Below are 144179 nucleotides of genomic sequence, written 5' to 3'. Positions count from 1 at the left end.
GGTGGAGGAAGAAGTACAGAAGAAATGGAGTAAAACAGTAAAAAAAAAAAAAAAAAAAAAAAGAGTTAGATCCACCCGAGAGGAAAGTGATCAGCACACAAGCCTGCAGACTTGAGCCGGGATCTCTAGCACCCATGTAAAAGCCAGGACGGCATGTGTACATGCCATTCAGCACTGGCAAAATAGGCAGGGGAGAGGCAGAGACAGGGGATCTTTGGGACTTGCTGCCAGCCTGTCTCTTGCTGACTTGGTGAGATCCAGGTTCAGCGTGAGACGTTCTCAAAACATAATGTGAAAAGCAATTGAGGGAGACACACAACACCAAACACCAGCCATCTCTTACAAGCATGCACACACAGTGAAAACGATATCAATGATTACTGCAACAAACTGATAGGGACAAGAGGCCGCCACTAGTCTATTTTCACATATACTTTAATAGTCCCACAATTAAAGGTTAATGATCAAAAAACCTGTTTCGTAGTGCACTGACAGGTAACTTGGCTTGGCTCCTGGGTGACAGTACCTACACATCACATCCTCCAACTTTGAGTGACATAATGGAACAATTAGCAATAGTGAGGGTGGACAACAGATGAACTACTACTGCCTGAGTGCACGAAAGTCCAGTGCTTTCCATGGCCTGAGTTCCCATAACACCCTAGGACTCAATCTATGACTCTAAACTAGATAAGCAGTGAAGACTCAGAACTGAGGGGCTTTGGCTATGGTATGTAACTCCCACTGGAAGCCTCCACGCACTCCTGAGTACCACCCCTCCACACACACACACCCCGCCACACATACCCCTTTCCCATGAACAGGGCTCAGACTGCAACCTGGTTGAGGTTTGGCATCTTAGTCTGCTTTGGGCTCTGAGGACCAAGCATGTTCTATTCACTGGTGCCATACACTCAAAGGGAGCAACCCGCTAGCCGCTTTGCCTACAAGCCTGTCATCCCTAGTGAGACACAAGGTCTTTCACATTGCCTTCTCCACCTACAACCAGGAGAGAAGGACCTCCATCCTAGAGCTGGGCTTTTATAAGTACAAGCCTCCTAGTCCCCTGAGCTCCACGCCAAGGTCCTACTGCAGTCACCACCAGGAATGGCAGCGTTCCCTACCCACACTCCGACATATCACCTCTGCACAACCCTCTCCAGGCCTGTAAACACTGAAGCCACACATGCAACAGAGCCCTAGAAGCCAATAAATGTTGGTCTCTGATTTCTCTTAAAGAAACAGAACAGCGGTGGGCACGATGCTAGACCCTGCTGAGTGCCATTGGGGCTTTCTAGCCAGCCCTCCACAGCTGCCTCGCATCCCAGCTCCAACCAGAAGAAAGAGAAGGGCAGCTGCATTAAGCACGCCCCCTAAGGCTTGTTTTTCTCACTTTATCAGAGCTAACATTCTCCACTCCACGACTCACCCCAAGCCTGGGAGAATAGAAGATCTGATGAAGAGAATCGAAGTGATTTTCTCCAGTTGGTTCCCAGGTTCTTGAGGGGCTGCTAGGAAAGCAGGTATATAATGGCCCTCTGTGCCCCAGGCCTCAGGGAAGCCTAGGCAGACAATCAGGTCAGAAGAAAAAAATAAACTGAGCACAGATGCACATCGAAGCTGCTAGGAAAGGCATGGTGCTAGGTGTGGTCTCCACCTGGGCTTAATGACTGGGCACTCCCCCTGGGAGGAACAGGCCAGAGCCAGGCTTAGACCATTGCTCTCCACAGAGGTACGTTTGTGTATTCATGCACCTGAATGGAGCATAGCGTGAGGAGGCCAGCATGGAGCCCACCTTCCTTGCTGTGGTGGATTCAGCCTTTTTGGAATCAGGTTACCACAGGACCACAAACTAGCCACACAAACAAGCATCTTTTGGGGTTGATGGGTCTTTCTAAGACACCCCATTCTGTCCGTGTCCCCTGAAGCCTACCTCTACATACAACTACGTGGAATGGAGGAACTTCAAACCTGTATGATTCTGTGCCCTGTAGCTGCTCAGGGCACTATGAAAGTCATCTGCGGTTAGCTCTGGTCAGAGACCAGGACCAGACAACCAGAGAGAGGAACAAAGGCTCCCTGCCCGAGGAGGCATCTAAGTTCCAGGAGGTTTCCAGGATCAGAGTTGTAATGCTGTGTCAATGCCGGGCAGGGAAAGCAGAGCACATTCCAGGACAAGTAGGCTCAGATAGGACAGGTGGGGAGGTCACAGGCCACGAGGAAGCCAGGACCTGGACCAGCCATGCAGATTTCAAGTCCACTCAGGAACAGAGCTCTGTGACACCTTTTTCCTCCTGATACTGTCCCTTTGAATACCAGACTCAAGCTAAGGAGGAGCCAACTAAGTCACGGGGACAGGAAAGTGCTCAAGGTCACTCCGCTAATTGGGGTCAGTCCAGTTCAAAAAAGGCACCCCTTGAGCCTTGCTTTGGTTGTGTGATTTTTATTATTCCTGCTAGGGCAACCAGTGGGCATGAAAACCAGGGCATTAGATGGAGTTCTGAGTCATTGATTAACTTGTGACCTTCTAACCTTGGTTACCTGGCTGCTGGAGTGTTAGACACCTGGCTGGCACCTGGGCCAGGGGTGACTTGAGAAACAACCAGCTCCTTCTGCCTTCTGTGACCTTTGTGACCTTGAGCCATGGAGTGTCCAGGCTATGAAGCCTGAGCGGCAATTCTGCTTAAAAAGACCATGGACCCCAAAACAGGAAGTGAAGTAATCTAACTAAGGTCACAGAGCAGTCAGACTGTACGCACAGTCACCCCCACACACACACACCCAGACAACTGAGCATATAACACATTCTTTAGGGGAAATTGATATCCAGCTGTCAAGTGGCAGCTCTGGCTTGGGTTGGCACTGTCCAGCCTGGGAGGCAGGGCGATGCGGGGAGGGCAGAAACTGAAGCTAAGATATATGCCGGCAAAATCCACCCCTGCCCTTGATACACAGACACCCAGGGGTTCCAGGGTCCTTCTTCCTGCAAGAAGCACCCACCCTTGCTTCATGTGACCAAAGAAAAGGAATTGTCTTACCCTCTGCTCTGCACACAGGAAATCTAAGAGCTTGTTTTGTGTTATCCATCCCTTTTTGTCTTCCTTACTCAATTGTCCCTAGGTCCAAATCTGTGGGCACAATGCATATACTCTGTCTAAGAACCCAGCAACCAGTATTGAGCACCCAGAACCCAGTACTCAGCACTCAGCACCCAGCACTAGTGCATAGCTTTTGGCACCAGTCTGGCACCTGCAGGAGCACAGGCAGAGTCTGAGGAAAGTAACAGATAACTGCACCCTAACCTTGGCAAGTGCCAGCATAGTACTGCAGAGGGATGACTACCCAAACTATGTCCTCCAAGGATTGTCCTGAAGTAACCCTGGTGCTCCCCAGCACCACTGTACTGGCCAGCTATTCCCAATGGTACTGAGAGACTTGCACCTCAGGAGGTGCTCTCTCAGGTTCTGGGAAGTCTTGAGACCTGTTGACAGAGCCCAGGCTCTGGAAATGTGAGCATGGGCTCCAAAGCTGACCCTGAAGCCGAGCACCACAGTGGAATGCTGTATGTCCCATTATACAGGCATAGCCACCACCTTCAGAGCCACTATAGGAATTGTGAAAAACAGCCATGACACCTGCTGCCAATGAGCCAGGGTGAATGGCAGGCAGTGTCAGCCTCTGTGCATGCAGATGTCTTGTCTTCCCAGCATTCTGTCAGTGGGTGTCGGCATAGCCTCCTCATGCATGAAGAAAGCAAGCCATGTTAACAGTTAGTGCCTCCTTCATGCCCACATAGCTGGGTGGGTTTCTCCAGCCTCAACTTCTGAGCTACAGCCTGCAAGGAGGTTGGTGAGCCAAAGGGCATGAATACCTCATCACCACTGCCCTCCAAGGCACAAAGCAGCAGCCTCAGGAGGGCCAGGAAGCCAGGTAGACCCAAGCTGGGAAGTGTACAGATGGCTGGAACACAGAGAAAGAAGGCAGGGACTGTGTACGCTCATTCTCCTAGGTGATGAATTATCTGCGGACTTATCACTCACCAACCAGGCAGCAGGCTATAACTCAGAAGTTGAGACTGGAGAACCGACCCAGCTATGCGGATGTGAGGCAGTACTATTAATGCCTAGCTTCCGACTTGACCCTCAACAGACCCACCCAGAATGCCAAGGCACAAAGGTACAGGCAGCACAGGGTGGGAACACTTGAGGGAAAGTATGCACCTGAAGCTCCCACATGCCTACATAGAAGGATGGCAAAGGATCCTGGCTGCCTAAAGGCCTGTGGCTCATGTCACCAGGACAGGAAGACACTGGTGTGTTGTGAGTGACCAGGTATGGGGGTAAGCAAAATACCTCTTATGAAGTCACCTCACCCCAAGCCTAAACAGGCATCTTTCAGCTGTACTTGGATAGCTAAGGGGATGATCTTGAGGATAAGTGGGTATCTTGGATTCTCTCTCGCTCCTCCATTTGCTGCTGCTTCTAATGAAGAGATGGGGGCATCTGAAATGGGCAGGAAGTGTCCTTTGAGCCATGGGGTTCCCTGTGCCTAAAGGGTTTCAGCTATGACAACAGACTCCTGACGGCCTATGGCCCTGACATTTTTTCTGAATCCAGTGGCAAATCCTCTTCCGCGATTGGCACCCCAGAACAGAAGGAAGGGAGGACCCTGGTCTATACAGTCCTCTACTACTTTCCTTTCTTTCTTTCTTTCTTTCTTTCTTTCTTTCTTTCTTTCTTTCTTTTTATTAATTTATTCTTGTTACATCTCAATGGTTATCCCATCCCTTGTATCCTCCCATTCTTCCCTCCCTCCCATTTTCCCCTTATTCCCCTCCCCTATGACTGTTCCTGAGGGGGATTACCTCCCCCTGTATATGCTCATAGGGTATCAAGTCTCTTCTTGGTAACCTGCTGTCCTTCCTCTGAGTGCCACCAGGTCTCCCCCTCCAGGGGACATGGTCAAATGTGAGGCACCAAAGTACGTGAGAAAGTCATATCCCTCTCTCCACTCAACTGTGGAGAATGTTCTGACCATTGGCTAGATCTGGGTAGGGGTTTAAAGTTTACCACCTGTATTGTCCTTGGCTGGTGCCTTAGTTTGAGGGGAACCCCTGTGCCCAAATCTGCCTATCGTAATGTTCTACTTGTAGGTTTCTAGGACCCTCTGGATCCTTCTGCTTTGCTATTCTCCCATGCTTCTCTCATCTAGAGTCCCAATAGGATGTCCTCCCCTCTGCCCCAGTTTTCTGGTAAGTGAAGGCTTTCGTGGGACATGCCCCTTGGGCTAGTATGCAGATATAAGTGAGTATATTCCATTTGAGTCTTTCTGCTTCTGGGTTAACTCACTCATTATGATAATTTCTAGCTCAATCCATTTATCCACAAATTTTGGGAATTCCTTGTTTTTAATAGCTGAGTAGTATTCCATAGTGTATATGTACCACAGTTTCTTTATCCATTCTTCTACTGGTGGAGGCTGAGAAGCTTCTGTAAGGCAGGAGACACTGCCAAGAGAACAAAGCGACAGCCTACAGACTGGGAAAAGATCTTCACCAACCCTACATCTGACAAAGGTCTAATATCCAAAATATATAAAGAACTCAAGAAATTAAACACCACCAAACCGAATAACCCAATTGAGAAATGGGGCTTGGTACTAAACAGAGAATTCTCAACAGAGGAATATCAAATGGCTGAGAAACACCTAAAGAAATGCTCAACCTCCTTAGTCATCAGGGAAATGCAAATCAAAACAACTCTGAGATTCCATCTTACACCCATCAGAATGGCTAAGGTCAAAAATTCAAGTGACACCACATGCTGGCGAGAATGTGAGGAGAGAGGAACACTCTTTCATTGCTGGTGGGAATGCAAACTAGTACAGCCACTTTGGAAATCTATCTGGTGCTATCTCAGAAAAGTGGGAATAGGGCTTCCTCAAGACCCAGCTATTCCACTCCTTGGAATATACCCAGAAGATGCTCCAGCACACAACAAGAAAATTTGCTCAACCATGTTCATAGCAGCCTTATTCATAATAGCCAGAACATGGAAACAGTCCTCTATTACTTTTCCCAGTCCAGCCAGCACTGGCATTTTCCTGCCCTTGTAGCAGAAGCTATGCTCATTAAGCTGGTTGGTTTCTGAGATCACACTGTTGGAGGTTGGTCTGGTGTATTTTGATGCTAATTACTGCTTGCTGTCTCTGTGCCCCACCTGTACCTTGCCTAAGAGCCTAACTTGTTTGACCAATCACATCTGGGCAGGGCAAATGAGATAGGCGTGGCTAAGGTTCCAGGGCTTGGGGAGACCGAGAGAATCTTGGGAGGAGGAGAGACTGGAGAAAAGTAAAGGAGAGAAGGCTACACCATGGCTTAGGTGGAGGAGAAGCACATGGCCAGCGTGGATGGAGATTTGGCCCAGATGATGATAATTAGCAAGTATTTGGGATTATGGATGGGTGGTAGCTTGATAGAAATTATTAAAACCAGATGGCATGGGATTGGGGCAAGGATCCCATACCTGCCCTAATATGGGAAGTAGTTTAGAGGATTAATGTCTGCCCTGCCCCAGGTTAACTAAGGCCATTTTAAAATATAACAGGTTTCCGTGTCTTGATTGATTGCTAAGGGGTTAGGAAATACTGTCGTAATAATAATTTAGGCCTAATAATAAACAGTATTAGGCCATACTGGTAAATTAACCACAGCATTACACAAATGCATTTGAAGAGAACCTGCTCTCTTTATCATTAAAAAAAGAAAACAACATCTTTCTAAAATGGCTATGAAATGGCTTCCTGTGGAGCCCCAAACCCCTCAATCATCTTGGGGTAACTCAGGGCAAGCTCCCCCAACTGCCTTTCCCCACCACCTGCTCTGCATCTCTGTCCTCATCATGGTGAGAGACTGTCATGTCCTATCAGGACCTCCGTGTCTTTGAAGATCCTGCTTATCCTGCAATATGGCTTCCCAGAGTCCTCTGCCATTCACTCAGGAATGCCTCCAGCAACACCCAAGTCCAACCATCAAGCAGTGAACACTGCCACAGTGTTCATGATGGGCTCAAGGACACGAGAAGGAGGAAGCTCCGGGTCACTTGTCACCAAGGCCCAGACACAGCTGACTGCTAGGACTTTTTTTTTTTTTTTTTTTTTTTTTTTGCCACCTCAGATGCCTTCTCCCTAAAACAACCAAATGCTGCCTCCAGAAGTCTCTCTACCAACTCCATTTTTGCCACAGTGATCTTGCTAAGCTTTCTTACTGAACTTTGGGGTACCAGTTTCCCTAAATGGCAACTGTCCTCTTTGCCTCTCTAAGGACTCTGCGGTTGGAAGGAGTCTATGCCTTGCTGTGTCATACTCCGTCACACGTGGCTCTTCAATGGTCTGAATCTGACCCCCTAAATCCATGTATTGAGACTTTACCACCAACATGCTTATCATTTGTAAATCATCTGGAAGCAAGCATTCTGTTACGGCACCACAGGTGTTCGGAACCCAGGAGTGAATAGGGGGATTCCATCTTCCCAAATGTCTATCTGTATTAAAGTCACAGCTTCCTGTTCTAGTCTCCAAAAAGCCTTGCCTGTGGCAACTGGCTGAATCCCAGGATGCAAGGACTGCTTGCTGTATGTTTCATTATGATGATCTAACTAAGGTTCAGAGATGGTGAGGGCTCTGCCTGAGGTCACACAGTGAGTGCCTAGTGGAGCTGTCACAAATATCCAGTCTAGCTGTCCTTTACACACAGCTCCCTCCAGCACTCACGGTGGTGGGTCTGCCGACTGCTGCGCTGTGAGCTGCAGTCTTCACCCAGTGGAGAGGAGCAGCTGACGTCAGAATCCCCAGGACTCTCATTCCTTTAGCATGGCAAGTTTTCATGACCAGAGGCCCTTAGTGACAGCCACTGACAAGAGCCAATAATTCAATACCAGCTTTGGGGGAAAGTCTGAGGTTCTTTTTCTACTTATTTTGCAAAAGAAGAAAAAAATCCATTTGGCCTGAGAAAAAAATATTCTCCGTGCCAAACACGATTTTTGCACATGGTGAGGATGTGTGATTTTTTTCATATGTATTTTTTCCCTTTTTTCCTCTTTTAGTAAAAACAGTTTCATCCCTGGCAAGAGGCTGAAAGAAAGGGAGTAAAAAAAAAAAAAAAAAAAAAAAAAAAAAAAAAAAAAATGCTATAGAAAACCATTGCTTGGCTATTACAGGGACCAACGCCAAGAGTTTAGAAGCTCAGTGTAGTTGAAAGAAAGATCTAAATAAAGATTATCAGAGCATGGAACCAACGTTGGATTTGGGTGCTGACTTTCGCGTGTCCTTGCCCAAGCCGTTCAGTCTTTATACTAGTTAAATGTCCCTCAACTCTGAGGGAAAAAAGGGCAGCAATATTGCCATGGGCTCTACCTTCGCCCAAGGCAGACATTAGTAAGCAATTACAGCACGGATGCAGCCTGAAGGCTCCAAGTAGCTCTTACCCATTGATTAGAACTGGCAAAGAAGATGCAACAAAATGGCTCCCCTACACCCATCAACCCATTCATTTATGAAGTTACTGAGACACAGAGAGAAGAGGAGTTGGCTGGCAAAGGTTACCCAAGAAACCCATGCCAGAAAGCCACCTCCCAGCTTTGCTGCAGGCCCTCAGCCTGGTTTTCCACCGCCTCCCTATTTTCTGAGTGTCATGGAAGGGGAAAGTTCCAGGGTTCCGAGAATGACATCTGCAGGCTTAAGTCTTCTGCCTCCAGGGACTTTCCACCAGGATCTGTCATGTGTGTTCTGCTGACTACCTTGGGTCACAGTGGCATCCTTGAGGGGCACAAGTGTACCCTGCCAGCAAAGTACCCTTCCACAAGTTTGTAGGGAGCATTGAGACCTGTGAAGGTCAATGTTCGTACCACCCTAGAGTTCTTGTGCATGGCGCTTGCTTCGATTTTAAGATTGAAATTTTCTACATACGCAGCTAGCATTTCTAAATTATTTTATGTAAAATACATCCCAAGATGTCCTTGAAGATTTTCCAGGAGAGAACGTGAACCAAAATGCAAATAAATCAAACAGGAGAGATGTGCAACCAAACGCACCGGAGGAGCTCAGAATGTTATCTCTCTCCCTCAGAATTGTCCTGTGTCAGTGACTACAGGGGCCCCAAGAAGTCCTGCTAAAAGCCCTGTATGCCCTCCTTTCCATATACACCTGTTTGCAAGAAGCTGCAACTCAGCCTTTGTGTTCATCAGCCTTCTGTTACTGTAACAAATACTTCATATAGTCGAGTTAGGGACAAGAAAAGGTTATTTTATCTCACAGTTTGGAAGGCTCAGCCAGGTGATGGCTCTATGGCTGTGAGCCTGCAGCAAGGCTGCATGTCAGGTCGGATGCTTGTGATGAAGCAACGCTGGTCCCCTTGTGGCCAGCAGGAAGCAATAGACAAAGGAAGAGAGAGGGCATTCAGGGGTCCCACTCTCCCCTTCAGGGACACTCCTGCAGTGATAGGAAAACCTTTCACTCTAGTCCTCATCTCTTAAAGGGGCTACCGCTTCCAGATAGCAAGACTGTGGAGACCAACACTGGCCCCACTCTGGCCTTTAGGAGAGAGTTACAATCCAAAGTACAGCAACGCTTATTAAAACTCCAGTAGCCTCTTAAAAAAAAAAAAACAGCCCAAAAGGTAGCTTAACTACACACATTTAAGGAGAAAGAACCTGCAATCAGGTACAGAAAAATAAAGTTTGTGTCTTTGCTATGGAGTGTGTGTGTGTGTGTGTGTGTGTGTGTGTGTGTGTGTGTGTCTGTGTGTGTGTGTTTGACTAAGAAAATTCTGTTTGGTTGTTTTGACTGTTGCTGTGTGTTTGTGTTATTGTTATTGTCTTGTTTTGTTACTATGGGGACTTCCTATGTAGCCCAAGCTGCGTTAATCCTCCTGCCTCATTCTCCTGAGAGCTAGCAACAGCCCTGTGCTACTGCCTCTGCCAATTTGTGCTTTACCTTTCTATGAGATGAAAAAACACCAGAATTAACTTTCAGCATTTAAAATAAAAGCTCACTGAGCAAGGTGGCACATTTCTTTAATCCCAGCACCCAGGATGCAGACTTGGGTGGATCTCTGTGAGTTCAAAACCACCCTAGTCTACATAGTGAGTTCTGGGAAAGCCAAGACTACATAAAAGTTATCATATAAAATTTAGCAAATGAGCCAGGCATCGGTGGTGTACACCTTTAATCCCAGCACTGTGCAGGCAGAGGCAGGCACGTATCCATGTTCCGGGCCAGCCTGATCTACAGAGCAAAGTCCAGGTCAGCCAGGGCTACACAGAGAAACCATGTCTTTAAAAAACCAAAATATAAAATAGAATCTGGCAAATTAAAAAAAAACTTATATGGGAGAAATTTGAAATTTCTCATAATTTCATATTTATAAATTTTGTTAAATCTTAAGAGATTCCCCTTAAGTCTTTTCAGTGTTTCAAATAATTTGAAGACACATGCTTCTGATTTTTAAAAAATTGTAATGCCCAGTTTGATATTCTATTGGTTTTTGTTTTTAAGCTCTTTGATTTTTTTATTTAATTAATTTATTCAGATTACATCTCAATTGTTATCCCATCCCTTGTATCCACTTGTTCCTCCCTCCCTCCCGCTTTCACTCTTTTCCCCTTCCCTATGTCAGTGACTGAGGGGGCCCTCCTCCCCCACTATGTGGTCATAGGCTATCAAGTCTCATCTTGGTAGCCTGTTTATCCTTTCTCTGAGTGCCACCAGACCTCCCCACCAAAGGGAAGTGGTCAAATATGGGGCACCAGAGTTTGTGTCAGAGTCAGTTCCCACTCTCCACTCAAGTGTGGAGAATGTCCTGTCCATAGGCTAGATCTGAGTAGGGGTTCACTGTTTACTGCATGTATTGTCCATGGTTGGTGCAGTAGTTTGAGCAGATCCCCTGGGCCCAGTTCTACCCATCCTGATGTTCTTCCTGTAGGTTTCTAGGACCCACTGGATCCTTCTATTTCTCCATTCTCCCATACGTCTCTCATCTAGACTTTCAATAGGATGTACTCACATCTATCCCAATCTCCTGGTAAGTGAAGACTTTCATGGGACATGCCTCTTGGGCTGTTGTCCAATTATAAGCAAGTATATACCCTGTGTATCTTTCTGCTTCTGGGTTAACTCACTCAGTATAATAGTTTCTAGCTCTATCCTTTTGTCCACAAATTTTGGGATTTCTTTGTTTTTAATGACTGAGTAGTATTCCATAGTGTAAATGTACCACAATTTCTTTAGCCATTCTTCAACTGAGGGTTTTTTGTTTTTTAACAACTAAAATAATGTGTGATTAACAAAAACATATGACAATATTCTGGAAAAGGTGTGTTTAATTGATACAATAATACTCTACTATTTGAATATTTCTGAAAATGTTGGGCCAGCTATTTGAGAATTCATAATTATTTGGAATTTTGGTAAGGTAAGATTAGGTAAAAGTGGCCTGAACTCAAAGGCAATATCAGGAGAAAAAAAAAGCACCAAATGTCCACATGGATATGAAGGATGGCTACTTAAAAAGTCTCTCTTTAGTTAAAGGTCAGGCTTTGGCCAATCTGCCTACTTTAAGGTCCTGTGGATCTGAGGAATGCAGGTGTTACATTCTGGGCTGGGCTGTGATTCCAAGGCTCTTGTCATCAGTAAATGGGGCTGCAATGAGCATGCTTGCCACACAGTAATCTGCTCATCTGTAGTTACTTCCTCAGAGGCTACTTCTAGACATTGGACCACTCGGCCATCTCAAGCAAGATTTTGGGTTCTCTGACAAGGCACCCCCAGGATAGTTGAACGTCTTATATTCCAAGTACCTGCCTCCTCTCCAAGCACTCACCTCCTTGAAACAGCTTCCAATCTAATACTAACTGGAAGACCTTGTTAATATCCTTAGTGGCTTTTATATCTCTCGTGCCAACCTCTTTGTTGAGATGTTTGTGTTTTTCTCCATGGCCCTTTCTAGGTTAACACCACTTTGAACATGTATAATATTTTCCTAGTTTTTACATTTATCTTCTCAACTTATTTAAGATGTTTTCATATTTTTGTGGAGGAGGAAGAGGAGAAAGAGGAGAAAGAGGAGGAGGAGGAGAAAGCCAAGTGTTGGATACATATGCATAACAGAACATTTAAAACCATGTAAGAATGTGGAAAAGTAGCCCTTGCCTTCAATTAAGCCACCTGAAAATGAGTGTACTAATATCACCTGTCTTTTTCAAGCAAAGGCCATCTTACGCCTGTGGCTTTAGAGCCTGCCCACCCGCTTTATCATAAGATGGTGTTATTGTCCTGATTTGTAATTAACTTAACTGGTCTCTAGTTTGGGACTCTCAAGTCCGAAGTGCTGAAATGAATGTCTTCAGGTCCTCATCTATCCCCAGGTCTCTGGTCGCCTGTCTGTCATAAACACCTATGATTTTTGGAGGGTAAGTTGCAGGTATGTGTTTTCATTGTTTTTTTAGTAGCTGCTACCCATTGAGCAGTTTTTATGACATAGAATGATTTTACAACACAGTGTAGAAATACAAATCACCCAGAGGCAACTACTGTTAGAATATTGGAGATTTGGTAAGCCCTGACCTCTCAGTGGGGGTGCTTATGTGAGTAACCCAGAGGTTATTGTCTGCACATACAGTAAGCAAATGCATTATAAACCAATGTACTTCCTCTGGCCTGGTAAGATGGGCCCACCAGTAAAAGTGCTTGCTATCAAACTGGGGATCTGAGTTTGATCTCCAGAATCCATGGAGAAGAAGGGTATTAGCTCTACAATGTTTTGCTCTGACCATGCATGCACTATACACCAAACACACACACACACACACACCACACACAATACTCACAACACATACATACACAGTGCACACATCCACACATATACACACACATCCCCACACGTCATAACACAGCACACACATACACACATGTACATACATACGCACACAAACACATACACACACTGTACACACACCACACACACACAAACACATGTACATACTACACACAATTTACACATGCGTACACTACACACTAATGATAATAATAAATGAAAGAATTTTAAAAGATAGTTTTACTATACACATACTATCTATCACACTAATATTGAGGAGAATTTGAAAGTATAGGCATATGTTTATAGGTCCTTATACTTTTTTTTAGTTTTTTAGTTAAGTAATTTCTAATACTATTTCATGAAGATCTGGGTAGTTTCCTTAGTTACTTGCTCAAGACAAATTCATAGAAGTATTATCAACAAGTTGATAGGAATATTTTAGAATTGTGATATACATTGGTAAATTAAATATTCTATCGAGTTGAGCCTAATGCAAACACCTTCCTAGGGTAAATGAGCTTGCTTGTCAGAGTTCTAGGCGAGCTTACCAGTTTAGTGTTCTCTCTCTCTCTCTCTCTCTCTTGCTCTCTCTCTCTCTCTCCCTCTCAATCCCTCCTTTCTTCCCTCCCTCTCAACAAACTCCCTTTGTAGCTCAGGCTGGCCTTACAGTTGCCATCCTCCTGCCTCTGCCACCCCAATGATAGGATTACATACGTACACCACTACACCTGGCTCTTAGAGAATTTTCTCTAATTAAAAATATGTGATGTTGGACCAGTGAGATGGCTCAGTGGGTCAGTGGGCAAGGTGCTTATCATAACAGCCTGGTGGCAACTGGGTTCAATTTCTGGGTCCATGGAAATGTAGAAGGAGAAAACTGATTCCACAGAACTGTCCTTTGACTATCACACATGCACTGTGACAATGAAAGCACACACACACACACACACACACACACACACACACACTCACACAGTGACAACTTGAAATCTTGTCTTAAGAAACAAGACATTTTTAAAAAAGAAAAAAGAGACATAATTTTTTCATTTAAAATGTCAAAAGAGTAGGAAAATGAGATCCTATGGATCTTTTAATGAGCTCTGAGTTTTAAAAATAGTAACATTGAAACGTTTTCACCTTTATTGACCATTTATTTATTTTTGTCTCTCCATCACTTTTCCTCACTTGCTCACTGGCATAGTTATCTTTCTCTCATTGGTATGAGCTTTCTGTATACATCAAGTGTATTAACACACTACATTTCATAAGTGTTTTCTCCTTTCCTGTTACCTTTAGGTATTTTTATGATACCTGGGACACATTGTAGTAATAACCGTGTAGTGTCTCACCTGTCAGATTGGCCTTTCCTCCACAGCTGCCTTCAAATGGTCCTTCACACTGAGTCTGACCTGCATTTTCTTCATATCTTTGTCAATCAATTTCTATATACAAACTTTTCATTCACCAGGATTTTTTTTCAGTTCATGACTAAGCTAAGAGTTTTAAGAGTTCATCACTTGTTGAATAACCAATCCTTTCCACCATTATCACACACTAGATATTTATGCATGTTCCTGTCCATCCCTAGCTGCCAGGTCTCCCCCATCAATCTCTATTGTGCTGAGCTGAGAGAAGAGGGCTGTCTGGTGAGAGCCGATGGCCCACTAGCCATGATGGCACTGGAGTACTCTCAACTCCAAGACTGCAGCTGTTTTGGACGGCGACTCTATTCACCGTGAGAATGGAGGTGAGGAAGAGCTCTGCCATCTGCTCTTCAGGCAGAACACACGTTGAATCCATTGGGACATCAAGAATCCACTTAAAAGTTCAGCTAGTGCAAATGTGTACAGAAACTCGGTATCACTCTGTTCTGGTTAGTATTAAATGTCAACCTGCCACATGCTAGAATCATCCTGGAAGAGACTCTTAATGAAGAACTGTCTAGACCAGTTTGGCCTGTGGGCATGTCTGCAGGGGACTGTCTTGATTGCTACTACGGGTGAAATGTAAAGATAAAGGAAGCCAGCGAGCATAGCAGCAAGCAGGCAGCATGGCTGTGTTCTTCCTCTCTGTCTGTGATTGTAGAGGTGATCTGACCAGCTGTCTCTAGCTCCTGCCTCTGTGACTTTCCTGCGACCATGGAACATGGAACTAAGGTGAACAGACCCTTGCCTCCCTTGTGTTGCTTTTAGACACCGTATTTTATCACAGCAACAGAATGAAACTAGAACAAGCGCACTCTCGGTTCTCCTCCATGGAAGCAGATGCTCATGGCTTTTATGAACTTGCTTAAGACACATGTGAGGATGCAGGGATGGATGATAGATGGACGGATCTTTTCTGTGCCCATTTGAGCACACTTTTCAAACAAACAAAACAGTTCTGCAAGCACTGCACATCACCTTGGCCACTTTAACTTCAGTGATTCGTCTTTAAAATGAGCCCATATATGTGTGTGAAGGCCACCATATTGTTTTTGATGCCTGAGGTTCTTCTGAGTGATGTACCTTCATCTCAGCCTCTATAAAGGGACACTGTGGGGTTTGTGACAGTTGATTTCTTTCCTCAATAAGCATAGACCTGCCCATGGTTCTCTTCTATTTAGAATTCTCCCTGGTCACTTCCACCAACAGAACATAATTCAAAGCCCCAGGTCTGGTGACCACAGCCTTCATAGTGGATTCCTACTTTGCTGGTGAGTCCCATCTCAAGCCATTTCTCATGACTCTGATTTGTCACCCGTGGCCTTGGTCCTCTGAGAAACAAAAAAAGGTGAAGTCTCAGGTAAGATTTTTTCAGGGTGCAGATCAGGGACATTTAGCCCTAAGTCTTTGGCTCTTGAAGAGGGCTCTTAGACTGTGTCTTCAAGAAAGGAGATAAGACAATGGTCAGGTGTTTGGAGGGATCTTTAGCAACATTACAAATCAATGACAGTGGGGCGCTGGTCCAAAGAGAGGGTACCAATGCTAGAATGCAGAGATCCCAGCTCTCAAAGGCTTGACGCAGAAGAGGGGTGGCATCTGCCCTTGTCACACTATGATGCATTTCTACTTCTGTCATACAAGGTCCTTCTACATGTGGTGTGGTGAGTCCAAGGTCCAAGCTGCTTGTGCCTTGCAACTCCCCATGTAACAGGTCCCCCTTTCTCCTTGTCTCAGAAGTCCTGGCCTCCATCTGCACAAACAGGAAGAAGCATGCTCAAAGTCTGCCTGCCCCTGCCTGCCTCACATCAGGAAGAACACCTCACCCCACCTCACTTTGACAATTCCACAAATGTATATAATGTATTTGGGTCGTCACTGTCCGTCATCCCTTCCACTCCCACTGAATCATTTCTTTTGTCCAACAAGCCTCCCACACCATGTTTTCATGTCTTTTCAGTGGTTTTGGTGTTCTTATTTGTTTGTTTGTTTGTAATATTTTATGTCATCTGAATTTAACTAGGGTTGATTGCATGAGCATGGTTTGGGGTGGACGTTGTTTCCTGGAACATGGACGACTTCACAGTGGTCGACGACTTCCCCCTTCCACTAAGCATTAGCTACCATTAGCTACTCAGATAGGGCCAGAGCATCACGAACCTCTCTCTCATCTATGGTGGGATGTGGGTGGCTTGATCTTGTGCAGATCTCATGCAGATAACCACCACAGCTGTGAGCGTGTCGCAGCCATACTATAGCCAGATAACGGGTTTTCACATCCTTCACCTCTACTCTTTCTTCCCCTTCCCCCCTTCCACGATGTTCTGGAGGTGTGGAGGAAACATGCATGTGTCAGGTACTTGGGCCAAAGTGGTCCCATGAACACAAAGCCTTGTCTCTGATATACAAAGCTGCTGAGAATTTGGCTCATTTTCAGGCTGAAGCAAAGACCTCGCAGAGAAGCGAAGGGAAAAGTAAGGCCTGGTCAAGGAGTCTGCCTAGGAGGCAGAGGCAGGCAGATTGCTATGAGTTCGAGGTCAGCATGGTCTACAAAGTGAGTCCAGGACTATCAAGGCTATCTTGAAAAGCTAGAAGAAAACAAGCAAACAAACAAACAAAAAGAAATGGGGTTGGTCCTTCTATGATGGGAGGGCAAGAAGGGGGACTAGCACATCACAACAACCCGCCTTCTTTCTTCTTTCCAATAGCATGAGATGAAAGGCTTTGGCCCTAAAGTCCAAACACACAGCAGGAAAGCCACCATAGACAATGACCCAGCCAAGTGCCTGCCCAGGCCTCAGTTTTCCCATGTGTGAAATATGAACAGCACGAAAACATGTACCACAGTCATGTGGGTCAACTAAGCTAGTTGACAGAGTGTTGGAAATAGTAGCAGCACATGTAACACATGTGTGTAAAAACATTCAAACCAGGACTACAGAAAGACAGGGAAGTATAAAAAACAAAACAAACAAAAAACCTGTGTTCCCACTAGCAGCACTCATCACCAACAGCTTCTAACACGTTCTTCTACACCCACACAATTATAATTTACAATGTCCATGTATGCATGCTTTTGCACACCTAGGCAAGCATACCACAAATTACTCCCCAGCTAGTGTCCCACACTCAGAGGCAATGTATGATGCCTCATTGCAATGCTTTGTGGAGTTTCATTGCATGCACACACTATCACATATTATTTATTTGTGTGTGTGTGTGTGTGTGTGTGCGCGCGCGCACGCGCGCACAGGTGTGCAGAAGCAGGAAGTCAATGTTGAATGTCTTCTTCAACCACTCTTTCCTTTGAGACAGGGTCTCTCAATGACCTGGAGCTCATGGATCTGACTATACTATCTGGCCAACAGTCCAAGGAATCCTGTTTCTGCCTCCCTGTCGCTGGGAGCTTAAAGGATAGCCTTGCTTTCTTATGTACGTGATGGGGCTCCAAGCTCAAGTACTTATCTCTTTAATAAAGGTAGAAGCCTGTCTCTTCTTGACTTGGAATCCCTGAACTTCAAAGCCCAATTTCCCCCAAGTCATTCCCTTGGAGTTATTACCACGTTATTTCTGCCCCACCCCACCAAGTGCTGATGAAGGCTTCCAGCTTCCTGTATGATCGATACCTGTGTAGTCAGCAACGAAGATGTTCTCCATGTCAGCACCAGAGAGTCTATGAGCTCCTTGACACATGAAAAGGAATACTGCAAAGTCAAAAGATGAATAAATATTTAACTCAGTAGTTCCCAAAACATGTAGACAGCTCTGTGGTGAGATGGACAGCAGAGGCTGTGACGACAGTCAGTCTGTCCTTGTTCCCCTTCTGCTTTGACACTGTGTCCTGAGAAGCACTTAGTCTGTACAAAGTAAACCATCCTTTGGGAAATGGAAATACGGCCAAGGCTCACTTCTGATCTGTCCTGAGGATTAAAGGACATCAAGGGCCATACTGAATATGTCGACATAAGGTCATCTGTCATGAGTACGTTTCAAAGGTCATCTGCTGTTATTTTTTAGTTATATACTTACCAAGGAATGTACATGTGATTTATTGTCTTGACACAATGAAGCTAAGCTTTTCTACAGTGAGACCCCTGGGCTAGGTGAACTACGGAGGGAAGAAGCAATGCAATGCGATGATGATGGGGGGACAGAGATGAGTTTGGGGTGAGGCTCTTTCCAACAATACAGAAATTGCCCCCACCCTCACCCCCACAGTGCTCTGAATGAGCAGGTAGATGCAGAAGTTCTGCCTGCAGCAGCCATGCTCACGGTGAGCCTTAGTGATGTGGCTGGAGCATCCACGACACCGCGTCCACGACACCGCGTCCACGACACTGCGCCCACGACACCGCGTCCACGACACTGCGCCCACGACACCGCATCCACGACACTGCGCCCACGGGCGACGTTGGGAATTTTCAATTCTCTGTCCATTCTTCTCTATATTCGTATCCCCACATGGGCTTTCCTGACTTCTAAAGCCGATCATTCAAGAGCTGGTCCCCACTTAAAATAGCAGCTCTGTGAGGATGGGGATCTTTGTCTAGTCTGATTCTTGGCGTGTCTTATGTGTTTGGGCCAGAACAGACTCTCAATAAATGTTGGCTGGATACTATGAAGCAAATAGAAAATTCCACCTGGCAGTCTCTCCCCCCCCCTCTCCCCCTCTTCCTCACCCCCCCCCCCGTGTATGTGTGTGTGTGCACATGAAGACTGAGTCTAGATCTTCACCCAAGTTAGGCAAACACTTTCCCCTGCCATGTTTTGTTTTGTTCAATTTTTTAGTTTAAAGACAAAGACTTGCTAAGTTATTTAGGCTGGCCTTGAACTTGTGATTCTCCTGAATACATCTCCCAAGAAGCCAAGATTCCAGGCAGTTCCCACAAGTCCAGCTGATTAGAGAGCTTTAAGATGCTTCTAAAACTTGCCAAAGCCCCTTGTGAGCAAGGGCAGTGCTCAGAATTCACTGACCTTGCTTTGGTTTACTCATTAGTTCTTGTCACGCCTGCCATGATCAGTTTAAGAGGTGAGGCTCTTAGTTGGGCTCACTGTTTCATTTGGTTCTAGCCCATTGTCACTTGGTTCCAGCACTTCTGGGTCCATATGTGGTGAGACAAAACATTATGGTTGGGGGCATGTGGTCACACAGAGTGGTGTCCTTCATGAAGGACGAGAGCAGGTCAAGTTTGAGGGACAAAGCAGGCAGGGACTGGATCTGCCTATCAAAGACATGACCCTCTTGACCCATTTTCCCAGTCAAGGCTCCTCTTCCTGATTTCACCCCTTAAAGATTGACCATTCAGTTGTGAACCAGTCAACAGATCTATCCCCTGACGAGGCCGCAGCCCTTATGATCCCATCCTTTCCTCTCTCTCTCAACATTGCTTCAGGGGCCACTTAAGCTTTGGAGAAAAGGTTTTTCTGGGTTTTGTTTTTTGCTTTGTTTTGTTGTTGTTGATGTTTGTTTTGATTTTTCATTTGTTTGTTTTTTGCTGTTGCTTTTGCAGTCAAGTATCCTGGTGATTAATACATAGTCCAGTTCTCTTCTTCTTCTTTGAAGCTTGTAGGGCATGAGCATCTCAACCCACCTTGAGTTTAGTCATGTCAAAAGTGGCTTGCTTTGGTCAATGGGACATGATGAGAGGTAAAGTATGAAGTTTGGCAGTCAATTGTCACTGCTCTGTCTAGTCTATTTTTTGATTCGGTTCTATGGAAGGACAAGAGATGCCAGTGGAGGTGACAGAAAGAGCAGGGAGCAAATGGAAGAACTCCTGAGGGCTGAGGTAAACAGGAGTCCTGACTACGCTCCCTCTCAGTGGAAATGTCCCCTCCCCCAATCCTGCCTCTTTAAAAGCTGGATCCAAATGAATTCAGAGGAAAGACCCAAAGTGAACGCAGCCAAGGAGTCCCTTGATAGGTGGAAGGTGGGAAGAGGTCTCTGGGGGCAGGGACCATGATACCGCCACCTCTGTAACCCCAAGTGCCTAACCGAAAGCCTTTTCTGTAGTAACTGCTGGGAAAGGGTTTGGTGATGGACGAATGATTGAGTCTGATCCTGATGAATGATCCGCAGTAGGGACTCTGAAGAGGAATAAACCTGGCCTCAAACGCCACATCACGTGACATCCTACGTGTGACTTTGAACCAGTCCCTTAAGCAAGCTGATGTCAGTTTCCTTGATCATGAACATAATGAAATATTGATTAGTAAGATTGGTACCAGGTGGGGGTTGGGTGAAGAGATGGCTACGGTGGGCTTTGCTCAGCCCCTCCATGTGGACAATTCCAGACAGAGGTTACACATCCTCTGGGGCCACATTCAAGTTTCAGCCCTGATCTCACAGTTTCTGACGATGTGACCCCAGGCCAGGTCTTTCCTTTTCTTTGTCACTCCTTTGTGGCTGGATGGAAATAAGACTTTTAAATTCCCAGGCAGTTGTAGCATTCAAAGAGATGATATAGGGCCTCCAATATGGATCCAGGAACAATCCGTAGGCAACTTGGGCTTTTTTTTTTTTTTCTTCACACTTCAGGGAGACAGTGCAGATCTGGGCTTAGGCACGGCACCACGGATGTGTGCTGGGGCCCTTCAACCAGCCTCTCCACACAGCAGTGTGGTTTGACAAATGAAGCTGTACAAGACTGATAATAGGAGATAATGGGTGAGTTCGTTATGTCTCCCGGGTCAGGTTTGGAGCTGAGCCTGCTGTTGGATCTCTGATGACTATGCTCCAGAGGCCTCAGTGGTGATCCATCTCCCAGAGCAGCTGAGACCAGGTTGCCCACACTCTTTGATTCTCTGTGTCGATTGTCTGTAAAGCTATTCTAGGTATGGTAATTACACCCAGCCATAGTTTCAGTCCTGAAGATCCAGAATGGCCAGAGATGACGCCTGGATTCACAAACTCACTCACCTGCTGCTCCTCAGGAAAACCCAACCCTCATCTTCAGATCCCAGCCCCCAAGCTTTCTTTAATTAATCAATGGATTATTTACAATGGAGGTATCAAGACACCTTGTCTTCTCCACATCAGGAAGTTTTTATCTCATCCATTAATACTTACTAAGTACCCTCCATATCCCAGCGCTGGCATTTTGCCAATGGCATTTCATTTGGTCTTTCCAGACACTCTGTGAGTCATGAGTTATTGACCTTATTTCCCAAGCAAAGGATTGAGATTGGGAGATGGTAATTAAATTGCCCCAAATCACAGGGAAGATGATGTAAATCCTAATTCGGGCCCCAAAGCCAGTTCACTTTCTACCTCACCCCACTGCCCTTCCTTAGTACGCAGAGATCAGAAAAAACCTACAGAGATGACAAATGACCATTAGGGGCTTGGGATGTTTTTATATGTGGGATTTCAGATGTCCCACTAAAACAGTGTCACTGGAGGGTTGCTCCTGTGACTCCCTCTCAGCTGGCCATTTTGAAAGTGGTGTAAGTGAACAAGGCTGGAACATTATATATGGCACGAGGGCTCTCTTCAAACAGAAGTGTCTCCCTCAACAAGTGCAGATGACACCTTAGAAATTGATATGACCCATCTCTAGGGCTCAACCCTACACTTTAGGGGACATCAGTAATTTCCTTCATAGCACAGGGAAATATTGTACTCAGAGTGAGGGCCACCCTTCATCGACTCTGCCATGCTGGGTTCTCTGTGAGGGGATGGGAAGGGGTTCTGAACAGGAGGAAGGGAGATTGAGAGAGGATTGCCATCTCCCTGGTCATTCCTTCCTCCCCTCCTGCAGTCAGGTACTATGCCTTTGAGTTTGCCTCAGTAACATCCCTGAAGGTGTGTGGCATCACCTCCTTACCTCCCAGTCTCCATTTCCCACTCCTCTGGAAAGTACCGGCTGCAGAGGCATGCTCCAACAGAAGTTTTGAAGGGAGGGGCTGGAGCCACTTGACCTGCAGAAAGGAACACTAGGCAAAAAACACTACTCTGAAATCTCTGACAAAGAGGCAGGTGTGACCCCAGATGGTGACGGTGGAGCCAAGGAGTCATGCTTCTGGGGTATCAAGAGGATCCACCAGGAATCGAGTGGAGATTCTAGCGTCCCTCAAAGTCAGAGATTGCAAATAGCATCTTCAAGGAAAACCCTCCCGACAAATGGGATAGCAGTCCATTTCCTAGCAACTGCAACAGGTCAGAGGGCTACAGGGCACAGGGTTCTAGAGTACAGAATACCATGCTTTGTTTTTTAAGGCTGAGACTATAAGGAACCTGGGACCATGACCTTGTAACTGATGCTACACTCTGCGGATGGCTACTCAAAAGTTAGAGTGTGAAATAAAACAGATGGTCTTTATTATTCTCTGTTCCATCTCTTTGTACCATTACATCCTCCACCAGAGACCTCAAGGAACTGAGAGAGTACCATGTGCCTTTTAGACTATGTCACTACAGCTGGAGGACCGAGGCAGGAGCTGGGACTTCAGCCCACTGACCTGGCTTCAAGCCCCAGGTGCCCACTTACATGAGGCATTCTCTGTTACTCATGCAGAAATAGGTCCCATGAGAAATGCTACCTTTGAGGTGCGTGTAGGGCTGATGTGAGGTGACACTGGTCAATCACTCTGCTCTGGCCTTGACCCATGGGGCATGTTTCACAAGTGGTAGCTATGGTAATTAGCATAGGTATTATAAAGTACAAGGCCCTGGTGGATTACGTGAAGGGAAAGATGATAATGACTGATGGCCAGTCAGACTGCCAGCTGTGACTGTCAAGTGCCTAGCTTAACAGGAGTTCAAAGTTGCCTGACATATCAGGTCACGGAAGTTTCCTTTCGAGGAACGTGTCCCCACCACATGGCAACAAGAGAAGACAGAGCAGTGTCTTACGGTGGGCCAGGTACCCACACCTCCTGTTCAGGGACATTGCTGGGAGGTGAGCATGACCTGGAACTTTCCTGAGGATCCAGACCTGGCCAGGGAGCAGTTCAGGGATACAGGTCTGGCTCCTCAAAAATATAAGCCCAGTTCCTCTGCATCTAAATTTTAAATCCTTTTCCATGACCCACAGATGCTTCTAGAAAAAAACTAACACGCTCCTTCCTGACTTCCCACTTATGCACAGATCACCCGAGATTCTACATCCAGGACTTAAAGTATGATGGTTTTCCCACAGGTCTGCATCCCAAAAATGCTGCCTGTAAAGGATGCTTGCAACCTTCCTCTTGACAGTTTCGCTGGCGGAATCCCAGAGCTCCGGAGCAGAGGGATTGCGGAAGAAGGCTTTGAAGTCTCCCTCATACAGAGCTGCTGCAGAAAATGCCTTGTTGTCTTATGCAGAGAGCAGTTGAAGATATCAAAGGGAAGATGGGATGTTAAATTTGAGTGATCAATGTTTAATAGTTGGGGTTGTAAGCTGTCACGGGGGATGCGCTGGGTGGGAAGCCTCACAAATTGCAGGATTTGAGGTGGCACTACTGTAGGCTGTGGAGGAGCCCTCTGCTATCCCTGTGAACAGAGAGGACAGATGAAGAGGTGCAGGGTGAGATTGTGCCCCTCTCCCTGGATGTTTATGTGAGTTGGAGGTGGGGGGTGTCACATAGAATAGGGGTGTGGTTGGAGGGAAATTGAAGGCAGAGACTCTGCCTGAGGAGCAATCAATCACATGGATGTTGGTCTCTCCTCACAAAATGGTCAAGGGCAGCTGTGTTCCAGCACCCAGCAGGATAGAATGGGCTCCACCCTGAGTTAAAGAGACCCGAGGATCTAGCCTCTGCCAGGGAAAGCTCTGGCATTCCACTAAAAGTTCTCTGGGTGGTTCCAGATTATGGGCAGAAGTAGGAGTCTGTGTAGACCCCAAGAGACAATGATACTAGAGGCAATGGGACCTTCCTCTGTAGGGCTGTCTGGGGGGATGAGGAAGCAGAGCATCTCCTTCTGAGTATCCTAGCATCCATAATGTCTGCTGCCATTCACAGAAGGAGCTTGGAGGAATGTCAGCTCCCTTGCTTTGTGATACTCAGACCCTAGCAGATGGGGTGAGCTCCCCCAACCCAGGCCCTCTGTCACCCTCACAGGTTGTTCGGTGACAGGGAACTCAACTCTGGTTCCTTCCCCTCTGGAGCACATGTGCATGGCTGTGGAGCTGAGGACCCGGAGGAGCACATCCTAAAAGCTTTCTTGGCTGAAGAGCAAGAGACAGGCTGGGCTGTCCCCACAGGCAGCCCTCGTCTGTTCCCAAATTCGGGCATCCCAAGAGAGCATCAGGAAAGGCTTCGAGGAGTGGGGACGCAGTCTGATTGACAGGAGAACAAATGGTGAAACCCCAGTCCCCGTGCCTGGCTAGGCAGGGGCCGCCAGACCTCACATGGCTGCCTGCCACCTCCCGAGCAAAACACAATTTCACGACTCTTTGGGGGATAAAGGATTTTATTTACCTCTTTTCAAAAGCTTCAGAATTCTTCCTGAACATCAAATAACTCCTGGCAAACACATCCTGATGAGTAACATGAAGTGAAATAGAACCAGATGGGCTGCCTCGCTCTGGGCGCTGGGCTTGCAAGGGAGGAGGAAGAGCAGCTCTCACTGCAGTGAGGCTGGGCTGCAGGCCACAGGAAGTGCATCAGGAGGGGGGCACAGCCTTCCAGGCAGGGAGGGGACAAAGTCCCTTGGACCTTGCCAGAGATGGAGTCACACTGCCTGCCATCTGGCTTTGTTGGGAAGAGAATAGAAATGGGGCTTCCGGCATCCTGTTGGTGTTACCCCAGCAGCATGGATCATGCCAAGCCTTGCATCTATAGCACTGGGGACCCAGGGGACCCTGAGGCATAAGTCAACAGTCCTGCGATAGGGAGATGGGATGGCCAGTGTATTTAGAATCCTCTAAGACCCTCCTGGGGACTCTGCTAACTGTCCAAACAAGAGCCGCTCGTGTTTTCTTTCCCAGTTTGCTTCCAATCAAGCGGAAACACGATTTCCCAGCCTCTCTTCAAGAGGAGACATGATGGCAGGCAGGTCTGACCAGTGGGTCTGTAAGAATGGCCGTATGCTTTGCCTTCCTCCTCCAGACACTGCTCTTTCTTTGTCACATCCTTGACCTCCAGGAAGGAGGCTACAGCTGGAGCTGGAATTGCACGATAAGATGGCCAAGGCTGGTGGGACAAGATGAAGAAGCCTGGACCCCCACAAGCCCTGTGGAGCCACTGTCTTATCTTCGAACATCTCTGGCCTTGTGCCTGTCAGTAAGTATGAGTTGCTGTGGGGTTAAGCAGACAGCCTTATGGTTCTCTGTGGAATATATTCCAGAGTGATCCTGACACCGGACCAGTGGTCCCAGTCCCACCCAGGTAGGCAGTCCCAGCAATTCAGACTCACATGTTTGCTGGCCTTGCACTAATCTCTTACTCTTGAGACTCCCATGCCTCTTGTAGCTTTCTCAATTGCCTTAGTGGGTCACTGGGCCATCGTCTTCTGGAGGATCATGCCGCTTCCACGTCAGCAGAGGCCAGCAGTCCTGATGGTCAGTCCACCCCCGTGGCCTCTCCAGACTCTAGCCTGTCTTTTAAGAGTAGACTGTTGAAATAAAGGGTGCCAACTTTCTAGTTTATCTGGGGTGTGAGAGTCTCAACACGGGGCTTACCTAGGTAAAATGGAATTTGTGTGTGGCAAATCAGGCCCTGGTAGTTACCCAGGGTGGTAAGCGCCACATTGGAAATCAGAAAGCGCATCCATTCATTTTTTTTTTTCTCATGTAGACTTTAATGGCAGGATCTCTTCTATGACAAACCTCTGAAGTGGACTTTTTTACATGTAAGGAAGCCTCTGAGGGGTCTCTTCTGGGCCTGGAGGTGTTGGAAGTCACCATGTCTGGAAAGAAAAGGACAAAACAGTAGTTACCTAGCAAGTTGGGCAGAGCTGGGAAGGGCAACTGGGTATGACTGCTGGGGGTTCCCACATCTTCCAAACCAGAGATGCCAATACTGGACACAAAGCTACCCTTGGTGCTTCCTCTAGCAGACCCTTAATTGGGGTTCCGCCAGCTCCAACCCAGGCTGCAGACCCAGCGTTAGTCTTCCCTCCTGCGTTGTATCTTCCCCTCTAGTCCCTGCTAATGCCCCTCGCCGTTCACACAACCCTCTGAGACTGACTTAATGACAACACTCCCCCAAAGGAATATTTCCACTGAGCCATATTTATATGACATTCAAGCGCTTTCCTCCAAACCCCAGCCTGACCTTTGGCCTCTCCCTCCTAACTGTCATCTCTCCATGGACACCACCACTCTACTCTGTCCCCACCTCTCTTCTGAGACCATGCGTGTGGCCCTGCATGCTGCTGAGACCATTCCAAGCTGTTGCAGTTCCGGTCCTGCTTTTCTCTTTACTCCACCCACCTTCTCCAAGGCCTAGTCCATCTCACCTTCTCTCTGGAGCCTTCCTCTGTAGTCCCTTTACCTACCTGGGCTTCTGGAGGACAGTCAATGTTGTACCTCCCCAGGGCTTCACAATGTCTGCGTGCATTCGGCTTGTCATATGTGTGCATATGAAGGACGTGAGAGACCTGTTTCCTCCGCGGAGGGTGCACACTTGGATGTTTACTTGGCTGAGGAGAGGTTGGTTAGCGCACAGTGCACGTGTCCTGGTTTGCTAAGTGTGCTCCCACCCTCCTGCTTTAGCAGTAGCCTGTGTTCCTTCTGGAATTTGCCTCTTCCCCCACTGTGTGTGGTCTTGGTGGAGGGGAATTCTAGGCTTCTGCCTCCCATTATGAAAGCCAAAGGGCCAAATCCAGCCTCCTCACCCCCCCCCATGTCTCCTGGGTCCCACTGAGGAACGGGAACGTGGCTCGACCTCTCTTCTGGGAGCACACATCTGCTGAGAGTCATTCAGAATGTCAGCCAAGCTTCTGGGTTGCCAGCAGCCAGATCCAGCTTGGTCAGTTTGAAGCAGGCAGGGGTGGGGGTGGGGGGTTGGGATTTATTCCATAGAAGGTGAGAGAGATCACAGGCCTGGTGAGAAGACTGGCAGATGGGCAGCAGCAAGGCAGCCAGGCCACAGCTGGGATCTTAGCCCAATAGCCCTCAGGACGCTAATCCATGTGACCACTGCATACTGGGCACAGCATGGCTATTCTTCCAACTGGTCACCACTGCTGCTGCAGTTGCTCTGGCCTCCTGCCACCTACACAGAAGTACCTTGACAGTGTCCTATGAAACAGTCTGCTACTCGTGTTCCCAGGTGACATGTAACTGACCTACCTACGCACATGTGTCTGTGCTCTACCTCAAAGAATACGCGTGCCTTGCACTACAGAATCCTACACAGAACTCCCGGATCTGCAGTTCAGTCCACACTCAGAGCATGACTCAGCCACCTGTCTGCAAGACTTTAAGGCAGGAAGTTCATTACCCCTGGAAAGGAGGGATCTTCAGGTGACAGACTAGCAAGAACAAGGACAAAAGCCACTGAATCCAGAGACAGAGAACAAAGCTGGAGGTCAGCACCTCAATCTCAGCAGCATGCAGCCCAGATGGTCTCTGCTGTATGTGGTGGTCACAGCTCCTGAACTAGGTCTTTGAAAGGCCCAGGCTCCCACCCTCCCAGAGCTTGCTTCTCTAGGTTTCTGTCACTTCTCCAAGCTGCTGACGTCCTGCCAATAAATTCCTTTTTGCTGAAGTTAACCAGTGTTAGTGTCTGCCGTCTGCAACCCAGCAACGCTAAGCAAAACCATGAGTAAACATGAGTACTCGCTGCTTATAAAACACCAAGCCTCCTGATAAGGCTGCAGGTCCCTTGACCCCTCCCCAACATCCTCTCCCTTCAAATCCAAGAGGTCCAGTTGGCTGTGGGGATCCTATATCTGCCTGTCAGACTTCAATCCAGAGCAGGAAACCCCAGGAAGTACCACCATAGATAACAATCCAGGTGATTGGGCCTCAGTGTCTTTCCTTTTAAGCCAGGTCATTAGGATGTATGCTACCAGAACAGAAAAAATATTTCTAATTAAACCATTGTACCCCAACACAAAGGGCTGAACAGAACATGACACCTCCCTCACTGGTTTGAAATGTGAAAATGTGTGGACCAGAAGAGATGCACCACAGTAAAATAAAATAAAATAAATAAAAAAAATAATGGCTCACTTATTCTGCCCCAGGCAGGGGACAATCAACTGTCCAGGAGCCTTGCTCATAAGACATAACTCACTGGTGGCTTCCTCCCATAATTTCCAGAGATTAAAATATAATTACCATATTTTCTGGATAAGCAGACTAAAGAATACATGGGTCACATTGTTTCCTCTGAGTTGCAAGTCAGTGAGGGACAGACATGGAATTGTGGATTCTTTATATAACAGCGTGTTCTCTACCTGCTCACTCTGTGATGTTCCATACATGTATGACCAGGTACAGATATGTGCATACTTGCACATGAATATAAATGCCCAAATAGGCTTCTTCCCTTCCCCCTTCATTTAACTGTTACATTGACTCTGGTTGTGCATGTCCATAATCCCTAAAGAGGCTAAGACAGAAATATCACAAGTTCAAGGCCTGTATGGGCAACAGAGTGAGTTCAAGCCCAACCTGGGCTACTTGGTAGGACTCTGTCTCAAAACAATACGTTTTAAAAAAGGGCTGGGGTATAGCTCAGAGGTAGGGCTCTAGCCTAACGTATGCCAGGCCCTGGGCCTCATGCTCTGTACCTGCTTTGCTGGCCCAGCACGTGCTTGGGGAGCCCTCTCTTATCAGTGCACACTCATCTTTCCCATTCCCCATTCTTTCCAGCTGCTGAGGTCTAGAAGCACCACAGGCCCTTTACTGTCTTACTCCTCATTGTCATCACTGTTGTGTCTATTTCCATTGGCTTATTTGGTTGGTGGGTTGGCTTTGAGACAGAGGTTCTAAGTAGCACAGGCCTGTGCCACCATGCCCGGTTTGTGTGGAGCCTCGTTCTGGCTAGCCAAGCACTCTAACAAATGGGCTACATCGCCAGCTCTGCTTCCATTTCTGAGTCTCACTGACAAGGCTCCGATAAGCAGCATTGCCCAGCTCTACCTGATCCTCTGTGCAAGCTGTACACAGGGGAAGGAGGCAGAGGCAGGTCCCCATCAAAGCTAACATCCTGAGGTGCATGCTCAGCAGCAGGCAGGGACGTGGGTCTCAGGGTTTTCCTCCCCAGGTTTCACCTGTTCCAACACTCTGAAGCTGGGAACACCTCTGTCCATCTGGCCACATTGCTCCCAAGTAATTATGACTATAAATGGCATAGGATGTCAACAAGAGCTATGAGAGGACAAGAAAGGGTACCCACTGTCCAGTATGCCTGGCACATTGGAGAAGTAAAAGTCGCTGTGGGACTTCTTAGAGCCTCACCTGAACCCAAGACCAGACAATAGTTAGTTTAACCAGCTTCCATTGATGGTGACACAAAGCAGGAGATGACTAAAGTTACAAACAAGACCAGAGATACGGAGACATGGAAATAAGAGACATTTCTTTGGGCTTACATTTCTTGTCCAAGGTCAAGAGCCACACATGATGTTGGCCTTCTCTCTGGCAAAGTCCCAAGGAAGTAGTGTAGGGTTTCATATGGTCAGATTCACAGGGAGAAGGGGACAGAAAAAAACACACCTTCTTTGTTCTTCTTTGTTGTTTTGTTGTTGTTGTTTTGTTTTGTTTTGTTTTTAATGTTGCATCCCAGTTGTTACCCCCTTGCTCGTATCCTCCCATTCCCACCCCCTCCCTCTTCTGCCCCATTCCCCTCCCCCAGTTCTCTCATGAGGGTGCCCTCCTCCCTTGCCTTCTGACCATAGCCTATCAGGTCTCATCAGGATAGCTTGCATTCCTTTCCTCTGTGTGCCTGCAAGACTGCCCAGCAAAGGGGAAGCGATCAATTCTTGGGCACCAGAGTTCAGGTCGGAGGCAGTCCCCACTCTGCCCCACCAACACCACAGGGAAAAAAAAAGCTGTCCATCTGCTGTATCTGAACAGGGGGTCTAGGTTCTCTGTGTGCACTGTCCTTGGTTGGTGTATCAACTTGTTCAGGCTCACCTGGGTCCAGATCCTCCGGGCTTGATGGTCTCCTTGTGCAGATTCTGAACCTTCCAGGTCCTTCCATCCCTCCACTCTTCCATACCACTCTCAGCACCCCAACCAGAGTCCAGCTTTGAGTCCCAGCATCTATGTCCTGATCCTCCACTGGGTGGAGTCTCTCAGAGGACATCTATTTGGGCTAATATCCACTTATAAGTGAGTATATACCATGAGTGTCTTTCTAGGTCGGGGTTACCTCACACAGGATGATCTTTTCTAGTTCCATTTGTCTTAAAATTTCAAGATTTCCTTGTTTTTGATAGCTGAGTAGTATTCCATTGAGTAAATGTACCACCATTTCTTTATCCACTCTTTAGTTGAGGGACATCTAGGTTGTTTCCAGATTCTGGCTATTAAGATAAAGCTGCTATGAACATAGTTGAGCAAATTTCCTTATGATATGGTGGAGCATCTTTTGGGTGTATGCCCAGGAGTGGTATAGCTGGGTCTTGAGGCAATGCTATTCCCAGTTTTCTGAGAAAGCGCCAGATTGATTTCCAAAGTGGTTGTACAAGTTTGCACTCCCACCAGCAATGGAGGAGTGTTCCCCTTTCTCCACATCCTCGCCAGCATGTGCTGTCGCTTGAGTTTTTTATCTTAGCCATTCTTATGACTGTAAGAAGAAATCTTAGAGTCATTTTGATTTGCATTTCCCTGAGGACTACGTATGTTAAAGTTTGTTCCTATGAGACCACAACATTCTGTTGCAGGGCTCCGCCCCTCTGCTCTCCTCTGACCCTCACCATTCCCCAGAGCTTCACTCTACCTACTACAGGAAGCTTGTTTCCACCCTCTTCATACTCCACAGTGGGGGTTAAACTCCACTGTGAGGTTTTAGAAGAGGTAAAGTGTTTCAAGCCATTGCAGTAGTGTGTGTCTCAGGCCAAGCCAGGCTGTGAGCAGCTTGTAGGGACTTTGCTCCTTCCAGCTTCCTACATGGCCAGGCCTAGATCCTTCATGAAAACTCAGGTCAGCCTTACCATGACCCACCCTGTACCTCTCCCAGCAAAGCAGAGGAGACCTGTCTGGTAGGTGCAAGTCATACGTCCCCCTGACATCCAGGCACCCCCAGCCTAGTCACGTGTGTCATCTGGGAAGTGGGAAGGTGCGGCACCTGCTGGGTGCTACGGCTCAGTCTAAAGGTACACAGGCCTCTAGCGCATGTAGCATGAACTCTGCATGAAGGGAAACCTCAGACACACCACCCATATGCAATAGTACAGCAGGTTGCAATCAGGGACCATGGCCAGTGGGTACCAGCATCAACTCCCTCTCTTACCCTGTTTTCTAGTCTCCTGCTGAGGCCTGAGGCCTGTCCATCCTAGTTACCCAGAGCCCTAATGGAAATGACTTGCTCAGTGGGGTATGGCTCCGGTGGTAGGAGCTGAGATGAGTCAAGAGGTCCCAGGCAGGAGAGGGAAGCCCTGATTCAGTGACTCAACAGGACAGCCAAAATCACTGGGACATCCACTCAGGGGAGCAGGAAAGGGTGTGTTCTATCTGAGAACCTTGCCTGACTCTCTGGGGATAGGCAAAGGTGATTTTCAGGTCATTAAGAGTCAGGAAGAGGAAAAAAAAGAAGATTCAGCAGAGGTTTCTGGAAGAAAGACACCCTCTAGACCAGCATGGAGCTCTGGTAAGAATGTTACTGGCTCATGAGAACACACTGGGAGTTGCAGGCATGACAGTCCCAAAGAGAGTGGCAAGTGGGGACAGCCGTAGATAATGAGGGATCTCAGCAGATGGCTAGGGAATCTTCTGCACTTGGGGATAAGTTACAGACAGCATTCTGTGGGGCTGTGTGCAGATCTCTCCTCTTTCAGCACTGCCCTGGCTGCTTTTGCTCCTCCAGAGTTGGCCCAACCTCAGCAAGCTCAGCGGCACGCGACAGGCTAACAGTTCCACAACGAGGGAAGCCTCGACACAGACAAATGAGACTCAGTGTCAGCCACACTATGCCACCTGGGAGTCTCTGCACCTCTGCCGCCCAGGACCAGCCCCACCCATGCACCTTCATTATATAAGCTGGCATGTCCTCAGGCCAAAATACTGAGTACAACCCCTGCCCGAACCTGAGTGTCATTATGACAACTCTCACTTGAAATTATTTGTTTTTCTCTATTGATCTTGATTTGACACTGGAAAAACGTATTCTTTGTACAGCATTCCCAAGGGCTTAATTTGCCCATGTTGGAAGCCTTTTTTAATAGGATTCTGGCCTGCATTGTTTATTCTGAACATTGAGTTCTGAGAGTCGAGATCCAGCTCCATTAATAGAACCTCATTACCAGGGTCCCCCACTTCAGAGAGCTGATAGTGGCACAGTAAGCAAGAGGCTGCTGAGAGAGCTCCAGGAGCTGTCAGATCAAAGGCTCATGGGAAACCACACTGTCACTGCCTCCTGCCACCCTCCTATTTGTACCCCTAGAGCAGTGACAGCCGCTGAGCCGGATAGCCCCATACAAATCCCATCTCAGTAAGCTCTTCCCACCTGGAGTGACCAAAGGAGCAATGTTTCTCAAAGAATGACCCATGGAGCCCCTGCATGAGAGCTCCCTGTGGTGCCAATGCAGAGGCAGGCTGTCACTAAGAGACTGCCTTCTCTCCAGGGCTGGCCGACTTATTGGTCCACAACTAATGTCATGCCTGAACCTCTCTGTGTGGGCCCCTGTTCTCATTTGTTCCCTTGTTCAGAGACTAGGGTTCCACCCTAACCCTACCCTGATGACTCCAAGGGTGGACCAGTGCTACAGCGAGCCGCAATCATTCTTCCATCTTGCATCACCTGGCATCTCAGAGTGGGATATACAGTGTTAGCCAGGCAGCCTGGTGGGAGCATCTCCTCCCCTCCACTGCCACCTCCCAGCTAGAGAAGTGTTCCTGTCACAGGACCGCAGGGCACTGAGCCAGTGAGGTGATGCTCACATGATTCTGAGTGGCTCAAATGGTTTACACAGACAGTCTCCTCTCTGTAAAAATAAAATAAATAAAACGTGCTGACCCTGAGGTTTTATACAGCCTAGGGCAGCTCTGCCAAGACTCCCCACCCAAGACAAAAGCCATGAGAATAGAGCCCAGAATAGCTGGAGTCTACTGGAAATGTGGGGAGGAACGGGCAAAGCAGTTGATGTTTCATCAAAGCCAAGCTGAGGCCAGGCTTTGCTGCCGAGTGACTATGAGGGAGTTACTAACCTTGGCTGCATTTTACTTTGCACTCAGAAATGGTTTTGCTGCTAGAATTTACCATCTCCTTTCTACAATGAGACAGCCTGGGAATCCTGCTCAGGGAAGTCCAGGACCATGTTTAAGGCTTTCTCAGAACCACAGATAACTTAGCAGGGAAAAAAATGCAAAACATGACATTGTTTAGTCATTCAAATATGATTTACTGAGATTTGTGCTAGTCACTATGCTCAGCACTGGTGAGACAACGAAACACTTTGGTTCTTTGACCTTCTGGGGAGAGATAGACATCTGGCAGACAGAAGGCGGTTCACAGCCATCCATTTCCTTGAAGTAATAGCTGGTCCTATTTGGGGATCTGGGGACACTCTTGTGTATTACCTGAAGAGTCGAGGTGGGCTTCCAGGTGGAGGTGCCCATTCCTTTGTGCCACAGAGACCCAGTTGGCCTTGTAATGCAGAGAGAAGCAGGGAGTTGTGTCATCTACTGTGAAGGTGCTTTCTCTCTCTCTTCATGTGTCAGCCTTTCCCAGTAGTCAATAAAGAGGATTTAATGTGGCAGCTGCTCACAGAGCATACATGTGAGATTGTCACTTTGTAGAGGGTAGAAAAGTGAACAGTGGTATCATAGGTCTCAGCTGAGAGCCACAGAGCACTGAGCATCCTCTGGAGTCATCATACCAAGCCCCCCAGGAGGCCACATGGGGGTTCATTCTTCATCCCATCACGGATGAGTAAGGCTAAGAGAGATTAAAGAACTGGTCACCTATGAGGGCCACAGAGCTGAGAAAAGGTAGACCAGAGATTCAAGCTTAGGTAGTATGGCAACGCTGCTGCCAAAGACTGAGGCCTACGCCCTCTGCCTGTGCCACCAAGCCCCTAACTCAACTCCACAGTCTCCTCCACATAGAGGACAAAAACACACTGAGACATTACCTAGGAGAGTTAACTGAAGTACCCATCACACGGACTCAAGTGCAAACAAAAGCCAGCAGGCAGTGGCCTTGTCTTTACAACTCGGGGGAGATTTCAGCCTATTGCTGTTCTTAATAAGAGCCTGGGCTAGGGCAGTAACCCTCTAGAGCCGTCCCCCAGAGCCCTGGCGTCTTTGGGCTTCCCTGAGTTGCACGTGGACCGCTGCCTCCAGCAATCAGTCCTAGGCAAGTTCGGGTTTCCATAGCAGGCACGTGTTGGGAATATCACATAGCCTGGTAGTCACAATGTGCAAGAACAGCCATGGCTTTCTTCAGCTTCATTTCCTCTTGCCTATTAATGTTGAGAGGGCATAGGCCACACTGTGAGCCAACCATGGAGGCTTCCTACAGGGCTGGGCCACAGAAGCTCCAGGCCAGGGAAGATGTCTTGAACCCCCTCATAGTGACTTTAGCCGTGGGTTCTAAACAGACTAAATGGGAATGCTAAGTTAAGCACGATCCTTGACACATGGGGCCATCTCCCTGTCCTACCTGAATCACATACTTAACTTACACACTGAGAAAGCAATTGTTTTATGGAGTTAAAGGCTACCTAAAGGCTCAGTGTGGTGGTGTACACTTGTTACTACAATGCTGAGGGAGACAGAGACAAGTGGATCTAGCCTAGCCACCTATTCTAGCCCAGTGAGAGATCCTGTCTCAAAAACAAACAAACAAAACACAGGGGGGAATGGCACTTTACTGACTCCACAAATATGTACACACACACACACACCTGAGGGAGTCCCTAGGGAAGAAGGTTGAAGTCATATCATCAGTGAAGGCAGGACAGGATAGAATCCATAGTCAAATTCAGTTGGAGCTGCAGGATAGAAGCCATGTTCAAGTTTGGTTAGAGTTGAGCTTGTGACGGCCAGCGCCACAGCCAAGGAGCTTCCCTGAAGGGGCTGGAATCACCAGGGCTTTCTGCTTGTGTGCGGCAGCAACTACAAACAGCCACTGCTAATGTTTATTGAGCATCGCATTAGTGAGGAGAGCCCGAGCTAGGCTGCAGTAATCACAGTTTGCAACCCTTAGTAACTTGACACAGATTCGTTTCCTGCTCACACAGCGTCCACAGCTGACCCTGCCCCTCTGCAGGGTAAGGAGACTCTGTGCAGTGACCCAGCCAGTCCACCACCATTCAGACCGCACCGTCAGCAACACGTTACCTTCCCAGTGGCTGAGGCACAAAAGGAAAAAGAGGACGGATGGCGCAAGGGCTTTGCACCCTCTGCGTTAGTCAGAGCTCTCCAGAGCAACAGCCTCTGGGACAGATGCAAACATACAACAGCAGGGTTATTATGGGAATTGACTCATACAGTTACGAAGGCTGAGAATATTCTATCTGATACCTACTGTCAGGGAGCTGCAGGCGCATGGGAGCTGGGGGTGGGAAGTGAACCACCTCAAGATTGAATGTCTAGAAAGCAGGACCCCACAATATCCAAAGGCAATAGGGGGTCCAGCTCAAAAAGAGAGGGACCTGCTTTCTCTGTCTTGGTGTCCTGGCTGAGTGTCAGATGGACATGATGATGCCTGTCGCCAGTGACAAAAGAGAGCTGCTTCGCTCATTATCCTGATTCAGCTGGGGACCACTTTCGGAAACTTCCAGACACCACAGTGATACTGGCTGAGCATAAACTATGCTTACCCGAGGCACTGCCCCAGTGCCTGGTGTTGATCGCGTGAATTATTTTATAACTGCTGCTAGAACAACCTATGGAACAAATAAGAAAACTGAAGCACAAAGGGACTGTACCGGAAGTCAGCCATTCACACTGAGATAGGCTGGGCTCCTCCCAGAAGCTGAGGTCAGTGGTCATTCAGTGATGGACAGCCTTCCCTCAGTCCATTCTCCTCCTGGCCCAGTGAGATGGCAGTCCTGATGGACCATCAAGTTCAATGGACTGAGAAGCATGGAGATTAGTGGCATCCACCTCTGGGGGTGTCTAGAGATGATGGTAGTAAGCTAACAGCAGAGCGTTTAGTTGAAAGAAGTAGCTCATTAGTGTTTAGGGTGTTGACCTTGGACATAAGGTTTCGACTTGTCCTCTGTGAGCCCTCTGCTGTGTGGCTCCTCTGATGAGATCTGCTCTGGGACACTACCCCCACCGTGATGCCCTGATGTCTCTGAAGTTACTTGTCCTTTCTTAAGTTATCTTGTCAGATGTTTAGGCCCATGAACAGACTACGCTGAGGCTGATAAGAAGTATGCCATGCTTCTCTGTGTCCAGCCCTCTGCCAATAGATATCCACGGCCTGAAATGTTTCTCCATGGAGAAAAGGTATGGGTGCCATTGGAGGGCAGACCTTCTCCATATGACTTCTGAAGCCACAGAGGAAAGCTAGCCCCTGAAAGCCACTCAGGCTATCAGAACACTCCAACCACAACTGCCAAATGCAGAGGTGATACACGCAGCATCTCTGTGGTCCAGCCTGTGACCTGAGTTGGAGACGTCCAATTCAGGGCAGGGGAAATAATAAGTAAGCATTGACTAGCAAATCCAGCTCCATCGACTTGAAAGGTCGCATATTGATGGACAAAAAGCCACGGTCAATATTTGATTTTGAGGAACAATAAATCTTGATACCGGTGGAAAGGAGGCATTGACGCAGGTGCTGTTAGCTGGGACTGGAAATGCTGTCACCACCAGTGACCACATTTCCTTCCATGAAAATAGGAATGGGGCTGTGAATATGCCTAGAAGTTTCTAGGAGCTTCTAGGTGGGTACATGGTTTGTTTGGTTTTTTCAAGTCCACGAAAGAGTAAAAAACTGTCCCCAGAGGACTGACAGAGTACACATTCCAGTCCCTACTTGCAGAAATGTCAGGGGACAGGTACCCTGCACCCCTCCCTTGACTGCTCCTCAGCCTGCTGTGATTTGAAGGTTCTCTTATTTCTCCTGGACTGAGGTGTGGGCGGGGATATGCCCTTCTCTGCCCTCTGACTCCTTCTTCACTCATTCTTCGTTATCTGTTCCTTTTATCGCCTAAGGAAGGCATGCGGTGAACTTAGAGAGGCACAGAGCAGGCACAACTGCACCACAGAGGGGTGGCCTCTTTCATTATCCCATCTTCCCAGGCTTTTCTCCAAGCCCTGCCCACCTCTGTACACAACCACTAAGGTCAGACCTATTGCTATCCCCCAAGTGGTGCACCTCTCTGGCCCCCACATCTATGGCCACTGCTGGACACCTGAACTCTACCCTCATCCTGTTGGTGCATGTACCCTGGGGAACTCTCTTGACCCTGCAGTGGTGTTTGATATTGCCTTTTCCTGGGGCCCTCTTATCTTCCAAGCAGTGTGGGGGTACCCCTCCATCATTCCTGTGCCACCTGCACTTGGTTACCTCCTCCTTTAGGCAGTGGCTTGCATAACTATCAAGTTTCATTTTGCTGTGATTGGCCTCTTCCATGGTGCGGGAGGGTTTTTGTTTGTCTGTTTGTTTTGTTTTGTTTTGTTTTCCACTCCAGCCCTGAACCCAGGCAATGGTACACAATACATGCAGAATGCGTGACTGGACCGTGAGCAAAACACATATGCCAGGTAAGGGATTTAGAGCAGTCTAGGCCAGAGCTGAAAAAAATTTGGGCAGAACCTGCAAAAAATGGGAAGGCAGTGCCCCTGGCAAGCCCTGGAGGGAAAAAACATGGAGGGAACAGACCTGCTGCCTCCTCATCCTCACTGGCTACTGCCCTGACCATATTAATCAAGGGCTGAGCTGTGGAAATATCAGTCTACTACATTCTATTCAAGTTCCCTGGAACTAAATTATGTTGTCAAGATTGGACAGAGCAGGAATGGAAAAGACCAGGCCAGATGACATGCGGCTGTTAAAAGGAGATGAATGAGCCTAAGGTTTCCATTCAATTTTTCAAGGTTTCCCAAGGCAAGGCTGACAACGCCACCTTATAATTCCCCGGCACCCTGCACATTCCCTCCACAATCTCATTTTTTTTTCTCCCCATCAGATTAGAAGGACAAAGATTCTTCTTTCAGCATCACAGATGAGGAACTAGAAAAGCTGGAGTTAGGGGTGAGGCACACACGGACTAAGGTAAAGGTTGAGGCAAGGTCAAGCTGTAAATCCATGATGTGATCAACAGGACAGACTCTGGGCTCGTGGAACAATGTTTCCGTTCCCTACCTACTCAGCTTCTTCTACAAAATGGAGCTGAGCAGCGCCATCCCCTGGGCTGCTACAGGGCATCAAGGAAGTGACTGACAGCTCACTCCTTCCTTCATGTATCCATTCATTCATTTGTGGTTAAACAAGACGTCTCATGAGCCAAAGCTTGTTAACTCTTCTTATGTCAGAATCTTAATTTAAGAGAATTTCTACTTGATAGCTGCCTGGTCAATGACAAGCTAGCCCTTAGCACAATGCGTTTGTGTGGTGTGTGTGCACCTGGGAACACAGATGTGCATGCACCTGTGCGTATTAGGTGTGAGCAGGCCAGAGGTCTCCAGTTCTTCTTCAGTTGATGCTCATCTTGATGCTCATCTTGCCTTTAGAGACAGTCTCCCACTGAGTGCAAAGCTAGATGATGGTACTCAGGTCCTCACGCTTGTATGTCAAGTGCGTTACTAGCTAAGCCATTCTCCAGGCCTTACCACCATCTCAAGAAGGGAAAAACTTCTAAGAAAAGACTTCATGCATTGAATAGTTCTTCTCACAAGGGAAGGAGGCCTCCTCCCTGTCAGCAGGAGGAGCATCTCTACACCAGTGTACATGGAGTAACCAGCTCCCGGCTCCACAGTGTGCCACAGCTAAGCGCATCTCACAACTCAGTGGTGAGTGAGCCTCAGTTGTCAACAAAGGTCTAATTAAATTAACATAAATGATTTTATGTAAATTCAAGATCCACATGATGGCTGTTTATTGGTCGCAGCATCATATCTTGCCACCGCACATGCTTGTTTAAAATTAATGTACATAAATGCTCCAAACACCATATTATTAATGATAATAATGTTGATGAGGATGATAATAATAAACATATTCTCATAACAATGGCTCCCAGCTGACTCTAAAGTCCCAGCAGGGAGTGTGTTGAGTGTCACAGCTCCTCTCGGAAAGAGCGAAATTACACAGGCTTCCTAGTCTCCCCAGCCTTTGCGCATGGGTCCATGGTGATGTCTTCACTGGGTCCAGCTAAGTAATGGCCTCTTAAACTCCTTCTATCTTTTGTGGCCTTACTCCAGGCCACCTCTGCTATAAATCAGCATGAACTGCACGAACTCCAAGGAGCTCCCCCTCCTCCCCACCTCAGAAACCACTCTCCCCATTACTCTTCCCCATCTCTTGTCTTCTCGGACTCCCCTTAGATGGATGAGGCCGGTGGCAGGTATATTTATGAGTCTTCCTTCATAGGTGGGTTAATGGAGGTCAGAGAGGTGAAGCAACCCAAGGCCTACAGCGAGGAGATCACAGAGCTAAAGTCTTCTGACTCGGGGACTGCTGGGGTGCACGAACTAAAGGTATTAGCTTCCAGTGTGTAATGATTCAGTTCGGCATATCTGCTAGGGAGAATGGGGGGAGGGGTGTAAGTAGAGGGCAGGTGGTAAGTTGGCAGAATGAGATCGTGGAACGTCTTCCCTCTCCACTGCTCTCGATCTTGGCCTCAGTCAGCCAATGACCCTGTAAGGAATTTTTTTTTTCCCAGAAGAATTGACCACATATTGAGGGCCGTCTACTGAATGCGAGCCCAAACACAGGCCCGGTCACATGCCTCGAGGGTAGATGCTCCAGGCAGCCTCCAGACCAGAGGGCAACTTTGTGTTAACTCCAGGAAGGAACCAACTCTCTGCCATAAGCAGGCATAGTGAGTGACTGGAAAGCATATGTGGTAGTCCTAAGCTTATCAGAGTGAATGAGCACCATCGCCTCTCCCAGAGTTCCAGGTCACTCTTTCTCTTTGTGATAGCAACAGGCAATGGCTGTCAGCCTCTCAGAATATGTGTGCACATGTGTGTATGTGTGAGTGTGGATATTTGTGTGACTATATAAGTGCGTGAGTATATATATGTGTGTGTGAAGATATATTTTGTGCACATGTATGAGTGTGTACAAGTAAGTGTGTGTGCATGCATGTGTATATACATATGAGTGTGCACATGTGTATATATGTGCATGTGTGTACACATGAGTTTGTGTACATGTGTGAGTGTATATATGTGAGCATGTATAAGTCTGAGTGGGTACTGTATGTCTGTGTACATGAGAGTGTGACCATTGTGAGGGTGACTGTGTGTGTGAATGTTTTCATGTGTACTCCACCACGTTTTGAGGATCTTAGAACTAGAGACGAAGTGGTCGCAGAACAAATGCTGGCTCTCAAAGCCCTTGGCTTCATAGCCACCAGCACCATGGGTAGAATTCTAAAGGGTTCATGACCTTGAATGATGACACCATTTTTCCATCACAGTAGTAGAGGCAGCAAACCACAGTTATACTGACAGTACTTAAGAGTAACACCACCTGTAAGAGACCACAGTAGGTTTTCTATTTCATTTACGTTGCTACAGATAACTCAAATATTCAGTTCAACAGAGGCCAGGAACATCTATCTGTCTTGCAAAGACCAAGAGAGCATTATAGGCACTGAGCCTCTGTGGTAAATGCTGTCCTACCTCAAAAGCAGCCTTGGACAATATGTAAATTAATGTTCTCAAGACCTTGTTCCAGTAAAACTTTATTTACAAAACTGGGAAATAGTCAAGGTCATAGATTGCTGGCCCTTTGTATGGTGAGTCATCACTTTCAAATTACCATAGTTATTGGAATCTTGTTACTTAATGCTTAGCAAAGAAGCATACATGTTACGTCTGGCTTCTTTTCAGACTTTGAAGTTTGAGACTGAGCGTCCTTTGTGGCCTCTGTGTCCCTGTGTATCTTGTTTCATGCACTCAAAACCCTTCCTTTGGGAGACAGTCCCTGACCTACCTGAGAAATCCTTGACCCTTTCACTGAAAGTGAAGTGCAGTCAGGATTGAACCTGTCTCAACTTCCATCCTGTGCCATAGAAGAGCCCAGCTAACAGGACTAGGCTCATATCAGAAGCTTCCTGTGTAAATTCAGTGACGTTAGGAATGCAGAGTGCTCTGTTAGGAAAGCTTTTGTTTCCCCTATGGCACCTATTACAGTCCTCTGTACCTGGTAGGCAGTGGATAAATTGTTACACTCATGTGAGTTGAGTCAAGAGCCTGGCAGCCTTCCAGGAAGAAGGGATGGTGGGGAGGAGTGAGAGAGGGGAGGGGGCCTAGAGGGAAGAAGTAAGAGGGGGAGACAGAAAGGAGGAGGGCAGAGGACCCTGGCAGCTCTGCGTGTCATTCTACTGTCGTCCATGCAGCCCGTAAGCATCTCATCTGTTTAGAAATTGCACAGGGGGCTGCACAGAGGAAGCAGGGTGGGGGAAGAGGGCTGTGCGCAGAGCAGAGACTTCCTGCTGATGCGGCAGGTTTTAAGAGCACAACTTGCAGTTTGCCAAAGCCCATGAACCTTGAAATAGAAATATGGACCTCTTAATTCATCTCGCTGTTATTTGATAAAGTATAAGGTAAATGAATGCAGAACCTTTTCCCTTTAATTACACAAGGAGAGGGAGGAGCAGAGGCCTGGGGGAGAGAGGCCACAGCGAAGCCAATGACATAGAACGGAATGAAGGGGCTCAGAGCGCGACTCTGATAGCCTTACCCTGGGGACAGAGGCTGAAACCATGAGTACAAAGATAGCAGACGTCCCACGGGAGCACACTCTGAGAGAGAGAATGGGACCAGTGGCACCTTCAAGTACCAGCAGCCCACTTGGGTGGGGAAACGACCCTGATTCACCTACCCTGGGCATCAGAACCACCCTCTAGGGAAAGCCTGTAATATTGGTAGTGGTCGCATAGGTAAAAGCAGGCATCCAGCCCCTGCGCCCTTGCTCGAACAGGGCCCAAGCCTCACTTTGTGGTCCCTACTGTTACTCACATGGTACATACAGGCCTGCCCTTTGAGTCAACGCCCTAGCATGGACAGGGACAATGCTAGTAGCACCTGCACTCTTAAACATGCCAGTATGAGGCCCTGAACCTAAAACCTTGCTCCTCTTTCTCTTCACATCGTTCTGCTTTCCACCCCAGTCCAGCCATCAGTGACCATTGGTCCCTCAAACCAGCAAGAGGGGTTTGAGGCACAGCCAGCTACGTGGAGATGGCTCAGAGTGCTGGTGCTCCGTTATTCAATTTACCTAAAGCCCTAATAATTCCTTCTAACCCTCCAAGGAACCCATATTGTACCCACAGGATTCTGACTTGTTATGTTGTCCTATATAACAAGAAGACAGAAGACTGGGGCTGTGTCAGGCTAAATTGCATCCCCCTTGATGTCAGATGCCCAAGTTCTTACTCTGTCTCCCGAGAAGGTGACTTTGTTTGTAATAGGGACATTACAGTGTATTAACTGGTCACAATGGGACCTTGCTGGAATAGGATAGTCTCTACCCCAGTGTTGCTACTGTTCTCATTAAAAGGAGAGATTTGGACATAGCCATGGCTACGATGAGCACACATGAGGAGATAAAGTCAGAGATTAGAGCCATATGTCTGCCAGCCAAAGACTGGATACTTGCCAGCACATTGGTGGAAGCTGTCAGAAAAACAAGGGACAGACTCCTCCTGGAAGCCATAGGTGGTGACACCCAGTATGCCAACATCTTTTCCAACCTCTGGCCTCCAGAGCACTGAGGCAATGCATATCCATGACTTAAGGCACCCACTGTGGGTTTTTTTTGGGATGTCCACCCCAGTGAAGTCATGCAGAATTCTACTTTAATTTCTGCTGGACAGACCAGGAGCCTCTCAGGAGAGAGATTGTGTATCCCAGCGGGGACATGCAAGAATGGATGCTGTTGAGCACTCCTCAGCTCACCTACTATGAGGTCATGAGCAAGGATAGAGCTCTCTATGCCTCGGTTTCCTCCTCTCTGGAGAATTAGCAATTGCTAAGTGCTCTCTAGCTCTGGCACTCCACAGACAAATGCAGTCTCCTTTAGAATGACATTATGTGTTTAGAAGGGGCATACTTTGTGAGATAGTGTGCCAGCTAACGGGATATGGAGAATGTAAAATGCAGGGGTGTGACAGGCTGAGCCCAGCTCTGGGCTGCTGTGGCCAGTTTTCGTTCCGTAAGGGCATCTGGGATGCTCTGGGACCCCTGAGCCTTGATGAAGCTAGGAGGCCTCAGTTGGTAAATACAGCCCCAGCATGGGCTACCACATGCGACAGCATGGTCCTACTCTGCCCCTGTGCCAGGAAGCCTATGCCAGTCTCCACTGGACATGTAATGATGAGCAAGGCCACCATCTCTGCCATGGAAACAGTAAAGGACGCTACAAGACCATCAAATCATCTTCTTAGCTAGATCCCAGACACAATCAAGGCTGAGGTAAGGGGCTCTGTGCTGAATAGCTCAAGGCCTGCTTTGTCGGCAGGATGAGTTCGAGACCAGCCTAGACGACTAAGCCAGACTCCGCCAAATGAAAGAAAAGAAAAGAAACAAAAAACTTTCTCACTTGCTCAGCTAATTTCTGTTATGAAGCAATAACTCAAAAAGAAGTATTTTTGTTATTCTAAGCACCCTGTGTCTGTTCCAAATCAATAAGTGGCCGAGACTCCAGGCCCTTGAGAAGCCTGCAGACAGGAGTCCTGTCTAGCACCTGTACCTGTCCCTCTCTGTGGACTGCATGGCCATGTATATAAAATCAGAGCAGGGTTCATGCAGGATTTGTGTTGGCAATGGAGGGACTTCCTGGGGCAGGGCCCTGGTGTCCTTTGGAACATGGAGGATCTCCGGTTCCCTGAGACAGATGAGGAGAAGCAAAACAAATATCAATAATAACATGGCCTATACAGCAAGGTCACAGGCCAGACAGGAAGGAGTCTCTGATGAGGACCTTCAAGACAACTGTCCAGGGCAGACAGCCACATGTGAGTGGGAAAACTCTTGGTACCCAAATCAAGAGCTGCTGGAGAATAAGGTGGGTCTCCTGGCGCATGCCCACCTGAGCTGCTCCACACGGCTCAGCTGTGACTGGACTCTACACAGGTGGAAGTATCAAGTCCCACAAGGCCATGGCTGCCAGGTACTCAGCTCATACAAACCTTATCATCCCCCTTGCCTCTGTTAATCAAGCAGGATTTCACGTAGCCCAGGCTAGCATCGAACTCACTACGTAGGGAGCAGCAGTAAAAGATGAACTTTTGATCCTCTTGTCAATTCCTACTTGCTAGGATTATGGATGTGCACCAAAGCTCCCATTTTATGGATACTGGGGATGAAGCTCAGGATGAGTGCTAACCAAGTGCTCCACCAACTGAGCTACATTCCAGTCCCAGAGCTCATTGCAGGCTTTTTTTTTTTCAATTTTTAAAAATTAAATATATTTTTAGTAATTCTTTGAGAACTTTACATAGTCATATTCATAACCTACTCCTCCTAAATCCTCCCAGATAACCCCTACCTCTCTAACACCTCCTTAATTCCTCTCTCTCTCTCTCTCTCTCTCTCTCTCTCTCTCTCTCTCTCTCTCACTCCCCACCTGCTGAGTCCACTGGGTTGGGAGGCATACTCTGGAGCATGGTCAACCAACCAAGACTCCACCCTTAAAAAAAAAAAAAAAAGACTCTACCTCCCCTAAAAGTTATCAGCTGCCTACAGTTCCTGAGAGAAGGGTGGGGACTGCTCAGCCCCTTCCTCCAATCATGATAGAATATCGCCCCTCATGCTGATCTTGAGCAGGTCTCATGCAGGCAACTTTAGGTACTATGACTCTGGGTACCCTTGCCCCTGCAGGCACCGTTGCCAGAGCTGGAAACAAAGCCTTGCTCAGTACATGAGGCAGCTAGCAGCTCTGCCCTTCAGAGCTCACATGGAGACACCAGCTGCAGCCACATCCAAAGAAGTGACAACGTTGTTGCTAGGACTCTGCCACCTGCTTACAAAGCAACAATACTGTTCCTATCCCTGTTCTGTAGGCTCATGAACAGTCAGGCGAAGACGCTGGCAGGCGTCAAGGAGCTTTGTGATGTAGGCCCCATTACCTAGTTTCTCGGTACTACAGGTACTTGGTAGGCATGGCCAGGGAGCTCCAGGGACCTGTCTGCATCCTGCCCCCAGCACTGAGTTTAGAGACCAGCATCCTCATGCCCAGCTTTTATGTGGAGCGTGGGGATCTGAACCCAAGTCCCCATGCTTGCACAGCAAGCACTTTACTGACTGGATGTCTCCCCATCCCCTAGACATGACACTTTTAATCGTGAAATTATCTTAGTGTCCTAATCTGTCAGTAAACAAAACAAACAAACAAACAAACAAAAAGAGTGAGTTTTAAAAAGCCAACTGAATGACTTGGCATCCTAAAAAAAATATATTGTTAACTTAGACCACATTAATCAATGTATAGGGTCTACAGTAAAGGTGAAAAAATAAAATGTTTACTCCATTTGTCAAAAAGAATATAGTTAACATGATCTAGAGACAGATGCTAGAGAAAGTGAAGGAGTCCAAGGTGGCCAAGTAGACTTGTTCAGCTTTCATCTCCTTCTCTACAAAGAAGAATCAAAGCTGTGAGTGAACACGTGCATTTTGAGGAGAGTGGCCCGGAAATGATGGCGAAAAGAGGCCCTGCCCAGTTGAGGGAAGACTGTGAGGCTCTGGCTGCTCAAGGATGACTTAGTGCTGTTCTCATGGGGTGAAATACAGAAGGACAAACTCCACCCCCTCCTCCTCTCCCAGCTCCACACTCCCCTACCTCCTTCCTCTCTTCCCCTCCCCCTCACCACACTGCAAGGCCGACCCCACCCCCAGTCTTGGTCTTCCCTGCCTCCAGAAATTGAGGGGTGAATTCTTAGCCATCTCCAGCTACCTCACAGTACCCCATTTTTAGTGCAGGGCACAGCAGAGCCACTGGAGGCTTTCCTGTGTTTTCCACCTGTGGTGCTGGGAAGTGACAACACACATGTGTTGACCGAACATAGCCCATACAGTTGTGAACATGGTGGCCTTACCAGATCCTCAGAGTTCTGTGCCCTGGAACATAGGAGTCTCTGCCATTTCTTGCTCATCTGATTATTTTTAGTGACAGTGACATTCTTAAGTACACGAACCAATGCACTGGCCTACCAATTATTTAGATGGTTGAGCTCTTGGGATAGTTGGTGGAGAACCCAAGAGCTAAGATCTCACTCCTGAGTAGGGGGTCTCCTGGGGAACCCTTGCTTGACAGAGAACAGCCATTGTATACCACAAATTCAAGGCTGTGACTCTTTTTGATGGCCCAACCACAAAGCTACAGCAGGACCTTCCGCTCAGCTCCAACAGGGCACTGACGCTCATCTTCCAAGGCCTATACACTTCAGGTAGGCTCTGGCTAGTGAATTAAATGTGTATCTCTCTAACTGTGGCTGGGATGACCCTGGTGCCAACTTGGAGTGTCTGTAGTCTTCATTACACAGGCCCTAAAGGCCTGGAAAGTCACCACCATACATAGTTGCCATGGTAATATGGGATCCTTCCCCATGAAGGTCAGGGCTCTATCCTTCAGTAAATGGGCTGGCTCTGATCCATAGTGAGACTCATGTTTCTCTTCTTCTCCTCCTCTTCTTCTTTTCCCCTCATGCCAGCCTCTGGCCTCTGCTTTATTTTTAACTTCCCTTTGGCTAAAATAATAATTATCTTCATACTTCTGTTTCTGATATATTCTCTCTCTCTCTCTCTCTCTCTCTCTCTCTCTCTCTCTCTCTCTCTCTCTCTGTGTGTGTGTGTGTGTGTGTGTGTGTGTGTGTGTCACTCTACTCTCTGTTAATTTCCTCAAAGACAAAATGAACCATTCACCTCAGCAGGCTCAGAACTTCCTTAATTTTAGTGCCAAGAGTTCTACATCCTGAAAAGGGAGATGTGGTTAGTACCCCTGCCCTAAAAACATCCTCTACAAGCCAGGAGCATAAATCTGCAGGCCAGGTCCCCTAGCCAGCACTCAGCTTGTACTGCTCATGACAGTCACCATGGCTACCTGCCTCTGAGATGGTAATCTCGCACCTGTCCCCATTGTTATCTCCCATGTCACCTACTGCCAAACCTGGTCTACCAGCACAGGCCACCACCAAGAGCTTGGCTCCTCTCTCACTGTAAGGCAGTGGCAGACAGCCAGGGCCCTGCTGTGGGATCAGTAGGGGCGGGTTCCAGCCTGCCATCTTGAGCTCTTCTCTGAATCTCTGGCTCCCCCTGATACCTGCCACAGTAATGCTGGAATTTCTGCTTCCCCTGGTGCAGGCCTTATTTTCCCAGGTACCGTGGGCCTCAGGATCAGCATGGTAACCTCCTTTCCCAAAGGCCACCCCGCAAAGGAGAAGGTACCATGTCAGTAATCTCTGCCTTGTGTGGGCCCTGTCTCTTTCCCCTTCTCCCACCTGGCCAGCCAGGCACACATTCTTAGCCCTCACCCATTGTCATGGGACATCCTTGTCCTACCCTCTCAACTTCTTCCCTCCCCTTAGAAGACCCAGTACATACCTACTGTGGCTGTTCACAGTAAGTATGATCCTAGATTCTAGCTGTGTCCAGGAAGGGAAGCTGTGTCCATGAGCTGTAAGGTAGAACCTAGCACATTCTTAAAGCAAGCGCAGAACACACACACACACACCATACCACACACACATACTTATATCCACACATGCACACACACATACATACACACACCATACCCTCACACATACATGCACACACATACCATACTACACACATACATGCATACATGCACACACACATACACACAGACACATGCACCATACCACACACACACATGCATACATGCACACACACACATACATACACACACATACCATACTACACACATACATGCATACATGCACACACACACACACACACACACACACACACACACACACACACATACTTATATGCACACACACACACCACATCATAGGCAACTCAGTAGACCCAGAGGCTAAGTAATCTGATTTCCAAATGTCCAAGGCCTCTGGCCCAGACACCTACATCATGGGTTCCATCGTCCTGCTCCTTCTCAACCAGGTTAGCACCTTGGCCTAGCCATCTCACCTGGGGTTGAGACTGCAAAAGCCTGAATGTGGAACTCTGCTCTGTAACCAAGCCTGGATCCTTAACCTCGGTGTCTTGTCCCCACTCCTTACCGCAGAACCAAAACTCCCAGTGGAGATGAAAAAGCCTGCGGCTTTCACACCTAGCCTTAAACTGCTAATTACTCATGTAGGACTTTTTATTGTTTGTTTCCAATCCATGGGTTGCATTCAGCAGGGGCCATACAATCTCACTGTCCTTATAATTATGAGTTTGCTGTCACTTCCTGCCCTACTTCCTTCCAGCCCAGTTCCTCCACAGAGAAAGATTTTCCCAGTGGCCCCAAGGGCTGTCACCTCCAACCTGCTCTCAGGACCCCCACACCACCATTGAGCCCATCTACAGTGCTTCTGGCCAGCAGATGAGCTGCCCGTCATCCCTCCTGGGTCCTCCCTCGGAGTACTCCAGTCTCTGAGCCAGGCTGCAGAGATTCTCTGGGTAGAGGGGCACCCCCTCCCCTTAGGATAATGGTAATGAGTTTGGGGATGAGAGGAGCTATCTTGGAAACAAGACAAGAAGCAGTTATGCGGTGGCCACATGGACACAGAATCCAGTTCTGGCCTTGACTCCTTCTGTGACCTGGGTGCTCACTACCCATGTGAAGTCCAGAGCCCTGATCTCAGCACACAGCCCACTCATCTGGCCCTCAGCTCTGGCCTGCTGAACTCCTTGTGTGTTTTCCTACCCTGAGACTCTCCCCAGGCTTTCAGACATGCATCTCTTGATGCCTGACACCCCTACCTCTCTGTTCTTCAGACCCCTCTCTTCCTACTCCTTTTCCTTTACAATGCACCCCAACCGCCCCCCTAGCAGTGTCTCTGTCTGTTCCAACCCCTAACCGAACCCTCCTGCAACCCTGGTCCATCCCTCTTGACTCTTTCTTGGTACTCATCTGAGAATGTGGGAACTTTGAGCCGTTAGCCCCATGGCTTTTATCTTCCTGCCCTAGTTCCCAGCATGGCACCGGTACAGAGGGGTGGTAGGCAGGAATCTGCAGGGCACACTGATGGGCGAGCCTCAGGGGTCTACGCTGTCCTCACTGCTCTGAACCAACCCAGAGGAACTGGGGTTGGGGCTACAGTTCTCTATAAGCTCTGGAAGGCAACGGAAGAGTAAGCATCCAGCCCTGGCCCTGGGAGCTGTGGTGCTCCTGTGCCTGAACAGCCAAGGTCAGAGGCTGTGTCCCCTGATCCAGCTCCAGTCTGGGCCTCTCTATAACACCCCCTTGAAAGGACTGAAGCTCAACATCCTAACTGGGGCCCCCAGGGACCTCTACCTTTCCCAGTTGTCATGAAATCCAACACAGAATTCGAAAACACCTGTTTTTTTTTTTTTTTTACAAGTTTCTATTTTAAAATTTTAAATTGTGTTATAGCATGTTTCAGAAGGCCATGCTCACATAAGCACATGATAAATTTGAGGGCACTCCCCCAAGCCCCTTTCTGTTTCCTCCCCACTTCCACTACTCCCTGCCTTGCAGCAGCTTTGCTTTTACAGTGGCAACTTTGCCATTGATGTTTCTGTATCTATAGAGAACCTACAAAATATAGAATTTAAAGGTGAGAGAAAACATGTACTATTTGTCTCTCTGAGATTGGCTTAATTCATGTAATATGATTGGTCCCAGAGGCATCCATTGTTTCACAAATGACACAGTTTCACTATTTACAGATGAAAAGTTGTCCATTGTACATATAAGCCACATTTGCTTTCTCCACTTCTCTGCTGTCGATATCCGTGTTGGATCTATAACTTAGCTATTGCTCAGAAGGCTTTAGCACACATTGACAGGAAAGGATCTCTGTGGTAAGTTGACCAAGGAGTGGCATAGTAATATCATATCATTGGGTCTGTTGTTTCTAGTGTTTTGAAAAACTTCTCTGCTGGCTTTCATAGTGGTTGGACTAGATTACATTAGTATTAGTATTAGTGTTAGTATTAGTATTAGTATTAGTATTAGTGTTAGTGTTAGTGTTAGTAATCATATTATATGTGGAATTACCTTTTATTCACATCTTCACCAGCATTTGTTGTTACTTGTTTTCTCCATGATTTGCTGTTCTGCCTGAGGTCCCTGAGCTAAAGGTAAAATGAAGGTCAAAGAACTCCATATGGAAAAACGTTCACACGCACCATCTATCAGAAAAGGGCAACTCAAAGGCATATTGAGAATCCACCTCACCCCACTCAGAAAACACCTGCTTTGGGCCCAGCTCTCTGCTGATAAGCTGTGGAGAAACCATTCCCAGCTGACCCCCATGCCTGAGGATAGAGAGCAGGTTCTAGTGTTGGACAAGGCTGCAGTTGTAGGAGCCCACCACTGGCCTGGGTCTCCTGCTCCTGTTGAGCTATGTATATGGCCAGGGTCCCATTTGACCTTGTCTGTATCTCCTCAACTTCTCTCCCAGGATCCCAACAGCCCAGGCCTCTGAGCACAGCCACAGAGGGCTCTGGTTCTGCGCATGACCCGGTGATACAGCAAAGGGTTCTCTGCATGGGCTAGATGAGCTGAGCGGGTTTGAAAAGGTCAGTCTGGCTGTCCTTGGAAACTGAGTTGGTGAAGGTAGGACAAAAGGAGACTTCAAGAGACTTTCATTCCCCCTGATGACAGATGATGACAGTGTAGGGTGCTGGGGCTGCTAGCATAAGGATGGGTGGAAGGACATCATGGATAAAGGTGGGGACTTCCCTGGAACAGCCTCTGAGAGGTGACAGTGGAAGAGGATAAGGAAGGGGGCAGGACAGTGCTGAAGAGAACAGGGCTCCACATTGCTGCTGGCCCATAGAGAGGAAAGAAATATGGTAGAGGAGACCATGGGGTTGGCTGGACCTTTGCTCTCTTTACTTCCTCCTAAATGTGTAGCAAGTGAGTGCACGGTGACAGTCCCTAGTGTGACACAGTCCTCTAGAGTCTCCTCAGGCCAGTGGCATCTGTGAGTACAGCTTCTAGGCTCTTTGTGCTAGGTCCCAGCATGCACACACAGGACATCTATGTCCTTGGTAGGCAGTGCCATTTGTTTAGAACTCCAGAAGAAGATTCCAGGTAGATGGAAAAGGAGATGGAAACATGAGGCTGGGCCCAGAGGAGCCAGGGAGTCTGGGACAGCTGGGAATGAAACTAGAAGACACTGTGATTGGACTCAGTCAGGACAAAGGGAGGTCACTCCCTGGAGATGGAGCTCCATCGTGAACTTCACAGAGTCTGTAAGCTCCAAGTCATCTTTGTTTTGGTGACAGTGGTTACCCAGACCATATATGTGTTCAGGAAGAGTCTGAGGAATGGCCCTATCCATGGGTAATGTCTGTTGTGGCTGCAGCAGAACTTGCAGGGCTGTGTAACTCCTGCCCTCTCATCTATAAGAAAGATCCATTAAGTGTGTGTGTGGGGGGGGTGAGGGCCTCAAGATGCCTGTCATAGGAGTCTAGTTAGAAGTGGCAATGCTAGGGCCATGGTGCCAGTGAGTCAAAGATGAGTTGAAAAGTACCCAAGGAGTTATTGAATTTTGGACAGCTGGAACAGATGAGCAAATACCTCACTGTAGCTCCTCCTTTAATGAAGGCATGAAGGAGGAAGAAGAAATGACAGACAAAACGGGGCCGGCCCCTTTCACCTCTAGCAAAAAAATGCCCTCAGTGAGAGAGCACATGCCTAGCAGCAACCCCACACAGGACACTGCCTGTGTCCCCTTTCCCCTCCTCCTTGTAAAGTCAGTGCATAATTACCGGAAAGCATTTTTAACTGAATTTTAGATGAGCATTTTGACAAAATATAATATTGGCAGCAATCGTTATCAAACATTCATGTGTAGTAGGAGAGATAAAGCCCGGAATCCATTATTCATACGGCGTGTGTATTACCAAGCCTGCACCAGGGGCTGAATCTCAATGAAGCTGCCTGAGCGCTATTTTCTGCCAGACGCAGGCTTTCAGCATTTACATTATTCACTAGGTTTTCCAGAACAGTAAATCTTAAATATATATTTGTGTTGGGAAGAGCGTGTGTGCATGTCTGTATACACACAGAGGGATGAGCACCCATTTGGGCATAGAGTCAGTGGGTGTGTGCACAGCAGGCGCACGTCACCGTGGACTCCCCTGCTTCATGCACAGGCAGTAAAGCCACCCACGCCAGGGTTTCTATCTTCAGACCCACTAGCATTGCTCTTTGAACCTTGACATGCAATGGACCACAGCATGTATGGCTGTGGCAGCTTGGGAGCCATGTTTCTTCAAGTCTCTGCCATGTGTGGTAGGGCCTGTCCCCTGAGACTTCAAGGTTCATCTTGGAAGGGAACATGGAACATTCTGAAGGGTGGCTGGATTCATGTGCTGGTGTTTGCTTGTCACCAGCACCAGAAGGCATTTGATTCTTCTTTGGCACCCTTCCCGCCTCATCCCAAGATCCATTTGGTTAAAAGTGATGCTTGTTTTCTTGTAGCCACCTTCATGAAGTCACGCGAGAAGCCTTCTGGAGCATCAGGCCAACATTCAGTGCTTCCAGCACAGCAGAAAGTCTTAGAGGTCCTTAGAGGTCTCCATCTCTCTGATCTTCCTCCCATGGCCTGTGTGGTGCTTGCTAGAAGCCTCCCACACCCACTTCAGGACCAAGAGAGCAGAACATGGTACACTGCCTATAGCTAAATTCATCTCAGGAAGTCCTTCAAGCCGAGTTCTGCCTCTTCCCCACTCTATAGCCGCTAGATTAGCCTGTGTCTGTATTGTAGCCACATGGTTATGACTTGCATGTCTGCATCAACCCCACTGACATCCACCTCTCCCTCCGACAGCCCCACAATTGACCCTCCATGGGTACCCATCTCGGGACACTCTCCAGTGAACTTCTTGCAGGCTAGACCCCGCATGGCCATCTTAGAGAACCTGGCTCCTCTGATCAACAAGGAGAAGTGAAAGTGAAACTGGCAGATGGAGGCTGAAGCTTTGCCCACCTTCAAGGTATGCCAGCTCCCCAGAGAGTTAACCACTGTGGTGATAGCTACACCTCCCCACCACCTGAGGACTATGTTGAGCAGAAACTCAAGCCTTTACAATGAGCCTTCATAGAAGCCAAGGAATGACAGGCCATCCGGCCCAAGCAATAATCCTTGCGCATGAAAAGCCATCTTGGACAGTCCAGCCCAGCAGACCTCACATGGCCTCTACAAGCTGATTTGCTACTGCTGCCTCAAACAAGACCCAGATAGCATAAGGCGAAGGATGAGGCACCCCCTCTGCACCCTAACAGGATCACTGATCCAAGGGTCATGAGCTTTTAAAAAAAAAAACAGCTGAGGGTTTTTTGTTTGTTTGTTTGTTTGTTTGTTTGTTTTTGCTCCACATTTTACTGTAATTTGTTATGCAGCAGTAGGTAGCTATACCATGGGAATAGATTCAGCTGTCGCAGAAAGCTCACCCACAGTCATTTGAACAAATGGCAGCCATTTTCCTGCACAGCAAAGAAGGATGGCTGCTCATGGAATCAAGGCCATTGTGTTTACCATTTTCTTCAAGTTGACAAGAAGGCTGCTGCTGCTCCATATACCTTGTTCCTACCATAAAGTAGAAGGAAAATAAAAGGCTTTCACAGCCATACTAAGCCTCTTTTACATAAGGGAGCCTCAATTTCCCAAGAGCCACCAGCAGCAGATGATGGCTGCTTAATTCTTTATGACTTGGGTCATATGGCCACTCCCAGATGACAATGGGGCACAGAGGATATCATGAGTGTCTTATACTATAATCTACCTGTGTTAGCCAGAGTTCCATCACAGTGACAAAATACCTAAGAAAAACAACTTTAAAAGAAGATAAGTTTGTTTTGGCTCATGGTCTCAGAGGTGTCAGTACACAGGCACTTGGCCCAGTTGCCTTGAGGGTAACATGAAGGATGATTCAAGATGACAGAAGTGGAAGGATTGAAGGCGGAGGCTGGCTTAGCTGTAGCAGGGATAAGGGTGTTCGGGGTGATGTGAATGCGGGTGTCACGGCAGGTACCATTGGTGGGTTTGGATGAGTGACATCTTTCTAGGGTGGAGCCACACATTCAAGGATTGAGATACATGAACCCTGGTTAAGCTAATCGTGAAAGAAAGGGGACTCAGATAGACATAATTAGGAGATACAATGGGAAAATCACCACATATGGGCAAAAGAGAAAGAATTATAATAGAAAACTCTGCTCAGATCTTGAAAATAAATGAAAACAAATGGGCAAAATGGGTGGTTTTCAAAGAAAGCATCAATAATGTAAATGAACCCCATTTCTTAGGGCCAAAAAGGAGAGTGCTATCAAAAAGCCACTATGCACTCCAGAACTAACCTCGCTCTCCATCAAAGGACTCCATCACACTCTCAAGGAGAAGGGAGCTCCGTCCTCCCAAATGCTGTGCAAGAGAACCAGAGCCTAAAAATCCAGCAAAAACAGTAAAGATAAAATCCCCAAATTATAAGATAGACAGTTGATATCATAGGTGCCCCCGACTTGCAATGAGGTTATATGCCAAATGTGATCATTTATAAGCACCTAGGGAGAAAGTCTCTTGGAGACAGATTCTCTAGATTTCCTTGGCCTGTGGGCATGTCTGGTGGGGTTGTCTTGAGTGCCGTAATTGATGTAGGAAGATCCAGTGAGAATGAGTGGCACCATTACCTGGCTTTGGGCTCTGAGCTGTGCCAAGTGAGCTCAACACTGGGCATGCATGCTTCCATTTCTCTGCACTCCTGACCTGGATCGGGTAAGCTCGGCTGTTTTAAGTTCCTGCTGCCTTGGCGTCCAGGCTATGATAGACTGTACCCTGGCATATGAGGCAAACCAAACCCTTCCTCCCTGCTTGTAGTCAGGGATTTTTATTATGGCAACAGAAATGAAACTAGAACAGATACCATAAGGGAAAAATATCCTGGTAGGAAGCTGATTTTTGAGATATTGGTCCATTGTGTATCTCAGCTCAACACAGGAACACACTGTAAGCTGTCAGCTGGTTCCCTGATGACTCTGCTGCTGGCTGGGGCATAGGCTCAGCTCTGGAATGGCAGGAAATATGAGAGGGAACATATGTACTGTGTATCTATCCACCAGGTAGAGAAAAGACACATGTTCAAACTTCAAGTTCAATTTCTACTGCGTACAGACCACCTTCACAGCCTTGTAGCATCTGAAGTCCAGCCATGGATAGCTGTAGACTGTATGCTGTCGTTAAGTCAATGACATGCAAAAGTCCTAAGGAAAACATGAGGAAGTCGAACACACACATATGCATTTGAAAGAGGTAACATGCCACCGCCTTGGGGCTCATTCTAATAATTCAAGATGCTTCTTCATGAATCAATTTATACAATTCATCATACTAAAGAAACCATACCATTTTCCACAAATGCCAACAGACCAGTTGGTTAAAAATCTTGATTTAAACACCTAATAAAATAGACCACTCCGGTAAAGATATAGAGAATTAAAAACAAACAACACTAAAAGAATTGTGGTAGGGGTTTGTTTGTTTTTGTTTTGTTTTGTTTTGGTGAGAAAGGGTCTCTTAACATATCTCTGACTGTCATGGAATTCACTTTGTAGACCAGGCTGGCTCCTAACTCACAGAGATCCACTGCCTCTGCCTCCTGAATGCTGAGATTAAAGGTGTGTGTCACCACTCCTACTCAACTAAAAGAGTTTTAGAATGAATTAATTTGTATAAAAACCCAGTGGCTTTCTCACATACAACAATAGCCAATTGAAAACTTAAAACAAAAAGAGAATATGAAATAGGCAGAAATCTAATCTACACTAGATATAACTGGTATGTGGAAGGAAATACTTCTAACTCTTCTAGAGAACATAAATCAAGACTAAGATAACCGGGCTGGAGAGATGGCTCAGAGGTTAAGAGCACTGACTGCTCTTCTAGAGGTCCTGAGTTCAATTCCCAGCACCAACATGGTGGCTCACAGCCGTCTATAATGAGATCTGGTGCCCTCTTCTGGCATGCAGGCAGAGCACTGTGTACATAATAAATAAATAAATCTTTTAAAAAAGACTAAGATAACCAAAAGGGTACTTGCCATTCTTGGGTGGGAGGAGCCATGTTTGGCAGACTCTACTTCCCTCTACATTAATCTATATTAGTACTATCCAAAAATACAAACAGAAGTTTTTCTTTTTCTTTTTTCTTTCTTTCTTTCTTGTTGTTGTTGTTGTTGTTTGAGACAGGGTTTCTCTGTGTAGCCTTAGCTGTCCTGGAGTCACTTTGTAGACCAGGCTGGCCTTGAACTCACAGAGATCTGCCTGCCTCTCCCTCCCAAGTGCTGGGATTAAAGGCGTGTGCCACTACTGCCCAGCTTCAAACAGAAGTTTTTAACCCAGCCAGCTAAGCTTGTATCTAAGAAAAGCTGAGAAATCTCTGAAAAGAAGAAGCCATTTGTAATTAGATATTAAAGGCGTCATCTCACCAACTTGAAAGTCATTCCTCTGAATAGACAGAACTTATGAGAAGCATTTACCATGTTTTGCATAACCTAGTGTTCCTTGGATACTTGGAGCATTTTGGTCACCATGAACCTGCCTCCCCAGGGCCAAATAGTCAATCTTGTAGCTAGCGTAGCCTTGAGACAGCAGCTCTACAAACCAGGTGCCTCACATAACACTCAAGAGAGAACAATTGGGAGGACAGATGCTGCATGAAATCTGACTCCATGGAGCTCCTGGGAATGGTGGTCCTGATGACTGATGCCCAGGCCCAAATCCCTTGAGGACAGAGGAGCCTCCGTGAGAAGGCTGGGTTGTTATGCAACATTTTCCTCACAATAACGCCCTTTGAGATAAATACTACTAAACACTGTGTTTGCCTTACTATCCAATGCAACCAAATAAGGAAAAAATAGGATGTAACATTAAAGCAACAACAGGGAATTCTAACAGAGTGGATACAATGTCCAATAGGTTACCTCTCTTCTCCAGTCTGCAGAGTAGGCTCTCTTGTTTGTAACTTCAAATCCAGACTGACACGTCTACTAAAGCTTACAATGTGATGTCCATAAGTAAGTCAAACAGGGCAAATGTATCTGGAAGAATTAGGAATGATGGCTGCCATTTATTGAGCACCCAACACGTGTCATACACAGTCCTGTAGGCTTGCGATTATCTCATGAGCCTTTAGGACAATCCCAACTCTTCATTCTCACTTTGCAAACCTGGAAACCAAAGGCAAAGAGGCTTCTGAAAATTCATATATAATTAAGATGATATTTGAATTATGAGGAGAAAGAAACATTACTCAGTGATGCGGCACAAGATAGCCACCTGGAAAGATAAGGAGGGTCCCTTGTCTTTCTGCAGTTAATTCCACACAGATCTGATGGAAAAGAAGGGACTTAAATCACACCCATCAGAAAATGCAAAGGGATGCTTAAGATTTTGGCATAGAGCAGGCTCTTTTGAGTAAGATACAGCATTCAGAAGCCATCCAAATGAGCAGCACGTTGATTACATTAATATGGAGCATCTCATCCTGCGAAGAAAGAGAGTAGAGATAAACCAAGAAAGAATAATCGCAGCCCAAATGCCAGTGGGCCAATGCAAGTAAAGATCTCATAAGTCGCTAAGAAGAAAAACAAACCCAACACCTGATACCATGTTTTGGTGCTTTCCCTGGGGGTTTTGGTCTTGCTTTGGTCCATCCTGTCCCTGTCTTCTTCCCATTCTTCCCTTCTAGAGTGGGAATGTCTCCGTGCCGTTGGGTATTAGTATGTAAGTTGGGGCTTCTGTTTGTTCCCTTTAGTTAATTTTACAGGGACTCAGAGCTAGGAGATTGCCTTGAGTCTTAGCAGACACTTTGGACTTTTGGAGAGTGTCGGGACATTAAAGATGGTGGGGACTTTGGATTGAATGCATTTTGCATAATGAGATGATGATAAGCCTGTAGATGCCAGGTTCAGACTGCTACAGTTATGATGTGAAACACACAGAGAGAGAGACACACACACACACAGACAATGACACACATGCACACCCACACAGCTGGAGCGGAGAGGCAGGGGGCTCCTGTTTTGAGCACTTGACCCCCAGCTGTTTGGGAAAGGTATAAAATCTTTGGGACACGAGTGTGTCTCAGGCATAGTTGTGTGGGATAGTCCACCTCTGACTAAGAAGCTTGGCTTCTTGCTCCATCAAGATATAAGGGGCCAGAACAGTATTCCCCTGCCACTGTGGACTAATTGACCCTACACCCATGGCCACAGCTCCCTTGCCACGCTGAACTGATACTTCTGAAATCATGATGGAAAAGAAAAAAATCGCTTCATTATTAAAGTAATTTCTGTCAGCTATTTTGTCACAGCAAAGAGGAAGCAAATAATATATATGATAAGTGGGTGGTTTCATTAGAATTAGCCATTTTAGTATGGTAAGATTAAGAACAGAGAGAATTTCTGTCTCCAGGTGGTATGTCTAGAAAGTTACCAGAGCATGGCTCAGTGAAAGCCATTTTTCTTTGTTGCTAAGATAACATCCTGTGTTTCGTTTTCTTTTATTTATTTAAGACTGATGATACTTGCTTTCTCCCCTTGTCTTATAACTAGCAGTGACCACATGATCTGTTCTGGCCAGTGAGATACTCAGAACGTCAGCTCTGGGCTTCTGAGAAACTCACTTTTCTGATCAGGGATACATCCAGGAGCCGAGTCTCTCCTTCATGCTTTGAACCCAGAAGTGATGGCTTCTTTGGGGCTGCAGCAGCTATCTTGAGATCATGAAGCAATCATTTTGAAGATCTGCGTGACAGACATTTGAAAATGTTAGAGCAGAAAGCCGTGTGCCTTGATACTGTCAATGAAAGCTTGCTCACCTCTAGAGTTCTTGTGTGAGGTAAGGAAATGAGTTTACAGATAAAAACCACTTTTTTAAAATTCAAACTTTTTGGGTTTTTTTTTTTTTTTTTTTTTTTTTTTGAGACATGGTTTCACATAGTCCAAAATGGCCTTAAACTTGTTATGTAGCCCAGGATAGCCTTGAAATTCAGATCTTCCTGTCCCAACCTACCAAAAGCTGGAGTCACAGGAGACGTTGCATGCCCAGCTCAAGATGCACTTTGTATTAAGAGAGAAAAGAAAACACCAGGCAGCTGTTGGAAACCAAGAGATTATGGCAAGCCAAGGAAGCAGTGGGAACAGGGAGCAGAAGATTACATGAGGGCAGACAGTGGTGACGAGATGCGCGGGTGACACATAAAGAGGCTTGAGCACTGCTTTGGGGCTTTGAGGTTTCCTGCAAGCAATGGAAAGGGGTCACCACAGTTTCTTATAGGTCTGTAATCATAAGCAATATGATCTACTGAGCTTTGTGTTTCTCTTACATGCTTTTGGGAGCATTTATTCTTCTGCACTTTCTTTAAAAGAAAAAGATATCAATAAACTTGTATGGTTGTTTTCTTTTTATTTTTCTAACATACAATGTTTAATATAAGATTTTATCAACTTCTGAGTAGTCCTACATTGTATTTTGATCATGTTCACACACACACACACACACACACTATGACACTATTTTGCTCCTCTCCAACCTTTTAGAGTCTTCCCACCGCCTCCTCTGAGATGGTCCCTGAGCCTTGGGAAAGGAGTAATACAAATGTCCCATTTGTAGCTGAGCGCTCCACAGCCACTTATTCTTTGCACTTTAACCAGTTGTTGAGATTTTGTTCTAACCATCATTTACTATACGAAGGAACGTCTCTGATGTAGGGCTGAGTGCTGGCCTAATCTATGGGCATAGAGACAGAAATTTTTAGGAGGCAATTTGTTACCATGTTGTTCATTTAGCAAAATAATACTAGTAGGTTAACCCATAGAACAGCATGTGATGCATTTCTTCCTGCAGAGTGGGCCTTAAATCCCATCAGAAAATGATTGCTTATCCCCCATAACATTTGTGCCACCATTGCCCCTATCGGCACATCTTGCAATACCAATGCGTGGGGGGTATTGAGAATGCAGACAAACAATGGGGAGGCAACACGCTGGGCATTTTCTCTGTGTGGGAAGGAAGCTGGTGAGGGAGCGGGGTGAGGAAGACTGGACAGAGAGTGAGAACGTCTATTCTTAGTGCACACAGTATATCTAGGAAGTGCTTGTCCACCCTGTCCACCCATTCTCAGGCCAATTCCTGAGCTGCTAACGTGCAGTCCTCCCCATGGTTGCTCTGGGTTAAAGTCATCAGATTCCCACAGGGTACCGTTGCTCCCTAACTTCATAGATGTGATTCTTGGGTTCAGAGAGCTTAAGGAATGATCCCACTAGGGAGCTGCATATGTCAGAACCACAGTCTCTGTGTGGTGCTCACTTCTGCTCTTCCACTCGGGTCCCCTTCCTAGCCTCCATCTCATCTCACTCACTTACCTATAGGAAACAGAGGGCCCTGGTGCTGGTGGGGAGACACACAGTAGCCAATCAGAGAATGGAAATTTCCTCTACGGCGCAGACTATGTGCTGGCCTTGTAAAGGTGAGTTTATTACTGTCTAGTCTGTGAATGACTGGAATGGCTGTCTTTCCTCGCTGTGCCACAGCCGGGACCAAAGAGCACTGTGAATAGCTTAGAGTTTATGTGTCGACTTTTAAAAATCAATAATATCCCCCTTTGGGAGAAACTCTCAGTGGGAAACAGAAGAAATTGCTCATTGGCTTCGGTGTGCACTTGGCACATGATGAAGCAGCTGAGCAACTAGTTGGACATTGTAAGAAGGTGCCTTTCATCTGCCAGCAAGTGGTCCAGCAAGTGACACCCACCCCCACAATGGCCCAGCACCATCAGTCACACAGGGATGGCAGTCCACATCCAGTCAGCACCCACCGGTTCATCTACTCCAGGTCACTTTCTATCTCCTGCTGTTACTACCCAAAAGCCCAAAGCTCAACGTCACTACTCGAGTCTTGATTTACACTACAGCTACAGAGAAGAGCAACCTTCTGTATGCGTGCGTGTTCATCTCTCTGAACGTCAACTTCTCCGTTCATAAAGGAAAGATGAGAGACAGCCTCTCAAATGGTCACCCTGCTGAAATGACACAGTCATCTCCCCTGCAAGGCACATGCATGGCACAAGCCATTTCCACATGTTGGGGCATCGTCGGAGTCTTAACTAGTTCCGACAAGTCTGCAGACTTTATGTGGGAGGATCCCAAAGTCATAGAGTACAGGTATGCAGCTCTGCTCTTGTCCCAAGGAGGGTACATTTTTTTCCTGGTTTTCAGGTATAAGTATGGGATTGGTCAATGGGAGCTGCCAAGGACTGAAGAGAAAGAAGGGTAGGCATAGCCAAGTACTAAAGATTGCACAGGGGTTATAAATAGAGCTGTCCAGTATCTAAAGACAGTAGTGTCAAAAAGCAGGAACAGGTGGGTAGGACAGTCACACAAGCTTGCTTTCCCTGGATTAAGGTATCTCCACTTTGGGACACCAGCTCTCACCCATCCTCTCCCATCAGAACTGGGGACAGAGTGGCTACAGCGGTGGAGGGAGCTGAGGTGAGATTGACCTCTGCCCATGAGGCTGAACGACAGAGACTGTGGCAAGGGTGTGTCCCTCCACGCTCCAGTGTTCCCTCCTTCAAGATCTCAGCTGTGCCTGGTCAAGGCAGATGTTGGTCTCTCAAAATCTGTTTGGGGACCTCAGAGACCCACAAATGGAGGCAAGATTGAGGATGAAGAGAGGGATAGTTGATTTCAGGGCAGTAGGCAGCATGGCTCAAAGAGCCAGCGCAGCCTCCCCGATGCCCACAGGCCTTTCTGATGGGAGTCCACACTGGGGCTACCCTGTTAACGACAGCCTCAACTTTCTGTCAGGTATCACTTAAGCAGGAGCCATCCTGTGCTTGATGTTATAAGTAGTTTAGAAGTGAAAGAGACTGCTATTATCACCACAGCAGAGGCCAAAGGAGCTAGGCCTGACCTGTAGCCCTCAGTGACATAAAGACAGAGCAGGCAAGGAATCACCCCAACTGACGTGTACCCCCAGATGGAGTTTGAGGCAGGCTGCTGGTCCAGGATGTGCCATGCAGGGCAAATAGCCAAAGAGCCTGTTCCTTCAGGAGCATGCCAGTACCCTGCCAGATGCATGGGCCAAACCCTCTTCCACCCACAGTGCTTTCTGCAAGCCTCCCAGCTGCCACTCAGGAGAGGCTCTTCCTCCAGCAGAGGACCTTCTTCCTGCCCTGCCCACTCTGGATTTCCTTGAGGTCACAGGTTATCACCTTCTTTGGGTCCTCCTTGGCCTCTGGCTACAGTGTCCACTTTCTGACAGTCACTGGGTCTGACTGTGATTTAATTGGGAGCATGCAAAACCCTGATTGTCCCATAATTATAAGGCAGAGAAATTACTGGAGCATCAAAGGTTGCTCCCAATTGCTAGATTAATTGTCCTTCCTTATCTCTTCATAGAAAAGGCCACTCGGCAGAGACAAAAGCCAGCTAGTTTCTATTCTGGAGCAGCCTGACAGGAGGATGAGGGGCTGCTGTTGGCTCCCAGCCACTTCTTCAGACAGAAACCTCTGCTGCGCCCAGCCAGCCCCAGCAGGCCACACACTTAACCCTGTCACTAAAACACTAAGGCACAACACAATCTCTCTCCAACTCCTTTCACACCAGCCTGATGGTGACCCTACCTGTCCCTTGGCTTGCCAGTTCTCAGTGCTACGGCCTATTATCTTGCTTTGCATGGTGGTGTATGAGTGCACATGTGGAAAGAGTGTGCAAAGGCCTTCCCTGTGCCAGGTGCCAGGTCATGCTTATACCCTTCCCTTTTGCAACTGTAATTATACCTGTTATTTTTATATCCTGTTTGCAAATGGCACTCAGGACAGTTAAGCAAGCTTCCTGAGATCATAGCCTAGGATGGTAGAGACGGGATCTGCGACCAGGCACCTTCTTTGGTTTTCTTTATATCTGTTTCACTGTTCTCTGGGCCTGTATAAAAGGCATATGGACAGGTGGTTGTCTCAGGACACTGAAAGTTCACGCATGAGCAATGGGTGCACACTGAACAACTGTCTCCACACACATGTGCATTTGACTGACTCACTTTTTAAAGTCCTAGCCAGACTTTGGGAGTGTGAAAGCTCTGGCCCAAGTTGTGGGTGAGGGCTAGAATCCAAGAGCAACTTAGAGCATTGCTCTTAGGCTTGCCCAACTCTAAAGAGGCTAGACTTAGAGAGCAGGACTGCAGTGGCCCAGGACAATGGACCCCAGTATCAGCAGGGACCCCAGTGGTGAACTGATTCTTAGCCCTGCTGAATAAAAGGCAGATGTATGACAAATGCACACGCATTTAGCAGCCAGCGCCAGGCAGCCTCCAAGGCTTTGAAACCATGGCTGCAGCAGAGTGGCCAGCTGCAGGCGCTCTGGCTAGCAAAAGAGATGGCACCTTAAGAGATGTCCATGTAGGCCGAGATGTGATCAGAGGACCACAGAGGCCCTTGGGAATACTCCCTGGATATATATGAAAAAGGGCTACCCACATGCTATCAAGGCTGAGCTGGGTTCTCTGAAGCCCTCAGTGGGCTGGTCAATCTCTGCCACAAGGCCATGGAAGTTGAGAGAGAGCTATGGATATGCCAGAGTGCAATGCCAGTAACAGCAGGTCAAAGTGAGAGATAGCTCAGGGGTAGGGAAGGAGGCCAAGGGACAGAGGAAGGCAGGGAATGGGGTGTGTCGTTCGATGGAGGAGATCAGGGCTTCTGTGCAAAGGCCAGCTCCAAGGCCAGCAGCCAGACCAGCAGGCCTCTGAGGTGGCCTCTTGTAGGCCATTTGGGACATCTTGCGGGTGTAGGCAGGAGCTCGTTTGAACCTTCTCGGCCCTGAATTGGAAGCAGGAATTAAACCATTCTGTTCCACTAAGGCGTTTCATTGACTTCTGGCAAAACACAATGTCCTGCTTCAAAGGGACTGCAGCAGCAGGCTTAGGAGGCTCATTGACATCAAAGAAATATTAGCAAACAACATAAGCACGAGCTGCCTGCACGTGCAACCCACTCCGGCTAGCCCAGGAACATGTGGGCCCCCACATGCAGGGAAATGGTGCTGGGGACAAGATGTGTACCCGGTGTGGGTGGACCCCACATGTTTGCAAAGTACTTCAACATGTTGCCTCGGCAGAGGTTGCACTGGACTCCTTTGCCACTCCCCTCCCCTCCCGCATTCCTGTCAGGCTTCAGGTGGGGGTGACAGAGCTTGATGCCTCTAATAGCAAGCCTCCCCCACTCTCTCAAGACCATGGAAAAGGACTGAGCCCACACAGACCAGAACATTCCTCAGAGTCACAGGGACATGGGGGCGGAGAGGGATTTCCTTGATTCCCAGAAGCCCCTGAAGACTGTGTTCTCGGTGGAGAGTGGGAGAGGCAGCTGTAACGGGGACCAGAGCAAGCCAGTGCCACCCAGGGCTTCCAAGGCTTCTCCGTCCAGTCGGGCTTTATTGGTTACTTTCCTCATCTCTGTGACAGATCGTCTCTGGATTAATATCTCTGTCAATCTGGGGTGTAAGTCCATTACAGCAGGGAAGGCACGGGGGAACTGGTCACTGCTCACAGTCAGGGAGCAGAAAAGGGTAAGTGCTTATTTTCGAGCTCCTTCTCTTCTTGCTATGGAGTGTGAGAGCCTAGCCCGTGTCCTATTGTCACCCACATCAAGGGCAGGTCTTCCCACCTCTGTTAGCCTGATCTAAATATTCCTTCATGTAAAGGTCCAGAGCTCTGTTCCCGGGATGATTCCAGATGCTGCCCAATCTCTGTATACCTCTCCTCCAAACATACCTGCTGGGTACGGGCCATGGTCTCTGTCCCATAGCCACATGTACTGACCTGCACAGCTCTGTGACATACCCCAGGAGAGCCCCCAGACAAGGACATGCAAGCAGTTCAAGACAAAAAAAGAAAAATCCACAAGTTTCAAAGATTTCTTGACATGCTCCCCTGACACCTTTTCCCGGAAGTAGCTGTTTGTCATGACCTCTGAAGCCACATATTTCCCTGCAATTTATCATCCAATAACCTGTGAAGTGCCTGAAATTTGCTGAATACGGGCTTGTGGTGCCCTAAAAGAAGGCATCTGGAAGAGTATCATGGGGCTCTGTTCCCTGCCCGTGGCTTCCTCCATCTTGGATTAGGGTCCCAGGAGGGCACCTAGGTTTGTGCTGTGTAGGAAAACAAGCATGGGGAAAAGAAGGTTTGAGGTTCCAAACAAGGTTTCAGAGGCATTCCTTAGGTGCCCACTGTGGACAGTCTTCTTCTGCCCATGGGGATCCTGGAGAGTGCCCCGGGAGCACTGTGAGTGACATGCCTTAGAGCCACAGAGCTAAGGCCAACCCTGGTAGGATGCTGCAGCTAGACTTCAGAGCTCCAAGAGGCAGGAAGGCCTGAGAGGACCCCAGGACCCCTTACAGCCATGCCACCAGTAACGGTGGAAGCACATGGAACAGATTGGTGTGTGGGCACTCTGCCATGCAATGTGGCAGTGTCACAGCTCCCAGTGCTAATTGACACCAGCCTAGGAGCAAGATGTGGATGGCCGTCACCTTCTACAGCTGTCCATCACAGTACAGATGACTCCTGAGGCCCTTATAGGCAAAGAACACTCAAATGAGGTCCCCAGGATGGTGGACTTGGGTGCAGCGAGGGTCGTGTAGCTACAGCATTCTAAAACTCCTCTGCAACCTGTGGATGCCAAGACTGCAGCACCGCCTTGCAGAGCAGGCCCAGGAATCACTCCTACCAAAACCTTAGCTCAGCTGCCCCTCCTCACATGGACCCATGTACACCCCTGGACCCTCTATCCTGGGCTCAAGTAGCCATGACTCACTTGGCACGGTCCTTCTTATTCCCCGGGGTCCATGCTAAGGACTGTCACTCAGATGGCCTTGGCCCCACACCTATCTTTCAGCCTTTGCCTCAGGCCTTCCTCTTCACCGTACAGTGTGAGGCCATGTGAGTTCTCTGCCCATCCCATAGCCTGGGTTGTGGTTATTCCATCATGATCTGTATGCCAGACCCTGCCCCCCAGGCCTTGCTCACAGCGGGGCATCTGAGAGGCTTCCTAAGGGAAGTTGTGAGCATACTAAAAAACTTCAGGACTAACAGGAGCTGTTGGCTTCATACGATGTCCATGTTTTCAATGTCTGCTTTGTACCCACCACAGGGGTCAGCAGTGGAGAAGATACAGTCTTCACCTCTATGCATCTTAAAGCATTGCCCAGGGGTTGATGGGACATGGGTAACTATGGCAACACTGAATTATAGGACATGAAGAACAATGCGTTGGGCTCTGACTAGACACACAAGTCCCAGGGTGCTGAATGTAGGCTATTTGAGGAAAGAGACAAAGAAGGAAGCAGAAAGATGGAAAAGGATTTCAGATACAACCTGTGCAAACACCATAGGGCAGTGAGAAAGCTGGTACTTGGAAAAATCGGGAAATGATAATAGGACATTCTCCCCATTTTATGGAGGGGGAGACTGAAGCTCAGAGAGATGGAGCTGAGTACTCAAGGTCACACAGCCAAGAATCAGGTATAAGGCTTAAAATTCAGACCTATGGTGTCCTAAGGAAATCACACCTTCCTTACAGGATGGAAGTGTGGGGTCCTACCACTCAGACTTCAAGCCTAGCCTTTGGCTTCCGGTCACCTGTCCAACGTAAGAAGATATCTTCCCCCCTTCTCCATCCCTCCACTCCCCTCCCCCACCCCACCCCACCCCCACCCCACCCCCACCCCCGGCAGCTGCTCCACGTGTATCCTGAGCATGCTCACTACACTGCCCAAGATTTCAATGCTAAGTACCTAAAAGTTCTTTATCTCAACAGCTCCCAGCTGTGACCCAGGGGGGACTGGGAGCAGGGAGCGTGGAGGCTGCTAGAATGTGGAATTGGGAAGTGGCCATCTCCTTCAAAAAACAAAAGTGTGTTTTCGCTCCAGGCATCTCAAGGGCCTCTCGTCTTCTCAGTCACACGCCAGAGTGCTTTGCCGCTTGTTAAGTGACTCGTTTCATCGACAATTCAATTGGCCCAAATTACATTATGTATGTAAATTTCCATCTGACAGTCAGTGTAGTTTGGACAGCACTGTCTGTGCTGATTGGGGTCTCCAGAGCTCCTGGCCACATTCTGCCTGCTGAGGGTGGGTCCCTCTGTGGACCAGGAGGTAAGACCAAGACCTGGGTGTTACATACAGGAGTTCTAATGTCGCTAGGCAGAAGAAGGTACTAAACCTAGGTCAACTGGAGTTGGACCCATGAGCATGCTGGCAGAGCACCTGCTGTGGGGCTGCCAACACAGACCTCCTAATACGAACAGAACCTGCAAAGTTTTGTAAGGAGACTGTCCCCTAGGGAGGTAAGAGAGCCATGCAGAAAAGAAAGCATATGGATTTGGGAGCTACGCTGCTCAGGTTTGCAGCCCAGCTCTGACACTTGGCTACTGTGTGACCTTGGACAGGTTGCCTGGCTTCTCCCAACTCTGCTTGTCTTTCCTGTAAAATTTGACCCTCCACATAAGAAACTCCCAAGATCTTTTTATTTAGAACAAGGGCCCAGGATCCCAAGGGCACTCTCCATCATCGATAGCATCATATCTACCCCTGTGTCTTTCCTGGTCTTCAAATCCTCGTACTTGGTCCTGTGATCACTCGTCCCCCTGATCCCTACCCTGGCAGGTGATATAACAGGAGGGCAAGGAGACAAGCCACCTGAGGTACAGAGTCGGAGACACTTGTTCATACTCACATAAACTGGTGGCAGAGCTAAGAAACCCAAGGCAGTACTTTGTCCCTATAAGCACATGAAGCTCTGCATAGGACTCAGTAGGCAACCAAACAACAGTAACCCTGTGACCTGCGGACCTAAGCAGTTTCTTTGCCTGGAAGCATGCTGTTAGCATTGCCTCCTCAAGCCTTGCTGGTCTCTCTATTCCCGTAGCCGCATTCCTGCTTCTTGTCCTGAGTTCTATTGTCTTCTGGCTCCTGGAAGTAGCAGAGCTGTGACCTCTTCTGTGACCCCAGGGAACTGCTTTTTGTCCCTTTCTCCCACAGGTGCCTTGAACTCTGGATACCTCCTGCTACCATCTCTAACACTCCAGACCTCAGAAACGCTGTGAGTCCCACAGTCCTCCACCCGTGCACATTGCACACACGTGCGCGCGCACACACACACACACACACACACATTCTGGAACCTCCCTTGCCTGGAAAATAAGTGGCTATCAAAATGCAGAATCCCTCATCTAAAGTACAGTTCAATGCGATGACCTTTCAGTGAGAGCGAGGACTTGCTCCTTCTTTCCCTATGGGGGAAGGGGGTTTGAACCACCTGAGAGCTGGGGATCAGAGCAGAGCCCTCAAGCCACCCCTCCCATACTCCTGTTGCCCCCATGACACCCTAAGCACCTCTGGGCCCTCTCTTATAACGCTGTGGGGTAGATTCTTCCCAAGACAAAGCTATGCTCACTTCACTGTCTTTATTGTGATGTTGTGTTTTATTATCTTTGATCTCTTACATGCTAGACAGACACTCTGAACTACATCCGCAGTCTAGATATAGTCATTTTAATGCCTCCAATATCAGAACAGGCTCTGATCCCAGGAGGAAGGAAGGAAGGAAGGAAGGAAGGAAGGAAGGGAAGCAGAAGGCAGGAAGGCGGGGAGGCCATCATTAACTTCTTCCTCATAAGTATCTACACATGGTCAGAATGTTTTTATAAAGTTAGTCTCACACACACACACACACACACACACACACTCATTCTACTAGGACACGTCGCCCACTCTGTTTAGGATCTGGCTCTGAGGCCAGTGGATAAATAGGATATGGCTTTAGACTGGGCAGCAGGGCAGCCTGGCCCATAAGCCCTGGGAAGTACAGCTGGTCCCTGCCACATGTATGCTGGCCCTGGCTGTGTCGGCGTGGTAGGAATTCTTCTGGTAAGGCATGGGGGCCCGTCCTTTCGTGGTCTTTTTGATGTGAGGACAATTTGACCTTGAGCAAGGAGAAAATAATAGATCAACGGGAAGTTCTGGGGAACTGGAAGCCCGAGGGTGGCCTGAAATGCTAGGACAGGAACAGGAACAGGCGTAGGGCAGAGGACCCAAAGTGACCTTCACATCTGCCTTGGAACCACACACTACAGTGCTGCAAGGAAGAAGGGACCAGAAGGGGTCTGCCAGCCTGGACTGGACAGGATGGCAAAAGACACTATGGGCCTGGCACTTACACCCAGTCTCCTGTACCTAATACACCCTGACACCACCCCCTCCCTCCAGACTTGTAGCAACTAAAGGTCTTGATCTTCTAGCAGGAGGCACAGGGACAGGAAGTGGCATTTCGTGACACTCTGATCAGGGGCATGAAAACCACCGCTTCCCCAAATTGGTTTTCCGACAGTAAATTATAATTGCTCTCCATGTTCTAGAATGGAGGGACTGAGATTAATTACGGCTCTGTATCCTATGGCGCTCTGAACTTTAAGCACAGCGTGGTGTGTAGCTTGTTAATAAGCAGGAGGATCTGGGGGACTTTTCACATGAGCAAATAGGAAAGGGGAAACTATTTGAATTGGAGGACACACCTGCCAAGGTTGGGAAGGATTCATCCCACCTCTGCATTCATTCTCGGGACCTAAACACACACCATGGCTCCCTAGTGTGGAGACTATGACAGATCTCCTCTGCTAGCCAAGAGTGGAACCTCTAGACCTGCTAGTGACCCCCTATTGCTACAGCCGAACAGCAGCCGGATCCAGTGACTCTCAGGTAGAGGCCACAATCAGGATGTCAGAGTGCACCACTGCCACGCAATCAATCAGCCCTTGTAGTAAAATGTGATCCTCCTAGCTACAGGATCGGAATCCCAGGTGTTTGAGGAAAGTATCTCATTTTTGTTATTGGAACTGAAAACATTTTACATACCCTATAAATAAAATATATCCAACATAGGACATTTTTGAAACCTCTATGTCAGAAATAGAGCTGTTTCCTCCCTTTGGTGAAAGATATGCTTGAGCCTCTGAGGGGACCTTCTTGAGAAGACTTCTCTGAGGAGAGTTTTGCCGCCCCTCTGCCTCACAGCCTCTTTACTCCCATGATGCTTCTCTACATTCCTCTCATCGTTTCATCTGTCCCCTTCATAAATTTTGAGTCCCTTGATGGGCACAGATTATATGCCCTATACACAAAGTGACTAAGAAAAAAACCCACAACAAGGTGGGAGTTTTTCAATAGTGCTTGTTGAAGAAATATTATACACATTTCACACACACACACACACACACCCCAACTTTTGCTCCTCCTCTTCCTTCTACACCAATTATCTCAGTCAAAATGTTGGTTTGGGTTGAGAGGGCAAGATGTTTGGGTTGGATGTTGGCCTTGTGCGCCGGAGCATACCTGTATTCCTGGCTGAGGAGACTGAGGTAGGAGCATGGCAGTTCAAGGCTGATCTGGGCTACGTAATGAGTCCGAGACCAACCCGAAATAAAGAAACCCTATCTCAAACAACAACAAAGGGATAAAAGCAGAAGAGACCTAGAATTCAAGGCAGACTGGAATAGAGGAAAACAGAGCCCAAAAGGAGAATCAGAAGGCTAAATCCTGAGGCATCACTGAACTGAGCACAGCTTTCTACCTCACTATCCTACCAGGATCCACCCTTACTTGTCTCCCCATCCCTCCCTCGGTCTCAGAGCTTACTCACATTCTGAGACTCTAGCCCTCAGCGTCCTCCGTCCTGGGAAACGACTGTGGCAATCTCATTTCCCCAAGAGTCCTGGGAGCCCCACAACCTGCTATGTACTTTCCCAAGATGCTCTGAGGCTATTCATTTAATAGGAAACAGAAAACACTATTCCAAGTGGGAAATTAATTTACTGTACGGAAACATATTCTAGCCACAGGCCATGCGATGGTTGTTTCTGCTCCTTAGCCGTAGCAGCAGAGCACACTGACCCTCATGCCAGAACCTGACCCAGGTTATGCTCATAGCATCCCCTCCAAGAACAGAGACTATCCGGGCAGTGAGGTTTGGGCTACTGTGTAGATACAAAGGCCAACACATTCGGGTTGAGTGCTGGCTGGCCTCCGTTCCTCCTTCCTTCTCACAGCTAGAAGCAGAGAAGGAAGTAAGAGGAAACTGAGGCAGAAGAGAGCAGAAGTTGCCAACAGGCTTTGGGGGATGGCAGGTGTGGGCTTCAGTTCAAGTTCCAACCCATAATCTAGAAAGAACACAAACCACATATTTCTGGATGCAGAGCGGGGGGTGGGGGGGTGGTGGGGGGGGGAGAAAGGAAGGAAGGAAGGAAGGAAAGACTATATACATTGTTCATCTTTTAAAAACCAATTTTAGGCCAAGAACTTAGACAAATGTACAGAGAATTCTCATATATATACAGGGAATCCACTGTGGTATCTTTAAAATAGCACAACAATATGACCAAGTCAGGAAACTGACAATGGGAGGATACAATACAATGGATCTCACTCAGCTTTTACCAGAGTTTATTTGCATGCATTTGGGGGTCAGTTAGAAACTAGCTCTATTAAGATTTGTTCCTTGTATAGACTGGTGTAGCCACCACCTGAATCAGGATTCAGAAATGTCCCCTGACCAGGCCACCCCTCCGTAGCTATACCTTCCTTTCAACCCTAAGCCCTGGCCACATCTAGTATGTTCTCTAATGCCACAACCTTTAAAGGCTGTTATATGTGCCAGCAGTCCTAGCACTCTACCTACAGGAGGATAGCAAGGTCTAGGTCAGCCTGGCCTACGTACCCAGACCTTGTCTCAAACAAAAAGAGAAAGGAGGAAGAAGGAAGAAGTGAGGCATAGAACAAGGGAGGAATGAATAAAGAGGGAAAGAAGACAGGAAGGAAGGAAGGAAGGAAGGAAGGAAGGAAGGAAGGAAGGAAATTCAATGGACAGAACCATGAAGTGTGCAGTATTTGAGACTGCCTTTTCCTTCTCCAGCATGGTTCTCTGCTCAACCTGTTGCTTGTATCAGTCGTTCATTCTTTTTTTTTTTTTTTTTTTAATTGACTGTCCCAATTCATCTGCAGGCGTCTCATCTGAGCTATTAAAAATAAAAGTGCGAGGTTGGTGATAGTGATGCGCACGCCTTTAATCACAGAACTTAAGAGGCAGAGGGAGGCAGATCTCTGTGTTCAAGGCTAGCTTGGTCTACAGAGCGAGTTGCAGGACAGAAAGGACTATACACAGAAACCCTGTCTCAGAAAATATGTGTGTGTGTGTGTGTGTGTGTATTGAAATTAAAAATTTTTTAAAGTGCGGTGAGAGTTTTATATAAGGAATTTTTAGAGTCGGCTAACTGAAATGGAAAGACTCGCTTTAAATGTGGATGTCACCGTTCCAGGGCCTGGGGGCTTCACCTGAATAAAAGGAAGCCCCAGGATTCTTCTTGGTTGGCCTGACTGAATGCACCTAGAACAGAACCGGATGTCTCATGCTCCTGCCAGTGTCCTGGCCATGATAAACTGTACTCAAGCTATGAAACGAAACAACCTCTTCTGTCCTTCCACTGCCTTTGTTGGTGTCTCATTCCAACAATGGGAAAAGTAGCTAATATACACCACCTCACATTCTGTTCACCCCAGAGTAGCCTGGCTGGTCCTGATGTTGACCAGGAGCAAAAGCATCTCATGGACAACTCAGAAAACCCAGAGCCAGACATCTTCTTCCTGGGGTTGCATCATATATTCTTGGACGGATTCCTGTTACAAGTTCCTTTACTGCCACTTCATCTATAACACTACTATGTAACAGAAACAACTTAATGGAGGAAAGATTTCTTTTGGTTTGTTCCACCGTTTGGGGCACTTCACTTCAGCCCATTGTGATGGGGAAGACGTGTGGATGGGACCATGATGCAGTGGCGTCTGCCCACACCCTGCTTGGCCAGCAAGTAGGGAAAAAAAAACACCAAAATAAAATAAAATAAAATAAAAACAGTAAGAAGCTGGGGAAGGCATAATCTGAAAGACCCACTCACCTAATTCTCGCATGCAGACCCCGTCTCCCAAAGGTTCCCCACCTCCCAGAATAGCGCCAACAGGTGGGAATCCCAGAGTCAAAGCATGAGCCTGGGTAGGATGTTTCAGAGTCACACCACAGCCGATGCATCCCAGTATTGATTTAACTGATCTCCCTTGGGTCAGCATTTGTGTATTTCCAATTGTGGCTGTTTCCTGTGTTTGCAGTCCAGCTCTAAGCACACGTATTGAACCGCCTTTGCAAATGCTTGTGCATCTTTCTTCCCTTCAGTCCACCAGCAATGTTTTGGTCTGCAGGTGAAGAAAATGCAAGTTGAAGCAGCTTCCGGATCATTGCACAATCAGACAGCACGCCCATAGGCAGAGTGGAACCAGGAGGTCCAGGAATGGGGCCCTAGGAGGTACCAGAACACTCCCTCCCTGGTCTATACTCTCTCCCTCCTCTTCTCTCCCCTTTCCTTCTCCCTCTCCCTCTGCCTCCCCATCTCTCTCTCTCTCTCTCTCTCTCTCTCTCTCTCTCTCTCTCTCCTTTCCTCCCTCCCTCCCTCCCTCCCTCCCTCCCTCTCTCTCTCTCTCTCTCTCTCTCTCTCTCTCTGTGAGTGTGTCCATCCTTCTCCCACAGAAAAGGCAGCTTTCTCCAGAGAGCAAGCATGGCCACGGGCTATGATTGAGTACTAAACCCTGCAGCTGTAAGATCAGTAAAAGCAAAACAAAAGAAAAACAAAAACATCCTCTTTCTGCCAGTTCTACAGCGAAGGTGTCAGAGGAGGGCACCATCTTAGCATGAGTGGTGAGTGGTGTTCTCATTCAGTACTGATCATCTCAGGCCTATGCGGCCATTTCTTGTTTGTTTGTATGTATTTGTGCATGTATTCCCTATGCACAGGCGTGCATGTAAGTGTGTATATACAAGTGCAGAGCAGAGATCATTCACCTCCCGGCGTGGCAGTCATTCCTCCAGACCTTGTGCAGCTTGTTTTTTGAGACACAGTCTCTCATTGACCAGGAAGTGGCTAACTCTGCTAGGCTGGCTAGCAAACCTTAGAGATCCTTGTGTCTCCAGCTCCCCAGAACCAGGATTTATAAGCATTTACCTGCCGCCGCCACCAGTCTTTTAAATGGGTTCTGGAGCAAGCACTTTGCTGAGTGATGTCCTCAGCCCCTGTAAGGCAGTTTCTGACAACTATGTGCCCAACAAAAAGATCAGAAAATGAACACACACAAAATTCTCTCTCCAACTGTGTTGGCCTCATCGCCCACATCTCCCAACACAAATAACCACAAGCAGCACCCAAGAGATGCTGCAGGCGTGCAGCTGGTCCTAACCAAGATATGTGTCAATCAATCAAGCAGTCTAGTAAATTGCCTCTTATTGCTTTGCATGCTGGGGGAACGGGCCATTCCAAATAGCCCCGTTAAATTCCTCTGTGGGGCAGGCTTTCTTTACCTAAATGATCCCAGCAGGTTTTGCTTAAAGTGGGGCATGCCTGTAGTCTCATTTCCTGGGGGAAACCTTTGATTTTCCTGACAACCCACTGAGATGGGCGAGGATGCTCCGAGGGCAAGCGGTTAATGGCTGTGAAAGCGTCTCCTGACCTCTAAGTGGTACAGAAGCCCGGGGCCTCCCTGCGACTATTATGATTATCTTTATTTCATCTCCTCTCTGACGAGCTTTACACTGCAATTTTGGAAGTGGAATTGGAGGCATGTCCCCAACAGTTCGACCTCCTGGAACTCCTCGAAGGCTCTCAGAGCCTCGTTTTTTCCCAGGGGCACATTGCCTCTATTAAATGCAACATAAAGCGGGTTCTGCAGCCAGAGGCTTTGGCGATGGGGATAAAGGCAGGTGCTAAGGCAGTGGTTTCCGAAAGAACATTTAAGCATCTCTAAATGATCCTATGCCGGAGCAGTCTTCTTCAGCCTGTCCCAGGCATATAAAGTAGCAGTCTTTCTGGTATACCCAACTCTATGCAGAGTGTGCGCTGTTCAGGGGAGTGGACTGAATTACCTGCTCATTCTACCGTGGTCCAAGCAGTGGAGGAAAAGACCACCTGTGCTATTGTACGTGTTATTCTCCAGTATGCACTATCGAGAAAATACTATGGCAGAGTCCCCCAGGTCTGACCTTATGGACGTATGACACTGAGGGACACAGCAAGCCTGCCCTTGGGGCATTTATTTTCCACTGCCCTTGGAAGCTCACAAGACTCCAATAAATTTCCCCCTACCCGCAACACACCTCTGCCTTCTACCTCTTTTTTTTTTTTTTTTTTTTTCCACAGCCCCCAGTTCCTTTCATGCCTTGCAGAATTCATCTCTCTCAGACTACTCTCCCTATTGGTTCCTCTCCAGAACATCTGGCCCTCCCCTTCTCTGGCTCACTGTGAGGTGTGTGTGTCGGCAGGGGGCGGGGTGTGCACAGTTCTTCAGGCCTTGGTCATATATGAGTCTCCTGGAGACACAATCATTTCTCTTGCTCGCCAGACAGCTCACCTTTCTTCCCAAGGTCTTGGGTATTGGCACGCCTGAAATGCACAGCACCTTTTTCTGTGGTCTGTCTCATTAGACAGCCACCCAGTTGCTTTCTGCCTTCACACTCAGGCTTGCTCAGCCAATTAATTTGACCTCATTGTGACTTTTGGCAGACACCCCAAGAAAGCAGCTAGGGTCAAAGCCATATTATTAAGTAGGAGTCTCCTAGGAGCTTGCCACTCCACTCTTCCTCTCTTCCACTGCCAGCCAGGCTCCAGGAGCCAAAGGAAGATGGCTGGAACCTGGCACCAGTGGCTCCTCCAGCCCATCAGCTGAGAAGGAGCCGGAGAGATGCTAGTACATCAAAGCAGACATTAAATGGGGTCAACGTGTGCTAAAATGTTAGAGGCTGGGCAATAGCCATCCAAATGAAGCTACTGGGGAAAGGATGTCCACGTGTGAGTAGTTAACACGGCCTCTCTGAAGCCATAGGCTCTGTTAAAAACCAGCAGGCCACTGGAGCCCTGAGGAAGTACAAACAAGCCAGAGGTGTTGGCGCCTGCCCTCCTGATCATCTTCACGCTGACATGAGCTGAGAACCTTAGGCCTTGCTGTTCTTTCCTGTCACTACACCACCATAACTAGACAAAAACAAGTTCAGGGAGGCCAGGTTTACTTTAACTCCCAGTTCAAGACACAGTCCCTTGTGGTGGGGAAATCAAGGCAGGAGGAGCCTGAGGAAGCTACTCACGTCTTACCCATTATCGCAATGCCTGCACCCTGCTGCTCAGTTGGCCTTCTTCATGTATACAGTCCGGGATCCCAGCCCGGGAATGGTGCCAATCACAGTGGGACACCCCTCCCACCTCAATTAAGGTAATTAAGATAATGCCTCACAGGCTGCCCAGAGTCCTTTCTCCCAGGTAATTCCAGATTCTGTCAAACTGACAAATAATGCTAACCATCACACTTGGGGAGCAGGGGGTGCCAATAGAGGCATGGACCTCTCCCATTTCCTCCATGCAGTAGCCTATCAGATAAGCATTACTGTTCACCAACACAGCTAGTAGCTCTTGGCTGAGGTGGGGCACATGATCTCATTAATTTTACCTTAGACAAGATTCCAGGAAAGAATTGGAGAAAGGATATAGAGAGGATAAAGAACTCCAGTAGGACGCAGTTGCTAGCCATGCTAAGCCCAAACAGAACCTTCCCCTGTACGAGGCCATGGTTTCTCCCATTGTCTGGTGTGATCTCACCTAGATCCTAAGTTGCGTGGCCACACACTCACAGCATCCAGCTGCTCTGTGACACTATTCTTAGGGAGATGCGAACAAGCATCTACTCAGCCCTGACAGGACAGACAACAGACCAAAGCAAGGATAACCACCAAAGTCCAATGTGATGAACTAATGAGTTAATTTGCAGAAGGATGAGGGTTCACTCACAGCAGAACCAAGTTCAAAGACCAAAAGCCCGTGCTGGCACGGGTGCTGGCTCTTGAGCACTAGAGCCCTGAGTCCACTGCACAGTTACAGGCAACTGGACAGGTTGCAGAGTGTCTCTTCTGGGCAGCTTAGCTGGTCTCGGTCTCCTCAGCAGTCCTTGTTGCTTATATGACCTTGAAAAGGGAGGAGCCTAGTGGCACCTGATCTGTTCCAGGAACTTCCTGAAGCTTTTAAGTTATTTCCTGAACCTTAAATCTCGAGAACTTGAGTCTTAACCAACTGCCTCAGAGGGAATCACTCCCATAACACCTGGCAGAAACATCCTGCTGAAGAATTTGGCCCAAGAAAAGCCAGCCTTGGCCAGCCCCACCATACACAGCTCTTTACAGGACTGACGCTTAAAAGTTTCACTCACCCATTCCTAAAACTAAGTGTGTGAATGTCACTTATCCTCCAATCCAATCTTGCGGAGGGATGGACATGTGCCATGCAAAACTGACCCCAAAGCTCCCTGCCTTCCTGGTGTTAATGTTCTAGCTCCAAGAATCCTTCTTTGAAAAAAAAATCAAACGGCCCCAAAGGAAGGATTTTTTGCCCTTAAAGCTGCTCACCGCTGCCTGCATTCCTAACTGCAGAACTGACACCATGAAACACCTGACCCTTACAAAGTAGTTCAGAGAGAAAGATAAACAGATTTTGGATCAAGTGAGAACATCATTAGGGCAAATTGCTATTTCACAGGCAAGCACTCTCAGCTGCCTCTGTGTTAGATAGAAAAGAGGGGAAAGAAACTATGCAAATATCACCCAGGGAAAGTGAGGCGCAAAGCGGATAAAGAACTCGGCATGCGGGGCTGGAGAGATGGCTCAACCAGTTAAGAGGACAGGTGGCTCGCTCTTCCAGAGAAGCCAGGTTCAGCTCCCAGCACCCCCATGGCAGCTCGCAACTCTCTGTGACTCCCAGTCCGTGGAATCTGCCACTCTCACACCAATGCACATAGAATAAAATTAAATAAATTATAAGAACTCAGCACGCAAGAACAGGACCCATAGAGGAGCATTTCCTCCACTACAGTGAAAAAAAATCATTAAAAAAAAAAAGAGAGAGAGAGAGATCCTGAAGAACAGATGAGAAAGCAGTAAATACAAGTCTAATGGTTAGCCAAAATGAACCAAGAAGGATCAGATGTGTCTTCCCAAGAGCCTCCAAAACTCCTGAAGCAATAGTTTGTAAGCCATAGAACAGGTGGCTGGGGCAGTGATTCCCTAAGGAAGAAAAGGTTTTGGTGGCCTCTGCCTTGCGGGGGAGCTTGCAGGCTACAACACAGGCCACACAAGGGCTCAGGGGGCTGGGAATGGGTCTTGTCCTGCCAGGAAAAAAAGAGTGGAGTTAAATAGGGCACAGCTCCTCCTCACAGTGCAGGTCACCTCCCATGTGGCACCGGGTAACTGAATTTGGAGTGGGGGAAGGTTGTGAAAAAATGAGCAACAGTAAAAGCTTTCCGAAGACACAACAAGCAGGAATGAATTGCGAACCTAATGTTTGTGTCTGACGTGTTTCTGGGAGGATGTGCCCGTGTTGCACCGTGACCTGGCTTCCGCCCTGCTTCTGAGAACACGCGTGAGCGCGCACTTTGCACTGTCTGTATTGCTATACAAGGCCAAGAAATGCTCCCTACAACAATCCCTCTAATCAGATTCCAGATGAGCCTGTGCTATTAGCTGCAGAGTTTTTGCTATACAAGGTTCTCTGCTTTTATAGAAGCATCCTGGCTTAATTACGGAAAACAAAGGCTTTTCTTATTTTCCAGCCACCACTCCTCAGCAAGTATCAAACGAGCCCATCTTTGAATTGCATTGTCTTAGGCTGTTTGATTTTTAAAATTGCTATTTGAGTGGCTGCCTTAGTTTTCACTAAAAAAAATCAATACATGAATTTTGTCTAGGGGTTAGGAGAGAATTTCCAACAATTTCTGGAATGGCCTGAAATATAAATTCAGCCATTGTGTAGTATGTACTTATGTGCAGCGGCATTCTCAGTTCCAACAACTGCTTCTTGTTTTAGTTTTCTTTTGATATTATTTTGGAGACAGGGTCCCATGTTCCTAAGCTAATCTACAACTTGCAATATAGCTGTGGCTGGCCTTAAATTCTTGGTCCTCTGGCCTCAGGTAGTAGGGTTATGGATATGTGTCAAAACAGCTGGCAGCATTGGCAACTTTTGGTAAAATCAAATTATCAGTTGCCCCGGAAAGTGATTGACGGTACTCCACATAGTGCGGTATCAAATACTCAGCCATGATTTAGTTCTTTATGTAAAAACAAGAAAGCACACTATCCCATCGGGATGCCAGTTTGCTTTCATTTTTAATGGGTGGCACAAAAAAATTATGTGCATCTAAAAGAATTGTTTTACAATAAGTTGTTTTAAACCTATTGATTCAATATCATTAAGTGTTGCACTTATTTGTCTATTTTAGATACCTGCATACCCAGGATGTGTAAAAATCTCTGACAAAAAGGCATTGTGAGTGTAAAGAAACCTAAAATTAGGGTATCCTTATCCATAAGACTACTCTCCAAGACTCCGATGAGACACCTAGCCCTACAGACACTACCAAGCCCTAAAACTGCTATCTTCCTTCTGCTATATACACACCTGTGATTATGGCTAGTTTATCGATCAGGTACAACAAGACCTTAAAAACAGCAGCTAATGTCAGGCGTGGTGGCTCACGCCTTTGATCCCAGCACTCGGGAGGCAGAGGCAAGCAGATTGTTGTGAGTTCGAGGCCAGCCTGGTCTACAAAGGGAGTCTAGGACAGCCAAGGCTACACAGAGAAACCCTGTCTCAAAAACAAAAAACAGCAGCTAATGAAAGCAACTACAATGACATACATGCTCTTACAATAAAAGTTGCCTGAATGAGGTCTTCCTCAAATTATCTTCCTGCACTGGGCATACATATTCTTTCTATTGTAATGATGTGAGATACACAGTCTACGGAATAAGATGGACAAGATGAAGGATGTAAGCTTGTGATACAATGTTAAGTTGATACACTAGGCTACCGGTACAGCAAAACTTCAACCATCTATCAACTACTACGACAGTTCCTGCAGGAAGCAGGCAGGTGACACATGCAGAGATGCAGTGGTATACTGGACAGAAAGGGGAGTCAAGTGCCAGCACAGAGCAGGATCTGCACAAGGCTTCTTCACACTACTCACAGCAAGGTAACTGGAAATCAGAAGACTTCTGGAATTTTCCATTTCATATTTTTTCTGCCACAGTTAGCCATGATAAACTGAAACTGCGAAGGACACCCATGTCTTAGAAGGTCTGGTGTGTGCTAAAGGGATTTGCTTACATGGTGGGGAAATTTTTACTTCAAAGCCAGATGTAGCTGTGTTTGTGCCTAATAGATCTTTAAAGCAAGACATGATTTGTATTTTAAGAATTTAACTTCACCTCAAATAAGGCCCAAAAAATATATAAGTCTAAATACAAAACTAGTAACCAGTAAAGTAAAAGTCAAAGTATCTAACAAACCAATTTTAAAACTATTAAAAGAGCAGCAAAGATAATTTTAAATAAGAAGTTGTTATCAATCAAAATTGACTTAGAGATGATACAGATAGAATCAACAAGAATGTGATAACACATTTTAGTGTCGTGCTAATAACTGCTTTTCCGTGTGTTCAAGAAAATAAAGAGATATGAAGATTGTTGATCTAAAAGCAATAAAAATCAAAATTTTAGAGATTAAAAACTATCATGTCCAGGATAGAAAGCATATTAGATGCCTTTTCAAACTTAACTTCAAGAAGTAAAACTCTGGGGCTAGAGAAATAGCTCAGCAGTGGACCATAGTTTGGTTCTTAGCACCAATCACTGGCTCATGACCACCTGTAACTCCATCTCCGGGTGATATCACATCTTCCACTAACTTCCACAGGCATCTTCACTTGTTTACAAAGAAAAAATTATGACTGGGTTGAAAGTAAACTCTAACAACAGATGTGAAACCAAGTCTGATAATGAAACGGGGCAGGGGGAAGAAATAGCTGAATACCGAATTAATTACTGAAACATTTACAAATTTGGTAAAACTATTAATATGAAGATACAAGAAGCTCAATTAATCTCAAGCACAGGAAACACAACACCAATTCCCCAAGTCACATGATGGTAAAGTAATGGAAAATCAAAGAAAAGCAAAGGCATTCCAAAGGCAAACAGCCAAAAGAGAAGAACATATTTGTAAATATAATAAAAGCAACAGATTTCTTATTAAAAATGATATAACCAAAAGAGATACAGAAACTTTTTAGCAGTGAAGGAAAAGAGCTGTAAACCTATTATTTTATACCCAGCAATAATATCCTACAAAAGTGAAGGCGAAATAAAAATGTTTTCAGAAAACACTGAAGAAATTTATTACAGTTGAGTTACACTGTTGGAAACAAAAACAAAAAGAAAAAAAGATAACCATCCAAGAAAAGAGAAAGCGCTACCATGGAGAAATTGAGATTTATACAAATAAGTAAAGAGACCTATGTACTACAACCTCTGTATACATCAAAGTTAATTTTCATATTTAAATCTAGTTTAGCCAGAGAGAGATGGCTTAGTAGGTAAATGCATTTGCTGACAAGCCTGATAACCTGACCACAATTTGCTGTTGTGCTTACAACATAAATAGAAGTAAAACAATAACAGCTTCAAGACCCAGAGAGGAGAAAGGAAGTGTTTTATTGTGGGCCCCACACCACTCATGAAGTGACAGCAGGCAGAGTGAAAATATGCAGTGACAAATTGCAGGTGACATCACAAACTTTAAAAGCACAAATACAGGTAGGCTAAAATGACATAACAAAAACTAGTCAAGAATGAGATAAAACAGAATTCCAAAAATACTAGATACAAAAGAGAGCAGATGAAAAAAATTTTAAGAAAGAGAAACAAGGCAAGCAGCAATGGCTTATCAGCTCTGATGGCTCATTCTATAATTACATTAAGACAGTGTGGTGCAGGCAGATATATGGACACACAGACAAGAGAGTTGATTAGACAACCCAGAAGCTGATCCACACAAACATCCAATTAGATTCTGACAAAGTTGCAAAGTTAATTCAAAGGATAATGATAAAAACCTTGTCAACAAATGATGCAAAGACCAAGTGTGAAGTGCCTGTACTTCCATCACATGGGAAATAGAAGAAGATGAAAAAGAGTACAGGGTCATCCTCAGCTTATATAGTAAATTCAAGGGCACCTTGAGTTATGTGAGACTCTGTCTTTGCAAAAGAAAAATAGTAGTAATCGTTGTTGCTAGTGTTATTTTTAGATTTTTATTACTGCATGTGTACACACACATACGTACATGTGCCAGTGCACACCTATAGAAGGACAACATTGTGGAACAAGTTCTTGTGTTAGGGTAACTACTGCTATGATGAAACACCATGATGAAAGCAACTTGGGGAGAGAAAGGTTTACTCAGCTCACACTTTCACATCACTGTTCATCATCCAAGGAAGTCAGGACAGGAACTCAAATGGCAGGAATGTTGGTTTTTTAATCTAGTGCTGCTATGTACCCAAATGTTAAATACTGGCCCCAAGATCTGAATGCTATCCAGAGGAGCGCATTCTCACATATGCCATGTGATGTTGTGTAAACTTTGCTCACCAACATTATCTGACTGGTTAAATAAAGTTGCTGACAGACTATAGCTGGGCAGAAGAGAGGTAGGCGGACCTTCGGTTCCCTGGCTAGGGGTTAGATGGGGACCATGAGGCAGGAGAGAAAAAAAAGGAAAGGAAGTCCAAGAGAATGAAGTCAATGGGACAGTATGGACCATGAGCACATGGCCATGAGGCTCGCCTGATGGAACAGAAGCAGCCCAGGCAGGAACGTTTATAGCAAGTAAGTTGGGGTGTGTAGCTGCGAAATGGCAAAATAGCTTAGAGGGTTGTTACCTGCCCAGTAATGGTGCTTTAAAGCTTTTATAATCTTAAAGGTCTTTGTCTCAATTATTTGGGAACTAGCTGGGGTAGAGAAGCCCTCTAGAGTCTAATATAGATTTCACAGCATGGGAACCTGGAGGCAGGAGCTGATGCAGAAGCATGTGCTGCTTACTGGCTTGCTTTCTTATAGAACCCAAGACCACTAGCCCAGGATGACACCACCCACAATGGTCTAGACCCTCTCCATCAATCACTAATAAAGAAAGTACCCGACAGGCTTGCCTGCAGCCCAATCTTGTGAAGGTATCTTCTTAATTGAGGATTCCTACTCTGTGATGACTTGTGTCAAGTTGACATAAAACTAGCCAGCACAGTTCTCTTCTTTCCACCTTTATGTGAGCTCTGGGGATCGAACATCAGGGTGACAGATTTGTGTGGCAAGCCCTCTCATCCACTGAGCCATTTCACCCATCCATTATTTCATTTTTTTTAAATGCAAATAGATGCTGCAAGAATAATAGGACATTGCAAGGCAAATGAAGAAACACAGCTAATTGGCACTGAATCTAACATTACACAAAAATTAGCACAACGTGGATGATGGACTTAAAGGTAAAATATAAAACCATAAAGCACCATGCTGAGGAAAGTTTTCAGACTGTAGAATTAAGCAGTGATGCACACAATGCAAAGAGTAGTAAACCAGACTTCACCAAAATTTTCACATATTTTGTTTGAAACAAACAAACAAAGTACCCAAAAATGTTGTAAAGAAGATAAAACACAGATTGAGGACTGGAGGTAAATATGTACAAATAATTAATCATACAACAAAGGATTTGTGCCTATCGTATGTAAAGAACTCTCAAAATCTAGTATTTTTTTAAAAAGCAAAGCAGAAAAGAGCAAAGCCACTAATGGTACATTTCATTGAAAGATATACACAGAAGGTTATTGGGCAATGGAAAAACAAGCCATTAGCTCTCACAGAAAGGCCTGGATCCACAAAATGTTACTCATTTGAGGCTAAAATAAAACAGGAGGAATAACACCAAATACTGATGACAGTGTGGGGGAGCCCAGACACTCACAAGTGGATGATAGGGTTATTCCATGAGACAGCAATTCTGGAAAATAGTTTCGTAATTGATTTGAAAACTAACTAGACACTTGCTACACAATCTAGCAATTACATTGTTGGACAATTTCATCTCAGAGAAATGAAAACTTATTACCAGCTATTAGTAGCAGCTTTCACCATAACATCCAAAAAGGAAAACATCAAATGTCCATCAATAGACGAATTGTTAACAGATCATCATATGTCCATATTGGAATATAATTCAGTTTTTTTAAAGTCATTCAGATAATAAAGTATTAGTAGCAAGGCCTGGTGCACATGCCTTTAATCCCAGAACTCTGGAGGCAGAGGCAGATGAATCTTTGAGTTCGAGGCCAGCCTAGCCTACAGAGCTACTTCCAGGATGCTAGATTTCAAATACAGAACAAGTGGCTGAGCTCCCTATTTAACATATTAAATTGGATCTGGCCTCTAGGGTCTCCCAAAGTTCCTCAGTCACTACCTGTTACTGGGGTATGGCTAACATTCCTCACCCCTTACTTTGAACTTTTCATCCCTGAGGGCTGGACTGCTCTTCCCTATATGTTATCCAACCATTTGGCTTCCTGCTCTCCTTGTACCTTTGGGCCTTCTGGCTGCTGCACCCAGTTCCCCACTCTCTCTCTCTCCTTCCCTTCCCCCTGCATGGCCCAGCTAACTCTGGTGATGTCTACTCTGGACTCTCCCAGATGTGTCTGCCTCTGACTATGCCCTCATATCTACAAAAAACTTTCTCCTCCACCATAACTAGGAGTAGCCATGTCCTTTCCTTTCCTTTCTATTTCTTTTTTTCATTCACAGGACAGCCAGGCTACACAGAAAAAACTCTGAGTCAAAACCAAACAAAAACAAAACAAAAAAACTCAAACAGTGCATACTGCTTGCATAAACAGAATGAAAATCATGTTAGTAAAAACCTGTCTCACGGTGTATGTGGCATAACTCCTTGTTTATAACATTTGTAAAAGAACATTTAGCATTCATAAAGAATGGTTCTGGAAACGGGAGGCAGACTAGTAGTTGTAAGAGGGTGACATGATGGAAAGGGGGCAGGGATAACAGGAGGAGTGGACAGGAGCTCCATGGCTCACAGTGCAGTGATGAACCTTGAATGTCAATTGTAGCTACTGCAAGTGCCACGCGTGTGAGAAAGCTACCCCCAGCTCTCTACACTGCAAGTGTGTGCACATACAAACAACGAGGTTGAAATCAAGCCTGGAGGGAAAGATGCCAGCTTCCTGGGTTTTCTTCCATGACTTGATGACTCAAGGTACTACTGTTGAGAAGACTGAGGTGCAGGGTGCAAGAAACCTTGTATTTTTCTTTGCAACTTCCTGTAGTCTTATAATTACTTAAATTGTTTTAATTAAGGAAAGTGAAAATAAGAACGCTGAGACCAAGAACAGATGGAATGGTTAAAGTACAAATTGTAAGATGGTGTAAATCTGTGTGTATGTATATCCATAATCATGCCACATACGGATGGCCCAGCATTTGTGTCTGCCCTGCAGCCCACAGGTCTCACACACTCTCGGATAGCTGTGAATGTAGCTCAACAAAAAGAACATAAACATGAGACTTGTTTTATGTTCTTCTTATAACTCAGTTGTACAAAACGTGATCGTGTAATGTTACAAACTCAAAAGGTTGAACATTCTGATGCCAACCGGCCAGTCCTAAGGTATGTATGTGAATACACACAGAAAGCATTCTCCTGACTGAGCAGATTGTGTTTGCGTGTTTAATAATATATATATGCATACGTATATATGTAAGAACAATGAAAGGAAAAGCCAGGAATTTGAGAAAGAGCAAAGAGGTATGTGGAAAAGGTTGGAGAGAAGAAAAAAGAAGACAAATTATATGATTATATTATAATTTCAAAAAAACTAAACTATTATTTTTTTTTTTAGTCTTTAGGCATGCCTCCGGACTCTAAAAGAAAGAGATGATTAAGCTGGAATAGTAGAAAAGTGCATCTGCTGACCATGTGCTACTTACAAAAAAGCTAAAAGCTAAAGACATAGCTATGTTGAGAGCAGAAGGTTAAAAAAATAACAAGGCATATGAACACTAATTTCAAAGAAGAAAAAAGAAAAGTCATTCGTTTAGTGGCAAACATGACAGATTTTAGAGAGGGGAAAAGGCTACCACAGGAAAAGAGGGTCGTATAATGAAGATGATGGTGCCGCTCCCTCAGAAGGACATGAGAGTCCACCAGGTTGCTATGTGTGATGCCAGACTCCGGGATACTGAAAGAGCAGACTGACTTACAGACTGCCAAGAAAATAATGCAATCTACAGCAACAGTTAGAAACTTCAGACACAGGTGGGAACAAACACCTTCTGGACCAACACAAGATAGCTGAAACTTGTATTTTAATAGAGCTAAAGTATGTTTGTAGTAGCAATGCAACCAAGGAAGAAATAGTAAGAAAAATCTTGGGGGCTGGGGCAATGGTTCAGTGGTCAAGAGCACTAGCTGCTTTTGCAGAGGACCAGGGTTCAATTCCTACTGACTTGGTGGCTCACAACCATCAGTAGTTCTAATTCCAGGAGATGCAATGTCCTCCTCTGCTTTCCACATGCACCGAGAATGTACACGGTACACAGACATCCATGCAGACCATGCTCATACAATAAATATAAATAAATAAAATAACCATTTTAAAGAAAAATCTTAAAATTCCTCAGCATGTGAAAATTAAATAAGACACTACCAAATGAGCAATTGCTTGGGAAAAAAAAAACAAAGAAAAAGGAAAATATGAAAATATTCTGAGTGGAAAAAATAAAAGCACAGCATATCAAAATGTGTAGGAGTCTCCTAACAGTGTGCTTAGGGGACCAGGAATAGCTCCAAGAGCTTATGCTCAGTGATGGCAGCTTTCAAATCAGATATCAGAAAAACAAGAACAAGTAAAAGACAAAGTGTAAGAAATAAATAATTAAAACAGAATAACAAAAAAAAAAAAACAGAATAACAAAAACAGGGGGTAAAATAAAATCAACAAATTCAAAAGCCAGATCCTAAAGAAGATTAAGACAGTAAACTTTTTTAAAAATGTATTTATTATGTATACAGTACACAGGCATGTGTGCCTGCACATCAGAAGAGGGCACCGGGGATAGCATTACAGATGGTTGTGAGCCACCATGTAGTTGCTGGGAATTGAACTCAGGACCTCCAGAAGAACAGACAGTAGTGCTCTTAACCTCTGAGCCATCTCTCCAGCCCCCAAGACAGTAAACTTTTATCCAGACTGATGAGGAAGGAAGATAGAGCAGGTTGCCGATAATGGACTGAAGAATATGATGTCACCACCCATTCACAGATGTAGAAAGGGTCATGGAACCCATTTATGATGATAATTTCAAGCTCCTTAGGTGATGTGGGCAAAGTCATTGACAAACAAGTACCTGCAAACCTACTCAAGAGGAAATCAATATCTTGAATAGCCCTTTATTGATTTCCAAAGTTATGTCTGTGGTTCAAAACTTTCCCACAAGAAAAACTGCAAATCCAGATAGCTTCACTGATGAGCTTAGTCAAATATTTAAGGAAAAGAAAATAGTAATTATCCATGAGTTTCTCCAGCAAGTGAACAAGACAGCCCCTCTTAGTTCATTCAATGGATCCCGCATTCCTCTGACACAAAAAAGAATACATACAACTAAAAAGAAAGCCAGATCTCCTCACCATTGACACATAAAAGTGCCACAGAATTATCTAATTGTCAATATATGTACATAAACACAAAAACGTATAATAAAAAAATTAATAAGTTGAATCCTATAATATGCAGAAGAGCTACGGTCTCTGGAGGAATGGGGTTAATCCCAGGAATGCAAAGTCAGGTAACTTCTCAAATACTGAGGACAAGAAAGCAAATGGCACATATGCTCTGAAAAGGAGTCTAGTCATTTCTTAAGAAAATTAAATCCAACTGTGATGGTGGCAGAATCCAGAAGTAGAGACTACATCCTTCCAAGATCCATGTCCTCCTCTCTGGTTAAAACTATTTTTCTAGTTGGCTTTCTATTGCTGTAATAAACATCATGACCAAAAGCAACTTCTGGAGGAAAAGGTTTATTTCAGCTCAGTTTACAGTCAGTCCACCAAGAAGGGAAGGCAGGGACCATGGAGCAGAGACGATGGAGGAGTACTGCTTACTGGCTTGCTCCCCATGGCTTCCTCAGCCTGTACATATGTTTGTGCACCACACGTGTGTGTGGTGTCCACAGAGGCCAGAAGAAGGTGTTGGATCCCCTGGAAACTGAAGTTAAAGCTGGTTGTGAGCTGCCCTGTAGGTGCTGAGATTTGAACCTGAGTCCTCTGGAAGAGCAGCTAGTGCTCTTAACCACCAGCCATCTCTCCATCCATTAAAGGGCATGCTTTAAATTCATCCAGTATTGACTAAGCTCCTGTTCTCAGAAACAAGGACACCAGCACTTACAGTGTCCATCCCCACTGGCCCCTTTCACTGCCTGATGTTAGTTGTATATTATTTTTGTAGTTTTAAATTGTATGACATATATCCTGAAGGCAGGATGTCAATCTTAAGTGTCAGGGAGAAATTTAGTGGGCCCCACATAAAACTAGCACTTTCACCCATAGCTTTGCCAGACCCAAGTCCTCTATTATTTATTTATTTGGGGCAAAGATGTGAGCCCCAGGTCTTGTATATGTTTTATTTAAATCTGTCTTTTAAAACTGGCCCCCATGTCCTAGCATATAATTCATAGAAGGACTCTCTTGTGCTGAAGGACTTTCTAGACCTCGAAAGCTCTCTCTTTTGCTTTTGTTTCTTTTTCTCGCTCAAACTTAACTGCATTTTAGGCTAATGCTTTTTTTATTGCCAGGAGGCTTTTGTCACATGGCTCTGTATGTTTATGTCAGCTTCTTCCGAAATACCTGTGTATGCTGAATTCTTGGAATTATATTTTTGTGAAGATTATCTTTTTGTCCCTTCTTAGTTTCTTGAATTCTTAGTGGGGAGCGGGGCTTACTGTTTGGTTTTGTTTGCTTCCTTGCTTCTATTTTTGGAAGACGAGGTCTCATACATGCCGGGCTGGTCTCAGGCTCACTCTGCAGCTGAAGGAAACCTTGAGACTCCTGATCCTCTCACTCTCTGGTGCTGGGATTACACACAAGCATCTCTGTGCACTGCCAACCTCACTAGTTCTATACAATGAGCATATAACTCCCTGTTGAGGGTTTTTTCCTTATCTTATGTGTGAGGACATCCAAACTTGGAGTCATAGACGGTTGTGAGCCGCCATATGGGTGCTGGGAATTGAACCCAAGACCTTTGGAAGAGCAGTCAGTTCTCTTAACAGCTGCGCCATCTTTCTCGACCGTTGTTGTTGTTGTTGTTTTAACAACAAAAAGCTTATGGAATATATTTTACTGTAGTTGTACCCCAGGGCACCCCTCTAGGTCACTGGATGGTATATGAAAGCAGGAGAACATTTTAATCTAAGTGTTTCCTTGCATATGAACACAGCCGAATAGAAAATGTCTAGCCTCGCCTTCCTGCATCACAACTGTTTGGTGGGAAGCCTTGGTCTTCCGAATAAGGTTGAAACCACATGCATACATTAACCCTTGGTGATTAAAAGATCGTACCCTAAATACACTTTGGTATTAGATGGCTACTCTTCCCACTCCAGTAACGAAGGCTGCCTGCATTTTCAGATTTGGCCCAATTTGGTTTAAAATCTTGTCATTTTAATTTATCTTTCCTTGCTTCTTTCTTGGGACCAGCTTCTCCCCTTAACTTGCTGCCCAGTGAGGTTTCCTGTCCATTTATCTCTTCTAGTGTTTGTCATTTTCTTATCAATTTGTTAAAAGCTTTATTTAGATAAGAGCTATCAATTTTTCTAAATGTTTTCTTTTGCTGTCTATCATGTGTCTTTGGGCCTTATTTACGGTATCTATCTCCACACACAAATGCTTAATTCTTATCTGGCACATATCATTTTGACCCTAACACTGAGGTAATTCAAAAAGAAGAAAGGAACAGGGGAAGGGTCAGAGGAATGAGTAAAACAATTGGTTTCCTTGCTTGCTTCCACTTTTGTGAGACAAGGTCTCATATAAGTAACCAACAGCATGAAGTACCTGTTCTACTGCCTCAGCTCAAGCCAAGCCCAAGTTCTTCAGTGAAGCTATGGCCGCCCTCCATAACGGCGGGCACACTGGTTTGGGAGGCTGGCCCCTCCTCCTCAGGGTACCACATCCTTTCCAGTGGAAACTTCTCCATTTCCACACCCTCACCACTACAATTTACCTGTGATCCCTGAGCTTTGCCACAACTGCACTGAGCTCCAACTCTTTCTCTCACTGAGTTAAAGGACTCTTTTGTGGATCCCATGACTCTCCGAGCTGGGCTGATGCCCTCCCGCCATGCTGTCTGCTCAGGGTCTGTCCTTTACATGCTTGATTTACGTATTTTTTGGGACATGGCTTCATACAGCCTAAGCTATTCTCAAACCCACCATATAGCTGAGGATGACCTTGAACATTAATCCTCCTGCTTCCACTTCCAGAGTGCAGGGATTACAGGTGTGCACCACCATGCCTGCGTAATGTGGTACCACAGACCAAACACTGGGTTTTGTACACACTAGATTAGCACTCTTCCAACTAAGCCATATTCCCAGCCCTGCTTTACCTAAGTTTAATATTGCCCTTTGCTGTGTGTGTTATGTTAATGCTACTCTTAACTATTTATTTCCATCTCCTCCTGGATCACCAGCATCCTGAAGGCAGCGGTATATCTTCTTGTGTTCTGACTTCTCCTTGAAGAAATGAATATATGGATGACCAGAGTTTTGTCAACATAAGTATTGACACACACTACAAAGAGCAGAGGCAGGAGCAAGTTGACATCTGAAAATTAGTGACATATACTCTTGATATGTAAAAATCCCCTTCCTCAGCTTTCTTTTGTTATCGATGTTTTTTGTTTGTTTGTTTGTATTTGTTTTTCAAGACAGGGTTTCTCTGTGTAACCTTGACTGTCCTAGACTCACTTTGTAGACCAGGCTGGTCTCAAACTCACTAGGATCCACCTGCCTCTGCCTCCTGAGTGCTGGGATTACAGGGGTGCACCACCACACCCAGCAACTTTCTAAAACCTCTACTTTCAAACATTTTATCACAGAGCTCAGCAAGACAAAAACAAAATAAGACTCAGATTGGGGGGGGGGGGCTGCTCCTTTTTATCAAGTACTGTGATTGTGTACGTTAACAGTACTCCCTACTTTCCATGGTTTTTAAAAAATATATTTTAGTTTATTCTTTGACAGTTTCATACACGTATATAATGCATTTTGATTATATTCATCTCATTACCCTCCCTCACCCACCTCCTGCTCCTAAGAAAGTTGCCCTTCTTCTTCTTTTGTGTGTGTGTGTGTGTGTGTGTGTGTGTGTGTGTGTGTGTGTGTTGGCATGTGTTTTAATAATTATGGCCACCTGCATGAACACAGGTGTGGGAGCTATTAATTGAAACACAGGCAACTCACCTGTGGCGACACCACTGACGTGAAGTGACTGCCTCTCCACCTGCAGCTATAGATGAAGCCTCACAAGCTCTTCCCCTGACCAGGCTGAGATGTTGATGGGCTCCATCTTGCAAAGGTTGTGCGTATTCTCCCGGAGCTCCCCATGGCAGGCAGAGGCTGTAGCACCACTTTACAGAAGAGAAGACTGACCCTGGGGGGAAGCAGATGATGAGCTCGTACAACCCGAGTTCAGTCAGAAGCGAGAACTCGGGAGGCAGGTTCCATGTAGGTGTCTGTCCAGGCTTGGGAGGTTGCTATGGCGCTGTCTCCCTGAGGACCACCAGAATAGCCTCCTCATTTTCTGCTTTGATATTTCAAGTGCCTTTGGGATACTGGATGACAGCAGTCAGAAGGAGTCATCAACAACAAACGACTCTGCCAGTGAACTCTCAGCAGCTTACCAAATGCCTCCTAATCTGGCCACCTTACTATAAATTGCTCTAAAATGTTATTTTATGAATATACAGTATCCAATAACAAATAGTGTCTTTTTTGTGAAATTAATTTCAATTTAGCTTTAACTAATACTCAATTGCGATGGAATTACATATTACATACACATTACCACAGAAAGAAGTTCATCGTGATTAATGTTATTACAGCGAACACCAAAGGAATTAATAATGATCTGCAGTTATTATAAAGCGGTGCTGGTGTAGGGAAAAAGGTTAAGTCTAATTAAATTCTGGCAACCACTTTAGGGCTCTGCAGAAACCAGGATGCTGGGTTTCATGTTAATTAATTCTATATGGAGGGTTGCTGAAGTGTTTTACTATTGTTCAAAGAGCCACATTTTTACTACCACTATATGTTTTGATTTCCTTTTCACAGTGACCTACCAACATGTGTGAGGTGTTAAATTCATGGGGACCATCAAATGTTTAAAGACTGAGGGTTTTCTTTTTCTTTTATCAGAGCCTTTACTCGTGATGAGGATGGGGGTTTCCCTATTCTTTCCACTTGAGGGACTTGCTAACTTCCCTTTGGACATGGGTCTTGGGTTTCTAGAATTGTTTTCTGCATTGGGCATGGCCCCACACTTATCCTTTAGCATGGATGGTGTATGTGGCCTGGACATCCCAGCATGACCTCATCTTGCCTAAAACAGAACCCAGGTAATAATGTGCCCAATGTTGCAAATAGAAGTCACACGGATGAGCACAGGTCTCTCTGCAGCTTATTTCTTTTGTACCTTGGAACAAGTCATTTACATTCTGGGTTTGAATTTCCCCAGACTTCACAATATTATTCTCAAAATTAAATAAGAAGGTTGGTAATAAAGAGAGGTGAGGACACTGTAAGAGCTAAACAAAGGAGTACAGCTAACTGGGGGCGTCCTGCCTGCCTGAAGTTACACTCTGAACACATCAAACTCACACCTTCTCAGAGACAAAATCAGAACTTGAAGTTACATATTGGTCCTATCCCATGACACCTACAAATATTTGGTGTAAGATTTTACACAGTGACGGGAAAACATTTGGTAGAAAACTCTATGTAGCTTTTTCAGTGACTCAAGTGTCTGAGCTTGCAAAGTTGGTACCTCTTGCGGCCCATCTCTGCAAAGGACGAGCCTAGCTGAATGAAGCCTAATGACGAGGAAGGCTTATTTTGATTAAAAGAAAAAATAAGCCAGGGCAGTGGCTTACACTTGTAATTCTGGTGTCTGGGGTGGAGAAGCAGGAGTCTCAGGAGTCCAAAGTCAGTCTCAGCCATGCCAGGCTCTGTCTCAGAAAAAGAAAATGGAGGAATGTATAGGATCCATGCATGCATGGATGGTTGGATAGATTAATAATTAGGTGGGTGGGTGAGGAGACAGGCAGGTGGATGGACGGGCAAATGGACAGGGGATTGATGAGTTACATATGGGTGAACGGATGGATGGGCATCTGACCCAAATTAGACCTCCATAATTTAATACATGTGTAACATCCTTATGCCATAATAACTCAATCAGGGTCGATTCTGAATTCTAACCCTGACCTTGGTGCTCATTCTCGGTTGACAGGACAGGAAAAAATGTGAAAGCCCTGCCCTCCACACTGCCCCTCCTGCGCACGGCTTCTCACACCCACACCCAGCCTGTCACCCTTACCTGTCCTCCAGAAGTCCATTTCTGATACAACCAACTTGGGAAAGCCTTCTCCAGCCAGATAGCTCAGTCCACAGTGGTCTCCCCTAACTCTGGGTCCGTGAAAAGAAGATCTAATCCAGACTATACGAAAGGTAGGTGGCATGAGGGACGCCTGGAGAGCTTGTTAAAAACACAGATTGCTGTTTCAAGAGTATTGAGAGGGATTTAAGGATTTAAATATTAATAACTTCCTAGATCAGTGCTTCTTAACTTTCCTAAAGCTTCGACCCTTTAATACAGTTCTTCATGTTGTGGCGACCCCCTAGCCATAATATTATTTTCATTGATACTTCATAACTGTAATTTTGCTACTGTTATGAGTCATAATGTAAATATATGATACACAGGATATCAGATATATGACTCTTAAAAGTGTGGTTTGATCCCCTCAAGGGGTCCCAACCCACAGGTTGAGAGCCATGTTCCTAGACACTGCTGGTGGTCTGAGGATCATAGATTAGGTCTGGGGCTGGAGAAATAGTTCTGCAGTTAAAAGCACTTGCTGCTCTCGCAGGGGATCAGGGTTTGATTGCCAGCACCTACACAGTAGCTCACAATCATCTGTAACTCCAGTTCCATGAGAGTTGATGCCCTCCTCTGTGGGTACCAGACACATGTATGGTGCACATATACACGTGCAGGCAAATGTCCACACACATACAAAATAAAAACAAGGGTTTAAAAAAAGGACTGGTGTGTATTCACTTATAAGCTGGTATTAGCTATATGGTACGGGATAACCATACTACAGTTCACTGACCCAAAGAAGGTAAGTAACAAGGAGGACCCAAGGGAGGATGCTTAAGTCTCACTCAGTAGGGGAAATAGAATAGACAGCAAAAGAGGTTGAAGAGACAGAACAGGGTAGGAGAGCAAGTATGGAGAGAAATGAGAAATGAGGGTGGAGATCAGAAGTGGGGAGAGGGGGTAGGTGACAGAGGGCTTAAGGAGAGAAGAGAAGCCATGGGTGGCAGCATCTCTGAGACAAGCTGGAGACTCCTGAGAGGATATGGGGGTGACTCTAGCTGAGACTCCTATTAGCACGGGTCATGGAGACTGTCTCTAACTAGACATGACTCCTAGTAGAAGGAGGGGAATACCAACCCACCCACAAAACCCTTAACTAAGCCAAAATGTACCCTGCCTACCAGATGTGCAGGGATAAAAATAAAGCAGAGATTGAAGGAATGTCCAACCAATGCCTGGCCCGACCTAAGACCCACCCCATGGGAGAGAGCCAACCCTGACACCACTAACAACACTCTGCTATGTTTGCAGACTGGAGCCTATCAGAGCTGTCCTCTGAGAGGCTCCAACAGCTGATCAAAGCAGATGCTGAGACTCACAGGCTGGGTGGCGCTCAGGGAGTCTTGTGGAAGAGTAGGGGCAGGAATAGAAGGACCTGAAGGGGACAGGAGCGCCACAAGAAGACCAACAGAGCCAAGTAACCTGGCCCAGGGGGGCTTACGGAGACTGATGCACCAACTGAGGACCATGCATGGACTGACCTAGGCACCTTACACATACATAGTCGATGGATAGCTTGGCCAACATGTGGGTCCCTCAGAAAGAGGAGAGGGGCCTGTCTTTGACATGGACTCTGTTGCCTTCTTTTTGATCACTTCCTCATGGCATAGATACCTCACCAGGCCCAGGGCATGAAGGTGTGTTCAGTCCTGATGTGACTTGAAGTGCTGCCATGGATTGTTGGGGGGGGGGGCGGGAATACCTTTATCTGAGGAGTAAGAATAGAGGGAACGGGGGAAGAGAGAAGGTGGGACCATTTTACCACCAGAGGTTTTCAGAAGAAATATGCTGTAAGAAGTGTGCAGCTCAGTGAAGGCCACAGAAGTTCAGATCTCCCTCAGCCGAACCTTTACCCTTTCATCCCAGATAGCCTGTGTTTGCAGACTGGGTGACAGACAACTGTCACATGGGGCTGGCCAACTGGGAACAGTAGCTAGGACAATGAAATCCAACATTTGTGAGTGAGTGAGTGTCATAGGGTCTCAGAGGTGGTTAGCCTGGGACACAGAAGATCAAGTGTGGCAAGGACTCAGAAAAGGTCGCCACCAGCCTTGTGACCTCTAACAGGTTATTTAACCCCTCTGGGATGCTGAGGTCATGCGGCCCAAGCTCTTACCCTCACTGAGCAGGTGCATCTGGAATCCTGAAGGGTCCCATAGGCAGAGCATTTGAAATCCCAAGAAAGCTGGCTTTACTGTCCTCTGCACTATCCAATACAGCAGGGAGGAGGCACAGAGCCACCTCTGGCCCTTTTCCATATCTCAGCACCAGGGACATCTAATTGATCCTCTTGTGGCCTTTATAGGGCCAGAGAGGAAGTCACCAGAAGCCAGAAAGGCAGACAACCAGTTCCTGATTAAAAGGAAACCCTATTGTGTGGAAGCCATAAAAAAAAAAAAAAAAAAAAAAAAAAGACCCACTGTAGCTTTTCCAGTGAACTCCACAGTGCAGGGCCCAAATCCATTCTGAGGCCATTAGCAGCCTGAGTGCTGGTGCGGAGACACCCAGACTCATTGGAACCTCAAGAGTGAATCCCCAGAGAGCTGACTCAGCCCTTTGTCCTCACTGAGGAAGAGAAATTGGACTCCAAGGCTCAGGGGATAGTGGGGGAGTATTCAAGGCCTGAGACACAAAGGGCTACAGCAGAGGGACAGGCTGACCAGAGCAGCCCATCAGAAGGGAGCAAGGGAGAGAAGGTGGTGGGGGGAGGGAAGGAGGGAAGGAGGGAGGGAGGGAGGGAGGGAGGCTGAGTGTGTTGCCCACGACTCTAAGGCAGGCACTGTGCAACTATCATTAATCCCAGCAACAAGCTCATTAATAGTTCCCCACTGGACAGTTGCCATAGCCGTGGCTTCGATGGTAGAGTGGCTTACTACACAGCTAAGACTTGCATCTAAGCTGATTCGGATGCAGCTCACCTACCCTGCTCTCCACTGTTACATGCCATGCCTCAGTCACTGCCTAAAAGGATCTGTAAGGACACAAAGCAGGGTGGTAAGTGCCATGAACTATTATGACTTGGGCTTCCCTGTGGCCAGGGATGGATCCTACATACCCAGATAAAACTCATCAGACCTGGAACCCAGGAGCACCTGGCTCCTGCAGAGAAATAATAGCAAGAGACTGGTGTGGCCTGTGCCTGTATACAAATTGCATAGTCTTATAGTTGCCATAGCCCTGCCAAATAGAGGTCTGAGTGACACAAGTCATACATGACCTGTTTGCCCGCCTCCGAGATTGCTCAGCCTCACCCCATCTCCACCCCGACCCCACACCCAGTTCCCCAGTAACTGACCGGCAGCCCGAGAAACTCTCCTTGGTCTTGGTGTCACTCCTCCTCCCTTTGCACAGAAGGTCCTGATGATGGAAGCAACAATCCCAGAAACCATTTCTCCTCTGCAAGCCCTCCGCAGGCAGAGCTCGCCATGGCCGTGCTGTGGCTCCACTTGGCCAGGTTTGCCAGGCCTCTGCCTCTGCCGTGCACTTTACATACCTGCACAACGTTGTAAATAAGCCTAATGCATACAAACCCGAGCTGGTGCAAGTTCATGGGGCTAGCAAGTGGAACAGATGAGCTTCCAACTCTTTCCTCTGGGTCCAAGTTTACATCCTTGTCCTCTGCAGCAGTCTTGGGTCTCCTTTGAGCCATCACTATCTGCCTTTCTACTGTCCCTATGGAGCAAATGTTGAGCCCATGCTCCAGGCTGTTCAATCTCTTTGTGCTCTGCCCACCTACCCTGGGGGTCCAACCCAGGGCAGGTTCTAGGCCTGCCTGTTTCTCTGTGGACCCCTCTCCCCTACGGAGTTAACCTGTTGGTCCAGAGCATAGCCCCTACATCCTTCCTCATACACTGTGCCCAGAGCTCTGGAGCCAGTCCCACTGACATCCATGTGTGGATGCTGACGGAATAGATCATTGCAAGCTGCTGCTTATGCTTGGGACCAGCTGGGATGGGAGGCCTGGTCTGACCCTGGAGGCCAAGGCGGTTAAAGACTTCCCTAGTGGGAGGGTACATGGTGGGGAAAGAGTGTCCCAGGCAGAGACGCAACATATGCAGAGGCCAGATACAGAAGACAGCACAGATCTCAGAAGCTAGGCAGTCAAAATAACTGGGCATAGTGGCTCCTGACTATTCTCACAATACCCTGAAGCTGAGGCAGGAGGATTGTCTTGACTTTGAAGCCAGCTTGGGCTACAGAGTGAGACTTTTTCTTAAAATGTAGAAAAAAATAATAGTAATAAATTAAAGGCATCCAAGGTGCATAGAGCTGTTTGGGGTGAGAGCCTAAGACCAGCAGCACACTGAAGCCTTCTAGCAGGGTGCCGTGGCCAGGGGTGTGCCTCTGCAGGGTCTTTCTGGCTTTAAGAATAGCAAGGCCCCCAAGATGGCCTCTTTCTTTGAAGCTTGTGAGTGGGGTTTATGCACTGGGGACCACTCTTATCCTCAGACAAGCACAGGTATAGACCAACCTCACGCTGTGGAGCCCCTGCTCACCACGATGATGCGCTGGCTCTCTCTAGCCTCTAGGCTGGCCCAGAAGCTCACTTGCCTGCTAGCTGCAGGCGTACCTGTCATCTCGCTCTTGACTCCAGCTACATCCAACTACAGTGACTTTGTAGTCTCCCTCTCAGATGAGTGTGAGCACCGCGAAGTGAGGCTCCTAGCTCTGATACTTCCTCACACGTGTACGGATCAGCAACCCAGTCAAACCGCAGGATGCTGGCTGTCCAGTGGAATTCCTTACACTCTCCATGTAGCAGCCACCAGACAAGGACAGCTGTTGAGCCACCTGAATGTGGCTGGTCAACTGGGAAGTGAACGTTTCAGTCGGTTCATGTTGTCAGTGGGCTTGTCCGCAGTTCTCTGAATTCAACATGGCCTCTACCACTGAGTTAAGCCCAGCTGCAGATTCACTTCGTATTTTTGAACCAAAGTCTAATGAAGTTTCCCAGAATGGCCTGGAACTCACTTCTGCAGCACAAGAAGACCTTGAATTTGTAAACCTCCTGCCTCAGCCTCTTGAGTAGCTGGGATTACAGGCCTGAGCCACCAGATGTGGCTTAGTTTCTTTACAGTTCATTTAAATTTAAATGATTGCCAGACTATACAAACTGTAGATGAAAAAGAAAGAGGAAAGTGGGACTGAAGGAGGGACAGGAATGGAGGAGAGAAAGGAAAACTGAGTTGATTAAAGGGTTCCTTTTCCTTATTTGCAATTGGCCCACAAGAACTGTATTTTGTTTTAGGGGTATGATCTGGTATTTTGATGCATTGTCAAATCAGAATAACTTTCATTATCTTAACTACTCATCCCTGCTATCACCTCCCTTTTCTTCCCTTCACCTTCCTTTTCTTCCCTTCACCTCCCTTTGCTTCCCTTTACCTCCCTTTGCTTCCCTTTACCTCCCTTTGCTTCCCTTCACCTCCCTTTGCTTCCCTTCACCTCCCTTTGCTTCCCTTCACCTCCCTTTGCTTCCCTTCACCTCCCTTTGCTTCCCTTCACCTCCCTTTGCTTCCCTTCACCTCCCTTACCTCTCTTTGTTTCCCTTCACCTCCCTTCACCTCTCTTTGCTTCCCTTCACCTCCCTTTGCTTCCCTTCATCTCTCTTCACCTTCCTTTTCTTCCCTTCACCTCCCTTTGCTTCCCTTCATCTCTCTTCACCTTCCTTTTCTTCCCTTCACCTCCCTTTGCTTCCCTTCACCTCCCTTTGCTTCCCTTCACCTCCCTTTGCTTCCCTTCATCTCTCTTCACCTTCCTTTTCTTCCCTTCACCTACCTTTGCTTCCCTTCACCTCCCTTTGCTTCCCTTCACCTCCCTTTGCTTCCCTTCACCTCCATTTGCTTCCCTTCACCTCCCTTACCTCTCTTTGTTTCCCTTCACCTCCCTTCACCTCTCTTTGTTTCCCTTCACCTCCCTTTGCTTCCTTTTACCTCTCTTTGCTTCCCTTCACCCCCTTGCTTCCCTTCCCGGATTGCTCTCCAGTTCCTCATAATGACCATTCTATTGTCAACTTCTAAGAGAGCTTACTCCACTATGAGTAAGCGCGTATAGTACTTGTCTTTTCATCAGAAAACAGCACAGATAAGATGGAGTCTTAAAGCTTTCAAGCATGGCCTCCATGCTTTATTGAAAATAAAGGCAGTGAGTACATCAAGCAGCCTTGGTCCACTAAGGCCTCAGAACTCAGAACCAGGCCAGGAACACCAGAAAGGAGCCAGCAACCAGCCACCTTCATGGCCCAACCAGGGGAAACTGAGCCCTGACCAGGAAAGAGAAGACTCAGGGAAGCCACCCAGAATTTCAGCCTCTGCATGTTGAATCTCTGGGCCCTTCTTTCACCATCTGCCCCTCCTCAGGTTAGTTGAGACGATGCCCATGAAGCAGTGAGAGATGGTGAGCCCACCTTTTCAGACGTGAGTGTGATACCCTCTGCCCATCTTACTTACACACCTCCTGCCCTCCTGCCCTCCTGCCCTCTGCCTCCATCTCTGTATTAGCGGTGCATTTCCAGGACACTCTAATGAAGTATGTCTTGAGTCTCCTTTTCACAGCTAATGAGGAGACAACAAGAACTTGACTAATACCACTACAATTACTGGAGCAGCGAAGCGAGGGCCTCTGATTAGATGTGATAATTTGCAAGGCTGGGCTCTTCGCATTAAGTTTGCAAACAGTTTAAAAATCACTTCCTCTATTTATCCAGCTAATCCCTGTTTAATGACTCTAGACCCAAGGAAAAAAAAAGGGGGAAATGTCTCTTTAAAAATTAATAAATAAAAAATTAAACCACTAGCAACCTCAAACCTTATTTGCTGAGAAAGGGGAAGTGGCAGACGTGTAAGAGATTGTCATCTCTTCAGAAAGACTCCACCAGCACTGCACAGACCTGAAGGACTGTACTGTCCTCAACAACAGTCAGCGCATCATGTCCACTGCTGCCACTAACCTGTCTGCATATTCTGTCCCTGCTAGGATTTCTTGTCTAGCACAGAAAAACCAGATCGGGTCCTGCTGCTATATCTGATGACCTAATTCAGAAACAGCCACCTCCAAATGCTGCAACAGAGATGGACATGGGCAGAAATTTGTTGCCCCAGAGGAGTCTTTACAATCCCCCTATGCAAAATGTGGTCCCTGGCCCAGCAATGTCTTCCCCAAGGAGCTTGTCACAAAAACAGGACCCTAGCCACACCCAGACCTGCCGAATCAGAGTCTGCCTTTTCCCAAGTACCCGAGATGCCACTGCATATGAGATGTCACTGCGGCTGAGCAGCGTTGCTTTATGACAGATCATTTTCCTGTCGCCAAGGGTAACCCATAGATGCACTGCTTTGCTGACTTCCATACCATTGATGCATCTGATCTGTGCTTGCCACAGGGATCCTGCAGAGCCTTGTAGAACAGATTACACCAAGGAAGAGGGCATTTGAGGGGGCTCTGCATTAAGCCACACTGGAAGTATTTGTTTACTGAAGGCTCTATAGCAATAATAACAAGCATTTTGGTGTCCAAGGGAAAGACAGCCGGAAATGTTCCCCAGACTGGCTTGATGAGAGAACCCTATTTTGTTCATTAAAAACATTACAGACTGCCAGCAACCCAGGAAGCACCAACTAAGAAAGTACTGACGCACAGCAAGGAATGCCCCACGACGAATGCCCTGCTGCAGACCCTGCCTGTGAGATTTCTTCTGGTACAACAGCCAATCTGTCCCAGACCCCCAAAGTTTTTCCGTCCACTTTACTCCAGCACTGCTGCCCAGCCAAGCACCAAATTCTCAACCAAGGTCATTCAACCCGTACAGATGGGAAAAGGAAAGAGATGAGAACCTGGGAGGTGTGGGCTACCCTTGGCTTCCTCAAGGATCAGACATTTTCTCTGCTGGGATAACACAAGAACCAGTAGCTGTTTCAGGGTGAGTCTTGTGGGGGAGGACTTAGGAAAAGGGCTCCACAAATACCTTGAGACAGGTTATTACACAGATGAGCAGTTGAACCACCAGCACATCTGGATTTGAACCCAGGCAGACCAATTAGGCCCCGCTCTGCCCCTCGAGAGATATAGGAGGGGGCGTGACTACAATTAAATTTTCATTAACATATACAAGTACCCCATACTCAAATTTATGATCCTAGTCTCCAAAATGAATTAGGATTTACACATGTGTACAAGTAGACATGTCCACAACCATAAATGGCCAGATTTAATTTGCCTACAAAATTTAGAGTGCTCAGAACTGGAAGCAACACCCCTGTGATCTCCAGTGGATGGTTTATTTCAATCCCTTAGTGCTTTTGGAAATAAAAAAAAAAAAACAAAGAGTCTTGTCCTCACTTTACAGAAGGGCAAACTGAGCCCACGGAAAGAGATTTCCAAGATCTCCTGCTTATCAAAGGTGGCCCAGAACAGGTGGAATGTGAGTCTCATGGTCCCTTGGAACATAGGAGTGACTAGGTCACCTCAGGTCATTCCTCAACTTTTTTCCCCCAAGAGAATTGATAACCCAACAGGGCATGTTGAATTCTGGACATGTAACTCTGAAGGAACACGGATGATATACCACCAAAATCATGGAGCAAAGGCCAGGCTTTATATGTGTGAGCTTCAGCTAATACACATCACATACAAGTGCACACCCCAGAGGGTCAGTGAACAACACTAAGGAAAGGGACCATAGGTAGGTAAGCAAGGCTGAGAGACATGACATGAAGAAGACAGGGAGAAGCTTGTAGGGACAAAACCCAAAGTGACCCTGTAAGAAAGACTAGGACAAGAGGATGCTAGGTGGGGACATGTGGGACCCTGGGGCCTGGAACCCACCTTGACCTCAACCATAACCCAAGTCACCGATTGCTTTCTCTCGGCTGCCTCAACATACCCATCTATAAAACACATCTGTTCAATGGATTGACGACGGACTTCTGTGAGTATGGCTGGCTCTGGAGGCCTGAAGCCCTCTCCTGGGCATACAGGAAAGAGGGACTCTGTCACACACAGGGGAGCTCCAGGTGTCAGGACATGTGGGCAGCAGTCGCAGGGCAGCTGTGAGACCCTGACACACTAGCTGGCGCTTCCCAAGTTTAGAAGCTCTAAAGTCCCCAGCAGTACATCAGACGAAGAGACAAGAGCTGAACACCAGTCCACCTGGGTTGAAGTCCTTGACTTTGTCACGTACAGTTTTCCCTTGGGAATGCTTCCTGGTATCAGTTCCTCAGGGTCTTCTCAGGATACGGCTATGTTAAAAGGTAGGAGGAACAGGTTAGACCGTGTAAGGGTGTGGCTCTAACTACACAAATGGAGGAGCTTTGCACTTGAAGCAGTGTTTCTCCAATGTAAATATAGGGATAGCCCTGACTGGGGGGATCCATATAGTGTTTGAAGATGATGGATGGGTGGCAAGCCCCACCTCTACCGGAGTCCTGTGCAAACAAACAATCGTGTGGCTCCTGTAGAGAACAAAGCCCAAAGCATCACGTATAGCAAGCTTCCTTTGGCATAGGAAAGGATGTGGAAAGGCAGAAACTTCTGTTTGCAAACAGAACACTAGACAACCAGCAACAAAAGGGACTGGACCCAGGAGTCTGGGCAGGGGCAGTGCGGCTGGAAGCAAGTGCGTCTTCTCCTTCAGTAATCGCTTTTGAGTCATATTCAAAAATATTCAAAGATGAACTAAAGCAAAGCAAGACTCAAGCTGCCCTGCAGTTGGGAGCCCTTTGGGGAACTGATGCAAGCAAGCCAGCCCCTCTAATCCAGATGGACAGGCAGACTGACAGATAAACAGCTTAGAGGCCAAGGTCCCCCAGAGGGCCTGAGGAACGGGCTGTCCCAGAGCTGCCCTGCTCCCACCCTAGCCCAGCAGGCAGTGACTGCCCTCTCACCCAGACCCCTGCTGGCAAGCACAGTCCACTCCCTGATCTTCCCGGAATGGATGCTTTCCCCCAGGCTCATTGCAAAACATCCTGGCTGGAGCTGCAGCTGAGAATCCAGAAGCAAAGCTCCCTCTGTAGAGAGGTACGGCTTCCTGAGGACATTCCGGCCTCCTGTGAAAGCCTGCAGCAGGAAAGGGCAGGAAAGGCTAGGCAGTCACTTGCAGCCAAACTGGGGCCACGGTAGGGCCATGTGCTCGCTGGAGCTACATCTGGCTGGAGCCATTGCCCAGGTTTAGGCAATATGCTGTCAGAAGCCTCTCCACATGCCCTGCCACAGTCTGCTGGAGCTCCCCTACTCCAGACTGGTTGGGCTTGTTAAAAGAGAAGGGAGCAATCCTTGTAAGAGATCCCCACCTTCAGTCTAATGCCCTAAGAGTAAGAGACATGGTGTGCTCCTTTTGTAGAGCACTAGGCTGTTGCCAGTCTGAATCTGCTGCCACAATAGGTCACCTAGGCGCGTCTTTTATCCCTACAGGACCTCCATTCCCTCACCTGTGTTAGAAAGAGATTTCTTAGCACAGAACCCTTTTTTTCAAATGCCATCCTCCTGAGAACCTGACAAGGAATAAAAACACAAGCTGGGTGTGCTGGGGAAGATGAAACACAAGCCCAGCTGTGGGGCTGCCCCAGAGCCTGGACACAGCTTGGGAATCTCAAAGCCTTGGATTTCCTCAGAGCCCCTGGTTCTGCCTCCTTCTGAATGCTAAGAAGCCACAGAGACCCTGGCTCCTGTTCCTTTCCTCTGTCCCCTCTCCCAGGCATCATATGCCCAAAGCATTTGGAATCTTTGCCTCTTTCATCCTTGTCTGGTTGAATTCCGCACACCAGTACTCACTGTCCACTTGCACACCATCTAGACATCCTATTAGCTACATGAACATCCAAAGCAGAACCTTCTGACCATTCCTGTACCTCACACCTCTCTAATACAAATCAGTCCTCTCATCAGATACCATTAAACCAGCCCTTCCGCATCACATATAGTCTATCCTGGTCAGGATTCACTGCTACCATCATTACCACAACCACAACCATCACCATCGCTATCACCACCATCAGTACCACCACAACCACTATCATCACCATAATCACCATTATCACCACCAATTACAAAATCACTATCATCATGGCCCCCACCAATATCACAAACATTATCACCTTGACCCAGCATCATTATCACCACCAAAACCACTATCATCAGCACCATCACCATCATCACCACAAACATCATCATCAACATTACATTCAACACCGCCGTCTCCGTCGTGGTCAACACCACCACTATCTTCTGTTTGCCGTCACCATCACCACTACCTCAACCACCATTATCACCATCCTCACTATCAGTACTGTCATACAATCAGCAAACATCATTATTACCTCCATCGTTATCATCATTCATTTTATCATTATCCTCTCCCCTCCAGTGTCTTTCTCCATCCCTGTGTGCCCTTGCTGGTCCATCCCCTGCCTGGCACAGACATTCTTAAATCACAGCTGTAATCATGATCCCCATGGTTTATAACGCCACAGTGCCTTCAGAGCAGAGTCCAAATGCCTTCACTAGATTGGACAGTTTGCAAATCTAGCCTAGTGTTTGACTGCACATCCCAAGCCCCAGCCTCCAGGGAGAAAACACCAACCTCCAGCACCCTCGTAGAGCTCCTGAGCCCTTCTGTAATTCTGTCTAGATGCATCCACAGATCCTGATGGTCTACTGGCCACAGTGACTCCTGTGATAAATAATGAGCCCCAGTGACCCAGGACTACATTTGCCTCCTTGATACCAGTCTTGCCGCCATCCCACTCAGTGCTGATATGGCACAGAAAGGGAGCCTAAGAGACTGTGAGTGGATTTGTGGGAGGGAGTTACCAAGAATTCAGGCAGAGGAGCCACAAAAGTGTCTCCTCCTTCACTCTGTCAAGAAGAGCCAACCCTTGTTCTCATCAACCAGTGCTTAATACTGGACTCCAGAAACTAGAAGCCCATTCCTGAAGAGAGAGAGAGAGCTTCCGTCTCCCTGGATCCTCCTTAATCCCTGATCTGAGCTGACCTCCACGGGTTGAGCCAGCCATGGAAGAAGATGCTGCAAGAAGCCTCCATCCTGGGAGTGCAGGCAGTGGTGCAGGTCTCACACATGCTGGGAGTGCAGGCAGTGGTGCTGGTCTCACAGCCTGAGCACCCTCCTTTCCTAGCATGTCCAGACTCAATGCATACCGTGAAGCCATCCACTCCTCCACAGCACCTTCTGTAGCTCTAACCTTTGTAGCAATGAGTGGTCAGGCAGATCAGCTTCTCAGCATCCCTGCTTTTCCCAGTGGGAAATCTGAACATCCTTCAATAGAACTCAAGCAATAGCTGCTGAGGAAAGACACTCTTCTTATTCAAACAGACCCTTGAAGGAGTCCTTTATCTCCAACACTCTCAAGTCACACATCAACATTTCTGTCTTGGCTGTAGAAGACACAGTTTTACAGCATGACTTGGGAGGCTGGGGGGGGGGGAGGGCATGATGTGACCCTGACACTCTGCTATGGAATGTAGGACTGGACCTCCTTCTTTCCAGGAACCCTCAGGGAAGCAGAAATTTACCTCCCAGCCAGAGTTGTCGCTGGGCCACATCTGGAGTGTGGGGTAAGCTTATTCCAAGCTTCATGAGGATAGGGGGTTTCCACTGAAGAGGGGCCTCTACCACTTGCACCCAGCCCACTCCCTGGCCTTTGCCCAGCACACCAGTCACTGCAGTGTGATGGGGCACTTCATTAGGCTGTAGCTCCTCTTGAAAATGAAGGCAACTCTTCCTAGAACTTCAGGTCCCACACAACAGTGATTTCATTGTCCTTACAAGGCACTGGCTCTCAGGGGTTACTAAAGATGATGACACCCAGACAGAATGCTCTCAGCTTTAGCCCTGCACAGGGCCCATAAGTCCCCAAAAGCCTGGTTCTCCAGAGGAGCACACAGCAACCACAACAGCCTGAGAGACTGGGACTTCACCAGACTCTATAGGAGGTAGCCTGAGGTAGCTGGCTCCTTAGGCAGAGCAAAACAAGTCAGTGGGATCTCAGACCAGACATTTATAATTAATAGTAAGGAAATAAGATGCCAGGCAGCAGATATTATATAGAGGTTTATTAAATGAGCATGGAGAGAGAAGGAAAATGGGGGAGGAGGGGTACCCCAGAGAGAGAGCGACAGAGAGATAGGGAGAGAGAGGAAGAGAGAGGTAAAAGAGAGAGGTGAGGTGGGTCTGTCCTTTTATATCCCAGGCAGGGCCACGCCCCCGTGGCAGGTAAGCAATGACATCACGGGTAGACGGACTGAAGCAGAATCCTAACATTCCTCCCTTTTCCTATAATTAAAAATGAGGACGTTGGATTATTTTTTATATAAGGTAAGTTAAAGTATATAAATAGGTAAGGGAGAAAAGACAGAGAAAAAGCAACAGCAACATAATGTCCAGATGATATGGTGAGGGGGAAGGGAAAGCTTTGTCCTGAAAGTTTAGGGTAGAGAGCAGGGCATGTCAGCCATGTCCTGCAGTAGATAGGGACTGGGGAATGCTGGGAGAACCTGGAGCTGTTTGTCCAGGCTCTGAAGCACACCATTTCAGCCTTTTGTAAATAGATAAGGGGTGAAGTAATCAATGTCTTTGACTGCTTCCTGCTGACAGTAGGGTGGCGGTGGCAACAGAGGGTTAAAAGGCTGAAACGTTGGACAGGTTCTGGAGGAAGAGGCTGTTGCATTTGCTATCCAAGGTCTGAGAACATCTGCGGCTGGGAGGGTTAATGCGGGTCCAACTGACATTGATCTGTGAGGCTAGACTGGAGCAACTGTGGGTAGCTGACTTTGACAAAGTCCTAGATGTAGGAAGTCTTGCAGGATACTGGAACATATTTGTAGGCAGAAGACAAAGCTAGTAGGTTAGGGAGAAATTTCCCTTTAGGTGTGTACATTTGAAGGGAGAGAAAAGAGAAAAATCTTGAAAGTAAGAAAAGAGACAATGCTTGAAAATTTTTGGAAGAGCAAAGAAAAGGTTTAAATATAAGGAGCTTCTTTCCATTTTTACCGGATTGCTGACAATAATTAAAATGATTTAGTTTTAGATCTGTCCAAGTTTGGTTGCAGAGGCAGAAAAGCTTAGTAACCTTTAATGTGGGCATAGGGATTTGAAATTCTCCAGAAGACATCCCAGAGGATCCTGGAGAAGCGGCAGATGGACAGTTTCTCAGGGGGAGGTGAAGCCTGTAATCCCTTAAGGCATCCCCAGAAATGGATTGTGACTCAAAAGACAGGTACACAGACTTTCTCGGTGACTTGTCAGTGCTGGTCTGCAACTAAAAAAGCTGGCCCGGGGACACAGCCACCTACTGCATTAGAATTGTTTGGATGCCAAATGGTGGGCATGGGGGGGGGCATACTGTGTCTGAGGTCTCACCCAGTGGGAATAGTCCTAGTTGTAGGGCAACGAGAAGGACCAGCCACAGTCATGAAGACCAGGGTTGAGTACCTTGGCTCTCAGTGAACCAGAGAGAGGCCGACGGTCTCTTGGACAAAGGGAAACATTTAAGCTACTAGGAAGGGAGAATTCAGCTGGTGTTGGGTGCAGAAAAGAGGCAATCAGGTAGTTAGGAAGTCCCAAAACCAGGGAAAGGGGGAGGAATGCCACCCTCTGAGATAGGTGATAGGTGGGGAACTGACTATTGATTGTCTGTACTTATCTGGATTCCATTTGACCTGAGAGGTGGATTTCCGGTAGCTTACAGGAATACTTCTAAGTTCATAAAGGGAGATAACTTTTAGGCACTTTAGCCTTATCATTACTTGAAATCTACAGTGAAATACACATTATTAGAATGTACACATTATAGGGAAAGGCAGTAGACATACAACATAGTAGAGGCTTGGGGAAAGAACTTTATGTTGAAAGTATGAATGATCTTTGAGGTGAGCTTAGGAGAGGCAGAAGCCTTATGGAACATTTTGACATCTGTTGAACAGTAACAAGGGGAGAACAGAAATCTCCTGTAGAGCAGGAGGGCAAAGTCTTAAGCACAATGATAAAAATTTTAAGTAAAAGACAAACAAAAGAAAATTTAAAATCTTGAGCTTGGAACTATAATAGGATCCTATAGTGGAATGTTTTACCATAGTTAGGTTAATAAATCAGAGCTCTATTGATTAGTATCAACACTCTAAACAGTTAATAGGACAATAGAATAGCAACAATAAGAAATAAAACATCGGAGCCGGGCGTGGTGGCGCACGCCTTTAATCCCAGCACTCGGGAGGCAGAGGCAGGCGGATCGATGTGAGTTCGAGGCCAGCCTGGTCTACAAAGTGAGTCCAGGATGGCCAAGGCTACACAGAGAAACCCTGTCTCGAAAAACAAAAAAAAAAAAAAAAAAAGAAGAAGAAGAAATAAAACATTCTTTTAGACATGTTGACCTTCATAACTTTCAATTACCAACTTAAGACACTTTCTTAAACCTTCTAACATTCTTAACTTGCATGTATCAACCTTAAAACACCTTCTTGGACCTTCTAACATGTATTAAATGTCTTTCACATAGGTAAAATTGCTGTAAGTAGTCACTGTCCTTTAGCTAAAAAAAAATGGTAGAAGGGCATTTGGTAACAAGGTAGACTGTATCTAGACCTGACAGTTAAAGTTTGGTCTCCTGCATATGAGGAGGGCTGGGAAGGTCTCTGAAGCCTCCCATGATAGCAGTTGGCAATGTGACTGTAGCCCGAGTGGGAGGTTAAAATAGATCTGTAAAGTTACCCTGGGTTTGGCAAGGCTGCTGAATATAGGAGCCATCTGTACTCCACTAGGTTAAGGAGCCTGAAGGCTGGAACTGTCTAAAGCTCTTGTGCTGGTTGAACCTCGAGTGGCTGGGCACAGAGGACAAGCCTGCATGGGAGCATTTTGACATCCAGAGGCCAATTTGCCAACAAATTGGCAAGGTTGTGGGATCAGTGTCCCCTTCTGCTGGCCTCACTCCTCCATGGACAGAGTGACAACCCTGTCCTACCCTTCCCCCATACACACACACACGCACACACGCACACACACACACACACACACACACACACACACACACACACACACACACACACACACACACACACACTGTTTCCCACTACTTCCATCCTGCTCACCTCACCTCTGTTCCTTTCCTCCCACTTTTCTCTCTTTTCACTTCCTCTGATTCTCCCATTTGCCCTGCACCTCTTCCTGGCCAGTCTCTACTCTGGGCCACAACTGACCTCTTTGTCTTTATCAAGTCCTCCCTGTGGAGCTGTCTTCTTCCAATTGCCTTCTCTCGGTACCTGTGTCCTACCTCAGTCTCTCCCTTCATCTCTACGTTCACTTCTCTGTCTCTTTTTGATCCAGCTGTGTCTGAGTGACAGTGGCTCCCTCTCTGAGTGCGTTGCCCAGCTCCCCACTCCCACCCCCACCCCCATCTCATTTTTCTCTCTCTTTCACAGACTCTCTTTATCCATGCAACTGAGGCACTGCTTTTGCAGTTACTTCGAACTGGGACTCTCTGAACAAGGCAGAAGAAAGGGCAGAAGTTGTGGAGTTAGGAGTGAGTGCCTGGCTGTGCACAGGGTGGAAAGGCAGAGGCTGGAATGCCTAGAAATCCTGTCTGGGTCATCCAGCTACTGAGCCCTCTTCCCCAGGAGTCTGGCCTGGGTTTCTACTTGCCATGTGCTCCTTCTGCTGGTGCCAGGATGCCAGCTTCACAGCCTCCTGACTTGCCTGCAGAGTATAGTCCCAGCCCTGACCTTCTCTGAGTTCCCTGGACCCATATTTTCCAAATCTGTCAACTTCACACCAGAGAGACAGCACCACAGTCCCCAGATGTACCATTAAGGCAACACCTACCTCTTTAGGGAGTCGTGTCTGGCCCTGTTGGTTGTCATGGGGGAGCAGGTTCCTATGAGGACAGTAGCCTCTTGGCAGTGCTAAGCTATCTATCCCTCCATGCAGAGCCTCCTGCTCCAGAGGACCCTGGATCCTTTGTCCTGGACCTGGGGCACAGCCAGCTGCAGAATGCCCTAGAAGGATCTACTCTCCAAGGTCACTGGGGAGACAATGCTGCCAAGGCTGAGCCACTCCCTGCTGGGGGGTCTTGGGAGAAGTGTTCCACAGGAACCTCTACTACCCCTAAATGTCACCTGAGCTCAGCATTCTTCCTGTCACTCATCTCCAATCCATCCCCCCTTCCAGGCACTGTTCAGGGAACAAAGAACATGACCCATGAATACCTGTGCTACCAGCCCTTTGGTACCAGTGATGCTTCCCAAGCCCCCAATCCAGGCTGTCAGTCAAGTGCTAGGAGAGCTACCTGGCCCTGCCCAGCTCCTACCTAACCCATCTCCCACTCAGGCTCATCAACTGCCTCCCACATGGCTCATGACTTCCATCCACCCTGCCGTCTATTCTGCATGAGAAGTAAGACAAACAGCCTGGGCTCCCCAAGCAGGTAGACCAAGCCTGAAATCTCCTTAGTTTACAAATGGGTGACTTGGGACAAAGAAGCTACTTCCTGAGTATACTGGCGTGGGTCCGTGTCCTCTCTTGACTATTCTCAGGCCAGCCAAGAGACCTGTTACAATCTAACTTCTTCCTAGAAAGGTGTCCATGAAGCTGAGCCAAAAGAAGGTAGCTGCCCTTGCAAATGTTTGTCTGCTGTTCTTCACCAAATTAAAGAAGGCAAGAACGCCCAACCCAGAAATCTGAGAGCATCCACACGACACCAGGAAGGACAACAAAACATGAAGGGAGAGTAAAAGAGAGTGTATCTGTCCAAAATGCCTCAGACTCCCACAACACCTTTCTGTATCAGGCTTGTTCTAATGCCTGCAGCCTCAGACTCACATGGAAATGATCTAAAAGGAAGCAAGTACAGAGTCTCCAAAATCCTTGGGACCGGCCAGGCTCAAAGTGTTGGTGAATACCTGTAACCCCAGCTCCTCTGGAAACCGAGACAGGAGAACCATTCGAGTCCAGGAGTTCTGGACTATATGACTATTGGGTGTCCACACTAAGTTTAGCAACATTATGGTGGCCTCCTGGAATGGGGACCACATGTTGCCCAGGTTGAAGTCCCTGGGAGAAGAAGTGTGTCTGATTTTGGACTGTTTGTGTACACATAATGAAATGCCTTGGGTGTAGCACCAAAACCTAAACACAGAATTTGATTATTGTCCCTACATCACTCATGGCCTAAAGGCAACTGTACATTACACGACATTTTTGCATAATTACATTCTGGCTATGAGCTTGATAAGTGAGATCGAGATCACGTGAGTACTTTTCTTGAAGTACTTGAAACAACTTTCAAAAGGCTCTGGATTCAGGAACATCTCAAATTTGGAGAAGTGGGTGTGTGCAACATGTAGTGTCTTAATATACAGGTGATGAGCTCCCTGGCTCTGGTGGTATGCAGGTGTATCTCTGCAAACTTTGGCAGGAATGTTGCCCAGGGCTTTTTCTAGAGCCTTCTGTCTTCCTTTCCATCACTGATAAGGTAACTCCAGAACAGCGAGCTAACTGTTTTGTTTCTTGTCTGTTTTCCACAGGGATGGGTATGGACCAGGCATTCATTGTCTGGCTTACACTAAATTCCAACTCAAGTTCCACTTTCCTCTGCTTCTGGGACTACAGTCTGTGCTACCACACCTGCTAAATGACTTTACTGTACCTGCCCTCCTCCATCTACAAAGTCACTTTCCCTCCTTGCCTAGTGGATGACAGTAGCTCCAAGGTACTCGCCTGCATCCAGTCTTGCCTCCTCTCCCTCTTTTCTTCCCATATAGGAGCTAGAAGAAGCTTCCAGAAGCAGGACTGGCCAGGGTAGACTAGACTCTGTAACATGGCTGCTGTGTCTCTTCCTCACTGTCCGTCCTGACTGCAGCCCTAGTGTCTTTAGCACCAGCCCTGGATGTCCTGAGTGTCTTCTGTTTGGATGGAGGAACCACTGACTGCCACTCCTCTCCACTTCCTCCTCCTCTCCTCCCATCCACCCCTCTCCTTCCTCCTCCCTCCCCTCTGGCTTGCAGACCTTTCTCCTTGCAGATACACTCTGCATTTCCCTGCCAGGTGGGCCTCAGTGACTCCCACCTGTCAATCATGCTCAAGTTCCTCCCTAGCTCCCTGAGACACCCTCTCCCCAGTACCCAAGCCTGGGAGAGACTGCATCTTCCTCCTCACAGCCTAAAGCCCTTTGTGTGGAACACAGCTCACGTTCTCCTCCCAGGAACAAGATCTAGAGGTCAGGGAGGGTGCTGGCATCATCACTTGGGTCACACCCACGGCAGCACTCCATTCTGTCTGGGAAAGTCCTGTTAAAGGCAGGGCAGAGAAGCAGGGACGGCTCTGTAGGCCAGATACAAGCTGGGTGGAGGCTACTTAGCTTCCCTTGGAGCTCAGTGAACAGTGAGAGGGTGAGAGAGAGCTTGGCACAGAAGGCCAAGACTTCCCAAATAAAATCGGCACTGCCCCTTGGCCCCAGGGACACTATCTCACCACGTGCCAGGGCCAGCCCAGAAGTGATAGGAAGAAAGACCAGTAAAACATTCGTGCTTTCTGGGCATTCTTCCTTGCTGAAGTAACAGGCCTATGTGTCTCCACTGTCCCCAAACCCAAAGCCTCTATGCCCCATTTGGAATTCATCCCAGTCAAGACTGCCTTAAGCACCAGGCCTGACTAACATTAGCTCACAATTTCCAGGACCTGGCGTAGATTCTTTGCTGGTTCCCAGGAACTGGGGACACAGAAGGGATCCCCGTCACTCTCCTTGAGCCCATCAGGGGCAGCCATTTAGGGGTACCAGGCAGGGCTAGGTGGAACAGTCAGAGCTTCCGGCAACAGCTGACCATCCTAGACACTGAAGCAGGAGCAATCAAATGAAAACTAGAAGAACCACCCAGCCCCATCTCAGACCCAGTGCACCCACCCAACTGCCCCTGCTGCCTCTAATGCCCACAGATCACGGACCCTAGTCAGGCATGGCTGGTATTATTGTTCTTTGGTTGATATTAAAGGAAAAGAGTGAAAGAGACACAGAGGAACACACAACAGCTACTTTACATTTGGACTAAAAAGATTCTAGAACATTCCTTGAAGATAGCAGCCAGATGTAAAGGTCCACCTAGCACTGGATCATTCAGACTGCCTGCTTTTATGACACTACAAGAAATGTTTTTTCCACACTCCCATGGTGAGATGTCCGTTCTCCACCCCTCCCCCAGCAGTTTGGAAAGCCGAGAAGGGACATTTCAGACATGAGTGGTGGAGAAGAGCTTGAGAGCCCAGCAGACAACCTGGCAGCTTTCCCAGGCCCTCATGTTGTAAGCCTGAAGGATTGTGGGAATGTAAAGGAAGAACAGGTAAAAAGGCAGTGGTTTGCTCTAGGCCCCAGAATCATCTAGCACCAACTCAGAGCCCTGGCCTGGCCTTGTCATGCCACTGAGCCTCCAGCTGTCCCTCTGTGAAATGGAATGGTAAACTCACACTCATGGTGGCAGAAAAGTTACAAAAGAAACATTTCTTTTATGAGCAAGAGGAAGAGTCACAGATCTTGGTCCAGGGTCAGGCACACAGTGGGCCTGCAACAACAGCTTTGAACAGAGGGGAGCCTCCAAGCCTGGTAGCTGACTGAGACAGGGGCCCTTAGAAAATGGTGAGAATGAGAGAAGAAGAGAAAGCCCTTGAGAGACAAAGGCCAGTTTGACTGAGAGCCCTCAGGTTGCCTCTTGGCAGAAAGCCACCTCCAAAGAGAAGTATCTGAGGAGAGCCATTCGCATGGTCTCACCTCGTGGTAGCTGAGGAAAGCGCATGCTCCATTTTCCTCCCCCAACTCTTGGTTCACAACGAAAACACAATTTCTCGGGATTGTAAACCAAGGGCTGGAGACTTGGGGTGGAAGCCTGAATCACAATTCACAGGGAGCAGTTCACAGAGGGCAAGTGGGGTTTTTGTTTTTGTTTTGTTTTGTTTTGTTTTGTTTTATCACTGTCAATGGAGGCATATAGGATGAGCTGTCCAGAGCTGACAGAGACTGTCACCAGATAAGATGACATATAATCATGCTCCCCTCTTCATGAAACCGAAAAGGATTTACAGATTTCTTGGTGACACAATAACAGAAGTGAGTCTTGGGTGGGTTCGCCCGATCGGGTGAACTCTGTCAAGGGCTGGGTGAAACAAGCCCATGAGACGAAGGACTCCTGGGAGCCCCTCCTCAAACCTAGGCACTTTCTCAAGTCAGGTTCAGGCTTGTACAACCAGCAAGGACAGGCATCCTGCACTCCGAAGTAGCCATAGTCAGAGTCACACTCAGATCTGCTGTGTTAATAGGCTGGGTTGAACAATGGAGAAAGAACATGAGAGTAAGCCCCTCTGGGTCAAACCCTGCTGGTGCTGGAGTGCAGAGCCTGGCCATTCCAGCTACTGTTCTCACAGCCAACAAAGCAAAGACAGAATTGAACCCATGACCTCACATATGCTAGACAAATGCCCTGCCACTGAGCTACATCCGCGGTGCTTGTTGTATTTGTTTGTTTAGGAGTCAGAGCCTTACTAAACTGTCCAAGCTAGCTTTGAATTTACTCTGTAGCTCAGAAAGCCTTGATCTTGTAATCCTCCTGCCTCAGCTTCCAAAGTAGCTGTGATTACAGGCCCAGGCCACAAGGCTCAGCTAAAAGAGGGATGTCCTTTTACTCTTTAAAGTACCAGATAACTTATAACAGAATACACCCCATGCCAGCCCCCAATATCTCTTTGCTTGTTTGCAGCAATGCCTTGGAGAGACTAAAACATTCTACCAAGTCCTGGAACAAGTTGGAATATCTGGGCCTGGCCCCTTTTCTTCTCCTATGTCGATCGGTGCCAGGATGCTACCTCCAAGAAGCATCGACACAGATCTCCCTTGTGTGAGCCTGAGTGTGTACCAGCTCTTCTCTGAAGCCATGCCCTCTTGACTTTATAAAGTCATATTTTTTTTTTGATTCTGTACATCTCTGCTCTGACAACAGGGTAGATTAGGATATTCATCCTGATCCCTCCTGAACCTTCGAACTGGGACAGCAGCACCTCTCTCTCTCGGGACAGCTGTGCCTGCCACATGATGTAGATTCACTGGGCCGGGGGTGGGTGTGTGGTGCTGGCAGCTGGCAGCTTCCCTTCCAAATGCTCTTAGATGTGTCCTCAAAGATCCCCGTAGAGAAGCAAGTCACATAAGGTGAAGCTGCGGAGAAAACAATGCATCTTCAAGCCACCAGACTCTGTGACTCAGAAGTCATTGCTGTGCCCCCACCCCACCCCGACTCCTGTTGCTCTAGATACCAAGAGGCTGGCCAACCAGAACTGTGAGGACAGGCAAGTTGTGCAACTATGCCACAGGGACAGCAGAGGCCGAGCACATACCCTGTGAAGTGTACAGGACCATTCCCTCATAGCCCACTGCCATCTGGGACTCTGAAACAAAGTGGCAGTGATAGTACAGACCCTCCCCCAGAGACCATCTCAACCTCTCAGAGGATGTCACTTTCCACCAGTGCCATGGACAAGTCACTCTCAGCTCAGGGAACAGGTTACTAGCCCTCCACCATCTGCCCCCATGGGTCTCTCTGCAACATTACTATAGGCACATCTGGAAACTTGACAGTCAGTACTAGCCCTTCCCTCATGTATAGCCCCTCCACAGGTGAACCAGTTTCCGGTGAGATCCACCCTGAGCCCAGGCGTCTCTTGCCTCTCCTTTCTCACTTAGACCCCATTCGATGACATCACACATGGCTCCAGCTTATCCTCCAGAGTACAATTCCTTGAGAGAGGCATGGCTCCTTTCCTGGACTCTCTCAGTGTCCAACAGATAGATTCTACTAAATATTTCTTGACCAGAATGAATTAGAGTCCTCACAGGCATGGGCATTTGTAAGCTTGAAAGGCTAGTCCTATAGACCCAGAGGGAAGAAATGTTGGCGTGAGACCCTGTCTACTATAATGCCCGCAGAGCCTCAGAGGTATGATTTAGCAAAGCAGTAAGGCCAAGGTAGGACACCCTGGAAAGGGCATCGAGACCAGGCCCAGAAGAGCCTTGATTGCCATGCAAATGAATATGGTTGGAGGGAAATCAGTGTGCTTATTTTTCTTCCTCGTTTGTCTTTTCTGCAGAGAGTGCTCCGAAAGCACTTGAGGAAGACAAATTGTGAGTCACGGCAGCCCTTGGCTCTCCACAAACCTTGCACCAGCATCTCATGAGATCACATTTCTCTGCTTTGGGCCAAGCTCATTAAAGCAGTTGGCATCAAGTGAAAGATTATCAGGGCCAAAGGGCTGGAGAGGGTGGGACACCTCAGATGGTACGTGGGGTCTCATGCTGGGGCTTTGTGCCACGCCTGACATGAGGTCTCCTCCTGGTGGACGTGAAGCAGAGATGGGTGGGGGCTTGTGTAAACAGTAGGATGAGGAAGGACTAGGGTACCACCGCACCAAAGTCCTCTCCTATGACAGCTACAAGGTGGTTAGCTTCCAGCAGCATGATGTCCGTTTGCTGGGGATCTCTCTGAATCACACCCCTGATGTTGCCCACTTCACAGGCTGTGAACCCCATCTCCAGGCAGCCCCTCATCCTGCCTCCTGGATCATGGGCCTCTTTCCAGGTGCAAAGTAGGCAGACAGGTCTCTACTTAAGCATGGGTGCGTAGAAAGTGTGACGAGACATCTGGACCACTCTGGTGACATCAGTGTGGCTTCTCCTCCCCACCCTCACCCCCAACCAGACTTGCCCATAACACACATACGTAACAGGGGCCTCCCTGGAGTCTTAAGCCAGGGAACCTGAAACTTTGCATTCTGGAATGATTAGACTTACCTTTCCCTTAAAATAATGTCGGCAATCGCCCTTCCTAGGACTACTTCCTGTTCCCTGTCCCCAAGCTGTTAGATACCTCTTCTCCGTGCCTCATCCCTGGCACCATCTTAGCCTCCCTCTATCTGAGCAGTTGAGATGGTCAAATGGAAGGACCAGGTGTCCCCACCACCAGCCTTGCTCGAAAGCAGGCCGCATTCATCTGGATGCCCTAAGCCTGGAAACAGCAGGTCAGTAAGAAATAGATACGGAGGCACTGATGATCTAGGTCAAGAAGCCGGGCTATAAACGAGATGAAGTCAGACAAGGCTTGGATGGAGAAGGAGAGCCAGTGCTGATTGGGGCCTGGTGGTCTTCAAACGTGTCTGTTCATCAGTTGACATGGAAACTCAGGACAAACCTGGAGAGCACCGCCACCTCAGCCTTTGGTTCAGCAGGTCTGCATTGGATCGGTGCACTGGGCATTTCAGCAGGTGCCAGGAGATGCTGTATAACTTTGCAGCCTGACCCAAGGTGGAGGATGCTATTTGCAGGCACTTAGAAACTGCGTTCATTCCTCACTTGGACCCACAGGGTGACTGAAGTGGGGTGAAGGCCGGACGCCTCAGCCTCTCTTTTGTGTTTCCTCTGCTTTGAACCAGCTGCACGACTCTGTATAGAGAGAAATTAATCGTGCAGGAGGTGCCATTAAGAAGCAGGCCGACTCCAACCTACCTCACCCTGTCATCTTACTGTCAGCTTTTTACAATGTCCTGTTCAGACCCCCAAAAAAGTGACTGTGAATTCCAAGAACAGCAAAAGCACAGATGTGGTCAGTTGGCCATGAAAGTGGAGTGGCATCTTGGAGCAGGGTAGCATCTTCTAAGAGCCAGTTTGCCTCTTTACGTAATAAGGGCTTCTTTGGACAACTCACCAAGACCAGAACTGAGACAGCGATGGGCAGGACCACAGTTTGACCAAGACTATGTAATTATGCATATACCTTTGTCCCCTTGTCCTTCTCCCTTAGTTTCAACCTAAAGCCCATGCCAGAGATGAAACAGGATTCCTTTTATCTGCTCTATCCAGCATGACCACGCTGATTTCATATCTGCTTTTCATTATCTGTCTCTTTAATTGTCATATTGGGATGGGTGGCAGAGCCTAGCCTGTTGAGGCTGCTAGGACAACCTAAAACTCCATTTGCAGGGGTAAAGCCAAGACTCCAGAAGAGAAGGGAAGACAACTGAGGCAGTGCTGCGCAGGGTGTTACACCCTGAGGCGTCAACTCATCACGATAAAGAACAGGTAGATGGGATATAGGGAGCAGCAAAGCTTTACACCCAAAGGCTGAGAGGTAGACGCGTCCACAGTCCTGGGTTTGCGCCCCCTCCCCACTGTGCGACCTCAGCCAGCTACCCCAGGGGGCCACAATCCCCACCCCACCCCTCAAAGGCACAATCCAGCCCTCTTCGAGAGGCAGGTGTGCCTGCAGGGAGACCAGCCCTGAGAGGGCTTTGCGGGTAGGCCCTCAGCAGATGTGAGAGCGATTATTATAATCTCTCCGCCCCCAGATGGCATGGTCCGGGTTGCCCCCTCCTCCGCCTGCCAGGCCCCTCTCCGAGGTCCCCGGGGACAGGAGCTAAGGGCCCCAGCCTGCGAGCTGCCTGCCTCCTCTCCTCGGGGGGCCCCTGGCTCAGCCTCAGCGTGGGCCTGGCCTTCAGCTTGAGCAGCCTTTCTTCAGGTGCAAGGACCCAAGTGGCTGTCAGCGGGCGGCTCCTCGGCAGGGCACCTCAGGCGGGCGGAGGCGGTGGCGGGGGTAGCTCAGCTCAGCTAGTGAACAAAGGCCGGCTGGGAGCTGGCAGGGCGCCATCAGGGTTCAATGCACAATGGCCCGAGGGGCTGGCGGCTTCGCTCCTGGCCGGCATTTGCATAGCGTCTGGGGCAGGAACAGGTGCCCGGTCAATAGGCGATTGTGAAGCTGCTGTGTCAAAAAAGAAGGGGCCTGTATTGAAGGCCAGGCTGGCCTATTGCAATGCAAATAGCATTCAAAGCAGACCAGCCCGGGCTGGGCTCCCCGGAGCCCCTGCCTCATGAAAGCCACCGAGCCAGCCCGGCGGCGGCTGCTGCTGCTGCTGGTGCCCGCTTTGTCTGAAGCCAAAGGGTGGCATTGGCAGTGGGGGAGGGGATCCCACAGCAGGGGACTGAGCCCGCGCCTATCCATCTAGGAAGGCTTCCTGGAAGAGGAGCAGATGCGCTAGGACATCACTAAACTTCAGCCAGATGCTGAAAGGAAGCTGCCGGGCCTCTCCGAAGAGAGCCCAGAGGGAAGCAGCCACTGTGAGTGCCACAATGAAATCGAGTGCCACAATGAAATCACGTGCCTTCTCACTTCTTGCTGCATGACCCTCTGGCCTGAGATTCCGGATCCTTCCTGTTACATCTAGCTGTGGTGTGCCCTCATTTTACCAGAAATTACTCTGGGGGTATCAGTGTGATTAATTCTTCCAAGCCTGAAGCAACCCTGTGAGACAAGTGTAAACCGTTCTCATTTAACTGGTGTGGAAACTAAGGTACAGAGGAGGAGCCGTACCATTAGTAGATGCCAATGCTGGGAAATACCCCTGACTGGCTGGCTCTGGGGACTTCCCCCCACTCCATGCTATGCCAATGCGTTCTCATACCTGCCTCATACCTCTTCGGATGATGAGAGCTCCCAGGGGACCTAGGGGTGGGGACAGAACTGAACACTTTCCTCCCAACATGGGTAGTCTTTATAGAAATACTCCAAATTGCTGGGGCTGCTCATAGGTTGTGCAAGCTGCTCAAGAAGAGCAGAAACCCCAGAGTATGCATCCTGGGCCTGGTTTTATCATCGACTAGCCAAGAGCCTGGGACCCCTGACCCCTGACCCCTGACCCATGACCTTGTACTCTCAGGTTTGCCTGTGTGTAAAATGGGGAAGCCTGAGCTAGTTCACATCCCAGATATAATTTGTAAGAATGCTGTGGTGATAACTGCACAGAGCAAGCAGCCTCCATTGCCTCTGTGCTGTTGAGAGACCAGCTTGATAGGCATACCCAGCTCCACCCAGTTTCCTGTTGAGAGGGAAGAGCCTACACATGCCTGTGGATATGATTCATGAAGTCGCTCCCACGTTCCAGGGGCCTTCTCATTGAAGGGTTTCAATCCAGTTGACGCTATCTGGAACTCCCCTGTGGAGGACAGGGCCTGCCACGCTCTGCTTAAGGTGCTTAAACACGGTGACAGGAAACTCCCTGTGGCACTAGGTGGGATTCAGGGACTCTCCATGCTCCTCAGAGGCCACTGGCCTTGGCCTCTCCACAGAGGGATTAGCAGCAGGGCCCCTCAGGAGAAGCAGGGAGGACTGCCACCATTCCTAGGGATGTCACTGGATGGAATAGAGGCAGTGTAACTGTCAGCTGTCTGTCAGATGAATTTACTGGCTATGAGGGGATGGAGGGAACCAAAGACAGGTGAGAAAAACAAAGTCCTTAAAAAATCTCTTGGTGACATTATTGAAAGTTTATTTTTATTTATTTTAGTGGGGGGAGAAGTGTGTGTGTGCATGTATGTGTGCATGTGCACATGAGCGCACACATGCGTGCGTGCGTGTGTGTGTGTGTGTGTGTGTGTGTGTGTGAGCACTGTGAACACGAGCGTGTGTGCATGTGCATATGGGTGTGGAAGCTGAGGACAACCTCAGGTGGTGTTCTGCAGGCACCTTGCACATTTCCATTGAGATGGGTCTCTCACTGGTCTGGAGCTCGTTAAGGGTAGGCCTGCCAGGCAAGAAGCCAGATCCAGAGATCCGCCTGTCTTTTCTTCCTACATGCCATTGCCTCCGAGTCTTCATACTGGAAACTTTTACCTGGGTTCTAGGGACCAAGCTCTGGTCCTCATGTATACAAGGCAAGCACTTTGTGACTGAGCCATCGCCCTTCCCCTTTTTTTCCCTTTTCATCAAATTGTTTTTTGAGTGTGTCTCACTAAACCTGTGTTGCTTTTAGAATCAGAAAAATGATTTAAGATTATAGACCTTAATGGTAGAACAATTGTGTTGTGTGGACCAAAGTCTGGGTACAATCTCCCATACTGCTAAAATTAATTAATCAGAATTAGAAAAGGCAATAAAGTGCTTTCAAAGTTGAAAAATAAGAGCTGATCTTGCTGTTTTCAGGGTTTAGGGGTAGAGCTTGGCATTGAAGACAGGGATAATTGAGGGTAGCTGTTCTTGTCCACGTCATGCATGGCACATGTGATTGGTACGCCGCAGGCTCCCTTCCTGTCAGCCAGTTAGTTCACACCAAATGCTGTGGGCATAGAAGCCATGCATATTATGTGTTCTCATTTGCATTTTTTTTTTTAAAGTAAGACTCAGAAAATTCGCAAATGATTTATCTAAGGTCAGGAAGTCAGGAAGGAGCCTAGAGGAACCCTGAAGACCATCCAGCCCTACATAGAAAAAGCCAGGAGGACATGTGGGAGCGTAGCCAACCTAGGAGTGAGTCCTGCTGTACCTAGACCCAGGCAGCATCGTCCACAGAACTCCATGCAGTAGGGTGCTGGGGCTTCTCCAAAAGGACAGGGTGGCCTCGGGTTCCCAGGCCCAGCTCCCTTGGCTGACTTTAGCAGCTCCCTACAATACAATGCACCCTTCTTTTGCTGGCACACCCGCCCAGCTCCTAATTAAGCTAGCCAGTGGTTGCCCTTCAAGGCAAAGGCCCAGGCTTCTGAGCTGCCCATTGTTCCACCCTGGCTACTAGGATCCAGCCTCCTGGAGGCACCCATGATGCTCCAGGGCCCAGCATCTATAGGCCCAACACTTGACCACAAGGGGCACAAATCCCTTTATCTTCACAGAGACAGCTATTATTAAGAATTTCTTAGTATTAAGAAATAATAATTTGTACTATTAAGAATTGTATTAATGTCTATAAAAACTCTTAAAGCATTTATGGGTTTGTTTCAGAGAAACAAAATATATCCACACTCATGGTAATAAAGAGTAGGCTGTGGTAGAACCATCTGGAGCCCAAGGCATGAATGGCTCCCAGTAGAGAACCAATTCATCCTCTAACAAACCAGGTAGCCTTAGGTGGACTGTTGCCTGGCAGATTCTCCATTGTCACGGGGTTAGAATGGCTGTTACAGGAGAGGTGTATGTATGTGAAGAAATCCTGGGGAAATGCAAACCAAATGACCAGAAAGTTTAGAAAGCTGGGTATAATTGGAGCCAAATGTGTCTCCCCTGACTCTATCCTGAGGAAGCTTCTTAACCTTTCCTGTTTCTGCCCATGAGAAGGCAGCCTCTAGCTTGTGATATCCTCAGAGAGGAAAGCCAGTCCTTGAGACCTTTCTGGCCTTCCTCTAGGCGATGGAGTTGGCACGTGGGCAGCCATGACGCTATCCCCGCCCCCTCCCCCCCGAGAGAGGGAGAGGTGGTAGACAGAAGTTCTCAATATTGATGGAAGCTGCTGGGACCTTCCCGTTGCAAACTCTGGACAGAACTGGCTGTGTATCTGCAGTAGGCAGACACAGCACTTTCCCATCAGAACCAGGAGTCTCTGCCCTATGAATACCATAGGGTACGTGGAGCTTCTAACAAAGAAGCCAGTAAGCATTGGGCTGCCTTCAGAATCCAGGCTTGGTCTGCAGAGACAATCAGCGGGTAACGATGCTTGACACTGGACCTGACAGCCTGCGCTCAACCCACAGGACCCACATTGTGAAAGGAGAGAACTGACTCCCACAAGATTTCTGACCTGCCCACACACACACACACACACACACACACACACACACACACACACACACACACACACACACACACACACACACACACACACACACACACACACACACACACACACACACTTACAGACACATGGAGCTGAGCTCGAGTCTTGACCCTCAGCTCTAAGAGCTCAGGCCAGATGCCTTTCTTTCTGAAGCCTCAGTTTCCCCATAGGTAACAAAATTCCAGCTAGCTATTAGAAATACTCAGGATGAAGTAACAAACAGTGGCAAATGTTGGGCCACTCTGTATGCAGGCCGCAGGAGCCTTCTCCTAAATGTAGCCTGTCTATGTCCAGTCCAGCCTTAAAATCTCATTGTCATAAAATCCAGTGTTTCACATGGGGGAACCCATGCCCTGTGTTTCTTATCAGCCATCTTCTTCCTCAAAATGACCCAAACTATGCTCCAACTGACTCCCTGTTCTGGGCCCCCAGATCCTGCCCCTGCCTCCTAGAACCCTTGTCTCTATTCCATCTATACTGACCCTTCTTCTCTTCCTCGGCTGCTCAGTTCCCAGGTCTTGATCTCCCTTCTGGAATGTTCTTTTTCAAATGGGAATGATATAGTCGTTTGAGTAGCTAATGTGTTCAGACTGTTCCAAATCCAAAAGAGAGGAAGTGGTTGAGAGGGGAGGCAGCTCCTGCTTCCACTCACCTGAGACGCCTCCTGGATCCTGGCTTCGCTCCCCAAAACAGTCTTTGCTCACGTATCTTTATCCCTCCAGAGGGAAATATATAGGGGCAAATAAACAGTGTGTGTGTGTGTGTGTGTGTGTGTGTGTGTGTGTGTCTGTGTATATCTGTGTGTATGTGTGCATGCACATGCGTGTGATAGTCATTCACCTGTGATGACTGTATCACACTCAGTTGTATAAATCTACCATTTAGTTGGTCCCCAAGTAATGGGCATTTAGGCTAGCTCCAGCCTTCACTGATAGAGAAGACACTAAGCTGAATAATCGTCTTCATAAACAGTCATCTTACATAAACAGTCAATTTCTAAAGGTGATTTGTTGAACACACACAGGGAGCTGAGATCCTGCCAATTCATCATCACCCAAGCCTGAGCAACCTGATCCTCAAGTGTCTGTGGCAGTACACACCCCCCAGAAATGTGTCTGTGCCCCCCTTACTAACCCAGTCTTGGGCAACTGGGCAGGGGAGGGGTTCGTTTCATCTTGGCAATGTTTCTACGGCAGCCACCATTGTCATGCGTGAGTGTGAGGCTGCATTTGTGTGTAATTGGTGTGGGAGCTGTTTGTAGTTCATCTCTCCTGTGAGGTATTTGTTCCTAGCCCGGGCCCCAATTCCTATTAGGCTGTTTATTCTTCTTAATGATTTGTAGAAGCTCTTTATTTACCAGGGAAATCAATCTTCCCCTATGACCGGAATTGCAAGTACTCTTGGTCCTTGCATGAAGGCTTCTTATAAAGAAGGCAACACTTGAAGGAATTAAGCACCTCCCCTCTGTACAAGGTGATTACTGGATGGATGGATGGATGGATGGATGGTGTATTCTGCCCAGCTTCTCAATAAACCAGATAAGCAAACCAGAAGACCTACTCTCAGTAAAATACCCTGGGCTCAGCAGCAGGGTGGGCTCAGCTGCCCACCTCTGCCTCTTCCCCTCCCCGCTATATGGTCTCTCTTCCCTTGACATTAGCCAGAGCTCCACAGGGCATAAGAGTAGGGGTGCAGCCCCATTACAGGCTTTTCCTCTCTTGCTGACCTGTCAGAAATGCAGAATCTACAGCCTCATTCACTTTATACAAAACCTGTTTCTGGAGATTTTTTATGATGACCGAGTAAGGAAAGGGGTAATGCACGTGAGAACTGTGGCGGGGGCTGGAGCTGAACATATAATCTCACAGAAGCCTGGGCAGGAGGCTCAGGACCTCACTGTGCTCTCTGGCAACAGTGCTCATGGCGGGTCCAAGGCAGGTATGAACAGGCACAAGTACATGTGGGCATAAACAGGTAAGAGCACATATGAGCAGGCATAGGCAGGTGTGGGCATGAACAGGTGAGGGCAAGTATAAGCAGGCATGGGCAGATGTGAGACTAGATAGATTGGGGCAAATGGGCAGGGTGAAGAGCATGTTTCATCTCACAGGGAAGGTTGCTCCCCTAAACTGGAGCCACATCAGTCTCCTCTTGGCAGGGCCCAGCTGCACTCTCCCACCGCTTCTAGAACTACTCAACTCAGCTTCCCTCCAGCTTCTCCATGTGCCTCCAAGAAGCCACTCAGGTCCTGACTTTCTGAGAGACAGAGACAGCCTGGCAATGGGAAAGAGGGCCAAGTGAGCCATTCCTGCACGCCCAGCTCTGAGCTGGCACACCACATGTCATGGCTCCTTCAGGGTTCCCAATACCAGACATGGTCAGAATAGCTACAGAGTTGATGACAAGCAATGCAAAAACAAGAAAGATAGCCCACTGCTCATGTCACAGCAAACACTCAAGACTCGCGCAGTCTGTACATCAGCTCAGCCATTGCTTCCCTTGTGTCAGACCTTGGAAGACCTGGCCATGCTCAGGGTGGGGGTGGGGATGGGGAGTGGGGAGGAGGGTTCATTCTAGGATGGACTCCTCACCCCAGCACACAGGAGAGTCATCCCCAAAGGAGGCTGGGGGCAACTGGCAGGAAGCCAGGAGAGAGAGTGGGGGGGAATAAGAGCCTTTGAAACAGGAAGAACACTAAACGCAGTGTGGCTGGAAAACAGGAAGTAATCCTAAATGGCATGGGAGGGGTGGAGCTTTGACAGGCGTTGTCATGGACAGGTGAGGGCAGGTGTGAGAGGCATGGGCAGGTGTGGGCAGGTATGAGCAGGCACAGACAAGTGTGGGCATAAACAGGTGCGGGCAGGTATGAGCAGGCACGAGCAAGTGTGGGCATAAACAGGTGAGGGCAGGTATGAGAAGGCATGGGCAAATGTGAGGATAAACAGGGTGGGGCAAATGGAAGCAGGTGTAGGCACAGTCAGGTGAGGGCAGGTATGAACAGGCACGAGCAGGTGTGGGCACAAACAGGTTAAGAGTAGGTATGAGCAGGCATGGACAGGTGTGGGTATGGACACGTGAGGGCAGGTGTGAACAGGCATGGGCAAGTGTGGGCATGGACAGGTGAGGGCAGGTGTGAGCAGGCACGGGCAAATGTGGGCAGCTGAAAACACAAGCAGGCCAGGTGCAGGCAGGCGTGGACACATGTGAATAGCTGCAGACAGGCTGAGTTGAGACAAGCACAGACAGGCGTGGGTAGGAAGGAGCAGGTGGAGGCTTCCCTTGCACTCTCCCTTAAATAAAAGTCTCCTCGCTTACTCCTTTCCCAAATTTGTCACCTTTTTATGCCCAGCATCCCTGGTGCCTCCCATTCAGCATTCCCTTCTCCTCCACTCGCTCATCAGAGCTGCCCTGAGCCTTGCTGCACGCCAGGCACTGCATCAGCCACTGGGAATAGACCCATTAATAAGGCGCATGAATAAATCAGGGCGGCCGCAGAAGAGAAGGGCAGCTCTTAGTGCTGTAATAAAGTGGCATGTGGATGCAGAGGAGGGAGCAATTAAAACTGCCAGCCAGCGGCTGGGTGCTGATGTTCCAGCTGGGCCTGAAGGGCCACAATGACACAAGGGTCATATCACCACGTCCACGGCCTGGCACACACAGCAAGCTCTTCTGGAAGCCCTAGTTCTGCCTGAAGGACAGAGCTGAGCAGGCCAGTACCTGAAAAGCCTTAAGGACATAGAGAGGACTTGGGGCTGCACCCTCAGCCCCTGTGATAAGGGCTATGGTGCAGTCAAATGAGCTTGTTCGTTTGTGTCCCTGTGTCCCTGTGTCCCTGAGTTCCGAAGCCCACTCCAACAGCTTTGGTTTTCTCCATAGTGCTAGTCACATCTGGAGACTTCATTCACCAGGTTGAGTTGTATGAAATGACTATTTTTTTCTATGTCTCAGGGGTGGGTTGTTTGCATGTTCATATATGTCCTTGTTTTCTAGGTGGCTCTGGGGAAGCAGCTCATGTTTTGTGGGCCCTTGCTCTTCAGCGGCTAATAAGTACTGTTATTTGTCAACAGGATGCCATCACACATCTGGGACATGCAGCAGGTACGCCATGCTGTTTCCCCTCCATAGTCACCTGCTGGCCTTTCTTGGACTTAGCACAGAGAAAGTTTTTTAATGTGAACACCGTCAGCTTGACAAGAGAGAACGGTCCCACACCAGAAGTGCTGAGGTGAGAAGGAAGAAGCAGGGACCCGAGTCCCACCTCCAGGTAGGCAGCCCTTCCCAGGTAGACATAGGGAAATGTCCCTTGGCTGGTCCCTGTGTGCCCTAGATCTTGCTGGTTGTATGAAATGCGCCCACCGGAGAGCGATGGGATGGGTAGAGAGGCAGGATTTGGCATGCGCCTGGCAGCTCTTGGTCATGGCCCTGCTCCTCTCTCGTGGCCTGGTGTGGCAGTAGGGACTGCTCTCCAAGACTGAAGCCCACTGAGCTCCTTTGGGATCCTTTCTTACAAGTTCAGGTAGAGCAGCCTGTGTCGCAGAGGTATTCATGGCTCCATGTGCCCCGTAGGTGTGTCATTATGACTTTGTCATTGTTGTTAGGATTTAGTTATTTATTTTTGCCAGGTGGTGGTGGTACAGGCCTTTAATCCCAGCACTGGGTAGGTTGAGAGGCAGGAGGATCTCTGAGTTCGAGGCCAGCCTGGGCTATAAAGTGAATTCCAGGACAATCAGGGCTACACAAAGAAACTCTGTCTCAAAAAAAATAAAACAAATCAAAACAGCAAAACATGTTTACTTTTAATGTATGCATATGAGAGTTTAGCCTGCATGCATGTCTGTGCGCCATGTGCATACCTGGTGCATACTGGATCCCCTGAAACTGGAAGTACAGATTTGTTGGGTCTCTATGTGGGTGCTGGGAACAGAACCTTAGTCCTCTGGAAGAATGGCAAGCGTTTTTAACCACTGAGCTATCTCCCCAGCCCCACTGCAGCTGGTTGTGATCCCAAGTTGTGACAGTGCTGTATAGATGCTGAGACACCATCTAAAAAGCAAACGTTGGATCTCTTAGCTGTTCCCACAATCACTAATTCCTTCTTCCTATCCGGCACCACACTGGAGACTCTTATAAAGGGGTGGGAGTTGTATTAGAGGTTAAGGAAGAGTGCTCTGAAGTGTGCAAAAGTTGGGGGTGGATTGTAGGGACATCTGTTGGGAACAGTACCTGAAAATAAAGATAAACAACTTCCGTTTAACCCAGACTTGGCTGTAACCAAGTCAAAATGTCCCCTTATGAAAACTCCCTTCTCTGTGTCTTCTGGAAGACTGATCCCAGATACAATTGCCACCCAGCAATCATCAGAAAAGAAGAGGTCTCTCACTTATCCTAGAAGATACGTTTGCTACTGTTGCCTACTTACAGATTAAAGACAGTGAGCCTGGCAGCGGAGCGCATCTACCCAGGAATCCCACTTTTCAATGTCCAAACCCAAGTGCTTCGATTTCTAATCTACAGCATTCGGGAAACTCCAATAAGGCACCTTCTGGGGTGCTGGGACAGAAATGACAGTGGCCTGGGAAAAGAAGCTGAAGTGTAGATATCTGTAGGGACAAAGGAGGCAAAAAGGCCAGGGAGAATAGAGACAACCCCTCCTCGGTAAACTAAGTCAAGCACACCCTCACTACCTGCTTCAGCAGAGTCTTTGGGGACAGTAGACAGCACCCATCTGACCAGGTTAACATGCCCTGGTGATCGCAGAGGCTGCTGGGGGACCAGAACTCCACTTACTTCCTGAAAGCAAGCCTTCATCAAGGTCCCCTCCCCCTCTGTCCATCAGGCAGATTTATTAAGAGCAGCAGGAGCCTAGCAGAGCCTGGCTCACCTAGAAAATCGAGCCCAGCAGCCCCATCAATCCCACCGGGAGGCCAGCAGGAGACAGAATGTATGTAAGGTCATTTGGAGACGGGGGGGGGGGGGGGGGGGGGGGGGGGGAAAAATCACTCACAGTACTCCTAAAATAGCCGATCTCCACTTTGCAGCAATTGTCACCTTCTTGGTCCTAAATCAAATTCTGCTATGAGAAGCAAACTTAATCTTCTCTCTACCAAGTTTTGCTTTTTATGAGATCGACAGTAAGTTGAGGTGTGTTTAGAGAAAAGGCATCAAAGGTCACCAGAATTGGGAATTCCCAGGCAGCCCAGAGGAGACAGAGAGACAAGGCCACGAGAGGTAAGAGGACAATGCCCCGGCTGAAGCAGGCTGGTGGTGACTGAAGTGTTCATTTGGCAGAATCAGAGCCCAGTGAATGGAGCCATGCACACGCATGCAAGGCAAGGCACAGTCCTGGCTCCCACATCCTTCACTTTCCCTGCAGGGCACTTTCAGCTGCCTTGCCCTGTGTGAACAATGACAGGCAACATGCCACATACTGCTGCTTGTCATCATGACAGCCAGGCGACAATGGTCCTCTTTGGGATGTATTAAAGCTCCTTAGATAGAAGATAATAAACTCTCTCTCTCTTTGAGAGATATTCTCTGGCTCTCCCTTTGAAGATTCCCTCTGACCTCTGCAACAGGGTCTGGGGCTGGCGGAGCCTTTGAAGACCTGTCCTATGTGTGTATGGATGTGTAAGAACACAACTGGCCTCTGTGCATTAGACACCAACAGCACCAATTCGTGATGGTCAAAATAATCTTGGGAGCTGGGCATGTAGCTCAGTACGTAGGATATAGCTGGAAATGTAAAGTGCTTGCTTAGCATGTGGGAGGGTTCCATCTCTAGCCACAGAGGGGGGAAATACATTCTTCAAAATGTCCTCTAGACACAAACCAACCCCTACTAAGAAATACTTCTTGTAAGTTCTCCTGGGAGGTGTCTCGGGAATATGAAGGGGCCTTCCTTATTCAGCTTCAAGCATTGCTGCCAAGCTCTCTAGAGTCCCATAGTGCAATCTACCTGGCTAGAATTGCTCCTCGAAGGCAGTGAGCCTATAACTAAAGGCCTTATCTCTCCTCTGTCTGTCTCTCTGCCTCTGTGTGTGTGTGTGTGTGTGTGTGTGTCTGTCTGTCTGTCTGTCTGTCTGTCTGTCGGTCTCTCTCACACACACACACAGACACACACACATGCACACAGAGGTGCTCAGTCTGTCTGTCTGTCTGTCTGTCTGTCTGTCTCTCTCTCTCTCTCTCTCTCTCTCACACACACACACACACACACACACACACACACACACACACACACACACGTTCACTACCTCTTTCTAACCATGTAGCACAGTGTCTTTAGAAATAGGTTCACCTCCATCATTGCTGGCTTGTTTGACCCGGAGCAAAATTCATGTAAGACTGTCATTGAGAAAACGGTTATAGTAATAACAATCTTCCTAGGGCCGTAGTAGCAAGAAACTGTTCCGACACAGGAAAAGCATCTGTGGTCTCATTTGTCTGTGAGGCAATGAGAATTCAATAGACTATAAAAGTCCTCAAAAACAGTGGGAATCAAGGTGTTAAAGCAAGGCCTTATGAAGTAAGCAGGCACATGTTACTTTGTTAAATGTTCATACTGTCAAATTGGCATCTAAATATTTATGTTTATGCCCGTTGACCCAGGCTGTCCTCAGCCTTGGTTGGAGAAGCTTCTTTTTCCAGTGGGAGGCAGCCAATGCTGAGAGGAATAACTGGTCCAAGGACTGAGAGAAAGAGACAGGAGGCTTAGATCTGAATAGGACATCTTTCCCACCCCAGCTGCTCCCCTTCACCAAGGCTCAGTGAACACTGCGGAAAAGGATGCAGTGAACATGTAAGATGGGGAGAGAACTGTGAAATGCAAACTGAAGGGCTTGACGTGGGTATCATACCCATTAACTCATACCAACTCTGCTTACACGTGCAAGACCTGCACAAGATCAAGCCAGCCGAAATCTAAGCGTCGATGAGGCAGATGATCTTTAGTTCCATCCCCTACTGAGAAGCTATTGGCAGGCAACAGCTGCTTAGGAACAGGGAATCTTATTTTTTTTTTTTAATGTGATTTTTTAAAATGTTGATTTCCAAGCTTCAGTGGATAGCACACTCCATGCACATGTAAGCGGCACTAATTGGACTCAATGGATTATTTTAAAAAGTGTTCATCGGGGTGAAACTGGAAGGAGTTAAAAGAGGTAAGTAGGAAGTAGATATGTTCATGTTTCTCTGTACTCTTTCGTGAAAGTCTCAAGAAGAGAGAGAAGTTCGTTTTAAAATGTTGAAATGATCACTTTTTTAAAAAAGCAAGCAAACACTAATGTTTCAGCTTAGTAAGAGTCAGTGAGCAGATAAAGGAGAGTGCGACAGGTGAATGTCCACACTACACACACAAGCATGCACGCACTCACATGCAGGCACAGGCGCACACATGCACACACACACACACACACACACACACACACACACATACATTCCATTCCAAGCAAATTATTACATGTGCAGCAAGTACCAGCCACTCCACCCTCTGACACTCTTGCCAGGTTAAGCACTAACAGACAAGCCAGAAGAGCCTTCCTCTCCTATCTATCTATCTGAGAGAGACTGAAGGAGAAAGGGAAAGAACGTGTTCAAACTTCAAGAGGCACAAACTTCAGATAACCATCAATTCTGACAAGGGATGCCAGCCCAACACAGCCCCAGGCTTCAGACACTGTGCCCCAGGGGCTTTTACAACCTGCAACCAGAGTGTTCTGCTAAGTCCAATAAACAGGGTTTGGGGAATGGAACCTATTGAAAAACAAACAAACAAAACATTCTGAGATGTGTCCTGCTCCTTTGACAAAACCTGATTTATGCCCTAGCTGATGTTTCCAAGAGTGGCTCTTCCCAGCTAAGAAGGGCCCCCCCAAAAGATGACCATATCTATTAGGGGGCGTCTAGTAGAGAGACAGAACCAGCAGAGTGGATACGTAGTACAAGGGCATCTATCAGATCGGCTTACATGATATGATCTGGCAATTCAAGACCGGCTGTCTTGGGCTGGAGAGATGACTCAGAATTTAAGAGCTCTGGCTGCTCTTATCAAGGTCCTGAGTTCAATTCTCAGCAACCATATGGTGGCTCACAACCATCTATGAGATCTGGTGCCCTCTTCTGGTGTGCAGGTGTACATGTGAACACAACACATTGTATACATAATAAATCTTGAGAGAGAGGGGGAGTGGGGGAGGGGACTGTCGTCACACTAGAGAGTTGGAAAGGCAGTGACTGCTCACTCTTGGGTCTGAATGTCTTAGCAGTCCCAGTCTGGCACCAAAGGCCAAGAGAGCCACTGGGCTCCAGTTCATGTTAGAAGCTCAAAGAAGTTGACTTCTGATACTAGTAAAGGAACTCGGAAGAGCAGCCACAGCAGCAAGCTGGATGCACTCACCAGTGAGACATAAAAGGAAAAAGGCAAAAGGATAAGCGCACCTCAGACTTCCTTTTATATGTTTTTTTTTCAGGGATGTGCTGGCCACATTTGGGGTACATCTTCCCAATTCAAAACACCTGGTCAAGGAAATCTCTCACAGGTGTGCCCAGCAGCTTGTCTCTTAATTGATTCCTGTCCCATCACACTAACTAGCCAGCCCTCCTTAAAGGCATAGCCAAGCAGGAACCATCCACTCTAGGGTATTCTAAGGATTTAGCCACTGTTGGATTTAAGCCCACCCATATCCTACCATTTGCTGAGGTAACTGTAGGCCAGTCCCTTTCCCTGGAGGGTGCAGTAAATCACAAATATGAGGGGCTCACCCTAGATAATGTTGTCATTTCATCCAGCAATAATATCCTACAGGTCTAAGCATCAGTCTGAGGCGCAGGGCCAGATAACAGCTTGTGTGCTTGTGTGTATGTGTGTGTGTGTGTGTGTGTGTGTGTGTGTGTGTGCGTGCGTGCACGTGTGTACACACATTCATGTCTGTCTATTTGCAGGGTCCTTAGCTGGCTGGCAATCCTCACTGTTACAGCATGGGCTGGTGCTTCGTATTAGATGTTAATTGCTTGCCCCACCCCCAAGATTCCTACCGCTCTACCAGCAGCCCGTCACGTATACCAAAAGGATACTGTGTAACCTTGCCTCCAAAATTATCCCTGACCAGTTAAATAAAGTTGCCTACACACCTAGGCAGGGCACAAGTGAGGTGGCTAGAGTTCACAGGCTTGGAGGACAGAGGATGACGGGAGAGGAGTAGAAGAGAGGAAGGAGATGGAAGAGACAGGTAGAGAGGAGGAGAAGGGAAGGCAGACTGCCATGGGTTAGCATACAGAAGAATAATGTGCCTGGGAGGAATTTACTCTGAGGATCAGCCTGACTGGAGAGAAGCGGCCCAGATGGAAAACATGTGCAAGTATTTATATTAGTTTGGATGGGAAGTAGCCCAGATAGGAATGATTAGAGCAAATGGCCAGGGATGCAGCATTGGGAGGTAACAACACAGCTTAGGGGGTTAGTATCTGCCCAGCCCCGGGTGAAATAAGACGTACTAAAATCTATCAGGTGTCTGTATGTTTTACTGGTATGAAAGAGGTTGCCAAAATAATTATATGTATTAATAATAACAATTAGTAGCCAAATATTTTCCACAACACCTGACATCATATGCCAGCCAACTACAAACCATCGACACATCAGGTCCAGGTTCCCTGGTTTTCAAAGGGCGTCAGCAGTCTGAGAAAGGCATGGCACCCTTTGTCTGCATGAATATGCCTGGGAGCTTCTGCTCCAGGGAGCTACGTTCAACGTGTACGTATTGTGGCATGCCAAATCTGTGATGTGGTGGCCATGCACCTCATTCATCCAGGAAATCTGATGTGCCATTTAGCAAATGAGGCCAGGAGACTGGCTCTTTGGGGAATTACTATCTTCTGGTGAGCACATAGGCAGATCATAGGAAAAACAAGTTTATTCTGTTATAGCCAAAAGAAACGTCACAAAAAATACTCAAGAGTGTTTGCTGCTAAAATCACAGGCAGGGCACACTGGGGAAATGATCTCTTTGATTTTGTATAAGTAACAGAATAGTTGGAAAAATCCATTGTTCTCTCCAGTGTGGTATAATGGATATTGGGGGGTTTTGTTTTGGTTTGGTTTTTTGGGGGGGTTTTTTTGTTTGTTTGGTTTTTGGTTTTTGCTGTTGTTGCGGTTTTTTGTTTGGTTTGGTCTGGTTTGGTTTGGTTGGTTTTTATGTTTGTTTATTTGCTTGCCTCTTTTCAGTACTTCAGACTTTATTAAATACATTTTAATTTTATTTGTGTGTGTTCATATGGTGCACATGTGTATGGAGTGTGTGTGTGTGAATATGGAAGCAGAAGTCAACCTTGGAGCTACTACCTGATGGCCAGTTTTTCTCATTGGCGTGTAGCTTGACAGTCGGGCTAAGCTGGATGGCCAATGAGCCTGCCTGGAACTTCCCAGCTCTGGAGTTGTAAGCGCACAATAGCTTATCTAACCCTTTGTAAGGGTTTTGGGGATCTGATCTCAAGTCCTCATGCTTGTACAAGTGCTTTACTGATGTAGCCATCGTGTGTGTGTGTGTGTGTGTGTGTGTGTGTGTGTGTGTGTGTGTGTGTGTATGTATGTATAAAGAGGCTATGGGGTAGAGGAGACATAACACACACACGGGACTATTCAAAGATCTTCCTGTCTGTCTCATTCATCCATTAGTTTGAATGTCTTCTATTGGCCTCCATGGACATTGACCTAAGAAATCAGTGGAAGAGCATCATTCCCTTTCTGTGAACTCTGCCATGACCCCATCAAGTTTAAGTTAGGCTCTCCTAGTGTGGCCTTCACAGTTGCCTGGGTTCTCCATTGGCCCCTCGTCACCATCGATCTCCCAGCCTGCTCTCTGGGCACCCTGTGGAATATTTTTCCACTCCCAAGTACTGAACCATACCCCTCTTCCATACCCAGGCCTTTCCAGGTACCCTTTCCACTGCCATGCCTTCAGCAGAACATAAGTCCCGGGTTGCTGGCCTTGAGCACTGGGCCTGCCATACCACACAGGTGGCCCATCCCTGGAACTGCTAGGATGAGGGGAAGCTATTGGGATGAGAGCAATGTGCTGGGGCACTGGGAAGCCACTGGCCACCCTGAAGCTGGTAAGAAGCAGCTGCAGGCGGGGATCCTCTGTAGCGCCACCAGGAATGTTACTCAGACCTAGACAACTGGTTTAGCTGCTGCCACTGCCAAGGTGTTGGGGAGGACAGGCTGAGCCACACAGGTGGAGGTAGGGAGAAGGGGCCTGTGGGTTCCTGAGGAGGTTGCTGAACCCCACCCTGGAGACAAGATGGGATTCCCACAAAGAGTAAGAGCCAGTGGATGGAGAGGGGGCCATAACATGCATGTCTTCTGGGCATAGCCATGCACTTTTGAACTGCCAGCAGCTATTGTCACCTGCACAAGGTCTACAGGAGATCAGGCCAGTTGAGATTCCAGCACAGATGGCTGAGGGGCTCTCTTCTGATGTGGATGTCATGTCACCTGCTGCTGCCAGTTCCTGCTGCTTTGACTTTCCCCCCTCACTGGTCTCTGTGTTGCACTGTAAGCGGAAATGCACCCTCCCTCCCTTTATCACAACAGTAGGAAAAGAAACTAAGACACTTGAACTTCTCTTAGAAGAAAGTATTGTTTTAAAAAATTATCTGTATTATCTGTAGGCCCAGTTAGCGATCAATCAAGACCCAGACACTTGTCATATTTTAAAACAGCCTTAGTTAACCTGGGGCAGGGCAGATATCAATCCTCTAAACTACCTCCCATAGTGGGGCAGGCATGGGATCCTTGTCTCAATCCCATTCCGTCTGCTTCTAATAACTTCTATCAAGCTCCCTCCCATTCATAATCCCAAATACTTGCTAATGTTCTTCATCTGGCCTGAACTCTCCATCCACGCCGCCAGCCATGTGTTTCTCCTCCCGCTAACCCACGGAGGTGGCCTTCCTCTCTTCATTTCAGGTCTCTCTCCTTTCTCTCCTACTGGCAGTCCTTCTTCTTCCCAGAATTCCTCTCTCTCCAAGCCCCACCTATCTCCTTTGCACTGCCCAGGCAGGATGGCATTTTATTAAGCAAAAGGTGAGTCACAGACAGAAAGCAGTAATTAACATCAAAATACAGCACACCATCTCCCAACAAGAAAGAATAATGAACAGATAAAAAGAAGTAGTGCCACTCAAAGAAACAAGCCAGGAGTCGCCATATTTTCTTCTTCTATGATCTAGGCAACAAAAAGACAGGACATCTCAGACACCTTCACAAACCTCAAGGAGCGGAAACTGAGCCAGGCACCTACCTGTAGCATTCCATAACATGGTATGATATGTGCCCTACCAGGCCTTGACTTCTGCAGTTATGAGCATGACCAGTCCTCCTTGCCCCCATGGTTCACACTGTGGTTGTCCTACCCAAGCCCCAGCAAGCTTCTTGTATTCGCTGTGGTTCACCACATCACCATTCTTTCGTTGACGTGCGTGGATATTGTCAGCCATAGTCAACACTTAAGCTCAGGCTTTTGAAGGAAGCTCAGAAATCTTATGCCTTATGGGAAGGTATCAGGTCCCTTCTTTGCATCCACACAGCTTGGAGAAGTCCTGCAGAGGGTAGTGTGCTATCAGGCCAAGGATGGTTTCCCAGCACTAGTGAGAGTCCACATGGAGCACAGAAGACAGGGGAAGGAAGGAAGGAAGGAAGGAAGGAAGGAAGGAAGGAAGGAAGGAAGGACGCCCTCCAGTGCCCAGTAACAAGAGTGTTTCATTCCCGCTCTTCTACCAGGTAGAACCACAGTGATCACAGGGTTTATATGATATTTGTGCCGTACAAAGAGAAGAAGGAAAGACATGTTGTATGACAGTTTCTTCTGAGGTTCAAACCTTCCACCTTGGAGGGAAACTTAAGACATAGGATATAAAGTAAAACAACAGGACAGATAGGACAGAATGTTAAAAGGTAACACAACGAGATGTTGGTGAGGAGGGGATGAAATATTCTATCCTTCCTTAAGACAGGAAGCAAACAACTCAAAATAGCTTCAGGAAGTCCCTGAAACTGACCAGATTTATTAGGTTCCTTCCTCCCCAAGAGTATATAAGTATATAATTATACTCATAAAAGTATATAAGCAGTGATTCCTCAGCAGTAAGTACTGCTGAAAGTCACTCTCAAACAGGCTAAGGTTCTTAGAAGAGGCTCAGACCCAGCAGCCTGGAAGAAGCAGAGACCAGCCAAACAGCCTAGAAGAAACAAAGGCAAACCGAGCTACTCAGAAAAGGCTAGACTAATTGAGCCACCAGGAACTGACATTGTTAAACGTGTTGGGTTTCCTGCAGGCTGTGTACTGGGTGTGCTACTGGTGGGCTGTCCACTATGCTGGGATGGGCTTTGGTGATGCAGCTGCCTTTGAGTCATTTCTGCTGCTGTAACTATCCCCTTACCCACACTCCTCTAAGCAACCACAAGAACTCATTGGCTCACCAAGTCGGACTTTGGTGGTATCCATACTTTGGTCTGTTGCTGGTTCCTATTCTGAGGTGAGTAGACGTCTGTTCACATCTCCCCAGGGAGAGTGTCACACAACAAAGCATTATAGCATGCTGAGGAGAATCAGAACCCCAGCTGAGCAACCTACCAAATTCAACAAACTTTGGGCAGCACAGAGCCACAGGATCAGAGAGGGAGGAGTTGGGGAGAGGGCTTCAAATCCTCACAGAGGCGTGTGTCCAGTATCTTGAGAGACAGTCTACAGACATGTCCCTCCACTGTGTCTTTAGAAAGAGATCTGAAAGCAGCCCTCCCAGGCCTTTGGGAAAAGCTTGCCTTCACAGAGCCAGCACAGAGACAGTATAAGAAGCGTTCTCAACTTTGGAGATCAACAGTCTGAGGTTGAAGCCATCTTTGGCATCATCCTGGGCTGGTAGGTATAGGTAAGGATGAGTTTGGTCCAAAGTCTCAATGTCAAGTCTAACCTAATGCTTGTCAGAGATGGAGATTATAAATGACCTTGGAATACAAGATCTCCTCTATCTCTCTGAGCCTTGGTCCTCTCTCCTATAAATTTGTCACTTTAGGGATATTTGTAGAACATGGTGGGAGCATCACAAATTGCTTCATGATTAATTATCCTTTGTGGATAAAAAAGAACCAATAGAAACCAAGCAAACACCGAGAGGAAGTCAGCAAGTAATCAAAACATCTAGACACGAATTTTCCAGTTTTGTAGCCATTTGCTCTCCAAGACCACCAGTGTCAGTCATTTCTTCTGGTGGGTCCTGAATGCGTGGGACCAGTATCGCAGTCATCCCCAGGAGAGGACTAGTCATTTGCTGGCAGGCAGGGAGCAGGTTAGAGGTGGGCCTGGCTATGGATATGTCCCTGACTTCCAGTCCAAGACCCACCAGCTTCCCTAGTGAAAAGTCCCAAGACATGGGACGAGAGAGGTGTGTTCTCTGCACTCCTCTTGGGAGTATGGAAGCTTGGAGGCTAGTGAACAGGTCTGTTCTAGGGGACAATGCGAGGCTAAAGAGCATGTGCCAGCTTAGCTATAGTCAAGGCCCCTGGTGACTCCAGGCCCCTGTGGGTAGTGACACTGTACTGTGAAAGTTAGGGGACAGGTCCCTTCTCTAAGATGAGTCTGGGATAAGACGGAGAGGGTGGCACAACTCAGTGAGGCAGCTTAGGGTTCAGAGCCAGTTTCTGGCTTCAGCAGCACCTGAAGGAATAAGAAAGGAAGTAGAGACAAAGGACCCATCATGTGGCTGGAATCAAGGCAGCTCACCCCAGCCAGTAACTGCTCAGGGACTTTCCAACTGTGTTTATAAGGCTGACATTCCTGAGGCCGCCCTGCCCTGGTATATGCTCTGTAGCATTGCATTGTCCCCTAGAACACACCTGTTCACCAACCTCCCAGCTTCCCAGTCTGGAAAGGACTATGCAGTCTGGGTCCAGCCAAGATTTCAGAAAAGTGATCCATCAAGAAGCCACAGCTTGTGTGCCCAAGCCCAACCCAAGCTCTCCAGACAGGGTCCTCTGGGTGGCCTCAAATGGCATTGGTCCCTTTTGGTACTGTACTCTGATTTCTCAAGCTGTGACTGCTGGGGCATCTTAAGTGAGGGCACCTGGCCTTAGCTCTGCAAGTTCCCAAGATGCTAAAACAATTTAGAATGAAAAGACTCAGGCTATAGTACCGGCATTAAAACTAACCCAGCACCTAATGTCACCAACTTAGGGATCTTTTCAGGACCTATGGAAAGACCTTGACCTAGTATATGGTACACGTTGCCTGCCTGAGCTTTCCCTAGAAGGGAGTACAGTGGGAAGTTAGACCAGATTGGCATATCCTTGGCCTCTTCTGGATGTCTGGCCCATTGGAAGTGTTAGATGGATAGTTCTGGAATGTATTTGTTGCTGGGGAAGACTCATTCCTTACTGAAAAGAATCAACATTCGAGTCCCTGAAGAACTGTGCAATTGTTTTGAAAAGCAGGAATGGAAATTACTGACCTTCAAAGCAAATCTGAGCTGAGGGTGTGCCTGAAACAAAACACACACACACACACAAAGAAAAGATGGGGGCTGTGAAAAAACAGAAAGGTCTCCCAGCTTTGGAGTTGCACCCAGGAGAACCTCTTCCAAAGCCAGGAGGAGGTGGAGTTAAGGCAGGCTTGGAGTAACACCCGCTCTAACCCCTCATTGCCTCTTGAGCAGCCAGTCATTTTGACTGGGGCTGCCTTTCTCCAAGCTGATTTGTCTGCACAGGGAGCCCTAGGCTCCCACAGGGACAAAATATGAACAGGGCTTCAGCCAGCCAGGCCAGCAAAATGGTGCATGGTGGGTGGCTGGGCAGCCACATTGATCCATGGGGGAAGAGGAGGAGGACAAGGGCCAGCCTGCTGCTCTCAGCAGGTACCTCTCTCCCCAGGCCCATAGGCCAAGCTGCCTAGGCAGCCTTCGGAGGATCTGTTTGCAATTACAGCTTGTTTTGATTATTAGGTCAGAATTTCATCTCCATGGGCTTGTGATAAAAGGCCAGAGCACATGAGGGTGTTTGTCGTACCAGACTTAGCTCTGCCTTTCCGTGTGTGTGTGTGTGTGTGTGTGTGTGTGTGTGTGTGTGTGTACAGGAGGGTGTGGCTGCAAAGGGCAGCCTAGGGACTGTGAATGCAGCGACCTTGTGGCACTGAGGGAATGGAAGGCTTTGGTGGATCCTGGAGCACTGGCTGGGGAGGAGGTCACAGAAGGTTGTCTTTTGATTCATCTACAAGGGAGCTAGTTGCCAAAGAAGAGGACAGATGAAGAAGGGACAAGACTGGGGGCAGTCCTGCAAGCCCAGGCCTAGAACCTTGGAAGTCAACAGTCCCACCCCTAGCGTGTTTTGTGGCCTCTACAGCAGCCCCAACAAGTAGTCAGGCAGTCTCTACTCTCCTTCCTCCAACGATGATGAAATCACTGCCTTTCCATACCAGTTGGTTGTTGAAAATGGATTGATTTTAGAAGGGAACATATTGTCTCTCTAATAGCAGTGAACCTCAGCCCCCTAAGCCTTCTCAAGGCCAAATGTCCCTCCTTAAACACAGGAACTGTACTAGGGACCCGGCCTCCTCTCCTGAGTCACTATGGCAACCCCTGTGCCATCCCCAGAGAAAGCAGAATTCCCATCTCCCTTCACATCCATACCTCTCTTCATAAAGGCTTTGCTACTTCTGGGACACCCCAACCCTTGACCTTCTTTGAGGCCTGCAAAAGAAATGCTGTCACAGGGTGTGGGTACCCCTGAGCCACCTGCTTTTGCTCACTATCCAAAAAGCTCCATTGACCTTCCAAGGAACCCAAAGACACTCAATTGAAAGAAGAAAGAAGGAGGAAGTGAGAAAAACAAACACATTGTGTTTCCTGTCCCAGAGCAGTCACCTCAGCCCTCCCTGCTGCAGGAATGGGTAGAGTAGGCAACTGACCTCTGCAGAATGGAACCAGACAGAGATGGAAGGACGAACAGTGAGAAAATGACAAGAGAGAGATGGAGTCCAAGAGTGACAGTGACAGTCAGAAAGTTAGAGAAGAGCAAGAGAGATGGCCACAGAGACAAGTGGAGATGGTGGGATTAACAAGGACATGGAAATAGAGGTTGAGGAGAGAGAGAGGAAGACACAGACAGGCACCATGCAAGATGGAGGTCTCCCGGAGACTCCTTGAGGGCTCACCCATAAAGATCTTCCTTACCCACCTTTCTACCACATTAGTTCTGGAAGACACACTCTAGTCTCACTGGTAAGATGGATGATCCTTTGCAACATCAAGAGACCCCCCAGGCCAATTAGAGCTAATGGCAGCCTGTTTGGATGCCCAAATTTGCATGGCAGTGCAGACAATATCATTGTTATACCAGCTGGGTCATCGTGATTGAAAGGAGCTCTTTTTGTTCACACCAGCCACAGGTTCAAAAAACAAGTAGGGTGTGCATGCTTCCTTCTACCCAGACCTCCAAGCTTCAGGTCCCCAGGTGGCCTCAAGGAAACCCAAAATCACCATTGACTTTGAGCTGCTCTGAGGATGGCATGCAGGTCACCTTCCTATTGGCTCAACCAACCCTTATTTCTAGATGAAGCCTGCCTTGTTCCTTCCCTGTTTACCTGGCCAGGCCCACCACGTCGTGCACAAGAAGCTGTAATTGGGGACAGGGCCTCAGCTCTCTCCCTGATGCTTTCATTTTCCCTGCCTGGGCCTTTAGTCTGTCCTCCAGCTGACGACCTTGTCTTCTTGCCTTATTCAGTTTGACTCAGAGCTAAGATCTCGTTCTGTATCCCTGAATTCTCTAAGTAACCAAACTGCTCACAGCCACCTCTGGCTGACCCGTGCCTCAGTTTACCTTATTTCAGTCCCTACCCTATACTGTACTATCTCTCCCAGAGCTTAGACTTTTGGGATTCCTGATAGCACCAGAAAATACTGGCAGGTACCTACTCACGCAGTGGTCTTTGTACATTTGGGACCACAGCTGCATCTCAGCGAAGAACACGTAGGTCTGTTCCCTTCTCATCATGACAATGCCACAGCTAGGCTGGCCTGAGTCATTTCTGTCCATCACCCTTACCCACCACATGCCTAGTGTGGAGCTGGCTTCTGTCTGCTCAGAAGCTGAAGGAAGAAGCCAGCTGAGGCCCAGTCTGGAAATTTGGCTTCATATTCTCCCAGTTGTTCTGAAAGATTGGATTGATTTAATAAGAATGCTTCCTAACGCGTGAACAATTATTATTGTTTTAAATTAGGAAGAATAAAATTCCACCATCTTTCTCCCTAAAGCTACTTCAAGAGAGGCCACACTGTAAATTCACAGTGCCCAGGAGGAGCTAGACAAACCGCCAAAGCCACAGTAAGGGGAGGGGAAAATCTCCTTTCCATATTTTTCCCTTAAGGGGAGAGAAAAGAACTAAGGGCAGGGAGGGACTTCTTCTTCTTCTTCTTCTTCTTCTTTTTTTTTTCCCCCTTTTTCTCTTAAAACAGAATCTTATAATCCTTTCCTGCCCCTCCTTCTAGCTGCACCAGAGACACTTGAGGTAGAACATGTTAAGCTGCGAGAAGGGAGCAGGAAGTAAATCTTAGTACCCTTGCTGCTGTAGCTTGGAGACTAAGGCTCAGAGCACTGTGTGGTTTTGCAGCCTGGATCTCATTTCTTCCCTTGGCCCCTGCTCGTAGGCAAGCTCACTCTGCTGTTTCTAGCTATTTCAAGCTACTGTAGGGGAATAGCCAGTAAGTTCCAACCATAGCCATCTACTCTGTGAGCACGGGCTACCCTGTCCCTACTGTGGTCCTCGCTCTTTCTCCACCTGTGCCTTGAGTCCTGGCTGGCAGGTTCTCAGGAGTTTAGGCCTCTGTTTACGATTTCCTGTCATTTGGAGGTGGGGGAGGGGCTTCTCGTCTGGACTTGCTCTTGTTGAGAGGGTCCTGGTTCCAGCCCTGGGTGCTTCAGATCCACATCTTTCACAGCCCAGAGACAGGCAGACACGATGTGCTGTAAACATGGCGGGAAGGAATGACAACACACAGTGGGATGGAAAACAAGGAGAAGACCACTGAAGAGCAGCATCTGCATTGAGGGCAAACAGAGCTTGGAAGAAAGGGGGGAAGGGCCGAGGCAGG

Source organism: Acomys russatus, chromosome 3 (genome assembly GCF_903995435.1).
Source record: "Acomys russatus chromosome 3, mAcoRus1.1, whole genome shotgun sequence".
NCBI lineage: Eukaryota > Metazoa > Chordata > Mammalia > Rodentia > Muridae > Acomys > Acomys russatus.
Note: the sequence above shows the minus strand (reverse complement) of the source record.